At 38.8% G+C, this 144,179-nt stretch overlaps 4 protein-coding genes across 10 annotated transcripts; 2 read left to right on the forward strand and 2 right to left on the reverse strand.

Moving 5' to 3' along the window:
- Window positions 1-11,306: 11,306 nt before the first annotated feature.
- Window positions 11,307-29,181, forward strand: PRG4 (proteoglycan 4; the record flags this gene model as incomplete). Its single annotated transcript, XM_084291165.1, has 10 exons — window positions 11,307-11,403; window positions 15,652-15,771; window positions 18,578-18,697; window positions 20,839-24,498; window positions 25,628-25,717; window positions 25,928-26,067; window positions 26,580-26,736; window positions 27,543-27,722; window positions 27,935-28,060; window positions 29,071-29,181. The coding sequence occupies 10 exons, from the start codon at window positions 11,307-11,309 to the stop codon at window positions 29,172-29,174; spliced, it is 4,794 nt and encodes a 1,597-aa protein (XP_084147291.1). The 3' UTR covers window positions 29,175-29,181.
- A 115-nt stretch (window positions 29,182-29,296) lies between these two features.
- On the reverse strand, window positions 29,297-72,551 carry TPR (translocated promoter region, nuclear basket protein). Of its 5 annotated transcripts, none has more exons than XM_084291202.1 (51): window positions 72,393-72,551; window positions 70,933-71,037; window positions 70,508-70,581; window positions 69,015-69,111; window positions 68,481-68,584; window positions 67,658-67,822; window positions 66,817-66,909; window positions 66,617-66,697; window positions 65,151-65,238; window positions 64,518-64,658; window positions 63,508-63,599; window positions 62,525-62,722; window positions 61,857-61,964; window positions 61,148-61,374; window positions 60,329-60,492; window positions 59,762-59,901; window positions 59,532-59,680; window positions 59,091-59,253; window positions 58,500-58,634; window positions 57,610-57,750; window positions 57,271-57,439; window positions 56,607-56,773; window positions 55,516-55,668; window positions 54,697-54,813; window positions 53,337-53,540; window positions 53,070-53,254; window positions 52,501-52,648; window positions 52,008-52,145; window positions 51,170-51,301; window positions 50,705-50,835; window positions 50,167-50,377; window positions 48,146-48,292; window positions 47,554-47,752; window positions 46,637-46,842; window positions 46,041-46,102; window positions 44,886-45,094; window positions 44,309-44,581; window positions 43,368-43,516; window positions 42,473-42,556; window positions 41,022-41,222; window positions 39,573-39,704; window positions 38,968-39,058; window positions 38,306-38,490; window positions 37,400-37,468; window positions 36,221-36,312; window positions 35,492-35,598; window positions 33,502-33,597; window positions 32,731-32,887; window positions 31,066-31,184; window positions 30,415-30,513; window positions 29,297-29,432 (listed from the first exon to the last, which is right to left on the reverse strand). In XM_084291202.1, the coding sequence occupies exons 1-51, from the start codon at window positions 72,541-72,543 to the stop codon at window positions 29,377-29,379; spliced, it is 7,104 nt and encodes a 2,367-aa protein (XP_084147328.1). In that variant the 5' UTR covers window positions 72,544-72,551; the 3' UTR covers window positions 29,297-29,376. The 5 variants fall into 5 exon arrangements, with proteins under 5 accessions (XP_084147328.1, XP_084147327.1, XP_084147326.1 ...); XM_084291201.1 differs by having other exon boundaries at window positions 36,221-36,315; XM_084291200.1 differs by lacking the exon at window positions 29,297-29,432 and having other exon boundaries at window positions 30,270-30,513; window positions 36,221-36,315; window positions 43,368-43,510.
- Window positions 72,552-72,642: 91 nt separating this feature from the next.
- Window positions 72,643-89,117, forward strand: ODR4 (odr-4 GPCR localization factor homolog). 3 transcript variants are annotated; one of them, XM_084290939.1, is made up of 15 exons: window positions 72,758-73,156; window positions 73,268-73,426; window positions 73,622-73,754; window positions 74,189-74,320; window positions 74,705-74,800; window positions 75,963-76,069; window positions 77,091-77,127; window positions 77,264-77,404; window positions 78,021-78,116; window positions 78,653-78,718; window positions 80,274-80,402; window positions 81,121-81,211; window positions 82,820-83,005; window positions 86,957-87,049; window positions 87,945-89,117. In XM_084290939.1, exons 3-15 carry the CDS (start codon window positions 73,656-73,658, stop codon window positions 88,010-88,012), a joined length of 1,341 nt encoding a protein of 446 aa, XP_084147065.1. In that variant the 5' UTR covers window positions 72,758-73,156; window positions 73,268-73,426; window positions 73,622-73,655; the 3' UTR covers window positions 88,013-89,117. The 3 variants fall into 3 exon arrangements, with proteins under 3 accessions (XP_084147067.1, XP_084147066.1, XP_084147065.1); XM_084290941.1 differs by lacking the exons at window positions 72,758-73,156; window positions 73,268-73,426 and adding an exon at window positions 72,643-72,669; XM_084290940.1 differs by lacking the exon at window positions 73,268-73,426 and having other exon boundaries at window positions 72,757-73,156.
- A 4,766-nt stretch (window positions 89,118-93,883) lies between these two features.
- On the reverse strand, window positions 93,884-98,821 carry PDC (phosducin; the record flags this gene model as incomplete). The annotated part of the gene is made up of 3 exons (XM_084290760.1): window positions 93,884-94,411; window positions 96,499-96,659; window positions 98,761-98,821. 3 exons carry the CDS (start codon window positions 98,819-98,821, stop codon window positions 93,884-93,886), a joined length of 750 nt encoding a protein of 249 aa, XP_084146886.1.
- Between the last annotated feature and the right edge of the window lie 45,358 nt (window positions 98,822-144,179).

Here is a 144,179-nt window from a genome sequence, read left to right on the forward strand (position 1 = left end):
AGATTTTCATTACGGTCGTCCATACAGTGAAAGAGGGATGCGTAGGTGAGGTAAAGAGCTGAGCTCTGTCAGGACCATTCATGCTTTGCCTGCCCATGTCCATGACAATGAGGTATTAAGTGGACCTTATGATTTAGATTTCTAACACGTAATACTTATTTCAGTTCTAACCCCAGACTTAATCATAGGCAAATAGAGACCAATGATTAGAATTTTTTTGGATACAGCAGAAAGACATATGAGTTACAAAGAACTAAATCCAGTTATTTTCCTCATTTTGCCCTGCAATTTCCTCAGTCGACGAATTATGAATCCTGCCTGTGCTGCAGATAATTCCTTTTTCAAGTCAGACTTGGATCAGCACTGCACCAGCTGTGCTGTGCTATAGCCTTGTTGGATAATTTACATTTTTGCATTTCAAAACAGAAGGGAAAAAAAAATATTTTTTAAATCTTTACCTTTGTCAAAGAAAAAGGTATTTGTTATACTGAGACAATCTTCTCTGCCAAACACCCAGCTGTCTCTTGTTCATGGTGGGTGTCTTTTACATAACAGCAAAGAGAAAAACCACAGTACAGCAGAAGTGCATGAAATAAGTTTCAGTGTCAGAAAGTGCATGAAATTTCAGTGTCAGAAAGAAATCAGTGGACTGACATCCCTTTTGAAATACAGATTTTGGATATCTATATAAAAAAGTGTCTCTGTTTTCAACTTAAGTGAAGATATTCTCCATTAAATTAACTCTTCTTTGTCCACAAGTATCAATAGTGTATTTTGTCTTGCAATACCTTATATTTTCTCTTCAGTTGAAAGAATGGCCTCTTTTCCGCTGTACCTTTCCCTACACAAAACCACATCTGGTGCTCTGAAAACTAATACTGCCAGAATTTAAATTGTCTTCTGTCAGCTACTGATTTCCAAACTGTACTGGGTTTATGTGGCAAGGTTTTGGTCGCAGGGGGGCATAGAGGTGGCTTCTGCGAGAAGAATCTAGAAGCTGCCCCATGTTAGGTAATGGCCCCGCTGTTGACCAGAGATGAGCCAATAAGCGATGTTGTTTGTGCCTCTGTAAGAGCACATTTAAGAAAGAAAAAAACAAACAAACAAACAAACAAAACAAAAACAAACAAAACAAACAAAAACACAAAAACAAACAAACAAAAAAAAACTGCCTCACAGCAGCTGGGAGAGTGAGCGGAGTGAGAAACAGCCTTGCAGGCACCAAGGTCAGTGAAGAAGGAGGGGGAGAGGTGCTCCAGGCGCTGGAACAGAATTTCCCTGCAGCCTGTGGTAAGGACCATGGCGAAGCAGGCTGTCCTCCTGCAGCCCATGGAGTACCATGGTGAAGCAGGGTTCTATGCTGCAGCCCATGGAGGAGACCACAGTGGAGCACGTGGACCTGCACTGACAGAGACTGCAGCCTGTGGAGGACCCCCACCAGAGCAGGCCCCGGGCCGGAGCTACAGCCCGTGGAGAGGAGCCCACACAGGAGCTAGAAGGACCTAGAAGGAGCTGCTGCCTGTGCGGGACCCAGGTTGGAGCAGTTTGCTCCTGAGGGATGAACCCTGTAGTATGGACCCATATCTGGAGCAGTTCTTGAAGAGCTGCTGCCTGTGGGAAGCCCACGCAGGATCAGTTCGGCAAGGACTGCGTCCTGTGGGAGGGACCCCACAGCACAGGGCACGAGTGACCAAGAAGGAGTGGTGGAGACCAAGTGCTATAGACTGACCACAACCCCCATTCCCCTGTGCCGCTTGGGGGGAGAAGGTGGAAGAGGGCGGATGAGGGGAAGGCGTTTTTGGTTTCTTTCCTTTGTTTCTCACTTCTCTAGCTTGTTAGTAATAGGCAATAAATCTTACTATCTCCCTATGCTGAGTCTGTTTTGCCCGTCACAATAATTGTTGAGCGATCTCCCCATCCTTATCTCAAACCTTGAGCTCTTTGTGTCTTTTTCTCCCCCTTCCTCTTTGAGGAGGGGGAGTGAGAGAGTGGCCATGGTGGAACTCAGCCACCTACCCGAGTAAAACCACCACACAAACATGTCCTCAAGTCCTGCCTGGAAAAGTGGGTTTGTGTGTCATCGTTCAGTACCCAAGTGTTGTTCCTCTCCAAAAACATTAAGCTTTCCTCCAGCTTGTGTTACACTTTGAGCAGGTTTCTGTGATACTCACACCATCAAATTGTTAGATCATCCTTAAGCTAGTTACTCTTGTTGATAAATCATGTTGTATTATAATATACAGAAATCAGACTTTATAGTGAGGTTATAAGCCACCTGTATAAAGTCTGTCTCAGAAGCCTTCTTTATTGAGCCCATGCTGTTTCTGGAACTCTGTGCTATATTTTTCTGCTTGGCAAAATCCAAGTCCATTACATCTGTTCACAAACATAATGAAGAACTCTGCCTCATTCTGCAAAATCTTTTCAAGTGCTGTACTTTGCATCAGTTTTCAATGACCATACAGAATTACACGTGTGATTAAAACTGAAGAGACTAAAACAAGAATGCCCCTGTCCTCTAAGAACTCCATTAAACAGAAGCTAAGTACTGATCATTTCAGTTGAAGAACTTAGACTGTTGTAAAATTATGAATGATCAAAATCAGGTGTTTACTTTAGAAAAAAGACAAAGGCAACTTCCACAAGCCTTTGGCAGCTTCAATGATAGCTCTCACTACTAGTACTAATACATAGTATTCGGTACTGCCAAGGGAGGTTTTTTGTACATGAACTTATTTGTCCTTCAAGACCTTCCTGTTGAATACACCTCAAAAGTTCCAAACAAGAAAAAAATAAACCCTCTCCAAGAAGTATAAATTAATTACTTGTTCTTATATACAGTTATGCTGATCCAGCTACTCTTTCCCCTTGAATACAGACATTTAAACAGACCATTTTTGCTTGAATGCATGAGATGTAAAAGCTTGAGCATGAGTAAAGAGGATTATTTATAGTAGCCTGAGCGTAATGTTTAAGAAAGATGATTCTTCATGTTACAAGAAAATTACTTCATACTAAGTCTGAAAATAAAATAAAGACTTGCAATGATGTCTCACACTTTTTCACTGGTATTTTGCCAATGCAAGGGTGTCATTTGTCAGTCACTTAACGAGTGGTGGCTGTTTCTGGGAAACTTTATTAAGAGTCCTGCAGGTGGTAATGAAATAACTGTATCCTGAAAGAGTTTTCTGCATCTTTCATTCACAAGTTAACAAGGAGCCACTGCTAATTCCACTCCTACTACTTAATTGGGAATTCCCTATTTAACTCTTCTAAATTTACCTCTTTTTACTTCCCCAGGCACCTTTCTTGTGTTCATTTTCCCTATTCTTATTATTTGATATCCTTTATATGAACCAAACCTTCCATTATTTTTTCTTCCTATAGTTGAACGTCTTGCATTTTTCCTATTATTCACTAGAAGAATCACTCCATATACTATATTGCTAAAAAACAAAACAAAACAAAACACAATGTGGAATACAGTTCATTTTGAGATATGTTTTTAATGAGACAATAGTCACTTTTTAGCCTGTATGGACTGAAATCAATAAACAGAACGAACTTAAGGGTGAGGAATAATTAGTGTACTTGGAAAGAAAGGAAAGACAAATATTTCTGATTTAGTAACATCCTGCTCTGTCAGACCTTTTGCATGGAAGATTTCTCCCTGTAACTTTCTGCCTCTGAAAGTCTGCTCTGTTTACACTCACTCACTGCTTATAAACTCAGATTGTGTATTCCACGCAACATGAGATTCTAGCCTAGTTTAAGTAAACCCATGCTCTAGTTTTGAGGCTTTCTTCTTTTAGAAGAAACTGATAGGACCCACAGAGAAATATTGTAATAGCCATTGAATGATGATCGTACGGTCGAGGCTCCAGAGGAATTCAAGCTATGCATATCTATAGGTGTAAACAGCCAGCAGACCTGCTCCTCCTCGTCCTGCTGTTCAAGGTGTTCAGTAATGCCTGCAGTTGTGCCGAGTACAGAGAGGCTTCTGCAATAAAAACTTTCTCCTACCGATCTCGATAATACTACAAAAATAACATAAACACCATGCAGATTTTATCCTTCGTCTTCCACCTATCATTATTGCCTCATCTGTTATCTCATTATCTAATCTTGCCGAGGCGATCGGCTCCAGGGCAGACGCGTTCTGCAGCGGAGCAGGGTATCGGACAGGCACGGCTAATTTTCCCGGCACCGAGTCCAGTCGAGGGAGCCGCCAGGACCCGGCAGCCCTCACGAGGGAGGTGAACGAGGCGAGAACGAGGCGAGGCGTAACCGGCAGCGCCCCCGCCCCGGCCGTTCAAAAGCTGCCCCTAGGGAGCGCGAGCGACCAGGACGGGCAAACAGGGCATAGCGCGGCAGAAAGGAGGGCGTGGCAGTTCGTGCAGGCAGGGCGAGCAGGAAGGGCAGAGCGTTCTCCCCCCCCACCCATACGAACACCTCCTCTAACGGCGGTCTACCGCTAGCTCAGCTGCAATGGTCTCCACCAGGCACGGTGCTCTCTCTAGGAAGTCTGTTCACATCCAGTCTAGACTGCCCGCTCAAAACTGCGGCAGTTCATGTCTCCGAGTGCACGTGGTAGCCAGTTGCTACCACCTGCGGGGGGCAAAGAGACTGTGTGTGTGAGGTGCAAGCAGGTGGACGACCTGGTCTGCCTCATGGCAGAACTCAAGGAGGAGGTCAAGAGGTTGAGGGTTATCAGGGAGCGTGAGTGGGAGAAAGACTTGTGGAGCAACTCCCTGCGTGGCCTGAAGGACAGGTACTGGGGTGAGACACCCCAAATGGGGGTGGACCCCCTGCCCTGCTGCTGTCAGGCAGAGGGAGGGGACCTAGGATTTGAGGAGGAATGGAAACAGGTCCCTGCTAGACACTGCAGGCGATGCCCCACCCTACTGACCCCACCTTCCCAGGTGCCCTTAAGCAACAGGTTTGAGGCCCTGCAGCTTGAGAGATCGGTAGCTGAAGAAGAGGTAGAAAGTCTACCCAGGAGGATGCTTAGGGTGAAGAAGTCGACTCCATGCCTCAGGACTGCCTCCACCAGGACAGAAAGAAGGGTGATTGTTGTGGGTGACTCCCTTCTCAGGGGAACAGAGGGACCTATTTGTCAGCCTGACCCTACCCATAGGGAAGTCTGCTGCCTCCTGGGGGCCAGGGTCAAGGACATTGCCAGAAAGCTTCCCAACCTGGTTCGCCCCTCTGACTACTACCCTCTTTTAATACTCCAGGCTGTCAGTGATGACATTGAAGAGAGAAGCCTGAAGACTATCAAACAGGACTTTAGGGGACTGGGACGGTTAGTGGATGGAGCAGGAGTACAGGTGGTGTTTTTGTCCATCCCTACGGTGGCAGGGAGGGGTACAGAGAGGACACGGAATGCCCACCTGATAAACACGTGGCTTAGAGGCTGGTGCCAACACAGAATTATTATTTTTTTTTGACCATGGGGCGCTTTACTTGGCACCCGGCCTGATGGCCGCAGACAGGTTCCTATCTCTAAGGGGAAAATGGATCCTAGGCCAGGAGCTGGCAGGGCTCATTGAGAGGGCTTTAAACTAGGTGAGAAGGGGGATGGGGCTGAAACAAGGCTTGTTAGAGCTGTGCCAGGGGGAACAATGGCAAGGCTGGGAGAGAAGGCAATGGCCCAACTGAAGTGCATCTACACTAATGCATGCAGCATGGGTAACAAACAGGAGGAGCTGGAAGCCATCGTGCGGCAGGCAGGCTATGGCTTGGTTGCCATCACTGAAACGTGGTTGGACCACTCTCATGACTGGAGTGCTGCAATGTCTGGCTATAGGCTCTTCAGAAGGGACAGGCAGCATGGAAGGCGTGGTGGTGTGGCTCTCTGTATCAGAGAGAGTTTTGATGTCGTGGAACTTGAGGCTGGGAATGATAAGGTTGAGTCCCTATGGGTTAGGATCAGCGGGAAGGCCAACAAGGGAAGCTTCCTGGTGGGAGTCTGTTATAGACCGCCGAACCAGGATGAGGAGACTGATGAGGAGTTCTACAGGCAGCTGACAATAGTTGTGAAATCGTCAGCGCTTGTTCTTGTGGGGGACTTCAACTTCCCAGGCATATCCTGGAAGCACAACACAGCCCAGAGAAAGCAGTCTAGGAGGTTTCTGGAGAGTGTGGAAGATAGCTTCCTGATGCAGCTGGTTATTGAGCCTACCAGGGGAGGTGCCCTGCTAGACCTTCTCTTCACAAACAGAGAAGGACTGGTGGAGGATGTGGTGGTTGGAAACTGTCTTGGGCAGAGTGACCATGAAATGGTAGAGTTCTCCATTCTTGGAGAAGCCAGGAAGGGGGCCAGTAAAACCGCTGTATTGGACTTCCGGAGGGACAACTTTGAACTCTTCACGACACTGGTTGGTAGAGTCCCTTGAGAGGTGGTTGTGAAGGGCAGAGGAGTCCAGGAAGGCTGGGTGCTCTTCAAGAAGGAAATCTTAATGGCGCAGGAGCGGTCTGTCCCCACGTGCCCAAAGATGAGCTGGCGAGGAAGACCGGCCTGGCTGAACAGAGAGTTGTGGCTTGAGCTTAGGAGGAAAAAGAGGGTTTACAATCTTTGGAAAAGAGGGCAGGCCACTTGGGAGGACTATAAGGACGTTGTGAGGCAGTGCAGAGACAAAATTAGAAAGGTCAAAGCTCATCTGGAGCTCAATCTGGCAACTGCCCTCAAAGACAAAAAAAAATGTTTTTTACAAATACATTAATGCAAAATGGAGGACTAAGGAGAATTTCCGGCCTTTACTGGATGCAGGGGGGAACTTAGTTACAAAAGATGAGGAAAAGGCGGAGGTGCTTAATGCCTTCTTTGCCTCAGTCTCTAGCAGCAAAACCAGTTGCTCTCTGGATACCCAGTACTCTGAACTGGTGGAAGGGGATGGGGAGCAGAATGTGACCCTCACTATCCATGAGGAAATGGCTGGCGACCTGCTACAGCACTTGGATGTACGCAAGTTGATGGGGCCAGATGGGATCCACCCGAGGATACCGAGAGAACTGGCAGAGGAGCTGGCCAAGCCGCTTACTTTCATTTATCAATGGTTCTGGCTATCGGGGGAGGTCCCAGTTGACTGGCGGCTAGCAAATGTGACACCCATCTACAAGAAGGGCTGGAGGGCAGACTCGGGAAACTGTAGGCCTGTCAGTTTGACCTCAGTGCCAGGGAAACTCATGGAGCAGATTATCTTGAGTGTCATCACATGGTGAGTGGGTTGTGAGGCATTGGAATGGGTTGCCCAGAGAAGTGGTGGAGTCACCATCCCTGGAGGTCTTTAAAAGATATTTAGGTGTTGAACTTAGCGATATGGTTTAGTGGAGGACCTGTTAGTGTTAGGTCAGAGGTTGGACTCGATGATCTTGAGGTCTCTTCCAAGCTAGACAATTCTGTGATTCTCTGTGTGGACGTATACAATTTATAAGTCATATTCTTCTCTCTACTTACTTTTAAACCATTCTGTCAACTTTTTAGGTGTTGGAAATGTAGTAAGTCTATATAGACATCAAATGGCTGACGTACGTGTCCATCTGACCCTTATTACAGTAGCGTGCTAGATCAGAATTCATTGCAATATTACTGCTACTCACAATACTCAAAGATCACAGAAAAGCCATAGACTAATACCCCTTTGTCTTAAAAGTAAGCATAAATTCTCTTTGAAATTAACTTCTTTTTTTTTTTTTTTTTTTTTTTTTTTTTCTCTTCTCCCTAGAATCTAGTTAAATATGGAAATAAAATGTAGCCAGTTCTGGTATGGAAGAAGGTGCATGGTCATTGAAGGAAATGCAGGGAATTGTCCTTTGGTCAGTTATCAGATGGCTCAGAAGAATTAATTGTAACCCCATGCCCTCCCACATTAGGGCTTCTGCCTCCCCTGCATTGTTCTCCTTTCTCATCCCTGCAAGACAGAAAGCCTGGAAGATCATTAGCAAGAGTGTATCCACTACGTGGATTTAAAAGTGCTTAAAGTGCTTTTTATGTTCTGTTAATCCACTTACTGAATTATCCCATACAGCACACCGGGAAGATAAACCTGCCCGCAAAAGCAGCTTAGTGATGAATTTTTTATGAAAAAAGAGACTCTAAAAAAGAATATTTAAAGGTACAGCCTCACAATTCTGGAAATCCTAATTTAACTTTCAGGATAAGTGACTTGGCTAAAACTCATAGACCAAGCCTGCCTCAGAATGGGAAACCAACCTGAACTGATCCTCATTGACTTCCTTAATCTCCAAAGGAAAACAAACAAAAGCCCTTCCCATTTAACCTTCTACCAGTCTTCCAAAAAGTATGCTCTTCAAAGTTAGTTTTTAGTGCTGTAGAGAAAAGTACTACAAAGAAGATTCATTTGAGATTTTAAAATATGTTTTTTGTTTTGTTTTTCTGTACAGGTAACAGAGCAAATGTGTAACAGCCTCAGTTTCCATGCATCACAAATGTAAATGGAACCCACACAGGTTGATAAAAATCCGACATACTGTCAGATGCTGCTAGCTAAAATTGCACTGACGGGAAAGGAAGGAAAAACAACATTATCATTTTCTATTTGAAGTTCATATAACTAATGCTAAGGAATTAGTGGTCATTAGTGATCACCTAGCAGTCATTCAACTATAGTAAATACAAATGTTGTAGATGTGGATAACTGCAATTGAAATCAGGTCACAGCAGGTTAGGAAATCATCTCACCATTCATACTTTGCAACCCGATATACATCTTACCAATCCAATTACTTAATTCATAAAATAAATGAAACAATACAGCCCTACCAAAATGAACATATCTGTAAAACAAAATACCTGTAGCAGCCAGTCATGACTATCCATATGTTCAAGCTGTGTATGTACCTAATTGGCTTTTGATTTATTCATACTGCCATGTTACAAGATCACGATTAAACATTTAGAGCTTATTTTTGTTTACTTTTTTATATATATATATTTTTCACCTCATGTAGCTGTCCACTATTAACTGGCACTCAGAGCTGTACTGACTGAAATGATAGAAGTGATGAAATCTCCTTTAAAACAAGGATATCAAAATACACTTTACAATGTATTCTTGAATGTTTAGCTTGATCTAACTATAAATGATTTAAGTTACGAGTATTTTAGTATTTTTCTTGAAAATCTAGAAAATGAAGTTGATTCTATTTAACTACCCTAACTTCTTTCCTGGGTTCTAAGTATCTACAGGTTTGTACCTTTCATCTTAATCCACAGAGTTTCTGTGTCAAGTGTATAGTCAGCTCCACTAAAGGCTGAATCAAAGCTCTTATTATGACAAAGAAAGGTAATGTACTTCCTCCAGTGTATTACCTTGAATAAACTCCATGAAATCTCAGGGCCTCAGGTTTCTTTTTTCGTTTCGTATGCTAATAGCAGGAAATTATTGGCAGTGTGCAGAAGAGCTCGAATACCAGACTGATACTGTAAGTGCGCCCATTTAATACTTGTGTAAATAACTACAGAAACTTTTGCAAAGATCATGCATGTTCCTAGAGCAATAAAAAAGCACTCTTTTATTGATCAGAATTAATGGAAATGTTGCAGTGACATGAAAGCTATTAGAAATGTCCACAATGCAGAAAGATTGAATGAAATTGCTTCTATTTTGGTAACATATAAATTACAAAGAAATTCTAGCATAAAAAAAGCTATTCAGTCATTGGACTGAGCACAGAAAACATTTGAACCCAGATCTAAACCCATTATTTTTCAGAGATACCTACATTTTTTCTTTAAGTGACTTAAGCCTAATGGTTAAGTGCTTTCCTCAGGTGGGATCAGTGTGAATTGTACATATTTGTTATTTTGGGATATTAAAGTTACTTTGGGATTCAAATAATAGCATAAGACAGGAGTAACAAAGCTCCGCGCCTCTATTTAAGTTAGTTTCTGTGTAAAGAGGCAGCCCCCAAGCCCTGAGAGTCAGGACGACTGAAGTTTCAAAGGGAGTTGCCTTTGGCTCTGAGAGTGCGAAGCAGCCATTTCCAGTAGTCTGAATAGTGAATGGAGAAACGCATAGACCATTAAAACAACGTAATTCTCTTCCATTCATTCTGATGCTTTGCGTAGAATAGATGCAATAAATTTGAGACTTGACTAAATTGTTTGATTTCTAGCCAACACCTTAGCAACATTTCCATTCAGCTTAGAGGAAAGCAACATATATTCAGTGCAGAACTGGAAAATTATTTATGACTAAGCGAACTGAATCTCAAAAGTTTTTGGAGAAGAAACACCATCAGTAGTGGATAGTACTGCATAATTTTAGGCTACTGTCACCTAAGCTTTATTTGACAGGAATGAAAATGTACTCTGCATTTGCCTACAATGAGTTCTTATTGCTATGCAATAACGTCTAATGCCTTCCAGATGCATTCAGGACAATTTGTTCATTTCACTCAGTAATCAAAATGTGTTTTGACTAGTAAGTCTATTTATTTTTTTCTGTAATCATTTTTCTTAATGGGAGTATTTTCCAGATGTTGTGTTAGTCTAGTCATCTGGGACCTCTTCCAATTCATGTGGAAAGTTTGCTGTCATAGGCTGTCATTGGCAGTTTTGTTTAACAAGAAGTCTAATTAGTTAACCCCAGCATAGTTACAAAGAGATATATAAGGCATTTGAACCATCCTTGAGGGCAGACATATCCTCTGTTAGGTAAGTGTAACGCCTCTCTCTACTCAGAGTGTTCTGATCAAAGTGCTCTTCCTCAAAAGGAAAATGATGGGCTGGAAAAAAAATACTTTTCCTTTTGAAAGGAGATTTACTTTTATCCTACATTTCCATTGACTTGCTTAAACACTAATATTTTGATGATAGATTATGGTTTATAAAAGTATGCTGCTTAATAATTGTTTTGACAGTTTAATAATTAATTTGACAGTTTAATAATTGTTTTTGACAATTTAAAAATATAATAGATCTATATTTATCAGTATTGTAGCCTTAGAGACCAGTGTACTAAACTCCATCAAGGTTAAAATAAAAGGAGTAGACTGTGACTGTAGATTTTACCTAATACAGTTCTGCAAAAAATACTTCCATTATTTGTTAATAGTGAATTTTCCAAGTCCTACTACAAAACTTAACAGCTAATCAACTAATAAACATGAGAGAATTTATGGAATAATTCTAAATTACTAACTCTACTTGAATAATTTTAATATGAATTTTATGTTGCTATGAAACTCATGTATAAAGATATGCATTTCAAGTTTAATTGTTTCATTATTTAAAAAAAAAATGAATTGCATGTAGTGATGTGAAATTATTCTTTTTAGGGATGATGTTGTACCTGAAAGTAAATATCAGATGGAACGTACTTTGTGTATCCTTGGTGATCCTTTCATTGTCCCTGATTCAAGAAGTGTCTTCTCAAGGTACTGTAACATACAAAGTTGAGGGGAGGGTGTCTAGGATATCAGACAAATAGTAAGAAAGCTCCAAATGTGTCCTCATAAAAATCCTAAATTCTAGAACTTAGTATTTATTTGTCTGTCTATATATTCAGACAGGCATTCTGATTCAGTTTTATCATCACTGATTACTTTCATACCTAAATTTTGGCACAGCGTGGTCCTCTTTTTTTTTTTTTTTCTTTTTAGGAATAACATAAATATGAATATTATGCAAGATACATATAAGCCTATTTCTTTTTCTGTAGACATAGTCTGCAGATCCTGTTGTTCTTAGGTTGACATATTTAACCAAAGTGATTGGCAATATGCTTCAAGGAGAATCTTGAATTATAACACCCATATACTTTAGTTAGAAATGTTTGAATAGAAGAATGGGCTGAAGGAAAGGAACATGCACACCATGCTAAATTCTTTGCCATTAAATACACTGTTCTTATCACTGCCAAGGCAGTTTTCAGCATTTAGGTGTCTAATACTACAGAATTTATTTTACTCCCGAGCTCTGTAGTTGACCTTTGATGAGAGTAGCACCATTATGAAGAAATGAAAGAACCTACAACCTGGCAAATCATGTGCTGTCATGGTTCTCAAGTGGCTCTCATGTTATTACAGTGATAACATGGTGTACCACTTGCTAGTAAAATAAAATTTATTACTGCTTGAGTGTAGAAGCATAACATTTGTCCATCTGAGCAGCTCATCACAGCGCACAGGTGTCAGGCTTTACCTGCAGGTCAGAGGCATCTGGTGCTGCGCCTTCCACAGACAGAAGAACCTTCCTGCTAGCTTAACAGAAACCAGACTCATACCAACAGCAGCTAGAACCATTTGGGCATTTCCTTACAAGTACCTTCACAACTTCCAAGTCATAAACTTAAAAAAATAAACAGATGAAAAGGCATTCTTTTCTGGATTTATCTATATTTTCTTCCCCCAAGGCAAGAAAGGTGCAGCATACTGAACACATACCCAGGAATGAAGATGTCTAGCTTCCCTCTACAGCTCCCCTATTACGAGCCCATTAACTCACACCCACTGACTTCTCCATTTACTCCCCAGCTCCCCTGTGCTGATGACTTGTTATCAGGGCCCCAGCAGTCCTCTTAAGAATGGTAGTACTTATTATTTGTAAAGAAATGGTAAAAAATGTTATACCTAACTGCTGAAAAAAAAAACAATATAGATTAACAGGCTTAATTTTTTGTTATCTTAGGGTCTTCCTTAATACACACATGCAGAATGTGTGCTGTTAGAAATTATTGTGTTTGGTGTTGTGTTGTGTTACATGTTATTCCTTGTTATTTTCTTGTTGTTCCTCAGTGTTTCAGCTAATTATCCAAAGTCTGTTTTAGCTTGCTGATTGTTCAGCTTCTTTGTTTGTATTTAGGGGCACTCTACTTGTGGTCCTGCATGTTTCATTTCCAGAAGAAGCTGTTAGTGCGTTACGTTAGCAGAGATTTCACATAGGAGGGGGAGTTGTTCCAGGCAAATATCTGATATGGCAGATATTGAAAACTGACAAAAATGGCCCCAGGGACGTGTATTTATCATAACAATGCTCACCAGTTTAAAAACTAAGCTGGTTTTGATATGAATAACTTTAGCAAAAGTACAATTTGGACAGACCTAATCTGTCCGTCAGGTAAGCTGGCACAGGTGCACTTCTATCACCATGTGTAGGGTCTTAAGACAGAAAATAAATCAGCAAAACAGTATAGTTTTGGCTGATATGTTGCCTAAGTCAAGCCTGAGTCTGTCTCAGATGTAGTGCAGCCCCTCTCTCACCCAGAGGGGCCACTAAGCAGCCTGGGGGTGGGCCCTCTCTGCAGGCCACTGGGCGGCACCGGGCCTGCAGCTCCATGGCTCCCAGAAAAGAAACAGCTTTCTTTAGGAGAGGGTGAATCTTCCCACCTTGCCCTTCAGTGTTTCCTTGCGTAGCATTTTGGTTTGGCAACGTTCACACTGGTGTCGTGTGATTTTAGATTTATGGAGCTGTACAGGGAGATGTGGGGAAGGGTATTCTAGAGAGCATGGCTGCCACTGTGATTATAACTGCCAATACTACATGGAGTGCTGCGCTGACTTCAAGAAAGTCTGCACGGTGGGTAAGTTCCCAAACACAGCCAGCTCCTGTCAGCAAAGGCTTCTCCTCCTGCTTGCACCAGTGTCTCTCTGCCGAATGCTTAAATGTTTCTTCCACTTCTCTGCCTCCTTGTTCTCCTCGCATATGTGTGGTTCCCCCCTCTAAAAGCCTCAGTGATAACCTCTCATGGACCATTCAATGAAAATTTTGTATCTGCAGTTTATCACCAAGAGAAGTTTTGCTTTTTGGAAGAGCAGAGCAAGAGGGAGATTTTCCCAGCTGCTTGCTTTCTCCTTCTTTGTGCATTTGTACTGTATCTGTTTGTCTTTAAAGCAACAAAACTGTTCAAAGCAAATTCAGGAAGGAAGGAAAGTTTCAGGGTTTTCCAGAAAGAAATTCTGGGACAATCCCATTCAAATGTAACAGATATGGAGACTGGACAGTCTAACCCAAAGTCAGAGGAAGTCCTTCCACTGACTGAAATTAACTCTGGATCATAGCCATGTCTGGAGTCTGACAGAAAAGATGACTGAACAAGTACTGTATAGTGTAAATAAACACAGGTATTCCAAGCTGTTCTACTGAAGAATTTATCAAATATATGATATTCTTATAAATTATCAATATGTCAAAAATACCAGTGATTTAGATAACTGTAGTTTGTTACACTACACTGTAGTTCTAATAAGATTGATGGTGTAAGATAAGACTTCTTAGATCTAGCAATACAGGCTAAGTATTAAAACTCAAAAGCAGCACAACCTCAAATGCTAATTCTTTAAAAAATAAAAACAATTCTCACAGAGGCATGTGGAACGAATACACTGGCATCAACAGATCACACCATCTCTACACTGGTCAGAAACTCTTCAAAATCTGCCTACACAGTAATGCTAACTTTGATAGATAATTACTTAATTATAAAATAGGATTTTATGCCCTGAGTACCAGCAAGACGCTGACTTCAGAGGGACTCATGCACAGTAAAGATACAGGACAATAGATCACATGATAACGCTGGAAATACCAAGTGATAGTTAATTCTCAGCTCAATTCTATGAGATGCTAAGCATCTTAAAAGATATCCACTGCAGGTCTAACGTACTCCAATTTAGCTATCAACTAAGTACCTATTAAAGATATTACTAAATTTCAAAAAATAGTTTGTAATGCAAACATTTAAGGGCAAACTTAATTCTTGACATATATAGCAAGCATGTTTTGCTCAAGTCTATAATAGCTGCACACACACTTTCCAAAACAATCTGGTCATTATTTAGTACAAAACAGACATACCGTGGTCACTAAGGTTATCAGATGTTAACCCTTAACGTAATATTAAAAACATGGTTATTAGTCATCTGTCAAAACATGGCAGATACTCCTCTAGTATTAATAATTTAAGAAGTGTATTAGATGGGGATAAAACCTAAAAAATAGTGACTTTGTGTAACTTTGTAGTAATTCATATAACTAAGTTACAGTATTTGCCTGTGGACACCTGGTACACTTAGTCATAATAAATACAGGCCAATTCTTTTTCAGAAATACTTTGGTAGACACATCTGTGTTGCTGCAGAGTGGTGCTCTGAAGCACCATCTTTTTGAAAATGTGGCCCAGAATTACTTTCTTACTGAATTTAAAAATTATTGAGATAGCTGCTGTTTGATTAGGGAAATGGCACAGGCTACCCACAGAGGCTGTGGGGGCTCCTGCTTGGGAAGCTTCCAGTGCTGCCTGGACATGGGGCTGGGCACCAGCTGGGGGGGCCCTGGTAGGGCAGGCCTGGGGCGAGGTGACCTCCAGAAGTCCTCACTGGCCTCAGACAGTCTGGGAACCCTTCTGTGATGGGGCCTATCTAAAGTGAACTCCAAGGCTGTTTCATTCTACTATGAATTCTAAACGGTCTCACTACACCACCATGGCAAAGTGCTGTTCTGGTTACATGATTTGATCCAAAACTTGATGACTCCACTAGTTAAGCAAGTTTTGGATCAGACCAGAATAACCACCTTGGCAGCTGTTGTTTAAATCAGCTAAAGCAAGTAACTTCACTATAGAAAGGTCCCAATGTTAAATGTGAGCCAGACAAAAATACTAACTCCCTTGTTCTGCCTTAATGTAGCAGTCTCCTGCAAAGGACGTTGCTTTGAAGCCTTTGAAAGAGGAAGAGAGTGTGACTGTGATGCAGACTGTGAAAGATATGGCAAATGCTGCCCCGACTATGCAAAACACTGTAAAGAAGGTAAGAAATTTCTGTATCACAAAAGTTTTCCTACATATATTATAACTTACGTTGCCATAAAATATAAACCACATAGACTTTGTTCTTGGTATGATCCACATTAGTTCTCAGGTGAACCTTTCCATAAAATTCAGCCATGCTAGTACACCCACAGCATGACAGCCCAATAAACAGGAACCAGGAGGCAGAGACTACGTAAATGTTTGCTAACAATTCCATACCACAGAGATCCTGCACAACTTGCTGGTCTTGTCTAAAATTACCAGCACTCAGCATCAGCTATACATAGCATTAGCTGTACAAAAACAAAGAAAACGAAACAAAACAAAAATCATTTTAGAAATAAATTGGCCATTTTCTGAAGTGTGAACACTGAAGCATATAGGTAGATATACTGACATCCATCACATGATATGAATTCCACAGGGAAAGTTTTATTTTGTCTTAGCCTCTCTGGCACTCCATACCTTAGTTCACTATCAGAACCATTACTCAGAACAATACACATAAGGCCAGGTTTGACACGTGTATTTCCACTCGTGCTACTAAAATTATATCAATAACATAATTCAAAGACAGAGGCTGGGCAAAAATGAATGATGCTTTGCAGTAAAAAGTCTAGGTCATATATGGAGAAGTGGTAAGGTAGGTCCAAACTCCCTTAAATTGCCCTGCAACCCACCCAGACGTGTGTAATAGCCAGTCCCTGCACTGGGGATAGCACTACTTGAACCTTCAGACCATTTGCTTGTGGTTGCTGCAATCACTGGAAGCACGTGGGCAGATCGCCCAGATCTTTCCCATCCTGAATCCAAAACAGGAAGAGCAGCCCAACATAGAACCCCCTCTTGGGGGGTAAGGAGGGCCCCCCTGATGAGATGTGGTTGCACGTTCACACTGCAAGTGAGTCATTTTAAGAAAGTCCCCATTTAGCCTTCAGGCTGTGAATTCAGTTCACCGAATACTTATACTGCCCCACAGTCAAGTCACTTTTGTTTATCCAGCCCTTCACAGACCAGACAACCTAGAAGGCAGCCAATTTTCAAAGCCTGTCCTTTAGCAGACAGGATAAGTGTTAGGGATTATCATTTGGTTCAAATTACCAACCACTCCCAGTCCCCAAGCCCTGGTATAGCTGCTCGGTTTTGCTATTCAGTTGCATAGTAATTTATACTGAAATAGACTCTGTATTGAGCACTTTTGACTGGATGTCTACGAGATAAATGTCTTAAAAGGGTCATGAGCTGAATTTGCTACCTTTGAGGTTGCTTCTTTCAGCTGGACCTACCAGGATGCCACTTGATTTAAATGACGTTATCTACTATTTTATCAGTGATTACATTCCTTCTTCTTTTTCTTCTTGCTTTTTAATCCCTGCTGTGAAACTCCTTCAGTTAGAGCAAGATTCCCAAAAAGGTGTACAAGTGTAACACTGGGACTGAAGTGGACAAAGATGACACTAGAGCACCCTGCTTAGAGCTGCCTGATTGACCAAGTATCTCCTTTTGGCTCAGAAATCCCCCAGGAACTTGTAGCTCTGCCTTCAGGGAATGCATAGACCCATCCTGGCTTGGTACCTGGCTCTGTCTCAGCTTCAGGGATGCCCAGAGATCATTGCCATTACATTACATAGCATGACATTAGAAAAGAAAAAAGAAAAATTCTGCTGGAAATCTTAGACACATGTGTGATTTATCTGATGTTTTTCCAAAAAAAAAATCAGAGAACAGTAGCAGTGGCATTCCAGGCTCACGAAAGTTCCATTGTGCAAATGAAAGTTTCATTAGTGCAACCAATTTGGAAGTTCAGCAGTTTAAGATGCATGAACACCCACAGGACATACTTAGCTGTGTCACTTGTTCTTCAGTTCAAGCATAATGAAAAATTATCCAACTGTGCATGGTCTTAGAAAGTTTCTTCTAAGATTTTAGTTTCTTAGTTTTGCTATTAATGTTTGTCAAAACGAACACAAAACCAGACACCCCAAATACACCCTACTCAGTACCCAGTACTTCAGTATTTTTGCTATCTCTGAGTAATTAAGAAACATTTTAAACTTTTTGGAATAATGTAATAACTTAAGGCATGCAGTTACCTTTCACTTTGCTCTGTCTATATATCGTGACCACTTTTTTCTGGACAATAGAGCTAAGTTCATCTAGAGATCATTTTTATCTTTCCATTACTCCAAAAGCCCTCTACCCCAGAACATATACACAGAGTTAAGGACTGATCAAATATCCCTACATTGACTCATCTGAAAGCTGATTCAGCTCCCAGAGTGATTTTATTCAACAATTGCATTTTCTCTCTCTTTCCTAATAAAAACTTCAGGATATCTGTGCAGAATTATCCCATGTCTGAAGAACTACATCATAACTAAATCTTCAAGGGAATATCAAAGTAATACAACATCTCTCAGATACCCACTATAAAAAACACTCACAAGATAGCCCCAAGATATCTGTATTAAAAAAAAAAAATAAAGAAAACAAAAAAAGAGAGAAATTCTCAGAGTATAAAACTCCACTCAGAATTCTTCTTTCTCCCAGCTGAAAATTCCTGTTAGCTAGGAATGCCTCACCTCACACTTTTGGGAAAAATATTTCTCTGATCTATGACAAACACTTAGGGATCCAAAAGATATTTTTGTCTTTTTTCACAAATAATATTTTAAAGAATATTATAGATGGGGAAAAAAATAAAAGACTTATGTGGAAAAGGGACACTGAAATTCTGTATCACTTTCTTCTTACACCAAACACCTAAAAACACTCCCATTAACAGATTATTTCATTTCTTTCAGCGCACACAGAAAAGACAACACCCAAGACTCCTCCACCAAATAAATCAACATCTAAGAGGTCATCAGCAAATGAAGAAAAGAAGCCAGAGGAAGTAACACAGCCCCATGAAGTTATAGAAGGTAGGAAAGAACACAAATAAAACAGGATGGGTGTTACTTGAAGGAATATTAGAGACCATTTTCCTGCTCTGGAAATAGAAGGGCAATGTGAGACATTACCAGACAGTTACCAAGCTTGGAACCACTCAGTTTATAAACTCATTACCTCACCTAGTTCTCAAGAAAGACTGTACTAATTTTGCAGCGCTCACTTCAGACAGATGTTAGATTGTGGTGATGTTTCCCACATTTCTATTTGATTTCCACATGTATCTTCAAAAACTACATTACATGCCATTGTCAGTTTTGGATAAAATCCATGGCTGGAACAGGAAGGGTGTTGTATTTTGGGACAGTGAAAACTGGCAAAACCAGGCCAGGAAAATCTCCTAACAGGTTTCTCTACCTTTAATCAAGCCCAGCCTCATGTGGCTTCAGAAAACATGAAGAATTTATTTTTATTTTTCAGAATGGAAAACATGTTGCATTCCTGTGTTCTTTGATATTCTATTCCAGCATTTAAAATGATAATTTGGGAGATAATGTGAACTTGAAACCTGAAGTAACAACAATGAAACAAGGCTAGAAGTCAATACTGGCCAATACTTAAACTCTTTTAGTATTATTATTGCTATTATTATCATCATCACCATCAATAATAATAATAATAATAATAATAATAATAATAATAATAATAATAATAATAATAAATTATATATTATTATATATAATATATTATTATATATCATATATAATATATCATATATTATTATATAATGATATAATATAATAATAAATAATAATAATATAATAAAATAATAATATATATTATTATATATTATAAATATATATAATTGTATATTATTATTATTATTATTATTATTATTAGGAATACTTACCTTTCTGCTGTGGCAGTTTCCTTTTACGAAATCAATACAGCAGATCAAATGAAACAAAATTAAGGAAATTCAATCAACAAAATCCCACTTGATATACAGTATTGCATACACTTTGGGAAGGAGCAATACTATTCTGTAATGCTCTGCTTATACTACACTGTTTCTACAATACATTTACACAGGAATTATTCCTCATACTGCAAGATCCTAAGTGTTTCCAGTCTGATGAGAGAGGCATTGCATCAGTACATTCATCAGGCCATGACTGTCAGCAATCGCTCAGATTTTGAAAGATTTTTTCAGAATACTTGTTCAAAAGATGAACAACATGACCCCAAATCACATGATGCTGCACTTGATTTTCTCAGGTTTTCAAGAACCAAGTGTTATCTCAGTGATAATGGTAGATAGTAAGGAATCATAGAAGTAAGAAGCAAACAAACTAACAAAAAACCTTGAAAACAGAACTAAATGGAAAAATATCACAAAGGTAACACTGAGAGATCAAAAAACATTTTATGTTAGTTTCTGCTGAATATATCTGTAATTTCTTTCAAGTTCGTGTAACTACATATAAAAGTAGACTCTTAAAGCTGTAAATCACAAAGAGGAAAAATACCAAGGATATAGAGTATGAGATGTATGCATGTGTCTGTACTCAAAAAGTTTGTTTTCCTCCTGTTTCATTAATCCCCTCCTTCAAGTCCAGGTCACAGGTGCAGGCTTTGTTGTAATTACAGCCAAAGGAACAAATCAAAAGTACAAACTGGGAAGGGAAGTGTCCTATTAGAAGAATTATATAAGGTGGTTCCCCTTCCATGAAAAAGATAGAAACACTATGTGGTCTCACATACAAACACTGAATTAAAATCTGCTGTGCTGCGTTCATAGGTGCTACAGGTTAATCAAAGGTATTAGTTAAAACTTAGTGGACTGCTGTGAAGTCCCAGAAAGGCAAAGGAAATATACAGTCCAAGTTAGTCTGGATCTCTAATATATATGTCTTTTGGCAGTTACATAGGTCCATAACTGGTATTTATCAAATTGAACTTGAGTTTCCATGTATTTATATAAACACACACACAAAAATTGCAATTTTACACATAAGGCTTTTTCTATTTTTAAGCAAAGACACAAAAACAAGATAACACTGCTATTCAAAAAATAAGTAGCTACTTCTAATCAGCATACTAGAAAACAAACACCAAAAAACAGGTGTGTGCATTGAAATTAGAATGTCTTAACATGTATTTTTTCTCATAGATATGGGCAGTGAAAAAATGGTGACCAGTCCTCCTCCAACTACAAAACAGCCTGATACAACACCACCAATCAAAGCAACAACAATTAAACCATCTACTCCAAAACCTAGTTTAACACCTATCACAAGTATTACCACAAAACCAACAACTTCCAAAGCTGAAGAGACAACCCCTGAAGACACAGAGGCTCCAACAACTGAGGCAGACCCTACCATCACACCCAAAGAGGAAGAGATAACCCCTGAAGCCACAGAGGAACCCCTGACTGATACAGACTCTCCTGTTAGCCCTGAAGCTGAGGAGACAACCCCTGAAGCAACAGAAGCACCAATGACAACAGCAGACCCTCCAGCCACACCCAAAGTTGAAGAGACAATCCCTGAAGCAACAGAGGCTCCAACGACTCCCAAAGCCGAGGAGACAACCCCCGAAGCCACAGAGGCTCCAACGACTCCCAAAGCCGAGGAGACAACCCCCGAAGCCACAGAGGCTCCAACGACTCCCAAAGCCGAGGAGACAACCCCCGAAGCCACAGAGGCTCCAACGACTCCCAAAGCCGAGGAGACAACCCCCGAAGCCACAGAGGCTCCAACGACTCCCAAAGCCGAGGAGACAACCGCTGAAGCCACAGAGGCTCCAACGACTCCCAAAGCTGAGGAGACAACTCCTGAAGCCACAGAGGCTCCAACGACTCCCAAAGCTGAAGAGACAACCCCCGAAGCCACAGAGGCTCCAACGACACCCATGGCTGAGGAAACATCCCCTGGAGCCACAGAGGCTCCAACGACACCCATAGCTGAGGAGACAACTCCAGAAGCCACAGAGGCTCCAAATACTCCCAAAGCCGAGGAGACAACTCCTGAAGCCACAGAGGCTCCAACGACTCCCAAAGCTGAGGAGACAACTCCTGAAGCCACAGAGGCTCCAACGACTCCCAAAGCTGAGGAGACAACTCCTGAAGCCACAGAGGCTCCAACGACTCCCAAAGCCGAGGAGACAACTCCTGAAGCCACAGAGGCTCCAACGACTCCCAAAGCTGAGGAGACAACCCCTGAAGCCACAGAGGCTCCAACGACTCCCAAAGCTGAGGAGACAACCCCCGAAGCCACAGAGGCTCCAACGACTCCCAAAGCCGAGGAGACAAGTCCTGAAGCCACAGAGGCTCCAACGACTCCCAAAGCTGAGGAGACAACCCCTGGAGCCACAGAGGCTCCAACGACTCCCAAAGCTGAGGAGACAACTCGTGAAGCCACAGAGGCTCCAACGACTCCCAAAGCTGAGGAGACAACCCCCGAAGCCACAGAGGCTCCAACGACTCCCAAAGCTGAGGAGAGAACTCCTGAAGCCACAGAGGCTCCAACGACTCCCAAAGCTGAGGAGACAACCCCTGAAGCCACAGAGGCTCCAACGACTCCCAAAACCGAGGAGACAACTCCTGAAGCCACAGAGGCTTCAACGACTCCCAAAGCTGAGGAGACAACCCCAGGGGCCACAGAGGCTCCAACGACTCCCAAAGCCGAGGAGACAACTCCTGAAGCAACAGAGGCTCCCATGACTCCCAAAGTTGAGGAGACAACCCCCGAAGCCACAGAGGCTCCAACGACTCCCAAAACCGAGGAGACAAGTCCTGAAGCCACAGAGGCTCCAACGACTCCCAAAGCTGAGGAGACAACCCCAGGGGCCACAGAGGCTCCAACGACTCCCAAAGCTCAGAAGACAACCCCCGAAGCCACAGAGGCTCCAATGACTCCCAAAGCTGAGGAGACAACCCCAGGGGCCACAGAGGCTCCAACGACTCCCAAAGCCGAGGAGACAACCCCTGAAGCCACAGAGGCTCCAACGACTCCCAAAGCCGAGGAGACAACCCCAGGAGCCACAAAGGCTCCAACGACTCCCAAAGCCGAGGAGACAACCCCAGGAGCCACAAAGGCTCCAACGACTCCCAAAGCCGAGGAGACAACCCCCGAAGCCACAGAGGCTCCAACGACTCCCAAAGCCGAGGAGACAACCCCCGAAGCCACAGAGGCTCCAACGACTCCCAAAGCCGAGGAGACAACCCCCGAAGCCACAGAGGCTCCAACGACTCCCAAAGCCGAGGAGACAACCCCTGAAGCCACAGAGGCTCCAACGACTCCCAAAGCCAAGGAGACAACTCCTGAAGCCACAGAGGCTCCAACGACTCCCAAAGCTGAAGAGACAACCCTTGAATCCACAGAGGCTCCAACGACTCCTGAAGCCACTGACGCTCTAATGTCTCCCAAAGCTAAGGAGACACCCCCTAAAGCTGAGGAGACAATCCCTGAAGCCCCTGAGGCTCCAATGACCCCCAAAGCTGAAGAGACAACACTGAAAGCCACCGATGCTCCAACGACCCCCAAAGCCAAGGAAACGATCCCAAAAGTTACCAAGGCTCCAATGACCCCCAAAGCCACGGAGGCTCCAACAACCAAGGCTGACTCTTCCACCACCCCTCAAGCCACTGAGGCTCCAACGACCCTCAAAGCTGCGAAGAAAACCCCAAAAGCTACCAAGGCACCAACAACTGAGGCTGAGTCTCCCACCACCCCTAAAGCAAAAGAGACAACTCTTATGGCCACAGAGGCACCAACAACCAAGGCAGGCTCTCCCACCATCCCTGAAGTTGAATTCACTACCCCTGCACTCCTCAACATTAAATCAGACACAACTACTTCAGGTGAGAAGTCTGCAACTACACCTGTTAAAAATGACAAAACGACAACTAAACCTGTAACAACTCCTGTAACCAAAGAGACGACAACTAAAAAGGAAACAACCACAGTGAACAAAGAGATAACAACACCCAAGAAAGACAAAACTACTCTACTTAAAGACATTTTAACAGCAGGTAGGAAAGACACAACCACTGTAACCAAGAAGCCTACCATGGCTGATGACTCTCCTGAAGGTACAGACAATATTCCAAGTATAACTCCTGCAGCCAAACAAGTTGTAACTACAGCAGCTGAATTAGAAGCAACTACTGTAGACAAAAAGACTGCAGTGGCTACAGAAAAAGAAGCAATCCCGGCTACAGAAGACAAAACTCCCAAACCGAGAGAGATTTTAGCACCAACAGTTAAGGAAGAAGAACGTCCACTGGGTACCATGATTGTAACAACACCAGCAGCTACAACTCCCATGCGCAAGCCCACCATGCTGCCAACAAATGCCAAAACAGATTCAGCTCCTAAAACCAGGGAGATTGTGCCAACAACTAAAAGTGATACAACCACAGAGAATAAACAGACTGTAGCAGCAGCACCTAATGAGTGTGTAATTACCAGTAAAGAAACAACAACAGCTGGTAAAAAAGAGATAACTACCCTCACTGATGAAATTAGCTACACAACTGAAAAAGAAATAGAAGATGCCACTGAAAAGGCCCCTAGTCTTGACAAGAAAGAGGAAACTACAGTTACCAGAGAGAGAACTACAACAGATAAAAAAGATACAATAGAAGAAATGTTTATTGTTTCTAGAGGGACATCCAAGCCAGATATACATTTCCAGGAGGTTACTGACACACGTGATGAGCCTCATCCAGCCAACCCTGAAACCATGCCAGTAAAAGAAGAGCCTGATATAAACAAGCCTTTAATACAAACTGTGGACTTGCCAGTTCTACCTGGAGAAACACAAGGTAAGTGTGTTCCAGTAGGTACAAAAACTGGGAGCACAACAAAACCTCAAGAGAAGGATGTGCAAGACCTTTCTATCTGGTGTCAGAAGGAGGCACACCTATCTCAGTGGTTAACTGTGACTGTGGTGATGCAGTTGTCAGCATCTTGAACGCTGGTACCTTAATTTTCAGTTGTATTGTTACTGAAATTCTCCACCTCATTTATAGCATGATCTCATTTCAGCAATTGGTCCTGCTGAAAAATATTTGCTGTAAATACCGTGGTAGATGCAGACAAAAACAACAGAAAAAGGAAAAACAAGTTAAATTTCTAAGTCTCATGGAAACACTGTTAGAACATCAGGCTGAATACCCACTATTAGTTATAGTACCTAACCTGAGATTTTGTAGGCTCATAAGAAAAACAAGAAAGATTTTCCTTATATTCTTTCTCTGTGATTTTTGCCACAGCTATTTTTCATGTCCTCACTGTTGATTATATATTAAGGTACAGCCCATAGGTTCTTGGGCATTTTTTCATTCATGTTTTGACAGATGATTTGCAAAAACAAAGAAGGGGTCTTCTAGGTTGAAAATATTTGTGTTTTTGTCTGAAACATATCCTTCCTTTACATTCAACCTAAAATAAATGTAAATCCATTAAGAATGAAGGAGGGGAAGAGGAACCTACACTGAAAAGGAACCTACATGAAGGAGGGGAAAAGGAATCCATTAAGAATGAAGGAGGGGAAAATGAAGGAACCTACAGAAGCTTGGAGAAAAGAGTAAACATCCATAAGCATGAAGAAATTTAGTATGAGACAGTATATGATGCATTTATAAATATTTTTATGAATTATATAAGGTAAACAATAAATGACTAGCTGTACCTAGTTATATGAACAGCTAGTCTTATGCTTCTCAGAACAAATCATGAGAGTTAAACTTTTTAACAATATATCTTGAATGAATAATTAAACCGTTTGTATGAAAAAAACTCAGACAGATCTGAGGAGAGCCCTGAACACCATCCTACACATGAAAATCCCATTTAAATGTGGCCAACGCTGCTTCAGGTGGGCAGGGGGAGGCAATGCCCTTTTTTGTTTAAAAACAAACAAAAACTAATCTGAACTATGCTATTTTGCAGTGGGCAAGACCGACGAGAAGGACCTGTGCAGCGGGAAGCCGGCGGACAGCATGGTAGCCCTGCCCAATGGCACCCTGGCTGTCTTCCGAGGTATGTTGGTCCTGCAGCCCTCTGCCCCGGCCTGCCTCTGTGGCTGCCACATCGCCACCTCAGGGTGGAGGCGTGAGGAGCAGGGTCCTCAGGGAGGACCGTGAGGAGAGGCAACACAGGGGCGTCCTGCTTTCTAACGCTTTTCTCCCCGTGTCTGTTTGTCCGCCCACGTGTCTCACCATGCGGCCTGCTGTCCCCTCCCACCTGCAGGTCACTACTACTGGCTGCTGAATGGCAGGAGCCCGCCGACCACCAACCCCCGCCGGATCAGCGAGGGCTGGGGCATCCCATCCCCCATCGACACCGTCTTCTCCCGGTGCAACTGCGATGGGAAGACCTTCTTTATCAAGGTGGGGAAGTGCAGAGAGGCTTTGAAATGTCGTCCTGCTGCACAGCAGTTCAGTTCAGCCCTGTGCTCCAAGGCCACATTGCTCGTTTTATAGAATAAGCAGCATTTTCACACTTAGAATTGAGTGGGTGAACTGAACATATTCCTTCTCCTGCCCCACCTCCACTGACTTGGCATTGTGCTTCTCAAATAGACTTAATCGTGTTTTTTCCCCATAATTCGTTACTGACCGACTAACAAACAAAACCTTTAAATCTGATTATTACTTTGTTTAGTAACCATTATTACAGTTCATTTCCAAGATTTTTCCCGTACTCAAAGGCACAGTTAGAAGACTGCAGAAATTTTGTGATGTTGTAATAGCTTGTTTTTGTGGACATAGGAATAGTTCCAGCCAGTTCTACATGGTGGTTATCAAAATGCTAGCATTACAATTAATTATAATGTCTGTATTGAAGCTCAGTTACCATGAATGAATTTCCTCTGAAGCTCATCTTTTGCTTAAACCACTAGGGTAACCTATACTGGCGTTTCACTAATGGCGTGATGGACAAAGGCTATCCCAAACCTCTTGCAAATGGATTTGCAGGGTTAAATGGGAAAATGGTAGCAGCACTCCCTGTGGCAAGATACAACAGCAGACCAGAATCAGTTTATTTTATCAAAAGAGGTATGTCCTGTAGTTCACAGATGATCAAAAGGTGCTTGAATTGCATTAGTGAGGAATAAAACACTGTTTCTCTTGACTGTTTTTTGTTGTCTGTTTTGAACAAAATATGTCTAAGTGATGTAAGAGGACACTAGGTAGTCAAACCATAGCCTGAGGCTTTAAAAAAATGTATTAGAATGTTTAAGTGCTTTTTAAAATAGACCAGACCACAAGGGAACATAATCTTTGCAAACAAATATTGAGGTAAGTTTTATCTGGTGGTAATTTTTTTTTTCAATCTCAAATTAATCTGAGATGGAAAGACTTTAAATAAGCTTATTAGTTCAGAACTATGCATGGAAATCTCCTTCTGTTCTTTCTATTTCTCATTTCATGCTTAAAGTGAATGTAATTTCCTTACCTAATATGAATGATCTAAATCAAAAAAAGCTGAGGTTAATGAAATGCAAATCTTTTTTCTGGACTCTAGCCTTCCTCTCGTGTACCCCAAAGCTATGGTCTTAGCCTCCTCTTTGATAAATAGGTGTGACAGCAGTAAAAGCAGTTCCACTGGAATTGTACTTACTGTAGGAAATTTGATGAGGCTGGAGGAGTTATTGCTACATTTAGAAGCATATATTGGATTTAGAGAGCAACGCTTTTCCATTGCAAGATGTAGGAATACATAGAAAAAGCTGCAGGTTGCAACAGCATTAGACAGTTGTAGATGTATTAAAATGATGCTATTGACTTTCTGCCTGTGATATTGATGATACTGTGATCTCTGATTTAGCTTTTATTTTTTAATTACACTAATTCTCTTTTAGATGGTAACATGCAACAGTACGTGTACAGACAAGAGCCAGCCAAGAAGTGCCAAAGGAAAGCCCGCATTACCATAAGATACCCAGCTTTTGTCCCAAGACTTGTAATAAGGAGACGCTTTCAACGTGCAGTAGGATTGCCAACCGTTATTCAGACTGTCAGAATCAATCCATATCCATCCGGTATCTTATGTTTATTAAGTTTCTTTTATACAATTATTTTAATCTGAGTAGTCTTTGAAGAACAACTTTGTTACAGTTTTATTTCCTAACACAGTACTTCACTGTTTTTCAATCTGATGATTCTTGCTTGCTGTAGATTATATAAACAGATGACAGATCTTGTCAGTCATGCTGTAACACTTTCTAAATGTGACACTTTGTTTTGTTTGCAGGAGTTCTGCGTAAAGAAGTAAAAATGACTACCTACTGGAGAGGACTCCCCAAAGTAATTCATTCAACTATATCAGTACCCAACTACAATAAGCCAGACGGCTATGATTATTACGCCTTCTCTTACAGTAAGTTAGAGCTAATGCAAGTTACTCTGTATTCCAAAATGCTCAGTGATAGGAAAGAAAGAAGCCCGTGTACCTATGAGTGTTCTACAGCACAAAGTTACCACTTACTTATGAGTCTGCAAGGCTAATTTTAAGCAAGCACTATTAAGCAGTTCTGAGAAATAAACTGTTGCCTGTAACAGAGATGTTTCTGTTCAAAATCGAGTTACAGGACAGCTAGTAGCAGAGAGGTACAATCATTCAGAATAGCCCTTCATGGAATGCATTGCCATAAGAGTACAGGTTTATAAAATGACAAAAAAAAGCTGACAACTAAATACACAATCATATTAATGATAGAATGAGATCCTTGGACCATTATACATAAAAAGATTTTTCACTGGCTTCTACAGAACTACGTTTCTGACAAAACAACAACAAAAATACAGGGAGGAACACAAAACATTTAGTTTCCCAGGAAATAACTATTTCTAATTCCACGTTAGGTAGATCCTTTCCCTCTCACCAGGCTCATCTAAAAGCATTTGTCAGAATTTTCTTGATTATTCAGGGGAAAAAAAAAGCTCAAATACTAGACTATCCAAATACAGGATACTAAAGTAAGTCTCTGCCAGTATGATAACTGTATAACCTTCACATCGGCTACTTCACGCTCATGGACCACAGAGTTCTCATGTTTACAGTAGCACAGGATTGTTTTTAGTTTGATTTCCAAATACTTAAACATATTTCTGTGTTGTAGCAGTACAAGTGTAACTCTTCTGTACTCCCTGTTCTTGCAGCAGATTTATTAGCAGTATTGTAAAACTAAGCTGAACATAAAGAAGAACAGATCAAACAGTTGAGGCCAAAAATGGATTTTTATAGCCTCTCAATTCCATATATACATGTGAAATGAAAATCTGCTATTAATCCCTAAATGAAATTAAAAGGCAGGCTTTAATTTCAAGATTCTTTCTGTGTACTAAATGTAGCTTCTGGAATTTAATTTTGACATATCTTCATTTCAGATCGGTACTACAGTTTGGATGTGGGCAAAAGAATAGCAAGACCTGTTACCGCTCTCACAGGAAAGACTGTATCCAAAGACTGGTATAACTGTCCTGAAAAGTGATGCAGAGCAGAGGATTTTTTTTAAAAAAAAGATGCCATTTGAATTTTGACAGTTTGTCTGATTTTATTAATAAAGACATTGAAGTGTGTGCACACAAAACTAAGTATAAAATGCTGCTTTAAGCTCTGGCTTCATTACACTAAAGCAACCACGGGCAAACTGGCACATTTGTATACACAGCTGTAATTACTTCACAGATCATTTAACTAATATTGCCTCTGTTCAGGCCTCCTCTGCCTCCCATTGCATGAGTTACACCTGTGTTGGGAAAGAAAACAAATGCATTAAGAGAAATCCTTCTCATCCTTTTAATCAAATATTAGTACAAATGATATTCATCCTTCTGTGAAGAATTTCTACTGCAGTGGAACACTTCCCTTCCGTTAAAATTCAATCTCCTTCTTCTTCCCCTAGATCCTAGTGATATGGATACCTTATTCTTCTGTCATTTAAGGGAATGTTGTTGACTTGTGATCCTGTCTCTGGCTCTATGCCAAAAGAACAAGTACAGGGCTCATGTCATATTTGAAATCAGTTAGCCCCCTCAATAAAGAAATGGTGATAGAGCATAGTGGAAATCTATCCTAGGTCATCTTCCTCATTACTTTTTCTTTCACTTTTTAGTTTAACAACTACACTATATTTCAATACTCATGTCAAATCTTATGGAATGTTAAAATAATGCTAAACTGAATACAATTAATATAAAGATTTTTCTGAATACAGGAATTGCAAACAATTTATTTTCCTGGTTTAACACTACATTGATTAAAAAATTGATTTACCTTTTAAAAAACAAACAAACAAACAAAAATAAAATCAGCATAAGACATGGTGAGATAACTGGAACTTCTTGTGTGTCAAGCAGGAAACTGACATATAATCTTAAAAACAGATTTATAATCTTATATTCTACTATTAATTTTTAAAGCTTCTTTTACAATTTTGCTAAGGTCTACAGTGCTGTTCACTTTCTCTCCACTGATAAAGCAAGTGCCACAGGAAAAGTTTGCCTATTATAAAAATGCTCAGACTAATATACTAAAAAAAACAAACAAACAAACAAACACAGAGCTTTTAGGGCAACATACTGAAAGCTAGGGTAGGGTTGCTGTATTATTCAGTGTCTTACAAGCAAACACAAGCATATAAAGTACTGCATATATGGTCAGCAAAGAAGAAAGCAATAAAAACTGATTTGAAAGAAAAAAGGAGCCTGAATTTGAGCAACCACACTTACCCCTCTGTCTGTTGAACTGACGGCCACGAACTCCGGTTCTTAATGTTGGTGGCTGAAGTCTAACACGTCGAAATGGTTTAGGCTGGTTACTACTTGTGTCTGTGAAGAGGTGGAAATACAGAAAAGAATGTATTTTTCTGGCGTGGTTTTGCACTGTTAATGTTTACATGACTTGACACGTGTTACGGTCTTGAATTTACCTTAAAATTATGAAGGTGAGCACTATTTCATTGACACTTCTGATATAAATAAAAGCCTCACAACAAGTAAGTGTGGCATTTCATTCATTATCTTGTGCTAGCTGGTAAATGGGTAACTGAACAGTCATTTACTTATATTCTGTGATAATTTAATTGAAAACTATTTTAAATCTGACATCAAATGTAACAGTTGATAGATTGATGAGATTCATGCATCGTTCATGTATCAGCAGTAAGTCTTGCTCCTTGAAGCATTATTCTTACTATGGATTACTGTAGTCCAAGTAAAAATGATTTGCCATCAAGACTAAAGGCATCTAAACACGTTCTTCTATTCTGAGTTGATAGCTTGTGTTGTATACGCGCAGCAGCAGCACACAATGCTAGTCCAAAGAAGTTCCTACATTTAATGATATAGTTGAAATAGTTGTTTACAGCAATTAACCAGTACCTGCAGATGAACTAGAGGGAGGATCTTGACTAGTAGAAGGAAGATCTGACTCATCAGATGCTTGAACAGATTCTTCTTCTTGCTGGCTATCAATTTCTAGGCCAGCTTCTGAAGTAATTCTAGAAGGGGGTGGGGGATTAGGATGGAGAAAAGAGAGAGAATTGTATTCATACTGACAAAAAAACTCAGGGAAAGAAAGCATTATTTTAGAGCAGACAGATTCCTTTCCAAACATCCTTCCACAGAAATTTTCATGTTTTCTTCAGCTTTCCCCGCCCCCCTTAATTATAACAAGTTTAACTGGCTTTTAGAAAAATAGTGATATAATCCCCTTGTTATGTAGGCCAACTCCACATGCACATCTAACATTAATCACCTCTCAGAGAAAGTTATATAAGCTATTTAATAACAATGACTAAAATCAGAACATGATAGTTGTATGCACATTTAGACAGGGGAAGGATAAAGCTGAGTGACATCTACCCAGTGGTGCAATATCTAAATTTTTTGGACTCTGTCTTTTGAAGACAAAAGAAAAGCAATATGAGGATGGAAGAGAAAAAGATAATTAAACATTCCATTTAGTTTCAATACAGCTTGCTTTTTGGTATACATTTAATAATCATAAATAATAAATATATTAAATAATAAAGAACATATAAATAATAAATATATTTTACATAATAATAATTTTACACAAGAAATATATAAAATAAGATAAATAAATAAATAGAATGATAAACTTACATAATAAAAATGTAAACATATATAAATAAAATGTTAGAAGACAACTGAAACTCCTAAGATGCGGGAAATGTTTTTTCTGAACTACAAGCACTATTCTGTGCACCATTTAATTCATACGTGGATTTGTGTCTAACATGTCTATGTTTTGTAGGAAACAATGTAATCTTAACATCAGAAAATCCATCCTCAGCCCTTGCTACTCAAACACGCAGACAGACGATAGTGATGCAGGTTGGTGCTGCATCAAGAGAACTACATGGCATATTCAACCTGCAGCAGTAGCATTTCATTTACTTATGACCCGATCTCCTATAATCAATACATGCAAGTTTGGGTAAATTGTGAAGCACACATCTTTTATAATTATGTAACAAATAAAATTAAAATATATCATAAAATATAGCCTCTGCCCTTTTAGATTTCTAATATATTTGATCATAACACATAATACAGTAATTATTATAAATATAAAAAATGCAATGGCAAAGTAGGAGACAAAGACATTTGTCTACCCCATTTTAAAAAAACATTAATTCCTCTTCCTTGTGCGCTGGCTTAACTGAACGACTTCTGAACTCCTTTTTAGGAGTGATTTTATCTACTGACAACCAGCAATGCTTTAGCCTTTATTCATTCAAACAGGGGCCTTTACGATCTGTATTTGACTACAATCGAACCCTCTGCATTCTCAGCAAATGGGGAAAATACCTTTAAAGTGACAAGTATTAGCTATGTTAGCAGAAGAAAAGCTTTGTTTTCACATGAAAAGGTCACAACACTTAGCAAAATTACTAAAGCCTGGTGGACTGACCTTTGTACCAGAACAGGTTAAATGGAAACTCAATGGATCACAGGCATACTTAAAATTAAAATTAAAACTACTATGAATTCAAGTCAAACAATGAAGGTACAGCTTACCCTTCAGATTCTGCCTCTGCAAAAACTTCATCCCCATCATCACCAGCTCCAGCCTCTGTAGTGGTGGACAGATTGCCAGTAGATGTTGTAACCATTGGAACAGACTGAGAAGCATGCTCTGAAGCATCAGCTGAGGTACTTTCAGTAAAAACTGTAACTGTACAGGAAAGGTAGTTCAATAAAGAGTTCGCTTGGACTTCCATAGATTTGCTTTAGGAAATCTTAGGCCCATAAAGAAAAGAGCTACTGGAATGCTCCTGACAGTATATAATTAATTATAATTCCCACAAAAATGATCAGAGGCTGGAGCACCTTTCCTAGCAAGAAAGGCTAAAAGAACTGGGGCTTTTCAGCCTGGAAAAGAGAAAGCTCCAGGTGACCTTACTGCAGCTTTTCAATACTTAAATGGGTTTTATAAGAAAGATGGAGGGCAACTTTTTGCTTAGTCAGATGATTGGACAAGTGGGAATGGTTTTAAACTAAAAAGGCAGATTTAAATGAGGTGTTAGGAGGAAATCCTTCACTCAGACGGTGCTGAAGCACTGGAACTGGTTGCACAGAGAGGTTATGGATGCCCCATTGCTGGAGGTGTTCAAGGCCAGGCTGGACGAGATCCTGGGCAGCCTGATCCAACCCTGTGTCGGGGGTTGGAACAAGATGATCTTTAGGGTCCCTTCCAACCCAAGCCATTCTATGATTCTGTGATAATTAATTTCTGCAAAACTGAAATTTCTAACCTTTACTTCAGCTTGCCAATTTCCTGCCACTTACCTGGTGCTGCTACTTGTAAAGGTGTTGTTGGAACGCTACGACCACCTGATTCTTCCTCGTGAGCAAGGAAGAGTGGGGTTTCATACATTCCTAAACCTGCAACACACAAAGTTGTAGTGACAACTTATATAGCCAGATAAAGTACAAATTAACTGCTTTCTTCTCTCTGTACACCTGACAGAATCCAGTGATAGGTTGTTAAGAATGGAGATTTTTGTTATTACAAATGGTTTTGACTTACTGTCATAGCTAATTACAATTTCTTGAAAGGTATAAGCTTGATGAAAATACTAATTTTGATTTAGTCTTTTTCCTTACACCACTGTTCTGCTGTCAGCTTTCTTCAAAGAATAGCAGACTGTTCCATGCTGACATGGATGCAGAGGAAAGAAACTGAGTCAGGACAATAGTAAAGACAATACAGATTGCCTGGCCATCTCCTAACAAGTAAGAATATATCTCAAAGATTTCTTTGCGTTTGCAGATTTCCCCTATTATTTATATCCTTCTGGACAAAATATCCAGGAAACAGCTAGACAAATACATAATAAGATGGGCAAACAATTGACTGATAGGTCAGGCTCAAAGAGTTATAGTAAGTGGAGTTGCATCAGGCTGGCAGACAGTCACTAGTGGGGTTCTGCAGGGCTCTATTTTAGTGCCAGTTCTCTAATGGTTTTAAAAAAGTGGTCAGTATGCATTCAAGTCCTGCATCCAAATTAACTTTACTGATGATACTAAATTTGGAGGAACTGCTAAGGGTCAAGAGATCTTGCAAAAAGATCTTGATGAATTAGAAGACTGGGCAATCACCAACCATATGACATTTAACAAGAACAAGTGTTGGCTTCTGCACTGAGGCTGAGGCAACCCTGGGTAGATACAGACTGTAGGACAAGAAGCTGGAGAGCAGCCCTGCAGAAAAGGAACGTGGTGTCCTGGTTGACACCAAGTTGAATACATGTCAAGTGTGCCCTGGCAGTCAAAAGGTCCAGTTGCATGCTAGGGTGCCTCAGGCATGGCACTGCCAGCTGGTCAAGGGAAGGAATCAACCCCTCTACTCTGCACTGGTACAGCCTCAGTTTGAGCACTGGGTGCAGCTTTGGGCACCACAACATTAGAATGACATAAAACCATTAAAGAGCATCCACAGGAGGGCTGCAAAGATGGTGAACGGTCTAGAGGGCAAGATGTCTGAGGAGCAATGAGATCATTTGTTTTTTACAGACCAATGCAGAGCAGGCTGAGGGGAGGCCTCATGGCAGCCTGCAGCTCCCTCACGAGGGGAGCACAAGGGCAGACGCTGAGCTCTGCTCTCTGGAGACAGAGACAGGACCCGGGGGAATGGCATGGAGCCAGGACAGGGGAGGGTCAGGCTGGGTGTTAGGGAAAAGTTCTGCACCCAGAGGTGGCTGGACAATGGGAGAGACTCCCCAGTTCCAGTAGTCATGGCACTGAGCTGCTGGAGTTCAAGAAGCATTTGGACAATGCTCTCAGACACAGGGTCTGTTTTTTGGGTGTTCCTGTGTGGAACCAGGTATTAGACTCTATCACCCTTGTGGGTCCCCTCCAACTCAGGATATTCTGATTATGTGATTTTATTGAGAGAAAAAAGCTTATATCAACAGGAAAACTACAGTAAAAAGCCAGTCCTGAAATATTTCAGTTCTCCTTAAAATAAGTGTCTGGTGACCAGCAGGCAATTTGTCCTGTATAAAACTGCAGCTATGTTTCTTCAGTTCACAAGCCTGTCTCTTAGCCACAGAAGTATTCTATTTTTATTATCGTTTAAAAAAAGAAGTCTAGCATCTTGAAGGAAAACACCTTTTCATTTTACTATTAATCTTTCTGCTGACAATTATTTAGAAGTCAGAGGTTTCCACATTCCACATGTACCCAAAGGAGAACTGCATTTTAATGGCTGAACTTTTTTTTTTTTTTTTAAATAAACTCAAAGAAACACAGAGGAGGAAGTATAAAAATGATTTACCTCCTTGTGATGCAAGCTGACCAAGGTCAGAGTGACTTGAACTAGTTTGTGGCATATCTTCAGGGGGTCCAAATCTGAAACGAGGAACTCCAGCTACCTGAGGGGAACTATGAAAATAAAAATTTTAATTTAAAAGAATTCTGCAATTTCCAAAGATCAGGGAAAAAAAAATTACTAAACAAAACAAGAGAACAACTTACGTGCGAAACTAAATGAATTAATAGTAATAATCAAAAGAAAGCTAAACTACTACTAATTCAATAGCGACTAGTTTCTCAAACTTATCTGGACTGCATCCAAAAGCAATAAAAAGTAGTAAAAGAGTCCGGAACAGAATATTATTTCCTTATTCATGTGATAAATCCTCACAATTTTAAGTGGATTCGTAGACATGTGCAGAACCATCCCAAATTCAAAAATGGAGGTGAACTTGTGCTACTGTTACTGGTCAGTAGCACACGTAACACAAAATTATCCATGTGTTACTAACTACTAGAATATTAGTATGGGGGCTGAAGGAAACAAATATTGGAGGTGACCTGCCTCCTAATTTGCTGTTAAGTTTCATAATACATACTTCAATGTTTACTTAATAGAGATTAGTCATATTGTATACATCATAGCATGTTACTCCCATTAGAAATTCATTTTGCTTGAATTTATTTTCATTCAAATGACAAGACGAAAAAATAGATGTCAGAATTCTACTCATTTTTTACATCTACTTACTGAATTGCTTCAGCAAACCCATCTGTACGATGTGGAACTACTAGAGTTGGTGTGCTTGGAACTGTTCTGTCCTCATCATCAAAGAAATGCTGCTGCTGGAAAAAAAAAGACTGATATGAGAGCCTACAATGTATTTCCAGTTCCTACCAAGCCAAGTTAAGGGGTTGTTTGCTTTTTCCACATTGTTAGGAAAACAATGACAGATTTAACTGTAACACAAATTTTATGTCACCTCAGACATCTAAATCTGGGCCACATATATAGGTTGCCCTTACAAGTGACACACACACACAAAAAAAAAGAACACTTATCCATGACACCCAACATTTAAAGGATTTGTAGACATCTGCTTCAAGAGAAAACCCTGCCAAAGTGTCGACTACAAAGGAATCCTGAGGTGACTCATTCATAAATACATAGGAATTATCTGCCTTAGTTAATATACCTGGATTATGGGATTTTTCACAATGTGAATCGATTTGTATCTTTTGTTCCTACACTACCTACAAAGCCAGACACTTCCACTCCCTCTTCCCTCATCTGTTCCCAATCCATGAAGCATCCTCTTCATCTCCTTGTCCACATCTTTCAAACCTTTCCAAAATACCCAAGCTCCCTTCCATATGCTCAATTATTGTCTAGGCAAGAAAAACAGGTGGTTAGGCCAGTTCCAAGCAGCAACTGAATGCCAGGTACATGCAATGCAAGCAGCATAAAAATACACTGAGCTGATGCCTTTGAACACAGAAAGTATACTTTTTCATCAAAGTCAATCTCTCCCCACCCTCAAAGAACTTGCACTTGTTCTGTCAAACATGGTTGAAATTAGATAAAGGGTCAGAATTAGTTGAAAGAGACCGTCAGAAATCATATATGAATTAGCATTGATCCTTTAGTAAGAGGCTAAAAACACTTTTCAAATAATATATCCACTTAAGACTCATTCTAAAAACAAGTAATTAAATCTGACTTGGACGAAATCAGTTCAACTTCTTTTTTCTCAACCAAACTTTTCTAGTATTTGCATTCCATAATTAATATATAAACTAACAGCACTGAGATATTACTTGCAAGAATTCATCTCACTCCTGACCCCAGCAGCTACATTTTTTTTCCCTAAAGATGTCTAAGAGTTATGAATTCCCTCAAGTTAGTAGCAGTAGACTTTCATACACTTACCATCCCACCTATACCAGGAGTTAGCTGAAGTCCACGTCCCACTGACTGTCTTCGAGTCATCTGGATTCTCTTTATAGTAAAGAGAAAAAAAATGTAGTGTGAATGCCTCCCTGGAATTCTAATAGCACAGAGTTGTTCAATCGTAGCCAAGTACAGTGGTTATATGAGTAAGAGCATAACAATTACATTTCAGTATAGAACACTGCTCAGTACACCATCATACCTTTTTAAAGAATAGATCGTGGCAGCAGATACCCAATAGCTCACATCTGCTGCCTGGCCTAACCATGAAAGAGAAGCACGTAGGTTTAAATCCTGGGTAAGTAACATTACGATTCTATTTTATTTTCTACTGAGGACAAAAAATTTCAGCACAGAAATTTCGTGGCTCTGAACCACAGAACAAGTTAATGGTAAAAATACAGTTCCATAGTTAGATTATTATTTTATTTCTTGTAAAATTCAGGTTGTGACATTTTCATTTACAAAATCTATAAGTCTATGTCAAAGCATAATTATCAGTCAGACACTTTTGTTGAAAGGTTTAGCTTAGAAAATGAGTAGCAACTTTCCTTTGCCCAGTTTGCATTGGGACAGAGATTAGTAAAAATCCCTACTAGTCTGAGTTACGTGTTTAAGAACTTTTTTTTTTTTTTTTTTAAATAGTGGAAGTATCAGCCCGCAATAATAAATAACATTGGTATAATCATTTCAAGATATGAGTGCTTTACTGCTTTCAAATTCTCCAGCGATAATCTGTAGAATGAGACATGTTAAGTCATTTTGATCAGCTTCCATTTTCAGGATGCTAAATAGATGTGATCTATTTTTACAATATGCAGAGTACTTAGACTTGATTTAGAAGAAATCATACACTTCTTCTGAACTGCTAGGGCTATTTTATACCTGTACTGGGGGACCCAGTTCTTGAGGAGGAGCATGAATAGTTAATCGTGGAGGTAATGGATGTGGTGGTCTGCGTGGTGACTGTGGGGGTCGAGGGGCCTGTCTCTCTGAGGCAGATGATGGTTGCTGTTCTCTTGAACTTTCATGAGGAAAAGTGGACTCAGCAGCACTTGTACTCCCCTCACCTAAAACATATGGAGATATGGAGCAGTAAATGTATGCCATCCTAATATTATCAATTCAGAAAAAAATTAAGGTAGATCTTCAAATTCTGCTACCACATTAAAAAGGACATTTTTACTCTTGCAGAAGTGGGGACAGCACAATACTGTTACCTCAAATCCTTTGAAAGGGAACTTGTGCCAGCTAAGCCAACACTAGTACCAAAACAAGCTACTGATTATTCAAACACTGATTCAATTGAGGGGATTAATCTACTGAGCCATCCACAGCAGTTTCCACAGCAACCAGAGGCTGCAGGGTTATCAAAGGAATGTAGTATGTATCTAGAAGAGAACATTTCAACAGAATCTACATTTCAGGTTAAAATGATCATTAGCACTTTGCCGTACATCCTTAAGAGCAATTTTTAACACATGCAATGTGACTTCTAGATTTTCCCCTTTACAAACAGACTTTGAATAAACATGAATCAACCATACCACTATTTTGAGAATCTGCTGCCCTCTGGTTGCTTTCACCTCCTCCCAGGCTCTCCTCAGTTTCTGTTCCAGGATCTGTACCATCAGCACCCTAAAACCAACAAACAGTGTGTGATTTAGCACCAAACACCCTCGGCTGTAAAAAAAATAAATATAAAAGCATTGAGAGAGTAAAAAAAAAAAAAAAAAAAAAAAAAAAAGTCATATGAAATCTTAAAATATTCCTGTAAATACCTATGAAGTTATGTACATGTATGCAACTGTATGAAATTTCAAAAATTTTGAGTATATGTGCATGCACAAATGTCAACAACATGGTCATCATCATTTAATAACAGACAATGAAATATCCAGCTTTTTGAAGAAAGTGCCTCACTAACGTGGCATCCACATTTTTTGACGCTGGCTCTTACACTTTCCATTTTCATTCAGTCTTACACATTCAAAGTTGATTTTTCTTGTGAAAAGATCAGTTATAACAGAAATTACTACACCTCCTAGCAACCTCAATTTTCTGGGATACATGACTTTCAAGTATTCAAATGCATTACACCACCAATTTCTTCCAAGTAATTTAGCAGACTATAAAAAGGTACAAGTCTCACCTCAGCATCATCTGCTTCGTACCCATCATTCCCATCAGCACTACCAGTTCCTTCATTACTGTCATCACCTTCATCCCCCATCCCTGTGTCTTCATCATCATCCTCATCTTCCTCTTCCTCATCTTCATAATCCTGCAATAGTATCATAAAAATACCTTTGGGAAACGCTGAAAGAGCGGCAGGAACACTTCGCATAGTCAAGTGGTAAGCTTCGCTTCATGGTACAGAGACCCCCTTTGTTTGTGGAACTCGTTCTGAAGACATTCAGTGTTTATTGCTCGTAGAGTGGATATACGTATTTTTCAACTGCTGTTGTAGGTTGACCTTGGCTGGCTACCACATACCCACCCAGCGGCTCTCTCACTCCCCCTCTTCAGCAGGAGAGAGGCACAAAATAAGATAGAAAAGCTCAAGAAGCAAGACAAAGACAAGAAGTTCACTTACTGATTACTGTCACAAGCAAAACAGACTCAACTTGGAGGGGAAAAAAGATGTGGTGTGAAGAGTCCTGTGGCTGGTATACTGTGATGGACAGTTACAGACACTTCAGGAGAGACAGACAGGGCAGATGAGATGGAGGAGCAGCACTCTATGGAATGGGTTGGACTGTACAGCATTTGTAGTTGGGGATGACATGGTTGAGATCCACTAATCAGGATTATGAGGAAAGCTAATATAGCAGATTATGGGAGTCTGCTATAGATGACCCAGTCATGATGACAACATCAATAAAAAGTATTAAGGAAAATCTTTAACTTGTAAGGACAAGGGCAACTGATTTATTTCAACTTCCCAGATATTAACTGGGATTATCATAGACATCAACAGGGCCAGGAAACTCCTAAAGCATACTGAAGATAAATTTGACAGAGGGACTAAAGGAGCCAACTATGAAAGCTGCCTACCTCACTCTGTTGTTTGTGAATAGAGATGATTTTGTGGGTGAAGTGATGATTGGTGGCTGTCTTAGCCACAGCAATCATGAAATGGTTGAATTTAAAATCCTTTGGTGATACAAGAAAAACTATCAGCAAAACTACTACCCTGGATTTGGGGAGAGCAGACTGTAGATTGCTCAAGAACTAGTTAGTGAGATCTGCTGAGGTCCACAAATGCTAGCCACCTGTAAAGAATGCAGGAGCAGGCAATTCCCATGTGTCTGAAGTGAAGGAAAGAGGGCATGAGGCTGGCTTGGCTGGGGGTGTGTGTGAAATCTCCTTTTGGAACTCAGAGGCATTGTGGAATTTTATAACTTCAAAAAATCAAGTGGAATTAGCAAGTGTCTTTAAGACACTAAGTCCAGGCTACAGAAGTAGCCTATACAATACCTATACAGCTAAAAGGATGCTCCTAATTACACTGATTGTGCAAGATAAGCTTCACAATTTTATCTTTAATCAAATGTAAGTACAGTAACTGTTAAATAAAGTAAATCTATGGTATACATACTTCCTGCTCGCCTTCATTTTCTTCATCATCATCTTCTTCATCGTCACTATCAATCACAATGACATCATCTCTCTTGGACTGACCATCCTGAGATGAAGAAGTATTTTGTTGATCTGACTGAAGAGGTCCAAGATCTATTGGTATAGACTGAGAAGTTTCTTCGCTATCCTCCATGGGAGTGTACTCTCCCTGTGTAACACCCTGTAAAATATAAAAGTAAGTAATAAAAGGAAAACAAAATGTAGCATATGACAATCAAATACAGACAACTAAAAGTCTCCCCAGGATCAAGGAATAACCATTCCTCTTCTGAGCATCAACTCTGAGCTGCTGTTTTAGAGTCCTTTTAGTCTGGAGAAACAGTAAAGCAATTCACATGATAGCCAGAGTTTTAAAATTTTCTCCTTTCATTCAGCACAAATGTATGTTCAAAACAGTTGAACTGAATCTGACAAATACGACCAGAAATGCTAAGTAAAAAAAAAAAAAAAAAAAAAAAGGCATCAAGAAGAAAAAGCCTCAAAAAATGGGAAAGAAATTAGGACTCTCCTAACATACTTTTTGTAGCATTCAGGACTTCTGGTTCAGGTAAGGTAACTAGTTTTTGTTACTTTCCAAACAACGTGTCGCTGTAATGTTTTAAATTCTGCTGTAAAACAGCAGAATTTAAAATAATCACATTGAGTACTAGAACTTTTAAAGAAAGTTTAAAGATACCTGTGGAACAGACGTCACACAGACAGGATTTAGTGGGGGGATAAACATCTAAATATATAAAGGTTATTGAGGGAAAATGCCTTACTAAAGACTCAATATCCACTCTACTTAAATGAAATACATTCTACAACTCTACAGGAGACTTTGCTAAATTACAAAATTACCATGATTTGTACATGTTCCTTAAGAGAAAGATTAAATACACATTTTTCACTTGTATTTAGCTTCCTTAACTCTGCTACAATGTGCATTTTAAGTGGCTTTTATTTTAGTATCTTTGTTTGTTGTTTAGCCCACCATGACCCATCTAACACTAATCTTGCTCAAGGATTTGTGAAATCTTTCTCTAAAATTAAAGTCAGAAAGCAAAGGAGTAAATGAAGAAATGAAAATTCGAATTCTGTTTTAAGACTATGACACATTTAATCTCTACATCTCAGTTTCACATCACAGAATTAGTAAAAAGATACTCTGATTTCTAAACCACATTAAATTACATTCAAAATTGCAAAGCTCCGTTAACATTCCCACAGTTACTTATGTAGCTATATGCTGAGTCCAATAAAAATTCAGTATCTATCCTTGAACATAGGAAATTTAAACTTAAAATGATTTTAATTGCTTTCTATTGAAAATCTGCGAGACCCGATTTGAAATTTCTTTCAAAGACGTTGTTTGAAAAAAAAGCTTATTTTTGCTGAAATTATGATTTTCTTTTTTTCAAATATGCTTACTTCTCCAATTGAGTCTTGTGAGTCTTGATTGTATGTTTGAGCTTCTACCTCACCATCGGTGCTCTCTTCTGCTGTCACTTCCTCCTGAAAGACCATATATTTTTCTCATTTAAAACACATCATTAGTCCTAAAGTTTGATTCTTTAACATAGTAGAGATCATTATAATTATTTTATATAAAGCTTATCTTTTCCCACAAAGAAAACTAGTAACGTTTATTATTCTCCTTTAGCTCTGTTTTTATCTAGCACCTGAAGAAATACAGTTTTCCCATTCCAGTCCACTGGACCTATTCTCTTCTACATCTCTGAAATTTTTCAGAACCAGGAAAGAAGCCTTAGTCTCCCGCTCCATCTCCACCCTCCAAGCAAATTAAGTGATTATCTTCTTACAATCTTGCCCTTCTATGTTATGCAACATCCGTTTCCTACACAGTTAATGAAGTGCCTTTGTCTTGCTTAACATTTTTCATGAGTTGTCTGCTGTGAGGTATCTCAAGTTCAATCCGTTTTTCCAGGATACCCCAACTCTCTCACGCAGTATGTCACATGCATCTTCTCTAAGCTTTTCCATGAAACTTCTAATCTTTGTTTTCTTGGCAGAATGACTGTAGATAATGACCTCCTAGACCACATTTAAAAATACTCTAAATTCTTCCTCTTAAATGCTAGAATATAGCCCCCTCTCTCCATCCACACTACAGCCAAGATGTGAATGTTGCAACTGCAACAACCTCTGCCTTTTATGTTACCCAAACACACTTGCTTTCTTTACTGTCAGAAGAAAAAGTCATGTCAAAAATTAACTGACTTGCTTTGAAGTAACACACTTTCTCTTCCCATTAAAATCAACTGAAGTGGCGGATTAAGTAGTAGCATTTTATGTTCCTACAAACCTCAGCACCAACTCTCTGCATGTTTCTCATTTTCTTTGGAAGAGGTACATCCACTGTCTCCTCTGAAATTTGTTCTGAGTTTTCCACAGTGTTATCCTCCTCTTCCTCTCGTGGACGTTTAGACAGAGAAGAACTAGGGGTAGCTGAAACTTAGAAGAACCTCTCAGTTACTCTCAGAAGCAGAACTACAAATGCAGGAAGCAGAAAATCAAGAGGTTTGGTATTTTACTCTGGCAGACCACCTCTATTTCTGCACTGAAAGATAACAGAATCAATTTCATTTTGCTGTCTCCTACATCATGAAAATATCAGCCTCTTTGGTTACAAGCCTTATGTTTTTGGATCCACATTAACTCCCTAATTGAACCCCAATATAAGATTCTCAGGATTATAGTTAAAATACTTATTCCAACATTTTTGCTTCTGACAAGGGCACCTAAGAATTAACAGAGTATCAGCTGGAAAACAAAAAAAAAAAGCAGTTTACAAAAGTCTGTTTTGTGAAGTAAGTATTCTAAACCAAATTCTACACTGTGTGCAGCAAATAGACACACAACAATGCACCACACTGAGCAGTATGTGTTCTCTGTATTTCATATTCCAGCTTACGTAGTTTACTAATGACTCCTAAAATTAACCTTGCTCCAACAGTATGGTGGAAACGGGAGCAGAAGGGTTTAATGTGTTAAACCCCAACACCACTCTGAATAGATAAAGACATGAATTTTTATCTTTAAGGAATATGGTGACATCAGAATTTCAGGGGTAGTGCTTTGGAATGTTCAAGAAAGGAGCCTACTTGTAAAAATGTGTAAAATTTGCAGTAAACTAAGGGGAAAAAAATCACAAGCAAATTCTTTTTCTGAAGCTAGGCCTGTTTTGACAGTAGAGCTACTTAAAATCAATGACTCAAAAAGTTAGGCCTATAAAATGAAACCAACCTGTGCCAAACACTGCTGTAGAAGTGGAGGGCCTCTCTATTTGAGAGCTCTGTACAACTTCTACAATGGTAGGGGATGGCTCCTGATTAGCGGGCTCAATCTGAGGATGGCTTTGCTGAGTGGGCTGCACAAATGCAGTCGCTTGAGTCTGCTGCTGAACAGTCAAGATGGGCTGAGAGAGAGATGTCTGAACATTAGGGCTGGTGGAACGCACAGACCCACTAGTGCTTCCAAAGACGGGAACGTGCTCCACGGGTCCTTCTGATTGCATAGCTGAAAGGCAAACAGTAGCACATTCAACTGACTTCATATTATCTAGCACAGTTCACTTTCTCCACTTCGGGATGCCCTGAACAGTCAAACTCAGTGTTTCCTAGATTCGGTTAACATTGCTTCTCGTAGCTGTCTTCAGGAATTGAGAACTTATGAACACTTCTGTTGCCTTAAAAAGCACAATATTTAAAAGAGATGCAGGGACAATGAAAGTACCTTCAAGTATCTTTAAACTAATGAGATTTCAAGGGAAAAGTAGCATTTATGTTTACTGTAGATCCCTGTACTACCCTAAAATGCTCACCTTCCTGAGTCTCCACCTGTGTTGTAGGCATAACTGTGGCAGTTGGAGTAGTCGTAGGATTAGTAACTGTAGCAGGAGTAACCATTGGACGGATACTAGCTCTTGGAGTAGACTTATTCCCAGCTATTGCTGCAGCAGTCACTTTACTTGGAGTTGACACAACCGGCGTTGGCTTAATATTTGCTGTTGGTGGATCTGAAGTGCTAGCACTGAAAGACAGGATTCATGATGGTAGCACACATTTTAAAGCAGATTTTAAAATACCAAGTTTAAATATATTATCATAACCATAGCCATTTTTTAACGGTTTTGAATTTAAAAACCTGCAAAGACATAATGTCTTCCAAAATCTGCTAATAGTTTAAAAAAAGTGACCCACTATACCATTAGCAGCATTTTGTCCAGCCTAAAGGCTTGACAGATTTCTTAAAGGTTAATCAACTACAAAATCATAAGCAGGTCAAAAGGTGCAGTGCATAGCTCATAACATAAGCTGCACTGGGTCTTTCTTATAATCAGTTACTAAAGCTAACTGGCTCATTCAATACAGAGCAACGTGAAGTCTTGGTTGAGACAAAGATCAGCCAAATTATAAAATGGCATTTTTAAACATCACAGCCTTGGTTTAAATGAATGCTGTTATGAAAAATTAATAGGGAGCTGTTTTTCTAAACTTAGTAATACAGTAATAATCTCCATTTTAGAGCTTGGTTGCTTTTTCATTTGACAATTTTATCTGTTAGGTGCCATCTATTTAGTGCATTTCTCAAGCTTGAGCTCTTTGCACAAGGAAGATTCCGTCCCTCAATAAGGGAAAGGTAATAATCATCTGTACTACTTAAAGATTCTTGAAGTCTGAAAACACTTAAAAAATATTTTATGTTCCACAAAAATCATGTTCCTGGTGATTAATATGCCAATTCAACACCTGACAGGATTGATTAAATCAATTTATTGATTAATTTTTTTTTCTTTATTGATTAAATGTGTCTAAGAAAACAGGAGAAGCATCATGTCTCAACTGGTATCTTCCAAGTTGCTAAAGAAAATTTGTGAAAATCAGTAGTTTACTAAAAAGAAGAGCAAATAGATGAAGACAAACCCAAAAATCCCCAAATAGAGAAACTGCAAAATCCCTAAACCCTTTTAACTCACATTCCTCTTTCACCTGAAGCTGGAGTAGACTTGAGTGAGATCTGCCTCTGCTGTTCTGGGACCTACAATGTAAGATGTAAAAGTACGCTATGTAAATATGAAACAGAGTGAGTGACTTGGTGAAACACTTCAGCTGACAGATCTCTTCACTAAAAATTGGTAACATTAGTTAGATTTCATGATTACTGCAAGTTCTTCAAAATAAATCAAACCAATAATACCAAATATATCAACCAATTCAGTAATTTCTCAGATCTTTTCAGTTATTTTTTGAAGCTATTGAGACATTCAGTACTGTCAAAACCTGCTGAACAGATGTATGAAAATAGAAAAATAGAGAACAGTGCAGTTTATTGGCTGATTCACAGTGAACAATACAACTGTATGCTTGCTAACATTGGGTATTAGAATTTCCACCTGTTATTTAGGATGTTTAGAAAAAACATGTTCACGTAAATATTCCCAATAAATTAATTGCTGTATATATAAAAAAACAAATTAATGGTGCTAGTGCTACGAGCTGTTTTTGTAGTTCAGTCATGGAACATAAAAGCAGTTTATTTCCTCTCACACAGCTTACTAGAAGGATTTTGTACCTTATTTGTAGATTCTGGTGGCTCATCTCTCTGTTCATGGTGTCGCTCTTGCTGCTCTCTAAGCTCTCTTTCAAGACGGCAGATTCGACCTTCATACTGTGACTTGAGTGCACTCATCCGCACTTCCAGTTCAGTCTTCTGCTCTTCTAATGAACTGCTCTTTTGCTTCCACTCTTCATTTTCTTTCGTTAGCTGTTCTTTTGTACCTAATTGAATAGGAAAGAATCCAGTCTTGTCACTGTAAAACTGTCTACTCTGCATACTGGATGTCTGTCGGTTTTAAAAGCTTACTGAAGTATTTTGAAATCCTAAAAAAGTTAAGCTTTAGAAAGAGATCTTAAAAGTAAACTTTATGTGCCATTTTTCTATTTAATTGCAATTAACTAAAAATAAAAACAAAATATACAATAAATACATCCAATAAATAAAAAAAAATGAGCAGTTACAGAATGCCAAGATGTTTTCAGCAAGTTCTTGCACCACTGTTCCTCTCAACATCAATTAAAAATAGAATTGATATGTTTTGAACCTGTACATTATGGAAAGGCAGGAAAGGAGGGAAGAATTACCAAAGTAGTCAGTTTAATCAACAAGACTGCCAAAAAAAATGGCTGGCCAAACTATGGCAAAATTTTAATTCCCCCAGCATACAGCTAGTTGTTCACTTGTATCATCTCCTTAAGGAATTTAAATTTCTAATTTTTAGAAAGATTCTGTAACATCCGGTCAAGAACATATTTTAGGGATTCTGTCTAAATACTTTCCACAGGAATAAATTAAAAAAAAAAAAAAAAAAAAAAAAAAAAAAAAAAAAAAAAAAACCAAAAAAAAAAACCAAAACAAAAAAAACACACACAAACAAAATCAAACAAACAGAAGACGACACCTTAAGAACATTAAAAAAAAAAATACAATACCAGCTAACTGTGCGATTTTCTGCTTGGCTGCAAGCAAGGTTTTCCTAGTTTTCTCTTCCTTCTCAGTGATCTGCTGCCTAAGCTGTTCTTCCTGTGTAGCCTTCTCTTGCAGATCTTGATGAAAACGAGCAAGTTCTGATTGCAACTGTGATATCTGCTCCTGAAGATTTCTAGCTTCAGTTTCCTTTTCTGCTATACTCTATAGAGAGAAATTGGCCACAATGAGCTACTCCAGCACATACAGTCTAACATGCTCCACAGTCCTATTATTAGCTGGCCATCGTATAAAAAACTTTTAATCAACAACAACAAAAGGAGTCCAGTCCTCTCTGAATGCAAAAGCTGAGAGAAGAGCATTTTTTTCCCCCCACTTACTTAGTCCAAGAAATAATAAGTCACTAGACACAGGACTTGAACCAGGTTTAAGGTTCATCTTTCCTGGCAAGGTAGAGGCATAGCTTGGTCATTTCACATTTGTGCGCACACAGATGTGTGTGTACACATAAAAACAATGACAGCCTCGTAGTCTGCAGTTACTTATTTAAGATTCTAGTAGAATACAGTGCTTTGAAATTGCTCACTCTGATCTTACCTTTTGTAAACTTTCAACCTGATTCTCCAAAGCCTTTGTCTTCCCTTCAGCTTGGCCGAGAGAGTCTTTCAGCTCTTGTACCTCCTGGGCAGAAACTTGTTCTTCTTGTTGTTCTACTAAAGACTGAGTTGCTGCTTCGGCAACCATCTGAAATATGTCAAGTAGTATAAGGCTACAAGGTACTATCCAATTAGAATGTTATTGCTTCCACAAGCTGCTTCTGCATGCAAATGAATCACGTTTACTTAAATGAATTAAGTTCTGGGCAAAACATGCTCATGGAGCAGATCCTCCTGGAAACTCTGCCAATGCAGAAAATAAGGTGATTGGTGACAGCCGATATGGCTTCACTAAGGGCAGATTATGCCTGACAAACCTAGTGGCCTTCTGTGATGGAGTTACAGCATTGCTGGACAGGGGAAAAGCAACTGGCATCATTTGCCTGGACTTGTACAAAGCATTTGACACTGTCCCCATACCCGCCATGATATCTTGTCTCTAAATAGGACAGGATGGACCACTCAGCAGGCAAGAAGTTGTCTGGATGGTCACACTCAGAATTGTGGTTAATGGCTCAATGTGGAAACTGGTGGAAACCAGTGATGACAGGTGTTCCTCAGGGGTCACTGGGACTAGTGCTGTTTAACATTTTTGCTGGTGATGAGGACAGTGAGATTGAGCACACCCTCAGCCAGTCTGCTGGCGACACCAAGCTGTGTGGTGTGGCTGACATGCTGGAGGGAAGGGATGCCACGCAGAGGGACCTGGACCTTCACTCAGAGGTTGCTGAGGCACTGGAACAGGTTATCCAGAGAGGTTGTGGATGCCTCATCCCTGGAGGTGTTCAAGACCAGGTTAGATGAGGCCCTGAGCAACTTATCTAGTGGGTGGTGTCCCTGCCTATGGCACGGGGGTCGAACCAGATGATCTTTGAGGTCCCTTCCAACCCAAACTGTTCTATGATTCTATGGCAGCTTTGAGACATGGGCCTGCATGAACCTCATGAGCTTCAACAAGGCCAAGTACAATGTCTTGTATCTGCTCCAGGGCAATCCTAAACACACGTACAGGCTTGGCAGAGAATGGATTGAGAGCAGCCCTGAGGAGAAAGACCTGGAGGTACTGGTAGACAAGAAACTCGACACAAGCCAGCAACATGCTTTTCAGCCCAGAAAGCCAACTGCATGCTGGGCTGCACCAAAAGCAGCATGGCCAGGAGGGTGTTGAGATCTGCTCTCGTCAGACCCCACCTGTAGCACTGTGATCATCACCGGGGCCCTCAGCAGGAGAAAGACATGGAAGTATTAGAACAAATTAGAATGGGAAGGCCACAGAGATGATCCAGGGGCTGGAGCACCTCTCCTACAAAGACAGGCTGAGGGAGTTGGGGTTGTTCAGCCTGAAGAAGAGAAGGCTCCAGGGAGACCTTATAGCTGAACTTCCAATACGTAAAGGGGGCCTACAGGAAAGCTGCGGAAGGACACTTTTTCAGGGAGTTTAGTGAAAGGACAAGGAGTAATGGCTTTAAACTAAACAAGGGTAGATTTGCATTAGATATAAGGAGGAAATTCTTCACTCAGAGGGTGGTAAGGCACTGGCACAGGCTGCCCAGAGAAGCTGTGGATGCCCCATTCCTGGAAGGAAGTGTTTGACACCAGGCTGGATGAGGCTTTGAGCAACCTGGTCTGGTGGAAGGTATCCCTGCCCACGGCAGGGGGTTGGAACCAGGTGATCTTTAAGATCCTTTCTAACCCAAACCATTCTACAATTCTATGAAAACACAAGTATTTTAATGAACTCCAATGTTCTGTTAACAATGCTGCTAATAATTAAATGATATATAGCTTATGATTTGTGGCCGTTTGAGCTAACAGTAGAATAAGTTATGTAATTTTCTGCTTCTCTCTTTACAGATAAGTGTTCCTGTAGTGTTGTCATACTAAGTGAATGTGAAAATCATTATCCAGATTATACTTAACTCTAGATGAATTTCTCTGCAAACAAACAAGAAGTTTATCTACCTTATCATGCTGTGCTTTCAGCTCCTCATACTGAGTCTTATATCTTCGCCCAATTTTCTTGACCTGTGTTATAGTTTTCACTTTTTCTTGTATGTCAGCCACTTTAGCATCTAGTTCTTTCTGCAAAGTGTCCTTCTCTGTTCTTATTTTAGTTACTTCCTCCTTCAGGTTCTGAACAAGATTCTGGCTTGTAGTCAAGGACGCATTTGTTCTAAATAGCAAAAGATTGGAAGGAGATGCAAATAAGGTATTTGAAACAATACATTTCAATACTGCTCATTCATGTAATACCATGGGTATCATCTGTAGTGAACTGTGTTATTTAGGACTTCACAGTACAAACAGATAATGCACTTTAGAGCACGTTCAGTTAAGAGAGAACTTCAAAACAATTCATGTTTCATTTATGTATTATCAAGCTACAGTAAGAATATAAAACAGCTACATTGGGATAGTTAAGAAAGTAAATTTCCAATTGGTGTTTCATTATAAATGAAGCTATGCATGGAAGTTTTTACTAATTGATTAAATACCATACCTGGCTATTTCTGCTTTAAGCCTGCCCGTTTCTTCACTCATTTGTTGTATACGCTTGGTGTTTGCCTCCTTCTCTGAAAGTAGCTTGCGATATTCTTCAAGATCAGTGTCCTTCTGTTGACTCAACAAATGCTGAAAGGTTGACAAAACAGTTTGCATTTTCAGAAGATGACTACACAGTTACACACAAACTCATTTTTAATTAGAGTTGCTGGTTTTGTATTTTGACTTGGACTGCCAATGAACTAGAATAGCCTATTTTAAAATTGAATTAAAAAGCATTGCTCATGCAAATACATTTCCTTGGTTTTGACCACTTTTTGCAATATAGCTTACATTTTTTGTTTTAAAAGAGCTTTTAGAACTTTTTTTTCCCCCCCCAAGGGTTGATAATTTATTCTCCCCACCCTGCCCTCCCCCAGAACACCTTGTTTTAAGAGATGCTTTTAAGAGATGCATTTCCCACCTGTGTCCGGGCTTTCCAGCGTTTGACATCTTCTTCCAACAACTTTTTCTCTGCCTGCAACATTCCACTTTTCTCACTCAATTCAGCATTAGACTCCTGCAGAGGTAGAATGTCTGCCTCAAGCTTGCGTACCTGAAAAAAAGAATAGTTGGGGATTAAACTACCTGGATCTTTTAAGACTGAAGAAAATGGAATATGGTAAGCCTTGAATAATGGTGGTAAGAGGGACAGAGAGATCCGAAAAAACCAAAAACAACCCCAACACAAAACCACCCTCAAGAAGTCATGATATAGCTTCTTTTCCCACTCACTGCCCTTCAGTAGCCAACTGTGTGCAGAGAAAGCAACAAGGAGCAAAAGCAGGGTACAAGCCTACAGGGAAAAAAAATTATAAGCACACCTTCACAATCTCAAGATTCTCACTTTGTACCTTGCAGTAGTAAACAGATTATCAATTATGTATTAGAAGTCAAGCAATGCTGCACTGGATTCTATCGAAGCAACTGGTATGCAGAAATGTGAAGAGGCAAGTATGTTCCTTTTAAATTCTTAGTAAAGCTATGGACTGCTTTGTATCTATTTCTGTGCCATTTTTCATTTACCTGTTGATATTGCTGTTATAACTTTAGCCAGATTTTCTCTTCCATTTAAATCAAATGGAACTTTCGACTTTCCAATACTCTAGGAGAAGCAGTGTCTTATAAAATTCTCAATGGAACATTTCCTCGGTTGTGTATGATGTAAAGGAATAATCCCAGTTTAAATAACTAGCAGTGATATATCCAGACATTAACTGTCTGACTTGAATACACAGAAACAAGTGAAATACAGTACTAACCTTTGCTTGCATTTGTTGTAGCTCTTGTTCTAGCCTCTCCTTCTCTTCTCTTAGCATCTTGTTGGTTTCTATCAGTACGTTCATGGTCTCTGTTTTTTTCATTAATTCTTCATGCTGTGCAATGGTTTTTGCTGTTACCTTTTAAAAAAGATTGTACTTACTCATTTGCTTTGCTTTGGCTTACGTATGCTTACATACTTACTGGGATCTGTCTTACATAGCTATTGTGGCATTCCTTGTGTCACACACATGTTCAAAACAAGTAAATATCAATAACAAAAAAGGATGGGGGAAAAACTCAGAAAAGATCTTTATTTTCCCTATTTATGTGTTTTTGGGATTGCCACACTGCTTCACAGGACCCAGAACAAGACCGTCCATTTGGCTATATACTAATCCCAGCTTAGCAGTAAAGGCAGTAAATGAGAGAAAGTAGAACACAGAGAACAGCCCTCTACTTACTGAAATCATAAGCAATAATATCCAGCCATACCTGCACCTTCTCTCTCTCAGCATTGAGACTGTCTTGTAGTTCCTGGAGTTCCCTTTCAAGGTGTTCCACTCTCTGACGATAACGCAAACTTTCCACCTGTGCCACCTCAAATCTAGTTTCTGCTATCTCCTTTTCTCGACGTATAAATCTGCAATAAGAAAATGAACAAAGCATTATGTCAATGAAAATGCAAGACAAAGCATTTTAAGTTGAAGTTGAAGCATCTTATATCTGAAAAATTACTGAGTTCAGAAAGATCAAGAAGAAAATACTAGAGAAAAAATATTCTAGAATGATTTAGATAAACTAAAAACAACAAGAAAATAATCCCTATGAAACTTGCTTGCCAATCATATTTTTCCAAAATCTGCTTTAGCTTCTTGTCGAAATTGACTCTCAGTTTCTTTCTAGGAGTAGAAAGAAGTCTCCTTTATTAGTGATGCAGGACAATCTCTACCAAGTTAAAGGGTACTTACATTTTACACACTGTGCTTGAAATATAAAGCAAGAAAGAACGATTTAATTTGGCAACTGAATTTATAAACACCACCAGAGGGAGCTAAGTTTACCTAAGAATTTCTAAGATTTGTTCCTGGGATTTCCCTTCCTCGTTGAGAGAAACATTCAATGCAGATGGCATGGCTTCTTTCATAGATGTCACCATCTTGTCACTCAGACTTTCCAGTTGTTCATGTAATAATCGATTTTGTTTTTCCAAGTCCTCGCAGCGGGATGCAAGTGTTGAAGCTTCATCCTACAACAAAATGGTTCAATGACTGAAACCTATATAGACTGGTAGATAAAAACACCTACTAGAACCATAAAAATGATCATACCTTCATCATTCTCTCTCTCTCTTCCCAGGAAGCTTTACACTCTAGCAATGCAGACTCAGCTTTCTGAGCAGCTTCTTCAAGCTGCTGCCGTACTGCTGTATTCTTGGCAACTTGCTCTTTAATAGCCTGTAATGCTTCAACATCAGCAGCATGAAGCATTAATTCCCGTTCATATTTATTTTGAGCTTCAGAAGCCATCTTTGCCTGCAGAAAAAAAGGAACAGATTCTGATATCCTTAATGTTAACATTTAATATATACATAGAGATTCTCAAATGCTAGACAAAATTAGTGATCACTAATGAAAACCACTGGCCAAAACCTCTGTCATTCTCAAGTATGAAAGAAACAGATATTCTTAGAATGGTTCCTTTTAAGGAACTATTATTTTTAAGAAAAGTTAGAATTTGTAATTATTTCCTTTAGTGGCTAGGAGGAGCTAGTCTACAATCAATCCTCTTGCTGCAGATTTTGCATGGATGCGATGCAGGAATTCTTTCAAGAACATCCACCGAATAGGCAAAGATATTTATCACATGAGGGTAAAAAACTTAAGACCAACTGCAGTCATAGTATTAGGTAAAAAAACGGAAACACCTGCCTATTAAATTTTGGGTTGGATGAACCAACAGCTAAAAGTTGTTCTCTATCCTTTACACTAATCAGTGTTGCTGGAGTTCTCACCTACAGGTAAGCAGATTCACTGTGGAAACATGGCTAACAAGACAATCTTATCAGGTGCTGCTAAGTATCATATTGCCTGCAGTTTTAAAAGATGACAATTATGTTTTGGGTTAAAAAGGTATTTTCCCCATTGTTTTGTTGTGTTCATTTTCTTTTTCCTTCCTGCCTCAGAAGAGGGAACTAGAAATTCATTAAAAAGTTAGTTACTTTTCACAATCAATCCTTTCATAATGAAATAGACCTTAGAAACAGTGAGTGGGTGGCACCCCTGCCCACGGCAGGAGGGTTGGAATTCGATCTTCAAAATCCCTTCCAACGCAAGCCATCGTGTGATTCTCTGATAGCACCTTCTGCTGTTTTATTTTTTTTCTTCCTTTTTTTTTTTTTTTTTTAGTATGACAAAAACTATGCCTGCAACACTATATTATGTTCAACATCAGTTTACTCTGTAACACCAAAATGTTTGATAAGGTGAAACAACAAAGCATTAAATAAGCAGATGTTCACAAAATAGGAAAAGAATTTTAAGAACATCTTCTCTATCTGTCAGTCACTGATTGGAAACACAACCTTAGAAAATGTTTTGAATTCTGGTTAAAAAAAAAAAAAAAAAAAGATGAAAAGATTACATTAATTTTACTACCATTGGCTAAAGTAGTCAAACATTACAAACATACTTGTTCCTGGCAGTCACGTCTGGCTTGCTGTTCGTTATTTAGAGCTGTACTGGCTCTCTGAAGGGCTTCCTGAACTTCTGACTGCACAGTTGTAAGACTCTTCTTTAGTTCCAATAGCTGTAGTGAAAAAAATGCAACCAAACAAAACAAATCTTAAAGACTAAATGGTAAAGTATTTTACAGAATGTTGAACTCTGCAATGCTTTGAATGTAGAGAGTTACGAATAATTTAAAGCTTAAGTATTATTTTACAACAAGTTGAAATGTAAAATGAAATACTTCTATGGCTTTGACTTATAAACACTCAGAACTCGTTCCTGGCAGAAAAATATTACTGTTCTTTCAGAGTCAGGCTTGAAGCAGTACTAGCTGCAGTCATCATGCTTCTTTCAAGACCAGTAAGAGCCCAAACGCAGAACGAACAAATAAGGGGAAAGACTGCTCCAGTTTTAGGGTATATGAACATTACAAATGTGTTTTTGGTTCATGTTACAAAAATGTTTTTCTGAAACCTTTCTCAAAGGTTTTTACTTGTGTTTTTTTCTGCAACTAGTGCTCAAAGTTCAAGAGGACAGTGACAGTTCTAAATACACCACCACCCTAATGAAGTGATAAACTTAATGTACTACTCATGTTTGGTCATCTCTCAAATTTAGTTAGGCTTTTGTATATCCTAAAAGATTTATTTTGGACACTACTACACCATATTGCCTCTACAAAAGGGAGCGAGAATAAATCTATGTTTAGGAAGTTAAGTAAAAGCATAGTCTTGCAGACTCTTTGGAAAGGAGCTTAAGGGAGGTGGTATTCGATGCATACCTGTTGTTCCATATTCTCCACAGCTTTACGTTTCTCCTCTTGAAGTTCCTGCTTTTCTTTCTCTGACTCCATCAACTTCTTTTCCAGCTGTGCTTGATACTCTGAAGATTCCTTCAGACGAGCTTCAACAGCTGCACGAACTTCCTCTGTCACCTTCATCAAAATCCATCATAAGAGGTCAGTATTTTTTGTCTTATTTTGCTTTAAATATGGTATTCCAATGTGAAACCAACATTTCAGTGATATTTTAAAGTCAGAGCAGGTATTCTCAAGATCTAATTTAGAACATCACTGAAAATGTTGAAAACCACATATAGCACAGAAGAAAAAAAACCCTGTTTTTTCAAAACTGCAATACAGCATGAAGTACATGTAAAAAAAAGTTTCAGGTGACTATATTCAAATACACAGAAGCCAGTATATCTTCTTAGTACACACTAAAGTCTACAATACTCATAAAGCAAATGAAGCTACAATGAGATTTTTACAGAATGAGAACACAGACCAGAAGAGAACTGGATACTAGACTAAAAACATGCTGTCTTCTTCTGATGCTGTAACTTAAGCAGAAAATGAGAATTCTGTTTTCCCAACTCTTATTTTGACGTGCTGAACAGCTTAGAAGAAGGGGTTAATGTTCACCATTAACATGGTGAAGTATTTGACAGAAGGGAGACCACAAAGAATGTTTTCTTGCATCACTGAAGACGATAACATTTTGATGGAAAATGTAGGGATTTAACTGCTTTTGACTGAGAGCTTAATAAATTTTTTAATCACTGATCTCAGTGTTATAGGAAGAATTTTTAAAAGATAATTCCACTCTTTCTTCTACAGACACGGGCAGAGTACAGCTGAGTCAAATCTATGATCTAACATTCTAAAAATATGCTGCAAAAAGTATTTCTATCACTAGAAGTATTTTTAATCAATTTTGTTTGTTTGTTTGTTTGTTTGTTTTTTTGGAACGCCTTCTAAACTAGCTTGACTTTCTTTGCAACACATCCCATAATTCTACAGACTTCAATATGAACCAAAAATTACATCTTTCATTTTGCTTTATTCAAGAATGTTAAATGTTAACTACTTACTTGTTTTTCCTTATTAAGGGATTCCTCTAGACTAAGAACCATGGCCCTGTACTGTTCCACATTATTAGAACTAGTCTTAAGTCTTTCTCTCAGGTCATTAACTTGTTCGTCAGCTTGCCTTAGTCGAGTTAGAAGATCATCCACATCTTCACTTGTACTAGGCTGACCTGTAATATCAGAACATACTGTTAACTGTGGCAGCTTTTAAACCACCGTTCTATTTAAAAGCTGAAGTCTTTTAAGGGTAACAACAAGAAAGAAAACAATAATAATTATAATAGTAAAAGACTCTCACAAAGTTTCTCTACAGAAAATTGTCATCCCTCGTCAAAATAGAAACTTACAGTAAACAACTGTTTCGCAAAAAAATGGCTTTTTAAGAACAGGTAACATTATAGATGGAAGAGCCTTAAAACAAAAATAAAATGGATCCTTACATAAGTTTGGCTTTAATTTTTTTCCTTTGTTAAAGTTGATCCGGGGTTAGATATTACTTTAAAAACTTATCCTGGTTATCTTTTGCTTGAATCTGTGGTTGCAATAACAAAGGTTTCTTATTTAGAGTAATGATCTTACTCTAAACGACAATTTTTATCGTTCTGCAGAGAGCAGCATTTAATATAAAAATTAAATGTAGGAAATTCAATGTAGGAAAACACCCTACCTTTCCCTAGAGCCCTCTGTGATGACTGAGATGCTAGCTGAGCCTCTGTATTATTAAGTTGTTGTTTCAACACTGTAGTTTCTTTCTGGGCATTCTTCAGAAGTTCCTTTGTGTTAATGTGACGGTTCGTCTCAGTCTCTAGTTGCCTCTTAAGATCCAGGATATGAACCTGAAAACACAAGATTTTTAGACTTGTATTTAATTCACACATGACATGAAGCCCCAACACATTTGTAAATTTCATGTATGAAAAACAATGCACTGTATGCTAGCAGAAGCCATGCAACTCAGGTTTTATTTTCACTAAAGCAATTATTACATATTTATAATTATACTTGCCTCTTGATTTTTGGAAAGGGCATGTCTTTGTTCCACCTCATTTTCTAGTTTCTTCTTTAGCTGAGATATCTCACGCTCTAGCTTTTCTATCTGATTATTGAGTCTTTGTTTTGTTTCTGTCTCAGACCTCTCCAGTATTCCCTGATAAAAAAGCATCACACAGTATGCTTACAACACATTTCAAAAATTTTTTTCTGAATTACTGCAGTTCACAAAAGGTTATTGTCACAACAATTCTCTTATCCACAACATAATTACTGCACGGAACAAGAAATAAGAGGTAAACATAGAATACTATGAGAAGTCACATTTAAAATTTATGACTTGGTTTTGAAATATTCTTTAATAACATCAATACAAGAAATACTATTAGAAGAAAATCCATTATCTAAGCAGTCCAATATTAGGGATTAAAAAAACAAAAACCGACTACAGAAATAAGAGTCAGTCACATGACAAAGTGGGCAGCCTTCAATATTTACGCTGTATATAACTAAGTACACTTTAAAACAGAAAACAGAATTATAAAAAAAATAGGTACCTTAAAACAATATAAAAACTACCAAGGTGGACATTTATTGTTACAAAAATTAATATATCTTGTTTTCTTTGTACTATTATTTCCTCCATATTTTACTGTGAAAATCCTGCTCCTTATCTAAAAATTCTCTATTTTATACGTGGATAAAGTCCTGAGTATCATAATTCAGGATAGGAATTACAAACTTGCTTAAACAAGTTACTCAAGTAATTTACAATCAGTGTCAAACTTGTAGTCAAAAAAAACAACCTCTTTTCAGAACAAATTCTATTAATGCTGAAGTCAATTTCAATTGGTATTTATTGCTAACTCTGACAGATAGACCAGATTTATCAATAATACCACATACCTGAATAGTTCGCAAATTAGTAAGTAGTAAGTTCTGTCCTCTTTGTTCAACCAGTAAAGACTCACGTTGCTGAGTCAAACGCGCATCTGACAACTTCAAGATATCCTTCTCTTTTTTTAAGTTTTCTGCTCTCACCTTTAAGGTAACAATTAACAAGAACTTTGTTATCAATCCCAAATTTCTTTGTTAATTTTAATTTGGACAATACTAGTTTATAATCTGTTAATACTCATGAAAAAAACAAGCATTCTATGTAAGATTACAGATTGTAAATTAAGATTTATGCAAATAGGCCAAGAACAGTAAGAACATAACTGTTTTACTAATCACTTTCTGTTTTCTCTATAAATACGAGTTTTGAAACACCTTGTACATTTTATTTCACTTCATCTTTAGTCAGTACTTAAGATTTTTTCTGGAATGTTACAAAGGCACCCATAAATACAATGACATACACGTACACAAACTGGTACAAATGTAATAGCTGGTACATTTCAAAAATCCACACGTTCAATTTTCAGTTTTTAATTGTATGAAAAATTCTTCTACAAACTCAGAATATCTGAGACTATAACACAATATACTGCTCACCTCTGCCACAGCCAGTTTTTCATTAGCTCCCCTCAGGTCTTGAGTCATAGTGTTAATAATCTGCTCTTGCTTCTGAGTTGTTGCTGTGAGTTTCTGGGTTCTTTCATGCAGAGACGTTATTTCTCGACGATAGCCTTCAACATTATCCTGTAGCATCTCATAACTTAGAACAAAGCGAAGTATGTTCGTGATTTTTTTTTTTTTCAAATTTATTTGTAAGAGGTCTAAGTACACAGCTACGTATCATTTTCACGTGTACGTTTTCTCATAGCCTTATGTGGCACACTCATCTAGAAAGTATGTTCTTGATCCCACCTTCATGATTTTGTGTTCTTAACAGAAATTGACAACTCTCCCAGAGCAACCTACATCAAGGAGTCAACGTGACTCTACTGACAAAGAACACACACATATGGTACTGCAATTAAATAACTGATTTACCGTTTGGATGCAAATTCCAGCTGTGTAGATATCTTTGCATTTTGTGACCTTAATTCTGTGACCTGTTCCTGAAGCTTTTCATTTTGTTCATTCAGCAGCTTGTCATTCTCTGCTTTTTCTTTTTTATAGTTCTCAAAAACTTCCTGCAACTACATTACAGAACAGATGTTGAAGTGCTTACAAAAGTAAAAACAATGATAGTTTTCTACCATGTTTACTGAAAATAATACCTGCTTAAGTGCAGCCTTAGCCTCCACTGTCTCCACTGACTCACTCATCGACACTGGAGCAGGAGTTGACATGGCCTGAGGTATGCTTGAGCGCTTTGGAGTAGATGTAAGAGAGATCTCCTCTGTTAGTATGCCTGATGCTAAAAAAAATAAAATAAAATAAAAAGGGTAGAAATGGGAGGGGCTTTTAAAGGCAACAATTGAATGAATGCTTGTCAAAGCATCATATAACCATATTTAAACATGGCTAACAACAGTACCATGTTTCCTAGAAAAGCCTTGGGCACTACTGAGAAAGCAACTGGTTGTCCATTCTTTATAGTACAACATGCTACCAGATAACATATGTAGTCACCACTACAACTCAGTCGTTGTGTGGTAAGTTATTACACTGCACAAACAGAATCAGGTGCCGAAATCTAAAGTCATGGGTTTTCTAGCGAGTAAAACTTGAATACCAGATTAACAAGTTACTGGTCACATTTCAGCATCATCACTGGAAGCTCATAACAAAAAATAAATAGAACTAAAACTGTCATTTGAGTGGTACAGAAACGTGAAGCTTACCTTGCAAAGGAATGACAGCTCCTGTGGTCTGTGCCAACAATATGCGGAACATGTCACGCTGACGAACTATAGACTCAACGAGCTGCAGCTGATGATGACGTGATTCACGCAGTTTTTCTAGCTCATTGAGAGCTTCCTCAAGCTGACTCTGAAGCTCAGAAATTCTGAAACCAAGACCAGTTATTTTTAGTAGTATACAAAGCAAGGTTTACCAAGATTACACATAATCCTTATATTTTGCCCATCCTACTAACTTGTAATACAGAATTATATTATCTGTGGGCTTTACAGCTAGTGAAACAGATGTGTGTGCATATACTCAAATTTTTCTCAGCTAGCAAGAATGAAAACTTAATCTTCCTTGTTTGAAAAACAGCTCTGTGTGTACCTACATTCACTGAAATGAATATTCAGTTAAGTTTTTCAATGACTAATATTTTTCTTGAACAACACATTTTCAAATTTTTTTCAAGGATTTTCACACAAATCCACTTCTATTATAAAAGACTAGCATTTCAGTGTGTGTTCTTGCATCTGTGGATTGAAAAAACAACGTTTAGGAAGAATTTTTGGAAGAAATATTATTTATCATTCCTTTTCATCAGTTTTTTATTTGGCTAAGGTATAAATCTATAAAGCAATTTTAATCTAAAAACCAAGACAATGTTGCTTAATTGCTGTTATGGATTACACAGTTGTTCATGAGTATACATGCACTTGAATACACATAGTAAGTAACAATAAGAAGCAAAATGTACGTGAATAAATCCCCGTTACTACTTAGTATAAGCACTTTACTAGAAGGAACAGATAATTTACTTAGATGATGTTGTTTCTTGCTCTTCTTTTTCCCTAGCTTCTCCCAGCTCCCTAAGAGCCACCAAGAGACGCTGATTCTGCTGCTGAAGTTCTTCAATATTTCTGTAAGACACTAGATGTTGAGATATTACTTCAGAAGAGCTACTAATATCAGCAGAGCTCACTTCTTCATCACGAATCACATGATTGCCTCTAGCTTCTTCAAGTTCCATTAAAAGGACACGAATCTGGAAGAGAACATTCTAGCATAAGACACAGCTTTAGAAGTTTGCTCTGAAAAACAGTATTAGAAAGTGCTTGAAATTATATTTTTCTACAACACATGAACTATTACTATCAACACATCCTTGTAAGATAACCGCATTATAGAAAAGTTTGGCAAAAGAAAACCGCAACAGAAATGGAACTATTCTTGGTGTTCTGTTCTTTGAAAATAGCACAGGACACTCCAATTAAACAAACAAAACAAGTTATACTTTAGTTTTCCAGCCAGATGTTGAACAGTACTATGCTAAAGCAGCATCCCTTCCATCCATAAACTTATTCTAATTTAGCAGAAACGTAAATACATTGTCCCAAGGAGATTTTTTTTTAATAGCATTAGGGCTCTCAAACACAACTCTTCCAAGAAGACTTCATAAATACAGTATCATATTAATAAAAAAACTGTAAAGGGTACATTTTAAAGCCATAGCAACATTTGTTCTACCTGCTGTGAAAGGTCTTTTACTTGTATTCCCAGTCTCTGGTTTTCTCTTTCAAGTGTAGAAGCCTGCTTATTGGCTTTATCAGCAACATCCTGCAATCGCTGGATTTCCTGCAATTCAGAAATATAAAGCAATTCATCCATTTCTTTCCATAAAGATATGTCAATAGCTCTCTTCAGTTAAAGCGAGTTACTTGAAGAAGTAAAGCTTTGGAGTTGCACTGTAAAGGTTAAACTCTACTTACTTAGGAATCAAAAGCCATGATGTTTTATGCTCTATTAGTGTGCTTATTAAAATTAATAGGAACTGTAGGAACTGGGCACCAAGGTGTTTTTTTTTTTTTATTTTGTTTTGTTTTTTTAATTTTTTGACAAATACTGATATTTGCTTATAAAGAATTCTACTTTCACAAAGGATTGGAGATAAGTCACTGCATTTAAGCCTTCAATGTAATAACCGCTGAAGAATGCTGTTTCTGTGAAATACAGCGTTTCAGGAAAATAAATCTCAAGCTAGAAAGTTCAATGGACATTTTCCCCACAGCAACAGCTGACCAAAAGATCTATTTTATACATATAGGATTAAGGAAGGATTATATGCAGGATTAAGGAAGTACTAATCAATTTTTTCAATATTTTTACATGCCCTTTTCTCCTTCTTTTATACTAACCTTCATAGCTTGTTCAAGCTTTGCAGACAGACTAGCAACAGCTTTTTGGGAACGCTCAAATTCTTCACGCTGACGTTTTAAGATTGGTGCTTTGGCTTCCACCTCCTGCACTATTTCATCCAAATATTTATTAATTCTCTTATTCTCCAGCTTTTCCAAAAGCAACTGATCCTGAGTTTCTACATATGCATTGTACAGCTGCAAAAGATTTTTTTTTTTTTAAAGACATCTGTCCAGATGTGTCAAAGAACCATTGGTAATTACACCATTAGAGCAGTCAAATTTTATATGGAAATAAACTAATTTCTTCAAAGAAATGAGTATGACAAGTAAAATGTTCTTATGGGTCATACCATGTCAAAGCAATTATCCCTACTAATTTTAAAACTACAAACATTTATAGTACAACTGTATATAATAAAGGAATAATAATATTTATAATAAAAGATATGCAACTATATATAATAAAAGAATAATATCCCATAACAGGGATAAATTTCAAGCAAGTTTAAGACAAAAGAAATATAAAAAAAGCAGCAAAAACAGAAAATTATTTAATGGATGGACAGAATGAGCGATAACAGAAGGAAAATAATTCATGGATATGTTCATTTTTCTGCAAGAATAAGCCAATACCACAGCAAAACAAATCTAAATTATGCAAATATGCATAAAAAAAAAAGGAAATAGAAGAAAAGCTCCTGTCAAAAATCCATACAGAAAGTAAGTTGATGTGCTCAAAACACAAACAAACAACCCTGTGAATATTTTGATATACCAGGGAAAATCTGTCATTTATGCCACATAAACATCCCAAAATCATAGCTAATAAAGCTAATAAAATCCTCAAACACAGGATTTCATTGGCTTCATTCAGGCATTACACCAAATCCTAGACTGTGCATGAAAGTCTATTTAATTTTGTTATTAGTGCATCTGTTGGCTATTCAAGGGCCCTGAAACTTGAAGAACTTCTCACTTACCTCTGTTAATTTCATTCCAGGCTTGACCACTTTAGCTACTGCTGCAGCAGTGGGAGACATAGCTGCCAGTTCTTCCTCAGACAAGATAGCTCCTGAATAAATAATCCCACCAATTACCATTAAAAAGTTGCAGTAATTTGCATCTTAAATATTCTTTATTGATATAAGAAGTGTCCTCATACACCTTTGCACTTTCTTAACTACTGTATGTTAAATGATCGTATTTTAACTTCTTAAGGTTACTGGTGCAAGAGTTTTCTGCATTCTATATTATACATACGCATGTAAAAGTGATTGATATTATATTTAATATTCTTTTCATTTATTATCAAGCCCTTTCACTAGTTTAATTTGAAATGATGAACAGTTTTTACTATTAGACTCTTAAGACTTAGATCGTGCCAGAAGGTAAATAAATTGAGATAGCTGAAGCAGAGCTTAACATCATATTTCTTGGCAAACTGCAGAAGGTTTAGAGTGGCAGAGCGCTTGTTGACTTTCACTACATTAACATAAGAAGACAGAAAATTTACTTAATGCCTCTGTGTTCCTTTCTGCTCTATTCTCTCTTGCACATAACTACCTTCAATATTACAAACATTCAACAAACAGACTATTCTTTACAACTAGAGCAGTTAATACTGAGCAAGATTTAATGGTAAACAAATTTAAAGACCAGCATGTCTGGTGTTTGTTTATAAAGAGGAAAATAAGAATAGTTTACCATCCCCGCTCCACTCTGCAGAAAACCATTACAAGCAGGATGATTCAGCCTTAAGGAAAATATTTTCTTTTCCATTTTCTTTGAAAAGGTATGTCAGATTAACAAAAGAACTTAAGAAAACATTTTGACAGAAATGCATTTCTCTACTGGGGGAAAAATATGTATATTTATACTTTATAATATATATCTAATATATCTATAATGAATATAAAAGCATAGTAATTTCATGGTAGACTGGTAAGGATAACATGCCTGAGGCTTCATGTATTTTAGCTCTTAATGTTACCTTTACGTTTCGTTGTGGATAGAAGATCGTTAGCATTCTCTAGCTCCTTCTCCAGCTTACTGATCTTCTCTCCCAGTTCTTTTTCCACTACAGCTTTTGACTCTTCCAACTCAGCCAAATGCTCTTGGGTTGCTTTATTAGCTAAAATTAACAAGCAATTTTTATTTTTTCTTCTTAAGACAAAAGTTGGCATATGAACCTTAAACTCCACTTTGACTTTTATATAATCTTCAGATCACGCTGAGAAGAAAACTCAGTAGTATGACAGAAGTTAGAACTGCTGCCTATCCCCTTTGCATTCAAGTGGGATAAAAATAATAACTGCCCATTTATCAATGGAATCTAAAGCTAAAAAACTAAGAAAGTAAAATGAAGAGATATGCTTCTCTCTCCTAAAAATCCAAAGTAAAATTCCAGGTATGTTTGAAGATCCCCCTGCCCATAAATGCCTTCAAGTAAATTCAAACATAGTAAAATGGTAAAATTTCTGTTACAAAATTTGATCTTTCTATCCCCGAATCCTAGAGATTATCCCTTCAGAAATGCTCAATATCTATCTTTCAATACATCACCTTACTTATGAAGGAGAAAAGTTCTGTTCCTCCCATTTGCCATTTCTGACTCACAGCTTACCTTCACCTGCTTCCTTCAGAAGCTTGTGCAGCTCTTCTACTGCTCCTGTCAGTTCATTGCTCTTTGCCTCTGAGTCATCAGCAGCACTCTAAATAAAAGCATTCTATTTAAGCTTTTATTACATAGTAAGAGCAACTATAGAAGAAAGCTTGAACTGACCAAAGATTATAAACATACAGATTTTTGAGTAAAATACTAAGAGATTCAGCTGAACTAGATAAGTGTTTCCACTGGAATTAACTTGATGCAAACTGTCTTGAGAGCAAGAAGTGTCAGACACTGATACAATAGGACAAAACCAACTAATATGTATGTTTCTATGCCCCTTAGCTGCTTCACAGGTGGCACTAGGTTTTTCTTTATTGAAGAGCAGGAACAGTTTGAAGATATTTTCAGTGTTTGATTTTGATCATTCTTAAAAATTTTAATTTTTCAAAAATCTTATATAAACAGTCTATGTTTCTTTGCTACCAATTAAAGATCTCATGAGTGCATGACTTCACAATACTTCAGCAGTTCTGCAAATCCATTGGAAATAACTGAAATAAAGTTGAGAAAAGTCTCAGAGTAGGCCCTCATGTGAGGACACTAAATCCGGACACCTTTAGTATAAAGTCAGCGATTCCAAACATACGGCGAACCTTATGTTAAGTAGAAGGCAAATATTCAAGCCCCTTCAACCCAGCGCTTCTGTAATTTAAAGAAAGCAGTAAAAAACAACCACCACTACCAAACGAAAAGATAAATGGTGATGCATGGGTAAATTAGCTATTGACTGTTAACTGAAGGGTCATCAGCTAACATCTGGTCAGACACAATATTAATGCAGAATTCAAGCATTCTATTGCACTTAATTTTAGGTGGGTATTTATGCATTACAACTCTGGAAACAGAACTAATTAGCCTGACATGCGAACTAATGTGAACCTGACATGCGAACTAATGACCATTCAGTTGGCCTCTTTACCTATCTTTGTCTTATTCAACATACTATAGAATATTTTTCACTCTGAGCCGACAAAACAATCAAAAATTACTTGCTTAGATACTGCTAGACACAATGCATGACATTCAGCATTCTCAGCTGAATCTCTAACACTTGCAGAGTTTACAGAAGTAAACTTCTAGAAAATATAAAAGATTGCTTCCACTCATCTTTTATGTAACATTTAACTCCTAATACATCATAAAATATAGCTACTGATACAAATATGAAGCACTAAAACAGTCAGCATAAAGTTACTATTTTAACCAGGTTTGTTTAAACTACAAAATGATGCAAACATGTTGCCTAAGACAGGATGTTTTACAATGTTTTGTAATGGAGGCAGTCTTCCTCACATCCTCTACTTTGCAGAAGGGAAAAAAAAGAAACAAGCAGAAAACTCACAAAAATTGGCTTGCACTACACTTAAGCCTAAGATCAGCCACAAGTAATACTCTCATTGCTGAATCATTAAACTTACCTTATACAAATTAGATAATTTTATGTGGGCATTCAGTTCATTGTGGAATCTTTCCTCCATACTAGCTTGTTGTTCTTTTGCCTAGTAAGTGAAAGAAGAGACAGGGCAAGGGAGCATTCAATCATTTCTATTTCACACTTTTTTTTTATTTTATAGAATCAACTGTAATGCTGTTACACACGTACTTCAAGTTACCTTACCTCCTTCAGTTTATTCAAAAGGTCTTCCACATGTTTCTGAAGATTTTCATTTGACTGTTTTAAACTGTTAACCTGTTCCTCCATTCTGGAAACCTGTTGCAACAGTAAATGAGGATACTATGTATAAATTTGTCTTTATTTTAGACAAATTAGTAATTAGTTTCGAAAATACCTATCCCATTGATAGAAAATGTAAACTTTTATGCTCTTTTTGGCACCTTTGTTTGTTTATAAGTATAAAACAGTCTTGGCTCCAACACATTCAGCTAAATGAAATAGTGAGAATCCTCAAATTGCTCATATTATGTATATCCAAATAGCCGCATGATCCTCAATGCAGGTAAGCACTACAGAAAGCCTGACCAACTGACCTGGTTAAAACAACTGTTTAGGTACCTAAACAGAAGCTCACTAAAGTTGAATATTTGCAAAATACAGCCACTGATTCTAACACATATTTTGATTCAGGAAAACAAAAATATCAGCAACTCACCTCCAAAAGGAAGTTAAATCAGATTCTTCTGCCCCTTTCCCAATTAAGAATTATATTCCTGTACATTTTAATTGCATTGTATCGTTTTATCCTTTTGTTATCAGCGATTACAAAGTTTCTAGCTTACCGTTAAAAATTTGACAGTCATAACCATTCGTATTCCTTACAATTCTCAAGTTAAAAGAAAGAATTCCTTACTAATTGCATAAAACACATTATTTTTTCCTATATTTTATACAGCTATTTTATACATTTTATACAGCTATTACTTATTTTTGTTAAATTTGGGTAAACAGGAAATAAAACTTTAAAAAAATAAATGGCAAAAACACTCAGAAATTACATTACCTCTTCCTTCTTGTTCTCCAGATTACATCTGAGCTCCAAGATTTCATTGCCTTTCTCTCTGGCAGTATGTAGGAGTTCATCTGTTTTGGCTTTCAACTCTGTGTTCAGCCAGGTGTTTTGACTCTGTAGCAGTTCTTTTTCTTGCTCCAACCTTTTCTCACGGTACTAAAAAGAAAATCACACATTGTAATTGTACTGGTTCCCTAGAAAATAAAGTAGCTAACCAAGTACTACGATCAGTGTAAAAATGATGCATATTAATTTGGTAAATAACACCAAATTAAAGGTAATACACTGGCAATACTGAGTTACCAATCTCAGACTAAGAACTTCCTGACACATAAGTTAGTTTCCTCAATAGTTATGTCAGTTGGGAACATTAACTAGGGTAATATCTAGTTCAATGAAATAAATTAAGGTATCAAAGTATTTCTCCTCTCTTCTCCTTTCACCCTTTCAATTCTTTATGGAGTTACTTCTGTCCACAGAGAAACGTTCACAAATAATCATTTTTCTCCCTTCTACCTGCCTTTGCAGAGCCCTTCCTCCTAGCTGGCAGAAGCAGCCACTGTTGCCACTGATTAGGCTTGGATAAGCTTGCCTAACTCAATGTTCCCCTCTCCTGCTTGTCTTCCATGAGTATACTTCTCACTTCCAGGCCCAACAATCAATTTTAAAATAAAGTCATTTATCTTAAGTAACAGGAGTAGGCTTGACCTATTTTCAAAGTCAATAACAACAAAATGGTTACATCACATATAAACAACTACTTACTGGTAACACTACGACATTAACAGGTACTACACACGTAGGAACTACTCACCTTCACAGTAATATCTGATGTTTGAAGTTCATCCAGTTTTAGCTGAAGTTTCACCTTTTCTGTGTTTGCTTCTGTTAGTTTTTCATTTAAGCGTTTAACATCCTCTGGGGGAAGGAGAAATGAAACCATTGTTAAAATCAAAACGTAATTGTAGAACTCAGTTTTCATTACTGACCAAGTTTAAATGAATTGTAGAGAATGAGAACAAACAACATATATATATATATATAAATAATGTATAAATAACATATATATAACAATATATAAATCATAAAATATACAATATCTCATTACACAACGTATGATTTTATATCTGGAAAACCAAACATCAGTTATCAAACTACTGTAGTTTTGTGCAGCTGGCATAAAAATTCCTGCCTTGCTTGCTTCCTTTTCTCTAAATAGCTTCCTGATAATCCATTATTTGGAGCTGCCTATATAAACTGGATATTCCATAGTGGTCCAGTCATTCAGGGAAGTGTTCTACTTAGCATAATCATATGAACCAATTCATTAATATATTCTTGGTTATACCATTTAAATGTTCAACTTCCTGAGATCGTCTTTCGCTTGTTCGAACCAAATCTCTCTTTTCAGCTTCCAGTTCTTCTTTTTCTCTACTTAATTGGTTCTGGAAAAAAAAAATAAAAAAAATAAAGAAAGAGAAAGCAGATTGCATTTAAGACAGTTCAGACAGTATTTACACTTACCATAACAGGGAAGCTTGCTAAATGCTATCCCACCCAACTCCAGAGACTGAAAACTGGGATAAGAAGCTTCTACAGTGGACAATCAAAACAGTCTAAACTAAAGAGTATGAAACTATGGCTGAAGTCCGTTGTTTCCATCATGTTGGGAAGAAGTCAAACAATTTCAAGTTAATGTACCTACTCTTCTAGAACCTAAGAGACAACAGGTTTCAGTTCTTTTTCCCCCCCATAAATCATTCTGATACTAATGTCCAACTGGCCTTTTGTGCTTAAATGCAAAATATCAAAGATCAGACAGCAAAGCAGGAAGAATTATAACACAACTTTCAAGACCAACATACTGAACAGGTAGTCTCCATGCCTTTGCATTTTAACTGACATTAAGGTCTGGACTTCCATAAGACTCCTCCGGGTTCTAGCTGTATTTGAACGAAGACTAAAATGAAAAATTTTGTACATACAGCAGATAAAATGAACTGAAGGCCTAGAAAGAATACAAATCAAACAACAAGAACTGTTCAAAACTACATCTAATTATAACATGCTTTGAAATACAGTATTTTTAGATATGGTGTTCATTGAAACTGTTTTATTTGGTTAAATAAAAGATAACTGAGTAACCGAGGAATGAACACAAGTGAAAAAACAAATTAAAAAAAACAAAGTCAACAGTCTTGGATTTTTTACAGGCCATAGCATTGCCTTTGTTTTCTAAGGTGGCAATACAAACCACTTCAGGCAGACCCATGTAAGGCCCTCTGGCAAAACAATCACATCCGCCTTCTCATTGTGGAAGAATCAATATAATGATAACGTTTTTCTTTCCTTCTCTGAAACTAGTGTTCTGCTGGATCAGTCATCCAAAGTGACTCACTCTGTAACCCCATAACTTCTGAGCGTAATGCAATGAAAACTGTACCAGGATAGGGGAAAGAATGGAAGAAAAACAGGTCTCCACTTTAATTTGCAGCTCAGCAGTAGATTAACCGTAACATGAAGTTTTTGTCTGATTTTTGAGGTTCATCTTAAAGTCACTTTGGAACAGGTTTCAGATGGGATGAAACTAATCTATTCAAAATGAATTAAGAGCATCTGCTTTGACATATGTTCACCTGTAATTTCATTTGCTAGAACACAAACTTATACTCAAATAAACCAACATAAGAAGCACGTGCAATTTTCCTGTACACATGTCCATCTGGACGTGTGTATCAATACAAAGTTGTGCTGATATCGACACAGCTCAGCTTGAAATTTAATTGTGTTCTTCACTGGCATCAGATAAACTGAAGTCTTACTGCCTAGTTCTTCCAGTACCTGGATGGATGCATTACGATCCTGAGCATCTTCAAGCTCTCTGTTTTTCTCGTTCAGTGACTTCAACTGCTCATCTGTTGGGTAAGAGCACACAGTAGTGAGGTGTCTGTAATAAAAATCCAGTAAGTGGATTGAGTGGACTAGACAGTATTGTGGCAGCCTCAAATAGTGCCTGGGGGCAGAGGCGTTTATTGTGAAGAGAAATATGTAAGCCACCATATTACTATTACAATTTTTTCCCCGTTAAAACAGAAAATTCCATTAAAAGACATACATAAGCATAAAACCTCCCTGTTTGCAGAAGTAATAATTGCATTTGATGGTTGAATATTCAACTCCTATTTAAAACTTAATGCATTTCAACATAACATTGGACTAAAGAATTAAAATCCCATCCAGTCTTAAGAATGCATGGTTATACTCACGAAGCTTTTTAACCTCCTCACGGAGAGTTTGACATTCTTGTGTTTCAGTTACAAGCCTCTCCTGACTTTGAGCCAGTCGCTTTTCTACTTCAAAGTACTGTTGTTCTGAAAAATAACAATATTACCTCAATTCTGATTCAAAGCTGTTATTCTTCTTTCTTATATTTATCGAGGATCCATACTTACAGACTTTAGACAAAAGCATTATTTGTCAATACAATATAGAATACTAAGATATAATTTGAATAAAAACGTCTTTTTGAAGCTAAAAGATAATCTTTTACATATACTTAACACCGTTTAATGCATTTTTAATATGGAAATATATGTTTCCAGAAATGATCCACAAAATAACAGTTTTGATTAATTTTTATACTTCTTCAAAATTTTTATGTAGCTAGAGAGTTATATTAACACAATCACGTAGTGGGCTCAGTTGAGTCAACATAAAGATTCTTATGTCTTTAGATGTGAGAAAACAGGCTACCTCTACGCATATACAATGAAAGCCACATAAGTCTAGGTGTTGAGATTTAACTTGGAAAACGTTTAACAGTTCTTAAAAAAACAACTCTTGTGCTCTATGCTGCGTTTCTCGTAGCACTAGAAAAAAAAGATCTGAACTTTGATTCATCACCTGAAACACTCTGTCGCAGAGTTTAACTGTTAAATGCTTTGTTAAATCAGAGTTAATTAATCAGGCACAGTGGACTTGTAGGGAAGTACTGAGGGATTTTTTTTTTTTTTTTAACTTATTTTATACTTCCTACCACATTTTAAAATTCCAAGTAATGCTGCCTTCCAGCTACCTGAGAACAACCAGCACACAAAAGAGACTAACGCGCTAAAACTTGTGATTTACCTTAACTTGACATATGTCAAGTATACTTGCAGTATACGTACCGTACATTTTAATCACTTACTGTAGCTAGGCTTTTATCGTGAAACAGATAGAAAGGTTGAAGGAAAAATAGAATGTTTATGCCTAGTAAGTAAACTAACTTATTTTGTCAGCCATGTCCAGGGCTTACACTCATCTACCCTCCTTCCACTTTACTCTAGCTCTCCACAGCCATCAGTTTCTCCATGACCATGTAATCTCCAAACCAACACAAAGACTTTGTTTGGATTAGGAGCACTTTACCCGGAAAGGTCGCAGTCTCCGGCGTGAAATTTAAAAGAGAAACTTGGGGAGTCGAGAGAACAAATCAGTACTGCTCCTCCACGTACTGCTCCTCCACGAGGAGCTAACCGAAGCGAAGCACTGCCTCTGCAAATCTAGCGCAAAACGCTCCATGCGCCCATTTTGGAGAGGTTCTGACCCTATAGGAGACCTCGAGGGAGCAGCACCACGCTCCCCTCGCCGCCCCACGACGAGCGACCCCTCCGGTCCCGCTCCTCCCGTCAGGGGGCCGCGACGCTCCCGGCCCAGCCCCTGCTGCCCCTCGCCCCGCGCTTACCGCTGTCCACCTTGAAGCGCTCGTGCCTAGCCCGAAGCCCGTCGATCTCGCTCTGCTGGTCGGCCAGGAAGCGCTCCAGCTTGCCCTGCACCGCCTTGGGCAGCTTGGCGAGCTCGGCCCGCTCCAGGACCTGCTGCAGCACAGCCGCCATCTTGGCGCCGCGCGCCGCACCCCCCTGCCCAGCCACCGCCGGGCGCCGCGCAATCTTCCTGCGCGGCGGCCGGCGCGCTGACGGGCACTTCCGCTTCTGGTCGGGCATCTCCGTCCGCCATCTTGGGTGAGGCCGCACTCCCAGTCGCCCCCCGAGCACGGCTGAAACGGCGCCGCGAGGCGCTAAGACTTTGCGGCTGGGCCCGTCAGGGAACGGCTCGCTTCCGCGGGGCGTCCCGTGCGGCTGAGCGCTGCAGCGGTGGGGGGTGGGCGGAAGAGAGCGGCGCTGGGGCTTCTGCCGCACACAGCATGGCGGCCAGTCCTCTCTCTGCGTGGCCCGGGAGGCGGTGAGGGGGCGGCCGGGGCGGTCCTGGGGAGCAGAGTAGAGCCGAGCCGAGCCACTGTTGGTACGGCAGCACGGGCTGAGGCGCGGTGAAGAGCCGTGAGTTGCAGTCCGTGCCGGCTGTGTGCTTCGGCCCAGCCCTCAGCTGCTGCCCCGCCGGCCCCAGGCTGCTTTCGGCCGCAGGCGCTGCCCCCTCTGCTCCCCGGTGCCCACCGACCTCAGCCGCGGCACCTGGGGCCCTTCCCGGCACAGGGCTGCGTGTACGGGCGCGGTGAGTCCCCCTGTCCACGTGCTCTCCTGTGGTCACTGTAAAGACGGCCTCTTGGAGAGTTCACAGCCGCCTTGCTTTTAATTAATAATAATTAGGGCTAAATTTGCTCAGTGCAAACGTGCAGTGCAGCTGCTCCCTCCCAGAGGGGGCTGCATGTGGAAGCAAATGCCCCGCTCATCTCTGATGTGACGTGATGCAGAAAGAAACTGTTACTTGGAAGCATGTTTTTCCTGTCATTTTCCTCCAGGGTTTTAAAAAGCTTTCTTTCAAGTAAGGCTTGTGTGTACTTTTCCTTCTGTTTAGAGACTTGTGTTTTTAAGTTATAAAGAACTTGAAGTTCACGAAGATAGTTAATCTTTGCTAGATAAGAATTAATGTGTTCAGGATTTTTTCTCTGAGGCTTACTTTCATGTAACCGGTGTAGTTGCCACTATATACTGTGACTTCATTTGTCTTGTTTTGTAGGCTGAAAATGCAATACTGAGTCAAACCTGCAGCAATGGGTAGAACTTACTTTGTTGAGGAAGCTATTGGGCAGTATCTTTCAGACCTCAGCACGAAATTTAAACCTTATGTCACTGGCCTGTTAATAGGGCAGGTAAGTTTGTGAAGCTTGTAGCATACGTTTGTGTTAATAGGAGAAATTCCCCTTAGCTTTAATCATTGTTGTTAAGTCTATTAAATTGCATGACCATGCTATGACCAGAAAGGATGCTATAAAGTGTTTGCAGCATCAACTGCGTACTCAAGTTTCCTAAAACTTTTCTTTTTTTTTTTTTTTTTTTTTTTTCCCCTGAAAGATAGGACACAAAGAAAAGTAACTAAAAATCTCAGTTGTAAAACTTAGCATTACAATCTCGTTTAGAGTTAAGGCAAATGAATCACACGAAGGAAGTAGTTTTGTGGCAGGTTATTACAGAGTTTAACGCTACATGCTGTAAGGCAGCTTTTAGATGTATTGTGTTACATAGTATATTACCAGATTTGATATAACCCTAAGGCTGTATTTGTTCGTATTGATGTTCTTGAAAGTGTTCATCACAAAGAGACTACGTTATTCGGGCTGTTCGAACACCTCCAAAGGAAGAGCAGAAGGAAGGCAACACCAGCCCTTCAAAACTGGAGTCCATTGATGAAGAATGGATCACCGCACATGCAAGTCAGGTAGCACAGTGAGTTACTGAAGGGGATGGGAGAAACAGAAAGGAAGTATAACGTACAGAAATTTCTATCACTTCAGTAATCTCTAGCCTCTTTCTCAAAGTAAAGGAACCTTTTTAGGCACACGGTCTGGTATATTAATTAAACCGAAATACATGTATTTATTGTTTTCAAAGTTTATGATGAAACAGTGACCTGATAGGGCTGAAGTGGGAAAATCTGAAAGATACTCTCTTCTTCCATTTCAGAGGATGCGGTATGGGAAAAACAGCCTTGCTTATTTTATTTCTGCTCTCTGCATACTTCTCTCATTAGGACTTTTTGGTATATAGACACCTCTGCTGGATATCTGATTTCTATTAATACATGTTCTTTTCTATTTTTAAGGTTTCTAGAATGCTTCCTGGAGGTTTATTAGTTCTTGGTGTATTTATTATTGCAACTCCAGAACTGTCAAAAGACAGTCAAAATGCTTTGCGCAAGGTAAGTAGAGGAAAGATGAGCATAATTTTAAGTGTGTAGCTGAGTAATTTTCTATTATTGTCTTCAGTAATCATGGTTGTTTACGCTTTTAGAAATAAAGCAGCAAAAACATTCTGTTTTGATTTCTGGTTTTGAGATTGAAACCTCAGAAACTGCTGTTTTTTGGGAGTGTATGGCAGCCCTCATTTGCTAGCTTTCTGTGTCTTACAGTGTTACTGCAATAGCAATTCTTCAAATATGCTATTTTAAGGTGCTTACTAAAAGTGGGCATTCTGTCTTAAACAGAATATCTTTAGAGTTGCTTATATTAAGCTAAATCTTTGTAGCACAATCATTAGTAATGGTAGCCTATTATCTTTGTGGCTGATTGAATTGTTTAGAGGTACTTATAATAGTGTGAGTACTTATAATAGTGTGAGAAACCGGACCTATAGTTCCGGTTTCTTTTAAAGGAATATTTTGTATATAAATGTTGACTTAGTCATGTGGGGGATTATATTTAAAAACTATTTGCTACTATGTCTAGTAACATGCCTTATTGTTACAGGATCAGAGCATCTAGTGCTGCATTCACTTCTTGTTCCCTAGATATAGGTTCATTTTCTTTTTTTCATAAGACAAACATAAGTGATTTTAAATGAGTAAGATTTAAAGCCTTGGGTCCAAGACTGAACGTTGGCAGTAGAATATAGTTATAGTGCAGCATAATCAGGTCTCAACAGTGATTATTGAAACTAGAAACCAACATGAGAAAATGATTTCTGTATAGGTGATCAGTGATTGCTGAATTCAAATTTGTTTATTGGCTTAGTAGCTGTTTTGCACAGCTGCCTTTCCTGATCCTTAACCCTTAAGAATAAAGCTGTAACACTTTTTCTAAGGAGAAAAGCATACAAATTACATATGTGCTTGGTTCAGTTTAAGAGAAACCTGAATGAAGTTTGCACAAGCAACTTTTTCTTTGGAGTATTAGTCTATGAATCTTTGCTGAATGTTCTTTTAATGTGATAATTTGGTGACGTATAAGCTGTGTTTTCAGTTTATCTATAGGCATGATATTGTTTGGCTTACAACTTTTAATGCATTACAAGTTCTGGTAAATAGTCTTGCACTATTTGTGTGGAAAAATCCATAATACTTAATACTTTTTTTTAATCTTTAGATAATCTTCTCAATAGAAAAGTCTTTGACTAAAAGAAGGCTCTGGAAACCTGCTGAGGAGGAAGTCTCAGACAGAGCAGCCCTTCAAGTTTGTTCTGCTACAAAGAAGTATCCTTTATTATGAGGCCACTACCCCCCAGTCTGTTTTTTTTCTAATTATTTTTGAATAAAAGATTGTGTTAAGATTCCCAGGATTCATTTGGCCCACAAGCCGTAAAAAGCAGTGTGTCTTCTGGTTTGCTCTATTCACTGCACCATGTCCATTTAACATATGTTGTCTGTGCTTAGTGTAACCAGTCACAAGGTTTGGTATGGCAGGTGCAGCTCTCTCTTTCTTGGTATTCTGCATGAGTACCTAGGATAGGGTATCAGACTGCTCATACTAGAAACTATATTTTTCTCTGGATTAGAAGGAATGGGTGTGCTATGTTTGGTACTTTTGATGTGGAAACTGCCAGGTGAAACTCTGTGTTCTGTTACCGATAGACATAACTGTTCTTTCTTTTTTCTTCAGAACTGGAATAGAGAACAAAGTTTTAGACTGGTAGATGAATTGGGAGGGTAAATTTGTTTGAGTTTGGGTAGACCAGTAAATTGCAATCACAGTTTTCTGATTAGCCGTAAGTAAGGCTGCTGGTTTTCTCACTGCTACTAACAGTGCCTTTCACCAGTTTTCTTGATTTGTATAAAATAAAGGGAGCATCTGAAATACTGTACAACTTAAGATTGCAGTTAAGTGGTGCTCTAATGGTAGTGGGGAAGTGTCAAGCGTGTGGACACTAGTGCTGCAGAAGGATGTTGTGTCCGTTGATAACAGGATAAGCACAAGAAAAAGCAAGATTTTCCAGAGAAAAGTGAGAGAAACTAGGACAGATTGCAAATGTGTACATTGGTGGTTGTAAAAACACGTTGATCTTAGTACTTGTAAGAGATGGGACAGCATCACTATGGTAGTTTGAATTTACAGTCAAATGTATTTGTACTTCTTTTTTTTTTTTTTTTACACTAATGAAAGATGCAAATTTTCTTCAAAGCATATACTGGAGAAGAATTTACTGTATAAAGGATAGAGTAATTGTTCTTACTTGCTTTTTACTTTTCACTGAATCTTTTTCTTTAAGTAGTGAAGAATAGTTTGCCGAACCTACGATGTACAAGATCCAAAGGTAAGTTTGACTTGTGTTTTTGCACAGCTTTTAATGCATGACAATGTTCAAAAAGGAACAACAAACAAACAAAAAACCATTATGTTAGTTATGTACTGTTTTGTATAGACACTTTCTTGTTTATTTCTTCGTTCAGAGTTCAGCTAAACCAGCAGATTGGAAATATCAGAGTGCTCTGTCTGCTTCCTGGTTGTCTTTGGACTGCACAGTAAATGTTAATATCCACATTCCACTTCTTGCTACTTCACCCAACCATGACTTGGAGAAGAATACCAAGGTAACTAACTGGTTGCACCAGCCTTGTATTTAATTTCTACAGTATTTTTTCTGCTGAAAATTACATGAGACAAAGATTTGAATACACAGTGTGAGTAGCTGAGTAGGACTAGTAAGCAGGGGATGTTTGACACTATTATTCATCTTTTAAATGTTATCTGAAGTTACTGTGAAGCATTCCTAGTATGAAAAATGCTGAAATATTTTTTTTTTCTGCTATGCTTAGTGTTGGCAGTTCCCTTTTCTCAGAATTATTGGCAAGGTCACGAGGATCCTAATTAAAGTCTCTTCCCTTTCACCTGGTGAAAGGTTGCACCCAGTTAAAATGGGTGGGGTGCTTTTAATACAAATTAACTTTAATAGAATTTACAAAAATATAATCATGTGTTGCATCTCTGGGGTAGCACTTATCCATTAAGAAATGAATATTTTAATATATTCTGAATACTTTGTTTTTAAGATTTGGTGTAGAAAAATATATAAAAGTATTTCATAGACTTTAGAACCTCCTCAGAGTAACTTCTGAAACATGTATTTCTCTAGTCTTCAGCATGATACTGGCCAAATCCTTTAGTGAAGTTCTTTTTATGAATTTTTTGCCTTTGCTTTTCTTAAAGAATGGATTAAATCGATGGTCAAAACAGATAGAGGACAGCGTTTTCCTGATCAATGGACAAGTTAAAGATGATGATACAGAGCTGCTGGAAGGACAGGTGAGTGCTGTACAACAAGGAATTAAACTCTAATAGATTTGTACTTAGAACTCCTTGTGTAATAAAACAGTGAATTGGAGGTCTTCTGTACAATGTTGGTTGATGCAAGTGGCCTCTTGCAAATAAGTAATGCACAAGACTCCTTGTTTTCCCATCCTCACTGCAATAAATTGCCTCTTCTTCCTCTACCACAGTAAAAGCAATTATTGTGTGTGAAGTCTGACTAAACATTTTTCTATATGTTGTCTCTGGCTTTTTTGCCTCATTAAACAACCTGAGTCAGGTGTAAATGCAGGTGATGAGATTTCTAAGACCTATGTGTGTCAAAATGCTCAATAAATAGTGGTTGCCATGTTCATATCTCCTTTGAGTTTTGTAATTATGTTCTCATGGCTGTTTTCCATAAGTTTCTGTCTCTTAAAGGCTATAAACTAGGGCACATTTTATGTTATTGTGAAGATAACTGTAAAGTAGCTTGACATAACTGATTCAGGAAGATTTTTCCTATTTCATCTGACATACTCATTTTCTCTCAGAAAAAGTTAAGAGGAAATACTCAATACAGCACTCAGATTTCTGACGTCAAGGTTTTGACACAGCTGGTAAGTAGTGCACTCTGATACAATACAATAAAAATGAAAGAACATTTTTAAATGTTGTCTAGAAATCCAGCTTAATTTATCGCAAGGTATTTTCCCCGTTGGATATTGACTGTGAAACTGACTATGGACAGATTGGAATGCTTTTTGTCTTTGAAATTATCATAGTGTGATAGTCATGTTGTATAAGAATTGCACAATATAGTTGTGAGGAAAATTTGAACCGCTGGTTAGAGAAATTAAGTCCTACGAACTAATTCAGTTAATAGTAGGACACCTGTACCTCCCTGCATACAATATGTTCACAGTGACTGCATTCTGATGTTCAGAATGAACCCCATGCTTTAGTTTGTCATGGCTATCTTCGGACGTTTACTTGAATGCTTTCATCAGAAGCTCAGTCACTGGTTTGGGGTTAAGATACAGATCCTGTGAGCTGAATCATAATCTGGAGCTGTTGGGTCTGTATTAGAAGTTTCCACTCCAGCCGAGCTTATGTTGATGTGACGTTTTAATTAGGTGCCCCAGCCATGTTTGTAAAGCCCAATGTATAGGCATTGTTTTGTAGGCTTCCATTTGTAAACAGGTCAACCTGTTTTGGCACATAGTATTCTCTAAAGTTGCATCTAGAAAAGCATTTATAAAGTGTCATTTTTAAAACTTGAGAGAAACTAATGTACTTTTGTTGATACCTTGCTCCAATGGTTAATTGCTTCGGAGGAAGGAAAGCTTTTTATTTTGACATTATTGTAGACTCATAGAATGGTTTGGGTTGGAGGGGACCTTAAGGATTATCTGGTTCCAACCCCCTGCCATGGGCAGGGACACCTCCCACTACAGCTGTGTGCTCAAAGCTCCATCAAACCTGGTCTTCACTTCCAAGGGTGGAGCATCTGCAGCTTCTCTAGGCAACCTGTTCCAGTGCCTCACCACCCTTATAGTAAAGAATTTCCTCTTCATATCTAATCTAAATTTACCCTTTTAATTTAGAACCATTACACTTTTTTAAAAGGTTTCCAGTCATGACATGATTCAGTTAAGCAGTTCATGTGGAAGTTACGAATCCACTTGTTTCCAGGTATTGTCTTAACGAGTACATTCTAGAAAGCATTTTGTTTTGGTAATCAGGTTAACTATTTGTACGCAGCAGCAATTCGATACAGTTCTGAACATGACCAGATTTGTGACTTATTGCTGATTGATGGGATGGCTTTCAGGATACCCTAGGTTATGCTTACTACATAGTAAATGTATAAACCTCTAAATAATAAGAATAAAAAAAAGCCACAAGCCACTTCCGTGAAAGGTTTAAGAAATCCTAAAATCACAAAATATGGAATGTCTGGCAAAGTAAATACATCATACATAATGGAAAAGGAGAGAGATTCTTAGTTGTAGCTAACAAAACAAACAAACAAAACCCAAAAAATTATGAGGGAAGACAGATTATGTGTAAACATCTTAAGGTATGCTATTAATTTCCTAGTTCTGTTTTTTTTTCTTAATCGTGCTGCAAGTGCCTAGGTAACAAGATAAAATTGAAACATTTATTTTTCAGTGCCAGGGTTCAAGTCATAGATCAACGGCAACAGTCCAAGTCTGCAGTGGTTCCATAAATCTCAAAGGTGCTGTGAAATGCAGAGCCTACGTGCATAACAACAAGCCAAAAGTTAAAGAAGCTGTTCAGGTAGTGAAAAGGTGAACTAGCAGTTCATCAGATTTGTGTTTTTTTTTTTTTTTTCCAAAATACTTGAAGTTTATCATACCGTTTTTTCTTTTCCAAAATTGTAAGGTCTAAACTGGTGTTGCAACATTCACCTCTTGAACTTAAAGGTTTGTTTCTGAAATCAATTGTGTGTGTGATAAATTCAATTCCTTTCTCGCTTTTAGCAGATAGGTCTTCTGTTAATGCTATTCTCTGGTGAATCTTTGCACAATTCATAAACATGATTAGGCAGTGACAATTCTTTTTTAAATTAAGAAAATATTTCAGACTGTATATTTATGTACACATAAATGAGAAAATCTAGTTTTGTTCAGTGTTTTTTCTTGTTTCTTATTAAATCAATGCCTTGATTTTCTTTTGTTTTTAGTAGTAATTTTTAGTTTTTAATTTAGAAATTCAGAAAAAAAAATAGAAATTTTTAATTAAAAAAAAATCAGAAAGTTTTAGTTCTATTTTTTTTGTCTGCTTTCATCTTTGCTTTGTTGTTTTCTGGTTTATATTCTTGTGATGTTAGCTTGTCTTTATTGTACTTTTAATTCTCTTTAGAGTGTTTATTGTCTGTAAAACTAATCTTTCAACAAGGACTTCACCTATGAGGGACTTCTTTTGTTGTTTCTTACTAGTCAAAAGGTTTGCAGATGTCTTTTATATAGCTCATGCTTTGTCTTTCTCTTTGCAGGCTTTGAAAAGAGACATAATAAACACATTGAATGATCGTTGTGAAATACTTTTTGAGGATCTCGTTATAAATGAAGGACCTCACAAAAAAAGTAGGAATTCATGGAAACATCCATTTACACTTGCAGTGAATTTTGTGTTTTTATAGAAGAATCAGCTGGCATACAGAATTTCCACTATACTTAGAGCAGAGTAAAAAGCAAATGGCACAGTTTCTATTCGGCAGCCCTTACTTTTTCTTAAATCCAGAGAATTTGGTTAAGTTTCTATATGTTCATTGGTATCAGAGTTTTCAAACAAACTTTGTGTTCAGTTCTAACCACAAAATGCAGTCTCAGCCTCTTTCTCAATGATTGTGAATTCTCTAATTTTTTTTATAATTCTGTAGTTGAAGCTCCTGTTATTGAACTCCTAATTGTAACTAGCACACTAGTGCTGTGTGTTTTTTTTTTTTTTTTACATCTCCCTATGGTATTCCTATTAATATTGAAATTAAAGATACAAAGTTTGTCAAGATTAAAGAACGAGCCGGACATGGCTTTATTCTTACATTATCCGTATTATGAATGCTAGTGGAGGTGATCTTTGAAGTCCAGTACTTCATCTCTGTTAAATTAAATATTGCATTGTATCTGGTCATTATGGTGTGCAAAAGTATCCTAACTCTCATTTTTTAATTAAATATGCAAATATATCATCCATGTTGGCTCTTCCCACAGAACTTCTAATCACTTCAGATTTCATTTTATAGGCTTGGTATCATTTAAAGAAGTAGATCGTACTTCAATACCACTAATAATTGCTAAATCGCTTTGGCTTGAATTTATCAGAGCATTCTAACAGAAGCCAGAACATGATGCAAGTTGATCTCATGACAATAAAAGTTGTCCTGATTATATTAAAAACCGATGGGATGTGTACAGAGACCAAATCTGCTAGCTCATGCTGGATGATTCTTTAAACTTCTTTGAGACAGTGTTATCACTATTATCTACTTTTTTTTTAAATATTAGTTGAAATATCTGTTTGAAGATCATATATAGAGGACAACCTTGTAGGAGATAGGATCTTTTGTAGTGGTTTTAGAAAAGATGGAAAAGAAATAGAAACAAGTTGATTGTATAAAGAAAAAGAATTTGTGTTCAAAATTATCATTTACTTTAGGATAACAGTTCTTTTTGGTGTACTAGTAATGTAGAATGGTATGTCAGCTAACTTTTATCTGAACTCCGTGCTTTAAAGTTGATGCTTTTATTTGCATGCAGTTTTCAGTTTCCTCTTTAGATGGCACCCATGCTTTGTGGTTGCGAACATGCAAAAAAAGCAGCCAAGTGTTTGCAAATCCTCTCTGTTGTTGAAATTATGTGCTGTCCTGCTTATCTTAAGTCTTTCCCAGAGTTCTTTGGCTAGTTATTGTAAACATGATAAAAAGTCTGTTTAACATTTTATAGTCTATTTTGGAGGTCTCTCAGATATTTCTGGAGAGAGTAATGTGAAAACATAAATCAGTATAATCGCAGCCAGAACTTTCATAAAATAGTAACAACTAAACAAACCATGCTTGAAATCAGGATTTTTACATGGAAACCTTGAGCAGGTCTTTTGCAATAGCTTTGTTTCTCTGTCAGAGATTAATTAAGAATCTTATCATAACTGACAAGGCATTTATTTGGATGGTATTTTTCCCCATTTTCTCTTAGATTTTGAGAGGGTATATCATGTCTTACCTCAGAGACTGTTTGTCCCTTTTGCTGGATCCAGTGTGATGCTCAGTGATTATAAGTTCGGTGATGAGGCTGCTGTAGAAATTCAGGAACGTTTTGTTGAGATGTTGGACCAATCTGTGCAAGATGAAGATATCCATATAGCAGAAGAACTTAACACAGGTAAACAAAGTATCTGAGAACTAGGATAGAAGGAATCTGTGATTACTGAAATGTTGACTAATATCATAGGCCTGTTTTTCCCAGATATGGAATGTAGTATGTTTAAGGTTGGTTTCCTTGTCAAGCTTAAACATCTTGTTATATAAATCTAATTACATTTTGTATGTATTTCTGAAAAATGGTAAGGGTTCTTGCAGCTTCTGAGTTTGGCTTGTAACAGAGTGCTTGCCCTCCAGAAAAAACTATGCTTTTTCATTGCTTGCGTTATCTGTGCAACTATGGTTGCAGCCTATGAAGTTCAGACATATAGTAGAAGATGAAACTGTTAGCAAAAAAAAAAAAAAAGAAAGTCTTTCAAGAAGTTTGCATGATAAGACCCCTTCAAAAATATCAAGTCCCTTCTTTGTTCTGAGCATTGTAATTTATGTACCAAATATGGTGCTTCAAAATTGAAGTTTTGTGGTTCATTTGAAAGGGAAAGAAAATCAACAGAGATTTTCATCTACTTATAAGTTTATGATCTGTCTGAGACATTTTTTAATACAGCTATTGTTATAACTGTTTATTTTTTTCTGAATAATCTGACTTAAATTGTTTCATATTTTTTCCATATGAGTTTTATTTTAACGTTGAAGCCAAATCTGTGAAATGGATCTAGTAATACTTCCTGTCACCTCTTGGAAGAGATTCCTCCCACATGTTGTTATGAGCTACTGGTTAGAGTTTTGTAACATGAATACAAAAAAAGCCTCAGTGATTCACAGATAATAGCAGTAAACACTTTTTTATATTGATACTTGTGGGCAAAAAAAGGAGATGTTTAGCCAACATGCGCTCAAAGTTCAACTGTGATTACTGATACTCTGTGTACTCAGGGTTTTTTTTGTATTTCTTAATTTGAGAACTAACCACAAATTCATATGTCTTTTTGAATAAATCAGTATTCCTAGGTGTTAGCTAAACCTGTTAGCAGTGAATGACTCCTCAAGTTGAGAAGTAAAAGATGTCCACAGCTCAAGAGCCTAAAGAAAAAACAGTAAAGCCAATAAAAATCTGCCTTGTATTATAAGAGTAACTTTAGTAATCTTAAAGCTAATTGTTAGTGAGCATTAAACAATTAGCATAACTTAGGGAAGTAAATTAATATTGTTGTAGCAGCACTAAAGGTAGGTGTGTGTGGGGAAACATGATGACTCAGTTGGGGTTTATTGCTTATGTAAGGATGTATGATCTGGAGGCAGGAGGAAAGCATAATTTAGAGTAACAGTAATGCATCACAAAGATTTGATGCCACTAATATGTCTAAAGTGATGTCCAGATACCCAAATTCACTTTGTCAGCTGTTCTCATCACTTGCTGGTTATAGGGCTAGGCACATGGTATTTCTTTAATGTGAATTAAAGTAAACATATAGAAGAAGAAAGGGGAAAAACATACTAAAATGATTTCAGAAAAAAAAGTTAAGACCTGTTAAGAACTGACCTTGCCCCAGTGAACACCTAAATGTTTGTCTATAAGAGTGAGTTCTGTTAACAGTGGTGGTGGCAATAATGCTATGAACGCCGTGCTGTTTGATTCTGATAATTATCGCTGTGAAATTATTAGCTTGTCATTTGTTAAAATGCCTCTTCATTTTTATTAATCCTAGGAGGCCATTTTAGAAATTAGACCTGTTAGCTGCCTGCTCTTCCCACCCCCCCACTATTATCTATTGTAAAGAAAAGCATTCATTTGGCAGCTTGACTTTTATTGTTACTTTGAGATGAAGTTTTCATAGATTGCTGTAAACATGTTTTTGTGGCATAAATTTGGGGTTTCCCTTGTGTATTCACAGTGCATCATCCTAATATGGGTGGGATTTGTTGTTTCTCAGAGCTTGGAGCTGGCTTTAGTAATGACAGTCAATATTCACTAATACTATAAATTGTTTTGCTGTGAGTTTTGACGTCTTTCTGTTTGTATCCCAATTATTGTGGTTTTAGACACCAACCTTGAATTAACTGTGGGAATTATTTCCATTACAAAATTGTGGGGAACCTTTGCTTTTAAAAAGTACTGTTTAAAATTCAAAAAAATGAGCAGGCTTTTTAAATGATACTCTTTAAAACAGGAAACTTGTCAAGAAGAACATCCAGTCAATGCAATGTTAAGATTTTTTTTTTTAAACGGCATTTAGTCAGCACATATGACAAAGATATTTTGAGAGGGTCAGGTGTGCTTTCTTAATATGGCCTGCTGCTGTCTCCTGCAGTTTTATTCTCTTAATTCTTTGAACAGCTCTCCAGTGAGGTCGCTATGGGCCATGCTTTAAAATTGTTACTTGGAAAAGAGAACAAAAATGACCTATTTGTAATTGAAAGGTATAAACGTCTCTAACACTGTGGTTTCAAGGTATTTAGTACTTTAATACATGCAATTGAAAGCTCTGCATTTATTATTGGCTTTACTAAATCCCTGTTCCTCCTTGGGGTGGAGGATGTTAAATACACTAAGTAGATGAGGTGGTGGTGGTAATCTCTTCCCCATCTTTGTTAGAAAATTGAAGAATTAATGAAGAATTAAGGATTCATATAATTGGTAATGGAAAGCTTCTGCTTTCAAAAACTCCTTGTGATTTATACCACAGCTGCTTCAAATACAGGCCTTCCATAACTTAATGGTATAAATACCTTCAGTAACTAAATTGTGTTTTTTTTTTTTACTGCTTCTTTCCTTTTTTTTTTCCCTGAGCAAGTGAGCTTTGTTGCCTTGATGTGCAGCTTCAACAGTTTCTTTCAGAGAGGTGTAACTGTCCTTAAAACAGTGGGTAAAAAAAAAAAAATAAAGCTAAAGGGCCCAAACTGCCCTACTTGCTCATCAGAAATAAAGGAGAAGGTAATCTGCTGGATCTAGGCTTCAATGGGGACCCAAGAAATATGGTCAACTTCTCTAAAAGTAAGATGCTATTTAGGGAAGTGAAAACTATTAAGTACTTTAGAGAGAATGTGATGCTCTTATTTTGCTGGTTAAGGTATTTACTTGAAAAGCTATCTTGTAACAGTTAATAGCTTATTTAATGTATGCTTATTTAATGTATGCATACATATGTATGAAGGAGATATCTGCAACTTGTTTTCCTTTGCACAGAAAAAATAATGATGAAACTACGTCCTCAAATGGACTTTAAAGTGATGATAATTCCCATTCAAAAAATCACTCCCATGCATTGAAATTTTTTGCCATTATTTTATGTATTTTGTGCAGGTTGCAGAGACGTCTTAAAGCTGTGTTTATGCTTGGTGTGTGTGTGTATGTGTGTGTATATATGTATATATATATATACTGTTAAGTTTCATATCAAACAGTTCTTAACTGCTATGCTGTAGTACATCCTATACAAAGCCGGTCGATTCAGGGGTAGAAATGGCTAAAAACAGTTTGTAAAAGATGAGTTTGAATGCTTTTTTTGAAACTGAAGATATTGTGCAAGTCAGACTTAAGATTCTGAAGATATGTATACATGACTCATCTTACATGACAGAAACAGCCCATCTGATCACACACTTGGTTTATACGTTCCCCCATATTTTATGATAAAGTACTTTTCCATGAATCATTAGCACATGAATCATAATGGGATGTGCCTTGTATTAGTCAGCTATGCAATTTGTAATTAAAGCAGATTGACAATCTCACTCTGGAAATGGGAAATCCATTTATTATTTAGATCAATATTTTGTAGACATGATAATTGGCACTGCTATATTTTTTTTCCTCTTTGTTTTCAGAACAGGAGCAGTTTGTTAGTCTGTCTCATATGTCTGGGGTAGCTGCTGTAGCATTTCTACTAGAATAAACTGTTGTTTCTAACATAAATATACTTTGTAAAGTTGATAGTATTTTGCATTAACATAAGTATGAAATGCAGATGTTAGCTTTTCACCTGATATTGTTCACTTGATTTCCATGCAGTTGATATTTGTCCAGTTACTGAAAACACAGATGACACACAACAGAAACAACTGACAAAAGCAACGTTGCTGATGAAACTGCAACAAAATATGGGTATGTTACTTCATTGTTTCTGCTGTGGCAAATCAGAAATTCTAATGGGTTCTTTTCACTAAAGTTTGCTTCCATGGTGGTGTTGTTATTCTCACAGCTGGCAAGGTTAATTTAAAAATGTCTTAATCCCTCCTGCTGTCCTGATGCAACAGCTTTTTAAAGATGTGCCCTGATTTCACAGCTGTAGAGGCAGGGCGTTTTGGGGGAGGAAAGAACTGCAAGCTGCTGTTTGAACAAAACCAGTGCTTGCAGTTTGTTCAGCCTACAAGTTGATACAGAAAGCTTAAGTAGATTTTCCTTTGTTGGAGAGCCATCACTTCTATAATTCTGTAGTTGGAAAAACAAAACTACAGTTGAGTGGCTTGTTCAAGTAGGCATATCGTGAAATTGGCTAGAGACTTATTAAGCTTCTTCTTATGCTGATAAATATGTATGGGCTTGGGTAGTAATTGTCAGCCTCAGAAACTGGGGGAAGAGCAGTCGTAGAACTCCTCCAACTACAACATCTCCATGATATCCCTTGGTCTAGCTCTCATGCATCTGGCTGCACTTATTGGAATTCTCTTTGCTGTGAGCTTTGACTACCTTTTTGTCTTATAATAATTACACTTCAGTCATCAAAACAATATCATTTGTTTTCCGTTAATTCTTAAGCCTAGAACATGGTAACTGGAAGATTAAAGCAGAAGAGTATTAATTTCTGTTTGTTTTGCATATAACCATGTTTTCCTGTGAATCATCAGTCCTTTTTTTTTCCTGTACTTAGCTTTTGGGGTGGCTTTTACTGTTTTTCCTCTTGCTTGTCATTCACATTGACCCTGCCCTCCACACCCTAGCTGCTCATGACTGTGCTGCCACTGCCACTCATTGAATTATTTTCTTTTGTTGTTTTTAGGTGTGGTAATAGCAGCTGCTGTTGCAGTCTTTGCATCAATCTTCTCTTTCAATTACTTCAGTGACTGAAATCAAGAAAAAGAAGCCTCATTGACATATTGATCAGTAATCACACTTACACAAGGCTGAAACATCTGAGTTTAATACATTAGTAACTGAGAATTGTTACTCAAATGACACCAGTTAGATGTGCAATATAAATTCTAATGATACCTTCAGCTACCTTGTTCTAGCACATAGTTACTATATCAGGTAGCCAGTGAATCAAGTTCTTAAGAAGCCAGCTCTACTACTGTGTATAAATAATAGTAGTATGCTCTAGAAAGAGCCCCTAAACCAATACAGAACCTCAATTTTTCTCCGACTTGCTATTTTAATGTAAAATGCTCCTCATGGTGTTTTTCAGGCTATTGGTAATACTAGCAGAGTTTCCCGGTATGGGAATTCTTGCTTTAGAGGTTCCATTGTTAAGAGAAATCTTATCTCATTAAACTTAATTAGGGAAAAACTAGGTTTTATGAAGCCAACATCTCACCACATGCATTTTTAGGCAATATTAGTTAACTGTCTTACTAGGTGTACAAATAGTTTCTGGTAGACTAATTCAGACTGCAAATACCTTAGTTTAAGACCCGGAAAACTCAGAAATCAGTAAAATATATTGAACTTCTGGGATATAGATATGCTGTCTTTTACTTGCTGACTTCTGATGACAATTTCTCTGTCCAGTCCTGATTCAGTCATCTTTCTCTTAAAATGTTAACTATTTCAGCAACAGCTTCATCTAGGTAGCTCTAATTATCTTTTAGATAACTAAGTTGTCAAAATTTGTTTGCTAATCATGACTTATAGAATATAAGCAGATAATTTTTCATTATAAGATATTCTCCTGGGTATGTTAGGCGATAACATTATTGTAAACTTGCCATGAGGAAAGCAGGAGGAAGGAAAAACTCCAGTGAAATTAGTAAAGGCAATGCATATATAAAATATGATGTTTGTTTGGATCTGAATTACAATAGAATAGAATTCCAGATTTTAGGGCATTTTAATACCACTGCAAATTTCTTTTTAGTGTAAAGGTTCTGGAGCACTATGGAAAATAAACACTTAGGTTCTAAAGCATAATCAAGTATGTATTGATACCTTTAATAAAAGGCAACAATGAAAAGGATGCATTTTAAATCCTCTTGTCTCTGTATTCTGTTTTCACATATTTGTTAAAATTATCTGCTTTGAGTGTTGAACTGTGTTTTGGGACACAGTGCTATCTTCTGTGCTCAGTATTGCTCAAGTAGAGCCTCTCAGGGAAAAGTGAATGTTATAATTGGAAACACTGCTTTCAGGTAAGTCCTTCAGCTGCTGCATATTTTATAGATGCGTGTTGCTCTGTGCAAATGAGTGGAATCAGTATACAAAGTGACATTATGCAAAAGCAGTCAATTCCGGCACTCCTATGGTGGAAGTTGGGTGCTGTCCAGAAAATGAGATGAATTTACCGATGTGTTTCAAAACATGCTTGGTCTAAAAATTGTTTTACTACAGCCTCTATAAGAAGGTAGGGCAGGGTAATAACGGGAAGAAACAGTTGGGTTTTTTTCCTTACCTGTCGTTCTATTTGTCTCATTCCTGTCTGGGTCTCTGGAGGACCAGGGCTTGATTTCGTAGAAGTTCCCTCTTGCTTTTTTAAACAAGCATGCTCTTAAACTTGTATCCACTTGATATTTTCTTGTCCAAGTGTGGCTGTTGTCTGGCTTACTTAATGGTTAAATGATTTGGTATGAGATTAGAAAAAGCGTGATCTTTGTACCCTAAACAACAACAACAAAGTCACTAAGTTGCACCCCTCTTGCCAGTCTCCAGCTGGAGTTTGCCTGCAGTTTCTGTGGGTGTATTTTACTCAAAACTAAGCCAAGGAAGGGGGAAGTACAACATTTGAGACACTTGCACCCGAAAGGAAAATTGTCATGAAATACTCTTCCTATGGCTCTTCGTTGTGTTTGGCAGCTCTGGTACAAAAAGTACAGCTTGTTTAGATGTTCCATGGATCCCCTTGCAAAGAACTCTATTCTCCCTTCTACATGCAGGCATATTTCAAAGTGTACTAAATGATCTTTGTGATGTTATCACATTAATTGTAAAATTAAGCCTTCAGTTTATAATTTCCTAAGTATCAAGGATCTATGATAGTTTAGTATTGTAGTTTGAGGTTGGAAGAAGGTGAAGAAAGAAGTTGCCCTTGATGAGCTTTCTGCTTTAATAAAGGAGACTGCATTTTGTAACTACCTGTGCAGTAAGAAAACAATTCAACACCATCAAAGCAAAAATGAGTAATTTGACTTGTATCTACAGATTGCGCCTTCCAGTCATCCTGCTGTGAGGAAATAGTGGTTGTAGAAGAAAGCAGGTTCTCACTTGTTTAAGAATTATGGAAGGGATTTCATTGTCTTCTTGCTTCCCATCCCTTTTGCACTGTTAGGCCATTGACAACCTGAGATAATGGTTTATTTTAAGGAAGATTAAAAGGTATGTGTTAGAAAAAAGAAAAGCAAGTTTCTAAAGAAGTTTCTAAATGTCTATTTATTGACTTATTTAACTTTTGTTCAGGTCTTACGTAGGCACATCCCTTTCCTGATAATTAGACAATCTAAAGCTTTCCGTATGTGAAAATACCATTGTGACTGAAATAGAGCTTGATTAACTCGTAACTATATCTGCAAACAGATTTTTATTGTAATGTGCAAGAGTCTAGAGGAGCTGTTGGAACTTCCATGTCAGAAAAATCTGGCTCCTCTAAATGTAGTTCTAAAATTGAAATTGTGAAATACTTTAAACAAACTTTATTCACTCTGCTTGTCCCTTTAATTCATCAGTATTTCTTTTGCTGTGTTTACATCTAGAAGCTTCAATTCTAAGGGTTATCTTTCAGCATGTCAATAACTGACGTGCACCTACTAGAGCTTCTATTCTCAGTCTGATCAGCAGTGACACCACTGATAATTAGGGTCCCCACCTTCATTTTTGTTTGTGTTGGTGTGTCTGAAGGTGTGCAGGGTCTCTGCCACTTTGAGTCAAACAGAAGAATAACTGTAGATGAGGATAGCAGGAAGGCTGCTCCCATGTGCTTGTTAAAACATTTACTACTTGTTATTCAAGAGTCTCCTGTACAGTAGGATGATGTTTGAGTCAAGTCTTGCTTTTTGTTTTTAAGTTTCTAGTATGTGTTTTCTGTTTGTTTGTTTTCCCTGCAGAAATAGGGATGACTGCTGTGAGCACAGCTTTATATGAAACTTAGTCATGAAGTTCTGTTGAGGCTTGGTGTCACATTTATTTTTTTTCTTTCTTTTTTTTTTTTTAATTACAGGTGGAAAGAAATCCTGCTTAAGCATGCTTAATCTGTCTTTTAAATTGGATTGTCAGCTTGTTTCTTACAACTAGCTATTAATGTAACTTCTGGGTTGGTTATTGTTTCTAAGGGTTTTTTTGCTTTCAGTCTGGTTTCTCAAAAAAATGAGACTTATGTGAGTAGACTGCTGGTGTGCATCTCCTCTGAACTTTTGAACCATTTTTGATGAAGAGGGAGAGTTCTCAAGAGTGTTAACCTCCAGCCAGTTATGTGGAGGTTTTCTGGTGTGTAAAGGACAAACTTTTCATACCTCCTGTTTCAAACATTTCACCCAGGACAAATGTCCTGCTATTTAGGGAGCTATTTTTTTTCTGACGAACAGAAGGTAATTTGTTATTTTCTGTATAACCTGCTATATTAATATGAGATTTTCAAAATGTTAGGTATACCTGCAAAGAGTAGCTTTTTGAAAATTTGACATGCTGATGCAAATGAAATACTAAGATTTAGGTGCTTTTAACTGAGGGGTAAGCATCAATGCTTGTTGAAGGGGGAAAAGGTCTGCTGTAAGGGAAGAGAGTGGTGCCAGCATTATTTCATCAGGACATCCACCAGAAAAGAACTTATATCACGCTTGTATTCATAAAAAAAAAAAAATAAATAAATAAATAAAAAATATATATAATACTGAAATCGCGGAATTTTGGGAAGGTACTGTTTGACACTTCTTGGTGAAATGAAACCATGAATTGCTTTACAGATTGAAAGACATTGTGTTGCTGAGATACAAAACTTCATATTGCTTTATTTATGTGAGGTGGTGTTTTGAATGCTCCATTAAAACATTAACCCATAACAAAACAATATTAAAAGTAGAAATTCAGTTCAGTAGTATTTTGATGGCCATTAAAATTGGACAAATAAAAAACTGTTTTTTGTCATTTTTCAAAAATGAGTCATAAGTTGGGTCTTAATCATTTCATTTAAAAGGCTTTATGGTGATTCCTACAGTAATTTTTTTACAAGGTCATATTTTTCAAAAATGTTTAAAGCATTATTATATTGTTGTGCAGATCTTTTGGAAAGTAGTGACTTTTGGTTATCCTGTGAATTTTCCATGCAAAGGAAAAGTGGAGGAAAATGTGTTTAAAAGAATAATGAGGAGCCTGCTTTTAATGTGGTCATGGAAGTTGAGCTATGTGGTTTGTATCACTGCAGCAATAGTTCCTTGATGCTAGTCACTGAATCCCAACTGATCCATGTTCAGACTTTTCCATGGTGGGATTCTGACCTGAAGCAGAACTGGAAGCTCTCGCTCTAAATTGAGCAAAATTTGAAACTACCAAATCAAATAAAAACTGATAAGTGAATCAGTTAAGTCAAAACTCATCTTTTAAGATTGTGGTAATCTCAAATGTTATCAGAAAAACTGTGATCAAGATGTAGATATTTTTATCATCAGAGCAAGATACAGATATTTCTGTCTTTAAAGTAAAGTTTAGCCTTCAGATTTGCCACAGTGCAAAAGTCACTGAAACATTATTAATGTTTCGCTTTTTTGTATCAGAACTGGAGGAGCTGGATGTCTTTATGCCTACAGGGAGGGGGAAAACCAGTGAATTTATAGTTAATTTACCATGTATCTTCCTTAAACAGGTTTATAAACTGTAGTTCTCTGCAGCATCCCTTTTGCTAACACTAAAACTTTGAATAAATGTTTACTAATATTACCCATATTTTTAAGGTTAGGGGTATGTATTGCAAGCATATTTCACACGCCTGATGGCAGGTTTTGAGAGCTGTTAAGTTTTATTCAGAGTTATTACATAAGCACAATATAATTTTTCAGTAACTTGCAAATATTTTAAATATTACAGTTCAAAACATACAGCAATGATATACTGAAATTACCAGCTAATTTGTTTGTGTTAGCAGTTTGGATGACAAAGTTAATAAAAGTGATGAGCTAACTTCCGTATTTTCACAATTACTAAAACTGAAATGCAGAAACATAAGATAATGTCCTGCCTGTGGCAGGGGGTTGAAATTAGATGACCGTTAAACCCTTCCAACCCGAACCATTCTGTGGTTCTATGAGATACCTAAGCCATTTAGGAATGCAAGGAATTCAGGCTATTTGTTTGTCCTTAAAAACTGCTGGATGAGGTCTTGTTCCTACTGAAGGTGGTTGGAGAAGTGAATCTCTTGAGCCAGGCCACTCCATAATTTCAGAGCCTGGGGATGGCTTTTCTTCTGTGCAGATGGGTAGGTCAGTTCTGTTGCTGTTGAAATGCAGTAGGTCTTGTGCATGGTTGGGCTCTTAATATTGTGTGTCCCTGATTTCTTAGAGATCACAGATATTATCCCATTCTTCCTATTGCTTGTGGCAGGTATATAAATAAGTACGTACAGGACTGGCTGTTGTAGGTGTTTTCAGTAAAATTCACATGCTAACAGTTAAGGAATATTTATATGTGTATCTTACAAATAAGTTAGGGAGCAAAGAGATCCTTCTCTAAATGAGATGGGTGTTACTGAGATGGATTTATGACATACTGAGGGGAGTCATAAGAGTGAGGATTGTGGCTCTCTAATTATTCAACATCTTGCTCATCGGTGTTACCATTTCCCAGTGCTGGAAGCTCCCTTTCAGGTAGCAACCCATATTCATTTAGGAAAGACTCCACATCCACAGCAAAGAATTCATCGTTGAATTGTTCAGAAACGCTAATGAAATTGCTCAGGAGCTCCCCACCCTTGTAGACGAGCAGGGTGGGAAGCACTTCATCTGAGAAGCGGTCTCCAGCCCCAGTGTCGGAGGCTTTGATTTTGCAGAACTTCACAGTGGCGTACTCAGCAGCAAGGCAGGTTAAGCTGCTGTTCAGAGCATCACAGCCCTTGATGCCATCTTCATAAATGTGGACAATGACGGTGGTAGTCTTCCGTTCTTTTTCAATGGCTTCCAGGAACTGTTCTCCGTTTTGCAGCTCACACAGATAACCATATTTAGGCCCAAAACTTAGCCTCTGGTGCATATCCTGCATGCAGCGTTTGCGGTATTTTTGTAGGCAGCTTTCATCTTCTTTCTCATCTTGAATTAATTCATACTCCTGCATACTCATCTGTGAATATTGAGAGAATGCTGTATAAATAAGTGGTCATTTGTTGACACTCAAACAGGAAGAGAATAAGTTGCTGTCTAAAGAATGCTGCATAGAAAGCTTAGCAAGAAGAACAAATTCCTAGTGTTTCTTTAATGTCTCCTGAGACAGGCAGGAAGATCCCATATCAAGGTTTTTAAGCACACTAAAAAAACTTTTAATTTCCTTAACCAAGCATTGACCATTGAGGCAGGGAAGGAAGCATGAAAGGTCAGACTCACCGGATTGTGTGGTATGTTGTTGTGAAGTATTCTGTTTATTTTACAGAAGTTAGACCCTGCTGGAGACAGAGCTAGGTAGACAGTTGGATCTGTATTTTAGATCAGGTGTTGCTATTTTCATGGTAAGCAAGTCTTTGTTCTTTGAATATGCTCTCATTCAATTACACTACATAGCTGCATGCCACTTAGTGTTAGTAGTGTAATCTGTGCCCAAGGGGATGCTTTATATTAAATTTACAGTATTATACATGGAGTGGTAATTCGTGTTGAGAAAATGTTTGATAAAAAAGGGGGAGATTTGGGAGTGTGGCCATGGGGGTTGGAAAGCCACGTGGTTGATGGTAACATCAGACTCTTAACGATGAGGCCAGCAGGAATGTAAAAGAGTTTAGGGGGAACAAAGGATGATTCAGGAGACCCCATGCAGTCTCAGGTTTCTTGTTCTCCAGCAGTTAAGGCATGGAAGTTTCTGCGTGTTTGCTGTTGCTGTTATATGCAAAGTTGTTTGACCAATGAAAAGTTCTTTTGAAAAGAACTGCTGTGGGGAGAAGGATATAAGAGGGGAGCCTGTCTTCAAGATGAAAAAAAAAAAAAGGCAACACGATGAAGTTATGTCATCAATAAAGAAGCAGGAAAGAGGAATGAAAAGGAACAGGCTAGCAGAATGGAGACCAGGACAGGAACAGGCACATTGATTGCCTCATGAAGATAGGTTCGGCCAAACTCAGCAAACTGCTCAGAGAAGCTCGTACTGAAAGTCGCTGGAAACAGGCGCACCGGAGCTGGGAAGAAGCTCAAGCTGAGAGAAGCAGACCCGCGCACACAACTGCCCCTCACTGGTAAGCAGCCGGGCATTATGGGGAATCATACGTCCTTAGAAACAGACTGTCCTGGTAACCTTACAGCTTATTCTCCTTACTAACAATCAGACAGTTTATGAGCCTGAAATAACGGGACCAAATTGAGGTCAAGGTGTGGGACTCTGCAACTAAAACCGACACGGTTGCAGTGGGATTGCTTGGCACCTGGCGAGCAGTCCCGAGGCCTTAAAGGGTGATGTGGGACCACAGTCAGAAACGTGTGGTTTGGCAGACAGTGAGGGAGCTGCGGGCTCCTTTACTGATCCGACTGCTACGCCATCGACCCCTCTTCCGCTACAGCCATCGAAGGCTTTTGCTGTTCCGCCCCCTGCTGACCTGGACGTGCCTTTTGACCCAGGCCCTATTGGCCTTGAAAAGGAGATGGATATGCTTTTCTTCAGTCCGGGAAGAATGGGATACATAAGGCCTGAAGACCTAGTTGCTTGACAACTTAAAGCGAGACATATTGTTAAAAAGGAATGGAGAATGGAGACTTGTTTGTAATCAAGAAAAGGAATGGAAAATGGAGACTGTTAAGTCATGGAACCTAAAGGATTGTTACCTTTCCTGATTGTATGTATGTATAGGCATACTCGGGTTTAGTATGTAAAGCAATCTTCTATATATTTAGAATGTTTGATGTTTGTGTGTGCGTGTTGGTGCAGCGTAGACTCCCTGCACACCCAGCGCCGTTTACTTGCCCTTTATAGCTTTTATACTTTTTATAAATATTTCTTTTATAAATATTACAAAATTCAGATTGAGTTGAGACTTCATTTATAACAACAGTATAAATACAAAGGAAAGTTAGTCAGTAGTTCTGTCCAGATTTGTTCTGTCCATATGACAAGACCTTTCCTAAATTGCCAAGGAATTGAGTCTGGTGAATTCAGGATTTTCATGTTTATAGACTTGTGCGTTTTATATGGTATCAAAATGTATTTACTTTGCTTATTTTTCCTCTTACCTTACGACAGAATCTCTCTCTGGTGTCTTTATCATCCTTACTGAAAGACCTGTGTGGAGAAGACATCTGTCGAAGAATTTCTTTCTTGCTCAAGGGTAAGGAGTCTCTGTCTTCACTTTCTAATTTAAACTTTCTCCAGTCATTGATCACACCTTTGGGCCCTGAGAGAGAAGAAATTAGATGAAAAACTGACTGCAACAAGAATCTGTCTTAAGTTTCTGCCCTTTGTTGTCTTGTCCTTCTGTGCAGCAATTTATCCACCTCTTTTCATTTCAGAGCACTCTCTAGGAGTGCTGAAAACCAGAGTTTTGGAACCAATATGTTACATGGACCCCCAAAAGAAAAAATAATATATTTCTAACCTAGCATCATTTAGGTGGTCTGGTACATGTCATGATGATATAAAAGGATTTTGGTGAGCTATGTGAATAGTTAATGGCAAATGAAAGCCTATTAAAACTTATGTCTTGGCTAAGGCCAATGTTTTGTAACTGTACGTTTGTCTATCTTTATGACTGGGGTCTTTGAATATGTACCATGCATAAGGAGTGGACATTGATAGTAAAGTTAAGAACATAAGACACTCAAGATTTTTGTTTTTGAAGTCGTATCAGTTCCCTGGGAATAATAACCTGTAAGGCATTGGTATGATCATTCTGATAGTAATGCAGATCTTGTTCTTTGGAGCTGGTTGATTGACTAAACTAGGGGGGGCGGGCAGAAGACACTTTCAGCTCAAAAGTCCGGTGTTGTTTTTCAAAACAAAACACTTAAACCTGCACCTTACATTATAAAGCAAAACCAAGGAATATTTCAGTGTTTTCAGAGGTGAATGGAGGACGTAGAAAAGGCTAGGTAAGAAGCTCACCACCCTCTCCTGAGATAGAGGAGAGAGTACTGCTGCCATTTTTCTAAGAGTCTGTTTTGGATTAAATTTCAGCATCTCAAAGAGGCAGCTAAAAGCACTATACCCATAGGTGGAAAGGGAAGGTGAATTATCTTCTGTAGATAAGATTCCAAGACAGGAATTAACCTGAAAGGCTTGGCATAGTGATAATGATTTAAGTATACAGTGACCTGATTTTCCAAATTATTCAGAAGACTAAGAGTGGATGTTGTGCCTACGTTTAGGTCTCTGGAGGGGGGGGGCGGGAAATCTTAACCAACAGCAGCAAGGCTGCTTGGGAAACTTGGGAAAGAACCCTTAAAATGGTTGTTATAAGAGCTGCAAGAGTTGTTACAGCACAAGAAAAAGAAGCTGTTGGGGCACGGAGAGGGATGATTGTCTTAAAGCATACAGTGACCTGTTAGGGTGATAGGATGAAGTGATGACTGAAGAACTGAGTACAGTGTGAGTACTCAAAAAAATTCATGGTGATTGAGGGCTGTTTTGAAAAGAATTGTGGTCTGAGCAAGGACGCTTTTAAAGATTTTAAATGCTATGCTGTATTTGCCAAAAGGATTTATAGATATATTTTTAACACTGAATGTTCCTTCCATTAGAAGGAAAAATAATGTTTTTTTTTTTTTTTTTTTTTTTTTAAAGCAAAACCTTGTAACCTAATTCTAGTGCACTGTGATTCTTCTTCCCATTCCCCCCCATGCCCTCCCCCCCATGCCCCCCCCCCCCCCAAAGAAGAAAGGCATTTTGTTTGTGACTGATGCAATAAACTATTAAGGTCTACATTGGGCAGTTGCTGTCCTCAGGTGTCTGAATTTGTCATTTGTTTGAAGTACAAGGAGGACTGGTGTCAAAATTAGTTTGATGTTACATGCCCTTCTATGAGGGGCATCACTGAATCCAAAATACCATAGTCATAGAATATCCCAAGTTGGAAGGGGATTCCCTTCCAACCCCTGCAAGGATCATTGAGTCCAACTCCTGGCACCACACAGGTCTACCCAAGAATTCAGACAATATGACTAAGAGCACAGACCAAACACTTCTTAAACTCTGACAGGCTTGGTGCCACGATTGAGTCCCTGGGGAGCCTGTTCCAGTGCGTGACAACCCTCTCAGTGAAGAACCTCTTCCTGCTATCCAGCCTGAACCTCCCCTGTTGCAGCTTGACTCCATTCCCTTGGGTCCTATCACTGGTCACTGAAGAGAGTAGATCGGTGAATATTCTCACTGGATTTGCAGCATACATTTCTGTGCAAGGATTTTGGCAACCCAGTGAATATACCTGGATTCTAGGCTTTCCCAGTGAGCAGAGACAGTTTAGCTTTCTTTTGGAAAACAAGTATAGTCAGTTTTCTTGCCTGTGTGTGTAGCTTGTCCTTCAAAATCTTCGTCCAAGCTAGTGTTTGCATTTTCTTCCATTTTGGTCACTGGTGCAGGAGATGCTGCAAGTTCAAAAAGGAGAGCAATTAGTAACAGGATGGAAAAGGAAATAAGTATCCTTACAGCACGATACTGTGCAGTGTGTAATTTTCTGTAGCAGGTAGGTATCAGTGAAGATCAAAACACATGATAATTGTAGAGCTTCTCATCAGCTTGTAAAAAGCAATTAGGATCATATGTCAATCTCTTCTTAAAGATCTCTGACCAAACCCTTACTGAAAATGCCTGGGCAAGGGTTTCTTCATTCTACTGTTTCTTCTCAGTCATCAGAGAATATAAAGAACTTAGAGTTCTGAACACAGCGTAGAAATAGTGCTAGTAAAGCTTTGTAGCTTTGTGCAAGGGTTTCCCCTTGGAAGTGGGAACCTATTCTCCAAGTCCTGCAAGTGTGTCTATTTTTAAGGAATGTCCAAATAGCTCATTCTTCATATGGAGGATGGAGCTGAGTATTTGTACTTGTTGGGCAAAGAAGAATTCAGAAGATAAGCTGAGTTTTGGGTAATGCCAGAGCATTATAAAGCAGCAGGATTTGACCAGAGCATTTGGTCTCAAACTCATCTGGTCAGGCTGATGTTCTGCTGCATCCTGAAACTTCTTGAGGTCCTGCAACTTTCACAAGCAGATCAATTTCCTATGTCAGAAGTATATACTGGGAGAGAAAAGTACTGATACTTCAAATCCATGTTTGGTATCCTACATATTCCTCTGTATGAACTCAGCCACCACCTAGTAATGAGTGATCTCACATTACATGTCAAGCAGAAATTTCCTTTTTAGTTTAAAATTTTAATTATAATATCACAGTGTCACTGTCCATAGAGGTCTTAAGGCAGAGAATTTGAGTGCTTCCATTCAGCTTAGACTAGTTTTTAGCTTTAGGTGTTCGGATGTTAAGATGGGATTTATTTGACTTCATGGCAAATCCTATCTTGAAGCAAATACTTAGATGTTATTATGCCATGAATGTCATGTTTAAAAGTTGGTGGTGAGTTAGACCCATATGACTTCAGTATTGTAGTTTGTATACACAAGAGGAAATGGGCATTCATTTTTTACCTATCAGTGTCAAAGGGTGAAGAGGAATAATGGCTGAGCAAGGCACAAAGAATCTGATGCTTGTGTGTATTAGGACTAATTCTAATTAGTAAACGTGGATATGCCATTCCATACATATATTGGTGGCAACTAATCAAACTTGTGGAAAGTCTTGCAAATTAGTTTTGGATAGAAGTAGGTAATGAGTTGGTAGAAATTCTATCTATAGATAACTATAGATAGTGTAGATCCCGATTACTGGGTCAATTGCTATTCAGTCAATTCTGAAATAGAAATATGGAGCTAATCCCTTTCCACATGTGCCAAACTAAAAATTGTCATGTCAGTGATATACTGTTGCATGGGTAAGCTGGGCCTTGTAAGGCATTCCCATCATTTACACTGGTGTCTACAGAAAGCTCTACTGTGTGCTGATGCTGAGGATTTTTTTTTTTCTTTCATGGGGACAGAGAAGGATTAATTCTCTGTATGCTTTGCTTTTTCGTATCTTTTAGCCCTGAAAAATACTAAAAACACAGGATATGATGCTAAGCGGTCTGTTACAGGCTTGAACCAGAAAACTGGCCATGTTTTATGTGAACATTAATGATGGAAATTGATTGCTTAATGAATGAAAAGTCTCTTTAAAATTTGTATTACTGATCTGTTGTACCTAATAAATCTGAAAAGATTAGGTGACTCATAATAACACAATGTTGCATTTCACCACTGTTCTGAAGTATGACATGAGGCAATAATCTTGGCAATACACAGACCAGTAAGCTGACCATAGGCCTAGGAGTGGGGAACTCCTCAAATTTAATCCTGGCCCTCAGCTGAGTCAGTCTGTGAGCCTGGAGCAAGTCACGCAAATCATTCTCTGTTCCTCTCAGTGGAGTTATAAATATTTATAGTTTTAGCTTGGTGCTGCAGGCACTGGGTTGTCCAAGCCAGGTGTTTCCCAATCAAGCACCTGAGGATAAGGGCACATGGACATGTAACTGCAAGGTGATCTGTGGGAAGCTCAGCTAATAGCATGAGTTGGCTCTCCTCTATACATACTCTTCTGTCCAAAAAAGCACAGTGAAAAAAGGTGTAAGGTGTTGCATTTACTGTTTTGTGTGGGCGATTTCCTACCCTAATGAGGGTAGGAGATTCTCCTATGTTCTAGTGGAGGATATGGATGTGGTCTTTGTTGCTACTGTTCGTTCGCTCTTTCTTTCTTTCTTTCTTTCTTTCTTTCTTTCTTTCTTTCTTTCTTTCTTTCTTTCTTTCTTTCTTTCTTTCTTTCTTTCTTTCTTTCTTTCTTTCTTTCGGTGTAATGAGACAATCATACAGCATTTTCAAAAGAAAAAAATAAATCCCTAATATTTGGGTATTTGGGTGCTACCAGGACTGGAACATGTTGTGTAAATGCCTCTAGGTAGAAAATATGCCCAGCTGTTACTTGTACAAAGTTTTAAAACCATGCAGTCAGCCTAATGCTGAGATAGTGAAGCAGGTTGTGTAAAAGAACAATTTTTAACGACACAGCACAAAGTTCCTTGGACCTGAAGTTGCAACTTCCCCTGCTGCATAGGTGCACCGAGCTCTAGTGTGCCCAGGAGCAGGGGCAACTAAAGCTGTATTTTGAATGAGTCAGCAGCTTTCCGAAGAGTGACTGCACCATGCAACCCCATGGATGGACCAGAGTGTGTTCACACTCCCATCTGCCAGTGGACCCTAATTAGTGGTCTGACTGTACTGTCTTTCAGAAATGTAATGTAATCTGTTAGCACAGTGCTATTAAACCTGAATCAGCCATACAGCCTGGTGGACTGCAGAGCTTGGAGGCAGCAGTTAGTTGCAAAGGAGTGGCACAGGTGAGGAGGATTATATGACCATTGGGGAATTCCTTCTCTTGTCACTCTTTGGTGCAGCTGTACACAGTGACACAGCTTCTGTTCAAACCTCTCTGGGTTGCTTTGCAACAGTTTAATTCTCCAGGCTTTTCAATGATGATGCAGGAGTGATTTCTGAGCAGAAGCTGACAAATATACTCTACAGGGTAGCTTTGTGTGTGGGAAATAAAGACTATGAACTCAATTTCACTTGTTCTCTATAACAATATTTAGACTGATGTTCTCCTGTAAGCCCACAGAAGTTCCTAGCTTTTCCATTTTTGTTTCTTATTTTTGGCTCACAGGGTATCCAGAACCTCTCAGGAATCCACGATTTGACAAAGCATAGCCCATCAAGGTCGGTACTCTCTGTTTGGTGGAGGCTTCTGTGAAAGGCATCAAAACCAAGTATAAGAATGTGTGTGCATCAGGTGGTAATAGGACAATATATTTCTAGAGAAAGCTTTTTCCAATTTACACTTATAGGGTTGGACTTGCACGCTGGAGAACTTAAGACCTTGTCCAGTTGAAACCATCTCATATAAATTTTTTTCTGCTTCAAACACAATTTTTTCATGAAAATGTGCCTTCTTGGAATTCTGCTAAATATTTGTTCTGTGTAGGAGCACATGGTGAGAGCCAGAACATCCTCAGATGATGGTCAAATAAAGCGATGACATATTGTCACTAAAGCTATTAGTTGTGTCAGCTAATTCTAAGGAAGTGCCAATAGACCTTTCAGGGCTCCAGCTGTGTTGCTGTTAATCAAAATTTTTCTCTTTGCAACATTTTAACAGCATGTGATGCCCCAGATGAATAAAAATCTTGGGGGAGGGGGGGCATTTATTTAGAAGATATATTGCATTTTAATTGATTTTTATCATTGCTTTTGACAACTGAAAACTGTTCCTTATGTTTTTATTTGAAAAATGTTGGGGTGAGGGCAGTTCCTAATCAGTTCTGTTGATCATCAATGCTTTAGATGATATTCTGTAACATGGATGGTGACTTCCTGTATATATTTTAGGAGACTGGTGATTCTATAAATTCTTTACTTCCCTGCCTTACTGTCAAACTTTTTGAGTGAACAAAGCAGAAAGTAGCGTTTCTTGGTAGAGGGTATTTGGGACCTTTCTATGTCTCTGCAGCCACATCTTCAGCAAAAGCAAAGCCCAATCCCCTAGCATATGCTTGAAACTACAGATTAATTTATGTGAGCTTTGGAGTTGTTGTTCAAGGATATGTTCCTGGCCATTCACATTGCTGGTGCTTATCCTTCTCTTGTGATAAGACCAGGCAGGCCTGTCTTACTACAGTACAGAAATGACCATTTTTAAAAGTGTTTCCTTTTAACCAGTATGAAATAATCCTTCCTACTTATATAGTAAAAATAGCTTGTATTTTTGACCTTCATAGAGTAGATTTCTGTTTTTACTATTCCTATGCATACTGAGATTTCAAGGTAGCTCAGCAAGAAAGCATGTTGTTACCTTTGTATTTGTAATAATGGCTTATTTAATCCTGGTAAGATATTGCAGCTGCAAATGCAAAATTAGTATATTTTAGTAATAAATTATAGTTACAGGGGGGAAATAATAAAAAAATAAATTATAAACAAACTGTAAAAGGCAAGATGTGTTCTGTAAAGGACAAAGCCAATAAATAAAAATTGCTTCCTAAAAAAATTTTGCTAGTGGTCCAATAAGTAAACATGAGAAATATTTTTCTCAAAATCTAAACAAGCTCTAGGCACAAATTTGCTGCTCTCCATATGTGCAAATCCCACTCAAAATGCTGTTCTGTTTACATAAAGTTATAAATCAGCGTCATGCTAATCCCCAGCAATCAGTGGAAAATTGCCTATGAACTATGAAATTTAGGAACTTGTGGAAATGGAAGAATGGAAAATAAATGATGTCTCAAAGCCATCTTCGTCAGTGAGATACAATTGCAGGTTCGTATTGAGCTGTACGTGGGCAGTTGGCTAGCCAATGTGTGCACCCGGATTGCCCTGTTGTCTCCTCCCTCGTGGAAAAAGTAATTCAATATTAACAGCATTTCCCTCTCTCCAAGCACTCATTTACATCTCTCCTCTCCACTGTTTCCTGTTTTCCATTTGTGTAATTTCTTCCCTGCAAGGCTTGTCCCCTCTATCATTTGATGATCAACTTGGAACTTACTAGGAGGATGGAGAGTTACTTAAGCAAGCCAAGAGGAGTGAGTAGCTATGGACTTAAATGCTTAGGTTGCTAGAAATTGGAGGAAGCAGGTGAAGTCAGATACTCTGAATGGTATGTTAAGTGTCAGTCTACATACTACTCCAGATAGACTGGAAATAATACTGTAGCACCCATTCTGACTTCAGTTTCTGAAGTCAGTGTGTATTTTCCTGCAGGTGTTTGTATTTTCCTATGGGCTTTGTCCATGAGAGAGTTGTGGAAATGCAGATACTGCTGTGAAAATCTCATGTTGGGAGATCTGAAGGACTGCTCCCTTTAAGTTCTGCGTGATCCAGTAATGAGATGTCAAGTTCCTCTTGCAGACTGTATTCAGTCCTTGCTCCCAGATGCCGGAATGTGACATCATCCACCCCTACGTAGGTGGAGGCAGTTTTCAAATATAGCAGAATCAAGAGCCCTTCATGTGCGAGACACTGCACCTTCTGTTGGGACAGGAGGTAGCGCCTTCTGTGCTAGCAACAGAGACAAATTTCTGAGGAGCCTAATCTAAAGCTTATCCATGTCATTGAAGCCTTGTCAGTAAATAAGTGCACTTTGTGTGCACCACAGGGTGTGATCTGCACCAGTGAACACAATTTGTGTGTTTGAGGTTGTTTGTATGGTTTCGTTAGTTAGGATATATGTGCTTCAGACCCAGATGTGATCTGTCTCATCAATGCTATAGTGACTCTGTAGTCACTACGTTTGTGACAGATTTTGCATTCCACGTTCATGTTGTGTTGTTCTTGCTGTTAGCTAAAATGCATGTTTGCTGAATAAGAGACGTAGTGGTGAGGGTAAAGCCCGTCAGTACTGAGTACTGTACCATCAGTACCACCAGCTGGTCCCTTTAAAAAAAAAAAAAAAACCCTCAATCCTCGGTTATGTATGTATTTAGATTTGCAAATGGCATTAACGTCATTACATAAGCAAAACCAATGTCAAGGTCTGAGTTCAGAATTTCAGACCCATTGCCAGAGCACTGCAGAGGCAACTGAAAGCCTTAAGCGCCTTTAATCATCCAGAGCAGATCACTGACGCTGGGCACCAAACCAGGTAGCTGCTAGTCAAAGTACCCGCAGCTCCTATGACCTTCAGTGATGAATAGCTCACTCCCATTTGTTGTGCTAAACACCAGTTTCAGAGCCAGCCTTCACAACCTTGGTCGCCCCATTTGACTATTTGTACCAGTGTAGTGTTGCTGAGATATGTGAATGCAGACTTAAGTGGGTAGGTGAACATTTTGTGGGTTTACCTAGAGGATAACTTTGCTGGGGTATCACGTAGTGATTAGATCACTATGTTTGGAGAGGAACAAAAAATCTCAAAAAGCTGGAACGGGACAATATTAGTTTAAAGAATAGGTCTTATGATAGGAAGAGAATATAAGCCAGGATGGGTTGACGCAGAAAGCTGTCAGCTTCACTGCAGATCATTGTGACGGATGAGAGCGTCACTGGATTGGATTATTTGGTCTATCCGCTTTAGGAGTGTTATGCTGTTCTTTATTTGTAAGATGGAAACATTTTAAGTAGATGCAGTTCAATGTTTCATTTATCTTTAAGGCTTTGCCAATTAGGAAATTCCATAAATTCCTTACGTGATCACCCCTGGCTTCATGTCTTTGTATTAGGTTAAACTCCACAGGATAAACAAAATACTTCTTCCTTTTTATTTCTTTTTAAGAGTACTTCAAAATTCGACCTACAATTATGTATGAGAAATAATTCATATGTTATGGATTATGTTTTATGGGTTGCCAATTTCTTTTGTCATTCACTTATACAAGTGCAAAATCAGATTGCCTTGTAGTAGTTAAACAATTTATTTCTGGATTTCACTCTGAAATGGAGAACTAGCTCCACTTCTTTTACATCAATCAGTGCTTCTACCACAGTGTCACTGTGTCTTGTATGGAGAGGCAGAATGCAAACATTTTAAAACAGGATTTGTTTTGTTGTTTCAGGAAAATAAAAAATTAACATTAATGATGTCAAATTTCAGTTAACATTAACCAGGCTTAAAACAAGCAAACAAAACATCAAAGTTTTGTGTATTAAATCGTAAATGTCTTTTGAAATTCAGGATTTGACTCAGGGTTTGAATTTTTGAAATGTGTGCAGTTACATATTTGTTAGTATGGTGATGAATATTTTTACTCTTATTTATCTTGTTTTTAGTAAATGTGGATTTTATCAAATGGGGTACAATGGGAGGATTGGATACCAAGAAAACATCTATTTGCAGCAAAAGCAGAGCAGCCAACATTTTCAAATGCACATATCTGAGGCCACAAACCTCAATCCATGTTTAACCTCAATTCCTGACCTGATTTGTCCTTTGAAAGTCAGGACAGATGTTCAAGTTGATGTTTAAGTATGTATTTAGTTTCTGAACTCTAAGTAAACATCTGTACACCTGCTAGAATTGACATGTCCTTGAGAGACTTGGTTGGAGCTTTTTGCAGGTTGGCAAATGCCTGCTGAATAGCACAAAGCCATGGAGAGTTGTTTTTTTTTCAAGCCTGATGGATGCTTGGCAGTGCCTCTCATCCCAGTAAGTTGTCAAAAATCACCTATGATAGAGCTGTAACTCTGACAGTGACCAGAGAGAGATGTTTAGAAAGGTTGATGGCCATTTTTTATGAAATTGTCGTGGAGTTCATTGAAAACCTAGAGGAAGAAGTACCTTATAGGCACTTTGAAGGGACTCTTACTGCTCCTTTTTGGCAAGAACAAAGGGCCCTGCAGGGAGGGCTGGGGGAATCAAAACTCGTGAAGTTGGGAGAACATCCACCGACTGCTTGGGGGTAGGGTTTCATCGTGAGGGCTCTGGATATGCAAAAAAATGCCTGCAGAAAAACAGTTAGCAAAATAAGTTTGGCTGTGAAACAGCAATATTTAATTCTGCTGGTCTTCCTTAGCTTGGTTGAAAGTTTTTGAAGTGTATACTTGTATTTGTAAAAGTATATCAGTAGGCATTCTTGCTTTTGCTTTCTTCATATCTACAGTTTCTTATCATTATCTGCAAAAGGCAGGCTTGACTGAGCCACCAGGCTCAGTATAAATGCAGTCTACAGAAACAGTTTTACTGTCAGATTTGATAGAATAAGGTAATTTATCAGAAGTTGTTTATGACAACTTTCGAATTCATGTATTCTTCATTCCTGGCTTTCTCTGACTGTTACTATGCATCCTCTGAGATGTGTGAAGATTTTGTTTGCCATGTTCCCATCATTTGAAAAGTTGTGTTAGCTTCCAGTTCTGATGCTTGATAACACTGGATTAGTACCTCTCTCTGCAGCTGGACCTGTTCACACCAGTTGGGTGTCCCTGTGCAACTTCTAATGCTTTAGGCAAGCTAGGGCAGTCAGTCTTGACAGGGAGTATTTATTAACTTCTTGGTTGCTGTATTAGATTTACATATGTCTTGTGGTGATGATTCTAGGGTAAGGTAAGTCAGAGCAGACCAAGAAAGACTGCTCTGGTAAGGAGCAGGGTTTTGATTTGTCTTTGACCTGTGCTCTCAAGAAGCTCTTGGGTCTTGCAGCTTGCTGCCTTGGAATTGTTCCTTTAGGACTGACAGAAGCAAGCAGACAGGGCTTGCTTGTAGTTGTGAGGTACTTGTTATTCTTCTATTCCTCCCACCCCCCACCTTTTTTTAAAATTTTAATCATTTTGGTAGACAAATAAAACTGGCTGCGTATCCTTAGAGTCTAACAAGTACATCTACATGTTTTAGAAGAGTTGACAGATGTTAAACAGTTGTAACAAAATACAAACTCAAGGCACCAACAATGGGAAGCCATTTTTTTCTCAACATGATCTTGTCAACATGTGGGGTTGCTTTACAGAAAACAAGCCTGCTGCCTTTTTCAAGTGTCTTTGTTTTGTTGACCCTTCTAGGAAGCTGAAGAGACTAGCTGTGTAACACAGATCAGGCTGGGCTGGTATGAACCTCTCATCTTCCTTGCTGTTACGTTGTTAAGCAGATACTCTTTCTGCATTAATAGCTTTCACTCACTATTAATATGGGAAGAGCCACCACCTAAAGGTAGGTTGGGTTCATGGTTCTGTTCTCTCTTCCCAACTGTCCACTAGAGTTTCTTAGGCGTGTGGAAAGAAGAATGGAAAAACGTTTTTCTTCTGTCCTTAATGCTTATGCTAACACAGTAGCTACATCTGCCAGCATTGGATTTAGAAATGTTTTCCCTTCATAGAACAAAAAGTGAAACTTGCTAGTTTTGGGATTAATTTTCATATTTATCTTAAATGAGTAGATCTGCATGTAAAAGTGATATATCCTTGATTTGTCAAAAGGCAAAAAAGACACTGAAGAGAACACAGGTAATCTTGAGTAAGATCAGCACATCTTAAGTGGGAGGAAAGTAAGTTTTCTCTCTTGAGCTGTAGGGCTGTGCCAGTTGGATGTATTACAACAGCATGATTTTTACTTGACTATTTACAAAAAAAAAAAAAAAAAAAGGAAAGAAAAAGAAGAAGGTTATAATGGTTTAAAAGGTATTTGATTAAATGATGGATGTCCAAGTCCCATTTCAACCAGCTGCAACTTTACAGTGTATATGGCAGGATTGCCTAGCCCTATTACTCACGTTATCAGGAATAACATCTCCTCTATATGATCCTGACATTCCTGTGGCAACTACTATTGAGTGAAACAAAAGCAGTAATAGGAATGTATTCCTCATGTTACTTTTATTAATGAGAAGATGAAAGCCAAAGCAGACAATAGCATGTGCCCACAGAGAACCCCAGAGAGCTGTAATTTCTAGAGTTTACATTGCTTCTTGGTTTATTCCTTTCCTGTGTAACTCTTTTATACCATTGGTGTAATTCCAGAGGTTTTGTATTTTTCTTCAGCTTATTTATTCTTAACTATAAACAGTGAACTTTTGCCAGCTAAGTTGTAAACAACTTTACACATGGCTTGTAAAAATGCAGGAGATTAGAATTAACATTTGTGTTTCCTTTACAGACCAAAACTACAAGTACACCTCCTGTTTTCCTATATCAACTAATGCATTTACACAGGTTTTCTCTGAACATGAAAAATAAATGTCACAACTTGGAGAAAAGGCTGATGACTTAAAAGACATGCCTTCCCTTCCCTCCAAAAACATAGGTCAGATAAACAGCATAGTAAGTCCTTTTCCTGGGACTTAAATTTATTTATGTAGAAACTGAGGTGTAAATTCTGAGCCAAATTTTCTGTTTAGATCTAGTTGTTCCTAATACTCTTTCACAAGGGCTGCCACAGCTTTATCATGAGATTCTGAATATTTTACCCTTTCCCACGGTCAGGCTGCAGTTGCATCAACCCATAATAAGCCAGGCTTGTTGCGGTGATCTAGTAGTGTTTTTTATTTTTTTTTCTTGAATGTTTCCAACATGTATCTCAACACAAAAGAACATTAACATCAAAAGAAAATGGCTTGTTGTAACAAGAAGTACAAGATACAAGGAAGCTTATTTGTTTAGGGAAAGTGGGGGAAAAGATGGGAAAGGGGAAAAGGAAAAATGAAGGGAACAAAATAATCTTATCTGAAAAAGATCTTACTGTGAATGCTTCTGATTCATTTCAGGTGCTTCTTTAGTACACAGCAGCACAATGTGTACACCAATACAGTATTCAAATACCAATTTACCTCCCAGTGACAGGATTTGGAATGAAGCCCAAGTTCAGCATTACTTATCGCCTGCATGATACGGAAAGAAGAATTGCGTATGCAAAACAGAAGAAATGACAGTATCGCAGTCCTAGGCATGGGCAAAGATGTCTGAATTCCTTTGGTTTTCACTGCTAATTTCGAGGATAAACTGACAGTGAATTTCAGCATGAATTTCTGGTGAATAAAATAGGAATTGAATGGCAAGTGTCTGAAAAGTGTTCTTTTCCATAAAACACATGTGTGGGCATCTTGTGCCCACCAGCTCTGCAACAGCATTACTGAGAGGTTTGGTGCAGCTGTTGTAGAAACTTGATGCAGAATTTAGGTACATTCTGTAAAGGGAGTAGCTCTGTCTCATTGCTGTTGTGGCTGAAGTGATAAAATTAGCCAGGTCCTGACCTCTTCTCTTTGCAGCAGCAGGTCATGTAATCAAAGATATAAGATCAAGAAGTCCTAAAGGTGTTCTGGTGATGTTTTTTCATCTTCTTCCAGTTGTGATTATGCAGCAGAGCATAACACTTGGTTAAACGTGACCTGCTGTGGGTACCCAACTTCGCAGCTTTGGAGTTAACTGCAACAGACACGAGAAGTGGATAGAATAGCAGCCATATAGAGTGCCGTATGCATGACAGGAAAGGAATTCTGTGAGCCCTAGAAGAAATGAAATTGGATTTCCTAGCATATTTTTCTAGTGGGTTTGGTGTCTAAAAGTTTTTTTGACAGCTTCAGCATTTAAAGTGTTTCTAATTGCAGATTCTCCTGCGTTAAAGGTATGAGTGCATGACAGAGCACTTTCCCTTTGGGAAAAGTAAGCTCAGATACAAAAACACAGAGTACCATAAACCCGAAAAAAAAAACACATAATAGTATTATGACAGATTATCATGAGGTCAGTTAATTGAATTAAGGAAAAATGATTGCTACAGCATTAACTATCCCGACAGAACACTTGAGATGTGAATCAATTTGTTAGAGCATTATTTATTAATGTTACAACACAGTCTGTGAAGAAAATCAAATCATAATTCATTTAACTATTTAACATTCAGTAAACACCAGGTTGGTCTGTCTGACAGCAAATCTGTGTTAATCCTTCAATCTTAAATATTGTAGGAGAGTCTTAGGTAGCATATCAATATTTATATGAAGTGAAAGAGTACCTTCAAATTAAGTTCTAAAATTACTGATATCTCCAAGACAACTTGGTTCAGTGGCCTGAAACCCTTTTCTGGACAAACTCAATTTTTGTATACAGAACTTCATGCTAACTAATCTTGAGAGGAGACAGACATGGATAACTCTAATAAAATTTTGTATTCGTTGGGAGGGGAGACATGCTGGAAAGCAAATGGTGCCTGGACATGGCTGTAACCTGGACACCGAGGAAATCCCCAAGGCACTTTTAGAACTTGGATAAATGGCCAGCATATTTCCTCATCTAATACAGTCTGATTTTTCCTAACTCTTTCTGATGGTTTACTTCATACTGTTTGGCTTAAGTCTTAGCAACCAGGCTGTATTTTCAAATGTACTTCTTCTCTGTGACCAAATGCAGTACATAACAAAATAAACCCAGACTGCATCCAGCATACATGAGAATGAATATGAACTGCTGCCAAATGCTGCCTTCTGGGATTTTTTTTTTTTTTTTTTTTTTTTTTCAAGAAAGAAATGAGGTTTTTCCAAGTCCAATTTTGCATGTCATAAGGTTTCAATGGGCAGCACTGCAGAACTTAATGGTCAGCAACACTGTTATGCTTGGACTTAAAATTGGCAATGAAGGCATCAGTGAGATCCAAGGCCTTATCTCATAATTCCTTTCTTTCTTTGCAAACAGTCTCACTTTGCTTTATTTAAAAGTTTTGAAGGCCTTCCTTAAGGGATCTCTGTGAAAAGGAATAATTATTATCTTCACTGCTTTAAGCACAGACAGCGTCCCTGCTATAAGAAGAAATGGTAATCTGTGGTTATCTTTGAGTACTGCTGAAGGCACAGCTATTTTAATAGGATTTCAGCAATTACAAAGGATAGGGCTCAGCTAAGGAATTACTTTATTTGATTCTTTGTGTCAAAAATGACAAGACTATTATGATGTGTTTTCATTTCAAATTAGATAAAACATTTACTTTCATGCAAAACAATTGTCCTTAAGATATTGAACAAATGGAATCATTTAAGAGTATTTTAACTGTGATGTCATATTAAGAATTACTGTTATTAGTGAAATGGCAAGAATATGCAACTATAAACCAATTTAATTTTAAGATGCCATTTTAATTTATTAATTTAATGTGTTCAAAACAAAGATACTGGTTTTGTGGATATTCTCATCAACACTGAAGCAATTACAAAAAAAAAATCAATTAAATGCTATTTCTTAAAAACCTTTTGAATAACACATTTTCAGCTGGCTTTATGCAAGTCCAACAGTTCTGTGTGAGGCTGAGAAAAAACAAGACCTGAACCTGACACTTAATATGGTTGAGTTTACTTTGAAGTTGCTGCTGCTCTTACAATTTATAGAGCCTTATTCAGATGGCTGCCTTGGATAACAAGAGCAGTAGTTCAAAAATTGCTTGGCGAAGCTTTGAGCATGTAGAGATTGGCAATGCTGTAGGCATTTTGTTAGGAGCATCTGAGATAGCTCATTAAAACCCAGTGTAGCTCTATCTGCAGGAAGCACAGTTCCCACAAAGTTTCTATCCATTCTTTTGACTGAATGCAGAGAGAAAAACTAATTGGCATTTGCTCAGTGGAGTTTCTTGTATTTTTCTTCTTTCTCTTCTGTTATCTGTGGCAGTTACAATGGAAAGGGTTCTGGGTCATCAAATAGATTCTGTTGTTATGTCAGGCAAGTATATAGAATTATTTTTTAGGCTTATCCTACTTCCTCTACTTCTTGCCCCCATCTTGCATGCCTATTTGAAATGAAAATACCAGTGAAAAATTGAATTGTTTCATTTCAGCTTGAAAAACTTAATTTGAGAGTTGACATGAATTCACAAAGTCTTTTACTTTTGGAGTAGTTAGAAAGGGTGACTTTGGGTTTCAATTTTTGTTCTTTTACCCAGGAAGTGCTATTCCCCTAGCCTTGGCCAGCTCTGCTCATACATGGCATTGGGTAAACCCCATTTCTCATTTGTTTTACATTCTTCTAGTCATAGTTCTTGGATATCTTCTTTCCAGTAAGCAGCAGAGTAGGAATTGCTCTGTATCTAAATGCTGATTGTGAGAATTCCTCTCCAGCTCTCAGATGAACTCAGTAGGCACTGAGCATTAACATTTAAAGGCAAGAACTGTGGTATTTGCTCATTACAATATAATGGAGTGCTGTGTGTTGATTTATAGCAGTTCCAGCTTGTGTCTAACATTTCTCTGTATTGAAACTCAAGCTAAATCCTTTTGCTCATTCAAGAAACTCAGAGTTGAGGTTATAATTCAGTCTAACTGTGATTACTTGTATACCCTAAAATGAATGTTATGTAGCTTAGTCTTAGTTATGTTAGCACTGAAAGCCAGTTACTGCACTCTCCAGCTGAGTCTGCTGGATCCCATCACCATACTGAACAGACCAAATCACAGAGGCAACCCATTTTTCTTTCCTTTCTTTGCTCACCAGTATCTCATCCGACTGCTGTATGGTCTTTGGAGGGTTTTCTATCCATATGTGGCTTGTGGAATATGAGTTTCTCATTCTGGTTGTATACTACTGGCTATCTGAAAGTGGTCTAAGAAGATAATAGGTCTATAAAATGGGGTGGAAATTTAAGGCTGACAGATTTTTTTTTTTTTTTTTTTAAGTCCTTCTGTCTTCTGCTTTTAAAACAATTCTGAATTTGCAAAGCTTTTGCATATAGTAACATACAGCCTCGTATATCTGCAGTTAGTTGCACAACTGAACTAATCTCTGTAATCCAGTCCAGTATCTGGTGCAATATTTATTGAAAGTTATTTCCCCATTGAGGTAGGGGTTCTGATTGTATTGGAGTCAGGCCCCCCCCCCCTTTTTTTTTCTGAACTGATGCTCTCTTTTTTTTTTTTTTCCTTAGTTCTGGAGGGGCACAAGAATGTCCTTTAATAATAGAAAAAAAAAAAAAAAGCAGTGGTTGAGAGGAGGCTATGAACAGATAACATCATGAGAAATTTGAAGCTGTGAAATATCTGTAGGGTTTTTGCACTTTGTAAATTAGGAATAGGTAGTGTTCTTTGACAACACTAAGCCTGAGAACCTTATGATAGTTTCAAGATCCATTGGTGCTAGCGATGAGTTTTCTTTATCGCTGAGATCTGGTAGTTACATACACTGGTGTAGAGCAATCATCTTTAGCTGTGTAATTTGCTCTCAAGTTATATTATTTTTTAACTATCTTTCCCTAATGCATTTCCCTGTGATTTGAGCTGTGCTGCAGTTGGAATTGGTAGGTTTAGACATTAATATTTATAACAAAGATCAGCTTAAAATCCAATTTTGAAACAGGATGAAGTATTTGTGTATAATTCTAACAATCTGGGAGATAGCAGCTGCGGAAGAATGACTGTTCAAACTGTTCCCTCCTGTCAAAAAAATTTCAAGTACTTTCACAGAGCTTTTAAAGCTGTTGATTGTGAAGATCATATTGATTGTGTAAGCAGACGGGAAGCAAGAATCCGAAATGTGATTTTGCCCTGAGGTTTCTTGACCACTTAATATACAATTCACAACTGCTCATCATCTGGGGTTCTCAGCTGTAGAGTATCAAAAAATGGGGACATAATGAATTGTTCTATATACTAAGTTTTCTGTTTGCACTTGTTATAGTGATTTTGTGAGGATTGACATGCATATAAAATACATCCTTTCTTGTTAAGTCCATTACCAAATCTAAGTCTGAGTACAAATGAAAAAGATGTGCCATTGAAAACAGAAAAATACTGATCTGTAAGTGGAGCAGTCTCTGCACCGTCACTGAGCTGTGAACCTAACATTTTTCCATTGAGGTCAGTGACAGTGGCCTCAAAGCTGGTAGCCTAGCATCCCTGACAGGGAGGTATTTTCATGTAACAGGTCATTTAGACCTTTAGTTACATACTTGCAACCTGCCTAAAAGTAATGCTGCTATACCATCTACATTCTTACCAATTGCATTTTTAAAATTCTTTTACATCAATATTTATATTTAATGAAATGCTCTTTGGCAACAAAACTATTCTGAGCCTGAAATTAGATACTTGATTAAGAAGGATTTATTCTAAAGTTAGAATTTAGAGTATCCTGGAGATTCTGAAAATCAGGAACCCAGATTCAAACATTTTGATGTGAAAATGTCGTGTGGATTATCCCAAACATTTGAGCCCTTCACTCGCCTTTCATCAGTGTGTAAAACTCAATCCAAGTACAGGTAGTAGAAATATCATGTTTATATTCTTTTGCACATTCTTATATATAGGTTAGTATTCAAAGATTGATTACATTCAAACCAAATTGCTTTTTTGTAACCTATGACAAAATCAAATAAGCAGAGAGAGGATTCCATGCAATAAATATGAAAGCTCTGTTAAATTAGACATAGGTGTCAGTTCCTATAGTCTGGACACTATCAGCAGCTCAGGGGTCAGATTTCTAATGCACTTCCTCTTTGCCAAAATTACCCCCATCTGGAGCGATGCACCTTTTACTATAAAACTAAAGTAAAGCCTACATTTATTTAAAGCATGAATAATGACAGCTCTTGTAGCTTTTTATTCTCACCTTATTCAAAACAGCCTGCCAGATGCATAACTGAAAATCTGGCATTAGTTTTTATCTCAGTTACATTTCAGTCTGATGAAGTCTTCTGACAGACCATACCAGTGAAGCTTAACTACTAGAATGTTTAATATGTTACTAATAAATATTTGCAGCTGTGGCAAACTTCAAAAAACACATTTTATCCTCTCCTAAAATAAAACTTGAAAGGCAATTAACATACAAATCACTCTACCTGAGATGTTCAGTCGCTCAGCTCCTCTTTTTTCAAGTGTTGACAAATGCCCTTGATGGTTTCCAGGAGGGGAGCTGGATTACAACTGAACATAGATAGACCTGGTCTCAGATTTACATCTCTGTATAATGATGACCCTTGCAGAAATAGCTTTGGACAGATAATAGGATTATCATAAGGGAATTAGAAAATTCTGTTAGTTAGTTTGAGCCAATGAAGTTGCAGGCTGGATAGAGATTTAAAGGATTTAGTGCATAGATATTATTGGGAAGGGAGAAAAACAACTGAGCCTAAAGAAAAGATACAGATGGGCACCTTGGTATTACAAAGCAAGGTGTCTTGAAAATGATCAAGATATATGGATAGATTATAAGCACAGTATGATAACCCATTGCTGCATGTAAGAAAGCTACCATTACAACCCTGATTGCCTTTTAAAGACTTGTGAATTGTGATAGGACTCCTGTTTAAAGAAAAGCATAAAGCTAATTCTGGAAATCATGCTAATAATTAATTGAATAGCCTAGTCATACCCATCTACTCATGAATTAAAAAAATATACAAAAGAAGAGGGGGAGAGACGTTTGCTCTGTGGAAAACCGTAAATATAGTGCCTTATGTGGCTGTAAGAAACAGTTAAATTTGGAGCAGCTTTCAATGGAAGACTTGAGTTTAAACATTTTGTGACTGCGGCTTTTTCTCATAGTTGGAGGTCTTGCAACCAAGAAGGTCCATCTCTTCCCCACCGTGCTGCACAGACAAGCTTAAGCAGTGCGGCCCTGTTGAAATTTGTACGAGTAGTGACACCAGCAGAGAGCTGAGAAGGGACAGGGACCCTGACTTCCACGTCCGTGTCCAGGTGTCTCCTGGAAGCGCCTGGCTGGGCAGTGCAGAAGTGAGCTGAGCGCAGTGCGGTACCTTACCTACACCTTACCGGCGAGTCGTCATGCTCTCCTTGAGGTCGTCTCACTTTTTTTAGGCAGTAAAGGAGAACTGTAGTACCCAGATACCCAGCAGCCTATCACTTGCCAAGCTCTACTCAGTCAGTGCTAAGTATATTCGCATATTACTCTGTTTGAAAGTATATTGTAATAATATACTAAGTTCAGAGAAATCCCGTGAACCACATTTGAAAGAAGGCCTACAGCACCATGCACAAGCTTTTCTGTGCTCTGCAGCACCTGGCTTTGGGTTGCTTCTGTGCACAGAGCGCATAGCTTGGGCTGCTATGTTTGTGCTCCTGGACACCTTTGGAGGTCAAAAGACAGCTAGGGGACTGGGGAAGTGCTGCCATCAATGCCCTGTCAGAGAGTGGGAACTGCTGTGTTTTGAGCCGTTTTCCTCTATCACATGGAGCATTTTTGTTGACAGTTCTTCCTCTCAAACTGTACCCTGAATTAGCTGGCAGGCTTATCCCTCTGTAAGTTCCATAACGTCTGCTTGGATAAAGCTAATCCAAAAACTTAATGCGAACTGAATTCCTTTAATGATCAGCAGAGTTTTAGTCCATCAGCTCCAAGCAGACCCCACACTACTGCCTTTCCCTCTCCAGTTCCTACCCCACCATTCAAGCCATATGCGCTCTTGTGCTTTTTCACAGCACTATCCACCTCCTCCTTTTTTTTTTTTTTTTATCCGTCGTCTTTTTCTTTAAGCCCACAGTCTATTGTTCTGAGAGAGCGGCAATTGTACAAAGGCCTCAGCTACTTTCAGCTCATTCAAAGTGCTTATGCAACAGTATGGAAGTAATTTATCTGTTGCACCAAAATAAGCAAAATTGACTTGGTAAAAAGCAAAATATGTGGAGAGAGAACATGCCACAGAGGTGTGATATGGGGTTTGCTGCTCTATGCACAGAGTGAGCAGGGCACAGGGTGTGTGGAACTTTCAGAAACCTGGCTCTAAAGGAGTTTCTGGAGAGCCAGTCTGATAGCTCAGGTTAACTTTGGTATTGTGTGATTTGTGACTAATGTTAGAGATAAAGTAATGACCAACTTTTAGTCAGTTTTAGATTTTGCTTTTATCCACCCAGGACTTTTATAAAACTGAAAGTTTGCCAAAGAACTGAGCTCTAATTAGGAGTAATTAGGAGAAATGAGACCCTGCTTTGGCAGGCCCTGCTTGAGCAGCGGCTTGGACTAGCTGATCTCCAGAGGTGACTCCAACCTCAGCTATTCCTTGAGTAATTAATAAGTTGGTACCAGTTTCTTACAGAATAGTAGCAAATTACTGAAAAATAGGATCCCTGTTTTCTTAGAACTAAGATGGTAGAGAAGGATAACAGCAATTAGTTTTCCCTGTACGGATTAAACTCTATTTCATATTAAAGGTTGTTTATTTTCTTAAATAACACTGTAAGTGTGTGGGGAACCTGCAAAAATTCCTTACTGTGATTCCTTCATGGGAAGACAAAGCTAAGCATTCCTGTAGATTTTTTCCTATGTTTCCATATTTAAATTGCAGAGAGTTGGAACAGTAACTGTCTATCTCGGATAGCTGCCAAGTGGAGTATTGCTCAGGAAGAAAAGCCTCCACTGGGCTGGTTTGATGGAATATTTTCATGGGAACAGCATATCAGGTGAAAGAACAGCTGAGATGCCAGTGGAAAAGCCAGTCTGCCATCCTTTCTCTGTTCTAGCATGGAAATACATTCAAATGAAATTCAGTATTATTTTTGATACATTTAACCTCATTTATCTTAGCAGTGTCAGTGCATGTTCATGTGCCCACTGACACCAGCCAGTTTGATTTGTGTATGTATTGTGCTCTGATTTAAAACAAACAAAAAAAGTTTTGAGAAACGTAAATAATAATACTATTTAAAATTATAAATTCCAATTCACTGTTGTTTCCCCCCAACTTCTAGCATTTATGTAGCAGTTTATATACATTTGTTCTTTTTCTTATTTTTATTTCTTGCTTGATTAGGTTTCTATTTGATAAGATAAGATTGCCTTGAGCTATTTCCTACCTGATACACCCTAGCTTTCAGAGACTGCAGGTGCTTCAATTGCTTCGCTTCCCTGCACATTATTTAAATTACTTTTTATGAGATGGCTGTTAATTTTTAATGGAAAATCCCATTAAATTGGAATGTTCAGTAGCTCTATTCAAAAGGGCAAAAGCAAGACAATTACTTGAAGAGTGGTTCATACCTTATGAAAACATATAATATCACTGTCTCCAGACAACAGCATATAGGCAAAATTCATTTTAGCAATGAAGTAGTTGATGGGGCTTTTCAAAGGCCCAAATAGAGGGGGATGCATATATGGGAAAGAAGGCAAGCAGGGAATTTCTGACTATAAGTTTGTCAACTTCTGGTTCTTCTCTTTGAAGACATAGTCTCCTTACATTGGAGAGTGGTTTACCTTTGAGTATGATAATCAATATCTTTATTTTAAATTTTTGAACTTGCACTTTTATCTGTTTCATCCATTCTTTTACAGCTTGAAACTGTGGGCATTCATTTCTGTCTGTGGGACAGAATTAATTTAGGAGGCTTGGATATGACAACCTCAGTCATAACTCCATCCCCTTTTTAGCTTTTCCTTGCTGGAAGCCATTAAGATGTCTAGTCCCAATATGCCATACAGAGATAGCCTTTTAAATTAGTATGGCCTAATAGTGTGGTGAGGTCTATAAAGGCCATTTTGAAACAGTTCAGTTTTCTATAACTGATATGTTTTTCTTGAATTTTGATTTTGAGAAACTTGATTTCTTTCCCCCCCCCTTTTTTTTTGATGAGATATCACTTCTACTGTTTTAGATTAAAAGATAACCTTCATTTCTGTGATGTAAAATTGTATTTTATTTGCTAACAACAGCATGTACCACAATTTCAGAAAGATAGATTTTTAAAAAATAAAAATAAAAAGATTACTAGTGTTATGCTATTATAGCTTTGTATCTAATGATGAATAGTTGCTTCTTGCAGAAGATTTACAAAATTATAGTCGTTAATCCACCTTTTTGCAACAAAGGGCTATTTAAACCAATGATGAAGTCTCGGCATGGAAACTGATACTAAACCAATTAAGGAAACTCTGCCTGTTTGCATCCTTGTCATTAACTTAAGGAAGATTAAAATATAAAGCAGGAAGAAGAGCAATGTGTTTCTTGTGTCTGCTTCATCACAGACACAAGATCCTTTGCAGCTCTGAGGCACAGCAAACCTTAATTTTTTGTCCCATTTAATTGTTTTTCACAGCAGCTGTCAGGGTGGCCTCTTGTACCACTGAAGCTGTGGAGTAATGACCACACAGGGGCCAGGGTTCATTAAAGGTCCATAACTCCTGCTTCTTTACTGAGGACATAACTTTAACTCCTTTATTGAGGACAGCTTCCTTCTTATACCATTCGCTCTACAGCAGTACTTTTCCAGTAACTGTTCATTGGTCAACAGCTTTGCCCAGCAACTGCAAACAGCCAGCAACTTCCATGTCTTAATGGCTGGAGAACAAGCAGTCTGAGACAGCAAGGCATCCCCTGAATTACCCTTCTATGTTCCTTCTAAACTCTTTACATCCCTCATGGCCTCTTCGTTAACAGCCTGATGTTATCACCGACCATGGGGCTTGTTGACCCCCATGGCCACACTGCCACATGAAAGTGATCTGGGGATAGCCCAGATGGTGTTGGGGTGAGATTTCTCCCATTTTCCCACTGCCCAGCCATGTGCTGTCATTTCATATTTTTGAATTTTGTGTTGTATTTTGTGTATTGGCTTTTCTCCCAGTGTAGTCCAGGTCTCCTGCATGCATCCCTGTGCCAGGGAGAGCCAGGTGTGCACACACTCATGGCACCCATATTTGAAGAGGACACAGAGAAGGCATGTTCCCAGGTGCCCATCCACTCTCACTCCTTTGCCCAGCTTACTAAAGGTGCATCCGCTGTGTTGTCCTGCGGCAAGGGCTGGATCACTGCCATGTGTTTGCCATCCAGAGTGCTGGTGTTAGCCTGGGAAACCTGTGTTTCCCGTTTGTGCTCAGTGCCACCTGGAGTGTGCAAGCATGAAGCTTGTGATCTTTTGAGGTCTCTTCCAACTTGGGCTGTTCCAAGTTGCAATTTGGAGTCATTCGAACATTGAGGATGTTGTGTTTGTGAACTGTTCCCTCAGGATTAGTTGTGCATTTTATGTATTCGGAATTGATTTATGGACAAAATCAGTTCCATACAAAACCAATGAAAGTTATTCTGGTGAACGAAAGATTTATATAGCTGTGGCTGAAGTCTAGCATTGTGTCCAGAGAAGGAATATGCATCCTACTTCAGTGTAATAGCTTTGTCTTAGAGAGGGCCACAAACATTTCTGCTGTGTTTTGGTATCATACTTGGCCTCTCTTTAGTAATCTGTTTGGTACCATTACATGTGTTTACCCATAGAGGTCAGTGTTGGCCTTCGAAAAGGAAGAGAATCGTATGCTTGAAGCACTCTGTCACAAAGCACACAGATTGCTTTTCTATCAGTTTCTACTGCGTGCCCTGGATTAATAATGTTACACCGATCTCTTTCCATTTGGAAGATGTGACTCAGAGGGAAACCATTAGTGTGTACTTTGGTACATTATTAAATTTTGCTGTCTTACATTTTAAAAGATGAAACATGATATTTAAAAAAAAATCATAAAATATTTGCATATCCATCCGAAACATTCAGAGGGAAAATCTATCACATCTGTGTTTATTGTGTTAAATTTGTTTTATGCAGTCATTTGCTGGCTGAACACAGGAAATGTTTTCAGAGACGTGCCTGTGAACCAAAACCCTCCCACTTCATCCTGATACCTGCACACTGCGGGTTGTTGATGGCAGCAACGGTTGTGTCTGTATGAAAACAATTACATGAACTGCTTGCCTGTGATTATGGAAGATACTTTGGGAAATAAAGTCTGTAGAGTAGTTATGAGAATGCTGTATATAGTTTCTATATGCTTTCACATGGAAAGTGAGGTGAGAATTGTGTGGGTTGCACCATATTTAGTTACTTCCTCAGTTGTATTTGTAAACTACCCCTAGACTGTGTGTATTGTAGTTTACTTAATCATCTAAATGCTTTTCAAACAGAAATGCAAAATGAATTTATTAGTTGTATAAAAATCTTAGCTTATCATATCGAGAAATGGGAAACTGCTAAAATAAGTATTCTTTTGCTTATGGAATGTGTGTGACAGGTGGAAGTGCTTTTGAGCAGTACGTCTATGTCTAACTGCAAAATAGTCTGAATTCCTGTGTTTCAAGCCTGTTGATAAAACAAATCCCTGCCATTAATCATTCTCTGTGTTCTTTTAATTGGCCCAATTGCTTGCTGAAGCACAACTATTTTTTTCTACCAAATCAAAATAAATTAATTTGATAATGTTTAGTATTCCACTCATTGTGAAATTTATATGAAAACTAGCTTATTACTAAAATGTTTGCAGAAAGCATGGTGCAGCTAGTGTTTTTGGAAATGTATCAATATGAATGCTCAGCTGACATTGCTTATGCCTCTGTTCTGGTATTATTTTTCCTCCATAATCAGTGTTTTATCTCCCCCATGTTTTGGACGTGAGGTGAGAGGTTCTGATATGTTGAAATACCCACACCCAGATGCAAACAGGGTATCATTCATATTTGTATATATATAATTTTATGCTTAAGACGATGATGCACGAATTTCTGAATTTATATCTAGACAAAGGAGGTTACTTCTTTCAGACCTGTAGCCAGCAGGGAGCACTCTTACCTAAGGCATAGAGATGCTTCCCTCGGCTCATACGTTCTGCAATTTTGGTGTGCATTGGCAGCAAATTCTTTCACCAGAACAATAGCTAAAGGGTGAGGCTGGGAGTTTTCAGTGGCACACCTGTATTTTCTGTACTAATTTGTTGCCAGGTAATGAGACTTTTCTGTGTCTGTCATTAGCAATGGTAGCCTTCGCTTGTTAAAATTGAATGAATGGCAGTTTGGAGTGAGATGGAGTTCTGCTACTGAATTCTTCTAGAGATCTTTTTCCAAAAATGGTGGTTTTCCAAAATGGCGATGTATGTCCTTTTTACTGACTCTTAATATGATCAGTATGGTATCACCTAGGATATTATGAGCTTGGGAATGCCACTGTATTTGCCATGGGCTAAGTGTAAAAGATGCGTTACAGGAATCTTTTGTGAATGTGTATAACAAGTTTAAAATATTTCGATGGACAAGAGGGTTGGTTCGAAACCAAATTGAATAAACTCACCCATAAGTCACCCTGCTATTCAAAAGTTTTCAGCAGCCACGTGCAGGTAACTTGCATGCATTTGTTTTCTTTCCCAAGGATTAACCACTGTTCCACACATGGTTTAGAGAATATTTTAAAAGCAAACAGAAACGGTTTTTACCCCCTAAAAGAGTGCAACCAATCTTATGTAGCTATTGATTTAACACACAGACAATTGTTAGGATGACAGTTAGCTGCAGGCATTACACAGATGTCTGAATACAGGATTTTATAGTTCCTGGTCTGAAGAGACTGCACCTGAAGCATCTATGTCCTAGGGCCAGGTGACCTGGCTCCCCTTGGTTTAGCTAGTGTTTCCCATTTCAGACCTCTCTCCTTCTGGCCTGTCTGGAAGAAAATGCAAGCAAACCATTTCTAACAGAGAGGGAAGTGTGCTGCTGGCTTGTCTACTTAAGCTCTGTCTCTGATTTCTCTCTAATGGCTAGTTACTCTTCCAAAGTTTATTTAAAGTTGAATGTCATGCATAGCAGTGAAACCTGGCTCAGATCCTTTCTGGTCAGCTCCTAACTAATTACGTGTGATATATATATATATATATATATATATATATATATATATATATATATATATATATTTTTATATATATATATATATATATAAATATATATATATATATATTTATATATATATATATATATATATATATATATATATATATATTTTTTTTTTTTTTTTTTTTTTTTTTTCCAGTTTATCAAGGACATCTTTTTGGCAGATCTTTGGAGAAGACACCACAGTAATGTCAGACCACTTGTGCTGGCTGTCTTCATGCAGGGGCTGGGTGAAGGTTTGTGCACAAGGACATGGAGAAGGTAAATGATTATAAAAGGAGAAGAATGGGGTAAGGAGGGGAAACAGGAATGTCTAGAGCAGATATACAAAGGAGGTGGGCAGTTATTCCTAGGTCCAGATATAATGCTGCATGCCATAAAGTGATTCAGATCCAAGTCTGACCCATGCGTTTTGAACAAAATGGGGAAATAAGCTGGCTGTGCACACAGGTATTTAATCAGCATATAATCACAGAAGCATTTTTGGAAGGAACCCTTGGAACCCTTTGTGGGTCATCAGGTCTGTTCCCCTGCGTCATGGAAGAGTTTAATTATGCTAAGCCACTCCTCCTCAGATGGAATCAAGTACTTATTATGTCCAGCAAATATATTTCTTGGCAGTTTGCTGCACTGTCCATGTCTTAGAAACAAAAGCACAGAAGTATAATGTTGTTAAACTCTGGAAAATGACAGTAAATGTGGGGGAGGAATAATCTGTGTTTCACATTTATTGTTTCTCAGTCACTTCCGCCTAAGTGTTTTAAGTGGCTAAGCTTGTAGTTTTGTTTCCTAAACAAGAGTCCTAGAAAATGTCCTCTGAGCATTTAAAAAATCGTGTCTGTGTTGTACTTTTTCTGCGTCAGCTTTTTGCTAAAGAATGTCTGGCTCGTATATGTGTGTTTTATGTTGTCCTGTATGTCTATATGTGAGACATATATACATGTCACCTGTACATGTTCTGTCCCATGCACATTTACATATGGCAGAATATGAGTTCTTAAGTTGATTTTGTTTCTTTGAAGGAATTGAAAAATTACAGTAAAAGCTTAATGAGTTGAAATGACTTTTCCTGTCAATATTTGCCCTTCTGCTACAGTGAATTTTCTGAACATACTGTGCTTTATTCATGCTTGTTCCATGATCAAACTTTGCAAAGAAGTTCTGAACTTTTGGGTCTGTTGTGCCCACTTTGCTTGAGGTATTTTGGAATTTAAATTTCATTTTTGTGTGCTTGTGATTGACTAAATAAATCTGATTCCTCCTTGACTGGAAGGGTGTAGCTTACCATTCGGAAAGCACAGCACTGGCTTGGGCCAGCGAAATCGTGGCAACCGGGAGCATAGAGAGGCATCATCTGTGCTAGCGTTATGGTGCTGGTGCTTACACCACTCTTTCTACAAAAAGAAACAGAAAAATAGCACATGCAGCATTCCAACCCAGCATTCTCCACAAGGCTTGCTGTGTACAATACACAGAATCATCATGTCTAAACTACCCCTTTTTCTTAGTTCAAATAAGCATCCCCATCTTCTGGATGCCATTTTAAATTTGTCGTGTCAAGTACCAGCCATTTTTCTGTTTGCTTAGATTCTCTGCTGTTGCACTGTGAAATTAGTGCAGTTTGAGTGGGTGAATTTTACATTCCAGGCATATCTAACCTTTTTTTTTTTTTTTTTTTTTTTTTTTTTTTTTTTTTTTCTTGTGGACTTGCTGTGATGGCAGCTCTTGAGCTTGTCGTCTGGTCTCCCTGTCTGCCTGGTTTCAGCACCCTGTCAGCCCTCTGCTGCTAATCTAGGCAGCTGAACCCTGTCATCTCCACTTCGTGCTGTTATTTTTGCTGCAGACAAAATTATTTCCATGTTCTAATCACTGCACTGGGACTCTGCTTTTTTACTGAGTGAAAACTTCTTACTGGCTTTCTCAGGATGAACTGCTTCTCAATATGAACTTCTTCTGGCTTCTGGCTTCTGGATAGCTTCAAAATGGTGTTGACTATTTCTTTTCCTGGCTTCTTTTAATTGGTATGAAACACTTCATTTTTTGTAATAATATCCACTATAAGGCAAGTTTGTTTTAGGGTATGACAATTTTGAGAATTTATTCTTAAAATGATGGAGCACAAGAGGTTGTTTCAGTTAGAATGAGATACTGACACAGCAGTCAGATGAGATGGATGCTGTCTAGTGTAAATATATTAGTTTTAATTGAAACAACAACAACATAAGTGAAATTCATAATTAGGTTTTGCTTTGAAAAGTCAAAATGCTTGGTGCTTGGTACTTGGTACAAAGTACAGTGATTGATCAAGAGGTAACACTAAGATTTTGATCAGTCCAAGTCACCTCAACATTTTATTTGCCTTTGCTCAGGTACAGTGGAAATAATGGACTAATTGACTTACTTGACTGACAGGTATGTTGGATTCACAAAGTTAAAGAGATATGAAGTGGCTATTAATAGTCTCCTGGCCTTTCCTTGGGTATTTATATTACCTCATTTAACTTTGGAAAGAGTTCCTTTGTTAAAGTTGCTGAGCATTGCCTGAGGAGGAGGATTCTTGTCTAGTCTGGCATGATGTTAATAATGGCATTTAGCCCAACAGTATTATAGTCTGGCAGATTCCAAATTTTAAGGGAAAGATATTGTTTTCTGTGTGTCCTGGGGGCTTTCACTTTCCCTGTTATTTTAAGTAATACATTTTAAAAATCATTTTGGCTCTGATTTATGCATTTTGCTAATTTTGGCTCCGATTCTTGCCTACTTTGTGATGTTAACATGCCTGTGCTGAAGGCTCTTTTCTAGAAGCCTCCGAGGGCTTGGTTTGTATCTTTTCTATACCAGTACCGTAGCACCTAGTCAAAATTATGTCTTACAATATTGCAGTTCTAAAAACTTATATGTAAAAAGAGCTACTTTCATTTCACTGGCTGTATAGGTAGCTTTTCTATGTGAGAGTTAGTATTTGTGTATGTCTCTTAAAAAAAGTTTATTTGCTGAACAATGAAATTGGTGAGTGCTGCATGTTCCACTGCAGCAGTCTGTTCTGCAGAAGACATCAAGACATTTAACTTAGACGAGTGGTTACATGCTGGATTCAGGGAAAGACAGTGAAGTAAATTTCTAAGCATATCATTGGTTACTTAATGTCTTTAAAAATCGCAGACACATAAGAAGAATTTTTTTTTTTGATAAGTGGACCTGTCAATATCTGACAGAGGTTCTTCTAACATGACTTTCTGAAGAGGTTTTAGAAATGCATAAATGTCTTCTGTTATCAGTTGCAGTACAATGCATCCACTCAAATACTGAGAAATGTTACAGTGGTCATTATCATTTTATCAATAATTGTTTGGCTAATCACCCTAAGTGTTTCAATCTTCTTATCTGGCGGGGTGGAAAGAATCTGGAGTGGAGGGCTTTACTTTTCATAGGCACTTACCACAACAGTTTCCTGATTCACTGTTGAAGACCTTTAGCAAAATAAATTGCTTTTAAAGCTGAGAGGAAAAAAAAACAAACAACAGGATGTATATCACAAGAATTCTATTTGCTCATCTTTTTGTGGCTTTGGTCTTGCCAGGTTGAATGAGATCTCCACATCTCTCATTGGAGCTGCTTTTGGCCCAAAGAGCTCATAACACAAATAGATAAGAGAGTAGAGCATAAGCAAGTCGAGAACCTAAAGCCTATAACATAAGCAATATGTTAATGTGAAATATGTTAATGTGAAAATGTGAAATGACAGCCAGGACAGGACTCATCAAAGATCAGAAGATGGGTATATAATATCGGTAGTGAGTACCCATCTATAGCCACGGTTCTGGCCACCTAACTCTGGTAGTCTCCCTGGAGAAATCCCAGTCCGAGATAGAAGGGATGAATTAAAAGTTCATAGTCATTGATTCCTAGATGAGAGAGGAACTTGCTTAACCCCTCATATCGTTGTTGTTACCATAAAAAATAATTCATGGTTCATGAGGTATAACTGACTTCCAAGATATCCAAAGTAAAGTAAAGATCTTCAGAGAAATCTCACCAGGATACTAATGTGCATTTTGGTGTGCGAAAGAGAAGGTCAATAGGTAAAACATGGTAGAGTCATGCTGGAGTACCCTGAATGGAGAAACTCAGTGAGGTGAGGTTTTAGTGTAGCAATGTTCATTTATTGCATATCTCACAGTAGCAAAAGGAAAGTTTCAGACCAGACTTCGGCTACTTTCATAGTTATGATCTTTTGAAAAGCATATCAGCCCTTAAGAAGGTATCAGCATCACTTGGATCAAGTGTGTTGAGAGCCTGGAAATGATTTACTAAAGAAATTAGACTGAGAGAGGAAAGTGTATAAAGTTCTGGCTTATCTGAAACATCTCAGGCAGAAATATATTTTTTCCTCAAGAAAAAAAAAAAAGTCAATAAAACTATGTTGCAGAGAAGTAGTTCTGACAAGTAATGAGGCTTCTAAATATCAAGTGAGAGGTAAATAAAGAGGAAATACTGTGCAGATGATGCAAGTACCCCAAAGGAGGATGAAAGAGAAATGGAGGCTTAAGGTGAAATGAATATATCTTGCTCTTTCCAAATGAAACAAAGAATCACAGTTTTACAAGCAATTGAAAATAGATTAAATGCTCTAAAAAGACATCATCTTCCTCCTTCATTCTTTTTCCATTTGGCAACATGTACAGAGAGAGATGCTCCAAGGGAACACCTGCTACTTGTAATAATCTTCAGCAGCCCCCAGGGTCATACATAACTGGCTTAAATTATAGCAGGATGTTGTGAGTTATGTTATGTGACTGAATGGGCACATCTGTCCTGGGCCACGGGGACCGCAAAGCCATCTTAAAGCATCTTCTGCATTACCTCTCTCCAAGTTAAATGTGTCCCACAGCTGTTACTGAAGATTGTCGTCACTATCCTTTCCTGTATTATTTTCCATCTTTAGAATTTCAAAAAATGCAGTAGTTTTGACACGGGGATTTGTTAGATGGAGGCTTTATCTCATTTTCAGTGACCTTCCCCTAACCTCACTGGTATGGTTTTAGAATATTTTTCTAAATTGATAGATAAAACTCTATCTAGTAATGGAAAAACTTGTTAACATGTTCCAGTGGTTTAAATCTGAACTCCTTCCAGCCCCATGTTTTGGCTTCTCTCTGCTGCAGCAAAAAAACAAACAGATGAAGGCAGCAGAACTGTCCATCTTCTCCAGTTTAAGGCTTTTGCTGAATATGCTTGCATATTTCAACAGGTTGTTCCAATATAAATACCCCTCCTGCACCACACCCCCCGCCCCCCCCCCCCCCAAAAAAAAAAAAAAAAAAAAAAAAAAAAAAAAAAAAAAAAGGACAGGAAACCCCAAACTGAGTGGGATAGAGCTGCTTCACAGAATGCCTGTGTCAGGAAAGCTCTTGACTGTGAAGGCGTAGGGTACAGCATGTTGTCGAAAGATAAAAGATAATTGCTAAGCAAAGCTGTGAAACAGTCTGGCACTCATGTCTCCTGTGCTGATATCCAGACTGCAGGAAAATGGGCTCGGTGTCAGACCACGGGGGGCTGCTGGAGAAGGGGTGTCAGGGATTCCGTTAAACCACAGTCCTTCCTCCCTGCTCCTCAAAATGTCAAATGCCAGAACTATTTTTCTTTGCTGTTCCATACCGCACGCCTGCCGCTGCTCAAAAATGAGTACCTAGAGCACATCACCGTCCAGTCATGTCCACGTGGCTGATCTGCCTCATAGCGATGCCTCATGCTGCAGTCAGTAATGGACAATGTGGGGATGAGCAGGGGCATGGGTCACATCTTCAGGACCTTCCTCCTCTTCTGGCTGACTCTTTTGAGGAATTTAAAATTGTCTGAAGTATTACAAACTCCACAGGGAAGAAAAATAAGAAAATATAAGAAAATTGTGAACAGTGCTATAATTCTTGTATGTGAACATTGGGCCAGTTATCACCAATTATCAATACAAGGCTTTGATACAACTTTATGCTTATAGCCAAGGAGTACTACAATAACAACATTTCTACTTTGCTTTCTTGTGAAGCATCATCATGGTGTTTTAGGAATCCAATGCAAGGAAGAATAGCGATTTTTATTTTTGTTTGTCATCTTACTGAGCTGCTATGACTTCATTGTCTGAAATAAAAGAAGCGTTCGTGATCTGAAAACATCTTTTGCATTTTTCTTTTTTTCCAAGACAAGTTTAATCTCACAGGTTGCTGAGTGCGTGTAAAATTGAATATCTTCAGAAAACAAAATGCAATCCATATTAGTTATGAATCCAGTCTTGCATGCCAGACTGATATGTGAAGAAAGCTTATGAACATATAATTTTCTAAAATAATGAAATGTAATTCTCTTTTTCTCTTCCCCTTCTACTAAACTAAGTTTGAACTTCTGGAACTAAAACAACACTGATTTTATTTGCTGTAAAAACCCTGATCCAATCTGTGTTTGCACCATTAGTTGCTCTCATCTGTATGCTGATGTGGACTTCACATGACCTTTTCCTGTAAAGTTGTGTAGAAGAGAGATGTGGTTCAGCAAGGTAATTGAAATGTGGAAAAAAGATACATATTTCATTTGAATCAAAATAACATTTTCAGTGCTTTTTGCTGAAATGAGTACGTAAAGTTATTTTGGCTTAGCTTAATACTGCACTAGGATGTTTTATTTAATTTTGAAATTGATGTCTTTAGATAATATTTTCATTTTTAATTTTAGTTCATTTTAAATTGTTTCTTGATGACTTTGGTACGTTGAAGTGCAACTTCTGAGTCACAATGTCCAAATCCTTTTGAAATTTCTTAGTTCTTTCCCCCCCAATTGAAAATAACTGACAACCAAATCAAAATTCTGGGCATTTTCTTAGTCTTCCCCTCACCCCAAAGTTACTTTACATTGGTTCCTGGGGGAAGCTGAAGGAAGGTGGAAGTTGTGCTACTGTGTATACAGGCTATTAATGTTTGGCTCAACCCTGTTCTGTACTGACTTTCTTTTCATTGGCATTTGAGGTCTGGCATTTGAGGGCTGACCTTCTCTGAGACATGCTGGAAAGCAGGAGGGGTGCACGTAAGGATGTGATGTGTATCCAGAAAGCAACCTCTGGTGTGGTGCTAAAACTACAAGTGCTGCATCTCCCTGTGCTGCATGAACCTGAATTACAGGACAAACTCAGCCCAAAATAGGTGGAATTTTGATGAGATCAGTGAAATTATGCTAATTTATGGGAGATGTGACTGTAGTTCATAGATTTAGAGGCACTGTCTCAAAAGTAAAGTAATTCTTTCTGGTCGTCAGACCACACTGCCACCAATCCTCAACTTGTTTGTGTGGAGCCAGTGATTGATGCAGTTACCTTGAATGTTTTGGCAAGATGGATGTTTGCAAGAGCTGGCTGCTGGCTGTGGTTTTTAATGCTTCATGTACTAAAGGTGTGATCCACATTTTCATTTTCTTATTCTAAACACTCAGCTTCAGCTGCACAAATAGGCACGTAGGTTCAAAATGGTATAAGCAAAACATGTTCAGACTGCCTGCCTTTTTCCAGCAAAAGTAATTCTCTAAACTTTCCTTCCCTACTACAGTATCATTGGTATTAATAGGAAAAATGGTAAATCCTTTCACTTCAGACCTAGGTGCTATTAGTTAGCTACCATCCCTACCTACAGCATGCTTCCTCACTTCCTTGCATCTTGCTGGCCAACACATATGGTGATAAGTTAATGTGTACCTCTACTCTATTCTAGGCTTGAAATAAGAGGATTTACCTATTCAGATCTCAAATGGGGCTTGAAGAATCTCTGGACCATGTTATTCACTGTGTTTAACATTATCCTGAGGAATAAAACATTTTGCCTAATGTCTAGGAGAAGATTCCTGTGGCCAGAAGATGACTTCTTCGTCTATTCTTTCTTACATTGTCCTCTTATTTTCCTATTGGATTCATCATTATGGCCTCAAAGCACCTATTTAGTGAATAGAGCTCTGAAACCCAGTGGATGTGTCATGGTCATTTGCTGATCCATATGCTAGTCTGGATTTCTTCTTCTATAATCTTCCACTTAACAGTGCGTCCTTTAGAATGGTGTGAATGCATGTAGCAGCAAAAACATGAATCACAACCTATTGTAGTATTTTTTTTTTTACTCATTTTGTTTCTTTCCAGCTTACTGATTCATTCAAGCAGAACAAATTTCCGTGGTAAAATTTAAGGTGTCAAAATATCCACCCCTATAACTCAATGCTTGATTATCTTGGCTGCTGTAATTTCCTTTTGCAAATGTTTTGGCTGGAAACAATTATGGTTGACCAAATACTGTTGATTCATTTTCAGAGAAAGGGGATTTGACTTCCTGGAGTTAGAGGAATTATGTAAAATATCTCAAAATTTTCAAAAAAGTGTAGTGTGAACCATCCAGGTGGTGACCATTAACAGGTTTTAAAGAGCACAGAATCATAGAATGGTTGGGGTTAGAAGGAGCCTTAAAAATCATCTAATTCTACCCCCCAACCCCTGATGCCCTGGGCAGGGACACCTTCCACTAGACCAGGTTTCCCAGGGGCCTATCCACCTTGTCCTTGAACACCTTCAGGGATGGGGCATCCACAACTCTGGGCAGCCTGTGCCAGTACCTCACCACCCTCTGGGTAAAGAATGTCTTCCTAATAGCTATCCTAACTCTCCCCTCTTCTAGTTTAATGTCATTACTCCTTGTCCTATCACTACACTCCCTGACAACGAGTCCCTCTGCAAATTTCCTGTAGGCCCCCTTTAGACACTGGAAGGCTGCTGTAAGGTCTCCCTGGAGCCTTCCCTTCTCCAGGCTGAACAACCCTAAATCCCTCAGGATGTCTTCATAGGAGAGGTGCTCCAGCCCCTCTGTGGCCCTCTGGATTCGTTCTAATACTTCCATGTCCTTCTTCTGCTGAGGCCCCAGGGATGAAACCGGTGCTACAGGTGGGGTCTGACGAGAGCAGAGCAGAAGGGGACAATCCCCTCCCGTGCCCTGATGGCTGTGCTGCTTTTCACAGAATCACAGAATTTGTAGGTTGGAAGAGACCTCAAGATCATCGAGTCCAACCTCTGACCTAACGCTAGCAGTCCCCACTAAACCATATCCCTAAGCTCCACATCTAAACCTCTTTTGAAGACTTCCAGGGATGGTGACTCCACCACTTCCCTGGGCAGCCTGTTCCAATGCCTAACAACCCTTTCAGTAAAGAAGTTCTTCCTAACATCTAACCTAAAACTCCCCTGGCTCAACTTAAGCCCATTCCCCCTCGTCCTGTCACCAGGCATGTGGGAGAACAGACCAACCCCCACCTCGCTACAGCCTCCCTTGAGGTACCTATAGAGAGCGATAAGGTCACCCCTGAGCCTCCTCTTCTCCAGACTGAACAAGCCCAGCTCCCTCAGCCGCTCCTCGTAGGACTTGTTCTCCAGGCCCCTCACCAGCTTCGTTGCCCTTCTCTGGACCCGCTCAAGCACCTCGATGTCCTTCTTGTAGCAAGGGGCCCAAAACTGAACACAGTACTCGAGGTGCGGCCTCACCAGAGCCGAGTACAGGGGGACGATCACCTCCCTAGCCCTGCTGGCCACACTGTTTCTTATGCCAGCCAGGATGCTCTTGGCCTTCTTGGCCACCTGAGCACACTGCTGGCTCATATTCAGCCGACTATCCACCATCACTCCCAGGTCCTTCTCTGCCTGGCAGCTCTCCAACCACTCATCTCCCAGCCTGTAGCTCTGTTTGGGGTTATTGTGCCCCAGGTGCAGGACCCGGCACTTGGCCTTGTTGAACTTCACGCAGTTGACCTCAGCCCATCGGTGCAGCCTATCCAGATCCTCCTGCAGAGCCTTCCTACCCTTGAGCAGAAGTGATGTTTTACCAAAGGTGAGTAGGCTGGCTGGGCAGCATTTCTGAGATGAGCAGCCAATGCTTGGAAATCTTTGAGCCACAGCCCTGATCAAATGGGTTCTATTCACACAGAAAAAATGGCTTTAATCACTCATTGTCTCCCAAGGAATGTCTCAAATTTCCTTAGGAGCTCCTGGTTGAATTTTCTGAAATGTCAGAATGTCAGATGTTTGCTATTAAAAAATAGGATTAAGATAAATGTGTTTCTCCTAATAATTTTATTCTGTATCAGGTTTCATTTCTTGAAATTCTGATCTCCACTGAACTTCTCACAAGAGAGCTGGTAGAATAGTCTTCTTGGTGGACTTAAGATTGGTTCTCAGACTAAATTTCAGTCAGTTTTACAGATTAACTTTTGCTTTTTTCTTAAAATCCTAAGACAGGTTTGGTAATAGAGACAATTGGGTTTTCTAGGTGTCTGTACAGAAGTTCTGTGCTGTACCTGTAAAAAGGAAAATTCATGTTCTGACTAGCCTTTTTCTGTTTAATAGTGACTGAAAAATTATCCAGTATTATAGGAATTTGCACTTAATCTTCGCATAAATTTATTTGATTTTGAGCAATCCTTCTTGTTTTAATTCTTGTTCAAAGGCAGAATCTGCCCTGCCAAACCACACTCGGGTGGGTTTTTGTAATTTTCCTTACCGTGGGAATGAATTGTTCCAGAATTGCAGCTATTTGGGTCTGAAACTCGATTTACAAGAACTGGAAAGAGAGGGACTGTGGGAGAAGGCATGGATAAAGTAGAGTAATGAATTCAATATTCATCTTCCTGCCTAAGATGGAAGGATTTATACTCTAAATCCCTTCCTGAAATACAACAAATGCCATTTTAGTAAGGCTGAATTACTCCAATGATATTTTTCAGCGAGGAAAAGTTGTGAAGTGTATTTAATGCAACTCTGGTTGTAAACCTGTTCTCCCTAATATGTATTTTTAAACTGCCGTGCTACAGATATTAACACCATATTCACAAAAGTCCAGAAGCGGCTGCTAGTGGAAACAGTGCAAGCATCTTTACTTTGACTACAGATACCATTGAGAAAACAGCATGTTGAAAAATATCACCACCAACTCATCACTTGCAAATCTTCCTTCCCCTCCTTACACATGGGTGCATGCATGCAAACCCACACGCTCCCTTCACAAGCTTCAGAGCTCCAACCCATCTTGTGCAAATAGGGCAATAAAACTACATTGCTTGTTTTACCCCCAAGGCAGTATGTATTTTTCCATAGTATATGAAACGCTGAAAGTTATATTTAAATACTTAATTATTCAACAAACTACAAGAGTGTCTTCTGCTCATGTGGCTGTGCTGGTAGTTTGGTGAAGTGTCATACCATGTTAGCTGGTGGCAATGTTTTCTGAATGCCTTAGTCCACTGATTGATTTAGATCAAACACATAGGAAGGATTTCAAGCTTGCTTTGAAAGAAAAATATTCCTATTAGTTTTGATAATATTTTCCCTCTGAAATTTTATCAGGAAACTAACATGGCCTTTGTAGACAGGCAGAAATTGATTTTGAATGAAGTCTAGAGAAGTGAGATGATTTTCTTCTCAAAACTCCAATACAGGGCTGTCCCTGGGTGTTACAGAGCAGCAGTTTCACTACAGCTGTCCTTACTCCTTCTTTGATTTCAGTGTGAATTCTTTCATGCCAAATGGCATTCATATTTGTAAAGCACAATGAATTGGAACAAAATTTGTTTCACCTGCTGTTAGTCTATTAGTAGTCGTCTTAAATTAGAAATCATTTTTAACAGTATAATTTTTTTACATCTCATCTTTTTGCCAGTGGATATATATATGACATCTATGTAATATATGAATAACATCTTCATGAGCATATAGCAAATAAAACTTTCAGGTTTGCTTCTTCATCTGTTCACTTCTTGTTTGCTTAATTGAAACTGATGGAACTTACTTGGAAGTACTTAGCAATTGTTTAATTGCCACTCAAAGTAAATGAATTTGAAAAACAAACAAACAGACAAAAAACACTCTTCAGAGTTATGAAAACGTTAGATACTTTAATATTTGTGTGGGCACCTTAATTCTCCACTAATGAAGCAATCCTCAGCGTATAATTTTGGAAATGGTAGGAAGAGCTAAATGTGCATAGAAGAATTAAAAGACATGGAGATAAAACTTTAACAGTGGTATCTTTGTGCTAACTCAACATCTAGAAAATGATATTAGCAAAAGGCTTGGCTACATGGATTCCAAGGACTGTAATTACAAATCTATTTTCTGTTGGCTTCTTGAATATAAAGAGAGAGGATTTAGAACAGAGAAATTTTGTGTTCTGAATAAAAATCTTAAGCTATTTATACTTCAGAGGCAATACTTGCCCCAAAGGTATAATAGTGTTTCACTTAACTGTTTTTGATTGCTTGCAGCTTGTTTCAGTGGATAGATGCTACATTAAAAAAACAGTATAAATGGAAGTATTCCTTCATTTCTTAATTTATATGTGGTTTGAGCCAGCAGCAATTATAACAATTTGATGAATTTTTCTCATGAAACACAAGTAATTGAGATAGAGAAAGATTAAATCTTTGGCAGGTCATTTTGCAAATGAGAAGTTATTTTCAGGAGCTTCTCCTGAAGAACTTTCAAGTTCCACTGGAATAAACTTGTATTTAAAAAAAAATACAACACAGGAATTGCTTTATAATGATGAAATGAAGTCAGTAAGTCAGTCCTGTTTTGTAACAGAAATCTTATCATAACTACGTAAACAGAGTGGGGGTGGAGGGTCAGTTGAGTGCTCAACATTCCTTTTGTTCTCCCACTCAAGATACAAGTGTCATGTATATAATTGTGTATTCTAGAAAAAGATTAAGAAATGCTGCATGAAGCCTGGATGTAATTTTCATTTCCATGTACTCTTACCAGTCTCTATGCAGGGCTTCCTTTTTATTTCAAGTCATTTCGTTTATCTGGTATAACAGCTAAATAGTCTCTAGACTATCTTTTTATAAGGTAGCCAATTTTATTATTAGAACTAGAAATCATATTGAAAATTAATGTGGTCAAAATCATCACTAGCCATTGGATTTCATAACCGAGATGCAACTGGTAGATACCTTGACTTTACCCTGACTTTACTTGATTCTTTTTATTTTTTGTAACAATAAACAATAATGCAGCTTTAATCCATATAATATTATCTTAGTGATTTTTAAAATTAATTTATTATTTTTTTTTAATTTTAAAAGAGCCTGCAATAAGTAGTCTGTGACTGTATCAGTCTGAATGTTTCCTGGTGCCCTGAGACCAATCCTGTTTTCTTAGAAAGGAAAGGTTACCACTGGTTACTCTGTGAAGCTGTCTTGTGTTCACATCTGCCGCTCCATTCCAAGGACATGGCAATCTTTTTCATATTGAAAAATGTCTTAGGGATAAAGACATTTATTTCTCAGAATTTTTCCAAAGATTGATATGGGTTGTTTGTGATGGGTTGGCTCCATTCACCACGACCCAAAGAGTCGTGGTGAATGGAGCCAAGTCCAGTTGGAGGCCAGTCACTAGTGGCGTCCCCCAGGGCTCGGTGCTAGGGCCGGTCCTCTTTAATATCTTCATCGATGATCTGGACAAGGGCATCGAGTGCACCCTCAGTAAGTTCGCAGATGACACCAAGTTAGGTGTGTGTGTCGATCTGCTTGAGGGTAGGAAAGCTCTGCAGGAGGATCTGGATAGGCTGCACCGATGGGCTGAGGTCAACTGCATGAAGTTCAACAAGGCCAAGTGCCGGGTCCTGCACCTGGGGCACAATAACCCCATACAGAGCTACAGGCTGGGAGATGAGTGGTTGGAGAGCTGCCAGGCAGAGAAGGACCTGGGAGTGATGGTGGATAGTCGGCTGAATATGAGCCAGCAGTGTGCTCAGGTGGCCAAGAAGGCCAAGAGCATCCTGGCTGGCATAAGAAACAGTGTGGCCAGCAGGGCTAGGGAGGTGATCGTCCCCCTGTACTCGGCTCTGGTGAGGCTGCACCTCGAGTACTGTGTTCAGTTTTGGGCCCCTCACTACAAGAAGGACATCGAGGTGCTTGAGCGGGTCCAGAGAAGGGCGACGAAGCTGGTGAGGGGTCTGGAGAACAAGTCCTACGAGGAGCGGCTGAGGGAGCTGGGCTTGTTCAGCCTGGAGAAGAGGAGGCTCAGGGGCGACCTTATCGCTCTCTATAGGTACCTCAAGGGAGGCTGTAGCGAGGTGGGGGTTGGTCTGTTCTCCCACATGCCTGGTGACAGGACGAGGGGGAATGGGCTTAAGTTGAGCCAGGGGAGTTTTAGGTTAGATGTTAGGAAGAACTTCTTTACTGAAAGGGTTGTTAGGCATTGGAACAGGCTGCCCAGGGAAGTGGTGGAGTCACCATCCCTGGAAGTCTTCAAAAGAGGTTTAGATGTGGAGCTTAGGGATATGGTTTAGTGGGGACTGCTAGCGTTAGGTCAGAGGTTGGACTCGATGATCTTGAGGTCTCTTCCAACCTAGAAATTCTGTGATTCTGTGATCACTGGACAGAATGGTCTGATGAAGTGCTCAGATTATCACATTATCAGATATGGTGGCACTAGACTTGACTTTTCTACCTTGTTGTATTGGCTTTTTTGTTTTGTCACTTTGGGGTGAGCAAATCTTAAAATACCTTTTATGCCTCTGATCCCAACCTTAAAAAAAATAGAAAGAAAATATTGGCCAGGGAGAGACTTCTGGAATTTTCAGTTGTCAAAAGTGTAGGGGCACCTTTCCAGAAAGTTTATTTATTTATTTTTAATAAAGATCCATTAAAGTTTGTTTCATCTGGAAAAAAATAAATCCAAGTTAACAAACAGAACTTGAAGCTAATTTAGTATTCCTTGTAGTTTCTTTAAAATACTTCAAATAAACCTGATGTCACCGTATGAAGAAGAACCAGAAAGAAATTTTCCCCTAATTTTTTTTTGGGGGGGCACTTCTGCTCAGCACAGTGTCTACCTTCTCCTTTTTCTACACTGTGAATGTCTTTGGTTCTACTTATGTAATTCTGTAATCCCTTTGTGTATAAAGCCCAGAGATGCACAAATATTTACTTGTTGGGACCAAATCACCAAAACCGTCATATAAATGTTTGCTTGGAAGCATCATTGTTGGCCTTAAATCCTCAACCAAATGCCACCTTTTCCTCTCTCTTCTCCCCAGACCAAGCCACTATTCTCATAATTTTGTATGACAGTAAAAGTTTGGATCAATTTGAAGAATCAGAGACAGTCATTGAGATTATCACGTATTTTTGACTGAGTTCTTCCATTCTTGGCATTTATGATGGCTCTTAAATTTTGTTTAAATATTCTCTCTTACACCAATAGATGGGGCAGCTCATTGTGTTTTGCTAAAACAAATATTTGCATGCATATTAAATACAGCCTGATTCATATTTCATACCGTATGCTCTGTGCCAATACATGAGTAGAGTTATAAGTTTATGGTAAAAGAAAGATCATAAGGAAACTATTGATCATATATGATAATGAATCATATGGGAAAGGCTACAATGTGGGAGCAAGTCCCTGGGTCCAAACATATATTTTCTTAGCAAAGTGAGCTATGATCCTAGAGTGGAGACACCATGCTTTTGTTCTCTTAAGTTTGTCCTGTTTGTATGTGTTGCTTTTCAGGTGCAGGATATGACTGTTTCTATGTAGTTGTCTGTCTGGTTAGAAGGAATGGACAGGCAGCCATTTTCCCATCTCTTGAAAATTTGTGTATTTGAAATTTTTCATCTTCTACATAAGGATGCAAAAAATTTTTGGGGGGGATTTTACTGTGTTATGTTTCAGCTGTTAAAAAATTCACATATGTGCTCTAACTTTTGGGTCTTTTCTACTCTTGTATGGCTCAGATTTCTGTGAAATGGTTGGATTTGAGAAAAGCTGAATGTACAGTGTATCAGTTACGGTTCTTATGAGGAATACAGAAACTATAAATTCAGGGTATTAAAGGTATATATTCTTGCTTCAGAAAATGCTTATTTAAACATTTTGGAACAGCTCCAGTAGAAAACTTGGGATAGACTGAGCAGAATTCCTAAGAGCTGGTTACAACCAGGAGCAATAACCCTGGCAAGGGAAGAAGTTATTTTGGCCATAAATGATAACTTAGAACTGATTTATTTATTTATTTATCCTGAAGATTGGCAGATTTTGGTGAGAAGACTGCTTTTGATAAGTTGCTTTTCTATTGGAGGTGCTGGGAAATTTTTGACTTGTTCTTATTACTCATATATTCACATTTATCATTTTTTGTAGAACATTTTGTCTTGAAAAGCTTATGATTGAAGATGAAGTTGTACATCTTAGCAAGAGTGTCAGAAGCTGTAATCAGTCCTCTTTCAGATTTTGAACAAAATCTGAAAAGTTTAAAATGTTGTGGTACAGGCAGACAAATTATAGGCTAAACAGGGAGAAGAGGAGAAAAAAAACTGTCATTATTTGGTGATTCTGAAATGGAAATTAATGCCTGCCTAGTCAGTGGGTTGTCAGCAAGTTGTAGTGGCAAGATCTTCAAAGAGAGAAAAAATATAGTAGTGGAAAACAAATTTTTGTGGAAGAAGACATGGAATAAATTCTCTTAGCTAATAGATGGAGTCACTCTGCGAGGTGATCAGCTCTGGCGCACATGTTCTGCAGTAACGCAAGGGACCACAGCCTACAGGGGGGTTTCCTGAGCTGAGGCTGCCCCAGGGCAGTGCAGAGACTGCCCAGGGTTACAGCAGCTTGTTCAAAAGTGGGGTGCTGCCATCAGTTCTGGATGGGGCCAGAAGTAATGGCAGCCACCCCTCAGTGCTCCACAAGCAGCCCCTGGGGAGTGTGAGTGACCAGGAGCACGGCTGTTTGCATAGCAGTGTGAGCAGAGAGGATGCCCTGTGAAGAGGGCACCCCTTGAGGGAAGGCACCCTGTGAGGAGGGTACCCCATGAAGGAGGGCACCCTGTGAGGAGGACCATCCCATAGGCCAAACGGGAGGCACCAGTTATACCTTAACCCCACACCCAGATCTGCACAGGCCAATGGCACACACCTTTCCTGATCCTTAAGGCAGAACAGTGGGCATTCGTCTCAGGGCAGAGGCTGCAGCTTTGGCTGGGCAGTCTGCATTGTCTGCCCCAGCGGTGGCTGATGCCACCACCCAGACAGAAGAACTGCTGAGGGGTGAGGCTGCCATGCAGACTGCAGGCTGATGAAAGTGCCCAACAAGCTGCAGGAGGCAAGACAGTCAGAAGGCCATGTAGCATTAGGGAGGCTGAGGAGGAATTGGGCATCTGGATCCTACACAGTCTGCAGGGGACCAACAGCCCATGGCCAAACACCCCAGAACTCCCTCACCACCACTCACAGAAGGGAGGGGGGCCAGTAACACTGGAGTCTGGAAGCTGGCAACAACAGGGAGCAGCAGGAAGACATTTCCCCAAAGGCTGAGGGGCCCTTGCATAACCAACTGCCTCACCCCCCTGCAGACTGAAAAGGAAAGACCCATGGCAGGAGTGTGGAGCTCGGTAAGACAGCCCCGTCTGCTCCCTGCATAACAACCAGTCCCACTAAGAAAAGGCAAAGGCTGGTAGTAGGAGAAGACTCCCTTCTGAGAGACACAGATGCACCCATCTGCTGACCCGATCTGCCCTGGGGGCTCATATAAGGGCTGTCACCAAGAGACTGCCAAGCCTCGTACAGCCTAAGGACTATTACTCTCTGCTGCTGTTTCACATTGGCATTGATGATGCAGCCAGGAGCAGTCTGAGGAGGGATTACAGAGCAGCAGTAAGGGACGCAGGAGCACAGGTAGTGTTTTCATCAGTCCTGCTGGTCAAAGGGAAGGGGATTGAAAGGACCAGTAGAATCTGGCAAAGCAACAGGTAGTTGCAGGGCTGGTGTCACAGGCAGGGGTTTGGCTACTGAGACCAAGGGACTCACTTTGAGAAAACCTGGTCTGCTGGGGGCTAATGGGGTCCACTGTCAGAGAAGAGGAAGAACATCTTCAGTCGTAAGCTTGCCAAGCTGGTGAAGAGCAAAAAAGAGGACTTTAAAAAGAGTTGCTGGAGGAAGGGACCCTCAATTCATCCCGCTCCTCTCAGCTTGATATCAGCGTCAGTGACAGATGTCAAGAGCCTGAAGAAGGGCCATGGGTCAGCAGGAGAGCACCTGAAGAGCAGCGCAAAGGAATGCCAACAACTGCAGCCAGTAAGCCAGCTTCATCAGGGGCCCAACTCAAATGTCTCTATGCTAACACACATAGCATGGGGAATAAACAAGAGGAGTTAAAGATGTATGCATGCCTGCAGGGCTATGACCTCCTTGGCATTATGGAGACATGGTACTATGTCTCCCATGGCTGGAGCATTGGAATGGAAGGATACAGGCTATTTAGGAAGGACAGGCAGGGGAGGTAAGGAGGGGACATTGCCTTCCGGTGACAAGGACAGTGAGATCAAGTGCACCCTCATCAAGTTTGCCAATGACACCAAGCTGTGTGGTGCAGTTGACACACTGGAGGGAAGGGATGCTATGCAGAGACCCTTACAGACTTGAGAGGTGGGCCCATGCAAACCTCATGAACAAGACCAAGTGCAAGGTCCTGCATCTGCTCTGGGGCAATCCTAAACACACATACAGGCTGGGTGGAGAATGGATTCAGAATAGCCCTGAGGAGAAGGACTTGGGGGAGCCGGTGGACAAGAAGCTTGACACAAGCCAGTAATGGCGCTTGCAGTATGCAAGCACAACCACTTGCTGGGCTGCACCAAAAGCAGTATGGCCAGCAGGGCACATGAGGGGATTGTCCCCCTCTGCTCTGCTCTCACCAAACTCCACCTGGAGCACTATATTCAGCTCTGGGGTCCCCAGCACAAGAAGGACAGAAGAAGGAGGGCCATGAGGATGATCACAAGGATGATCACAAGGGCAGGAGCACCTCTGCTATGAAGACAGTCTGAGGGAGTTGGGGTTTTTCAGCCTGGAGAAGGGAAGGCTTTGGGGAGATCTTACTGCAGCCTTCCATTACCTAAAGGGGACTGCAGAAAAGCTGGGGAGGGGCTCTTTGTCAGGGAGTGTAGTAACAGGACAAGGAGTAATAGTTTTAAATGAAAAGAAGGTAGGTTTAGGTTAGATATTAGGAAGACGCTCTTTACTCAGAGGGTGGTGGGGAACTGGCACATGTTGCCCAGAGAAGCAGTGAATGCCCCATCCCTGGAGGTGATTAAGGCCAGGTTGGATGAGGTTTTGAGCAACCTGGTCTGGTGGGTGGCATCCCTGCCCACTGCATGGGGGTTGGAACTAGATGATCTTTAATGTTCCTTCCAATCCAAACCATTCTATGATTCTGTGGTTAACAGAGAGGTTTACTGGGTGCTTCAGGCAAAATAAGCACAGCTGAGTATGAACAACTTGCCAGGTTTGAAGTAAAAATAAGTATTTAGTTCTGAGTGAGGAGATGGTGAGATGCTATGCCACCATCCAGTCTCCTTGCCTCACGTCCTGCTTAGAGGTCAGTATATTGAAATACAAAGGGAACTTGGATTGAACTTGAACCTTCAGACTGAGGAAAGGAACTTCCAAAGGCAGAAGAGAAGCCAGAGAGAAGAGATGTGTTTCGAAGATCTGTTCACAAATTTCACAAGAAATTTCATTGTTGAGGTGGTGGCTGCAGCCTGCCTCATTGCACTGCTCTGTCAGGTCCTTCCTGCCCTTGAAGTGGCACCAAATATCTCTTCTGAATTTTGGGGGTCCATTCCCTGTTGCAGGTAAAAAAGCTCTGGAAATGCCTCTGAACAGAGAATATTTTAATACAACCACTAAAAGAAAAGGAGGGCAACTTCTCCCCCAGCCACTTTATCTAGCATAATTGTCCACAGCATGATAAGTCAGCCAGCAAAGAGGCAGCAAATTAAGATTATATTTCCTGTGTTACAACATCTAATACTTATTTAATCTCAATTAATATCTGTTTAATAGCTCTTTAATCTCCTGGGATATTTTCTGCCCTGAAAATTTTGTTGACACAGGTTGTATGCTGGAGGGGAACTGGTAAAAATGACTCCACATTTGCACAGCTGTATTTTGAAAGTCTGGAGTCTAATATAGTTTATTTATTTATTTTCCTAAAAAAAACCACTTTTATTGTCTTTAAAGAAAAGAGAAAGATTGGAAATTTCCAAAGCTATTTATGTTGTGACTTTGGTGCATTGTCAAAAAATGTGAGTTTGGTGAATATCCCTGCCTCCTGTATAAGGAAACCTTCTCTCATCAAACTTTTATCACATCAGTAAAGTGATTTTCCAGAGGGGTTAAAGAGCCAACAAAGCAGCAGACTTCATTAGAAACGGTGAGTTGGGATCTCTTCTCCTCTTCTGACCTTGTTGTTCAAGTGAAAATGCCAGGGGCTGGAAAACCTCTGTACTGAATATAAAAGAGGCTCTCTAAACAGTATGCAAGAGGAGATAACCATTCTTCCATGGGTGGTTTCAAGGCCCAGCGCAGAGGGCTTTGGTGGGCAGGATTCAGCAGGAGTTAGGGGATATTTGGGAAACTTGCGTAGACAGACAGTGTCGCTTCTGCTCCCAGAAAAGCTCAGGAATGGGAAGCTGAGCTGAATCACCATCCCAAGAAGCCATGGATTTTGTCGGAAGTGTGATGGGGTCTTACTACTGTTTCCGCTACCTCGTCCAAAGCTGGTTTTCATTCAATCTATGTGCAGTAAAACATGATCTGCGGTAGATCTTCACTTCTATGCATTTCAGTGGCTTGGACAAAAGATTTTAAAGGGTTAGCTGGCCTGGGGGA

Source organism: Netta rufina, assembly GCF_964035555.1.
Source record: "Netta rufina genome assembly, chromosome: 8".
Lineage (NCBI taxonomy): Eukaryota > Metazoa > Chordata > Aves > Anseriformes > Anatidae > Netta > Netta rufina.

Bases quoted from the DNA above. Each gene is read 5' to 3' on its own strand.
- ODR4 (XM_084290941.1), top strand. From the start codon at position 73,656: ATGGGTAGAACTTACTTTGTTGAGGAAGCTATTGGGCAGTATCTTTCA. The intron at 73,755-74,188 runs GTAAGTTTGTGA...TGTTCTTGAAAG, and splicing joins CTGGCCTGTTAATAGGGCAG to TGTTCATCACAAAGAGACTA. The intron at 78,117-78,652 runs GTGAGTGCTGTA...ATTTTCTCTCAG, and splicing joins CAGAGCTGCTGGAAGGACAG to AAAAAGTTAAGAGGAAATAC.
- TPR (XM_084291198.1), bottom strand. From the start codon at position 72,543: ATGGCGGCTGTGCTGCAGCAGGTCCTGGAGCGGGCCGAGCTCGCCAAG. The intron at 62,723-63,507 runs GTAAGTGAGAAG...AATCTTTTGCAG, and splicing joins CTGGAATGAAATTAACAGAG to CTGTACAATGCATATGTAGA. The intron at 46,843-47,553 runs GTATTGTATTTT...CTATTCAATTAG, and splicing joins GAAAATCGCACAGTTAGCTG to GTACAAAAGAACAGCTAACG.